At 42.7% G+C, this 144,179-nt stretch overlaps 1 protein-coding gene across 1 annotated transcript; it reads left to right on the top strand.

Moving 5' to 3' along the window:
• The first annotated feature begins 31,957 nt into the window (after positions 1–31,957).
• Slc15a5 (solute carrier family 15 member 5) lies at positions 31,958–140,639 on the top strand. Its single transcript, XM_004664399.2, has 9 exons — positions 31,958–32,315; positions 40,766–40,988; positions 58,702–58,871; positions 70,486–70,709; positions 80,045–80,231; positions 91,759–91,947; positions 104,219–104,350; positions 134,910–135,018; positions 140,492–140,639. The coding sequence occupies exons 1-9, from the start codon at positions 31,958–31,960 to the stop codon at positions 140,637–140,639; spliced, it is 1,740 nt and encodes a 579-aa protein (XP_004664456.2).
• The last annotated feature ends 3,540 nt before the right edge of the window (positions 140,640–144,179 follow it).

The raw sequence follows: 144,179 nt of genomic DNA, 5'->3' as shown, positions 1-144,179 counted from the left end.
AGCCCATTATCTTTGCTGTAGATTACCCTCCCGTGAAGGCAGCGTGGTGGTCATGGCTGTACTGGAGCCTGGAGGGAGTTCAGATGGGTTTGCAACTACTGATCCGCCATTTGGGCCAGTGGTGAGTCCAGTGGAGGACCTGTGGACGCCAGAGGGCCCAAACTCCACCCATAGCATGACCCACCACTGCTGTCTGCAGAACGCGTGAGGAGCCCTGAAACTTGATCACAGACCACCAATCACTTGACTTTTCCGCTCACCTTTCCCCATACCTCCCACCACCACCTTTTCTCTTTGTCTCATGAAAACCCGTGGGCTCTACCTCAGGTAGGAGCCGTTGAGGCACACATCTCATGCATAACCTTTCTCCCTTGCAGATCCCATCACAGTGATTGGCCCGCTGGGTAAGCTAGGCCCGCGGCTGTAATAAGACTCATGCCAAAGTATTTTGCAACATCAGTGTAATGAACTCGTGAAATGTCTGCTGTACTGTACAGTACTGGGAGCCAAGGGACCCGCAGAGCCTCGGGTAGGATGAAGAAGTGTCCCGGAATCCAAAAGGAATTCCTATTGCACTTGCCTATTTGCGTATCCAAATAAAACTCGTAAGCTGACCCGATGAGGTGATATAAATGTCCCGTTAGGCCCATCATTCTCCGAGGGTCATTATACAATTTCACGTTAGAGTTTTCAACTCTTTCAATCAAAAAGTAATAGACCAAAAACAAACTAAAAACATAAGCGATATTTAGACCACTGTAGGAAAACTCAACACCCCCCCCACCAGCTAATTGACTGAACCAGAAAGCTTAATTAGAGCTACAATCACTGTGCACCAGAAAGCACTCACTGTACATTAGCAGAGATCCCCATGTTAACTAGCACTGTGCATTAAGGCTAGATCATGTTCACTAGCAAGGAAATCATTTTTAATGGAAAGAACTCAGTTTTAATGTTCTGTAATGGGCCATTTATTAGTATACAAGAAGGTCAGGAGAACTAATTAGAGACTACTCGAGCAAGCGTAAGTAGCGCGGTTCTCCCAGGTTGCCAATTGGAATTCTAAATCCCAGAGCAGAAAACTCGCATGCGGATGAGTTATCCGACTTTACACGCCTATGGGATTATTTGAGTGCCTCCAAGCTCAATTTAAATACCAGGTTGTGAAAATTTGCTTCAGTAAAGCAAGTTTCAGTCACATTTGTCCTTTTGATTTTTATGGGACCTCAGCAGCTAAAAGCCTGCTTAGTTTTTTAAAAATTAGCTCCCCAGCATTCTTTTTTCATTTTATGTACTTCACTATAAACACAGAAAAGTAAAATTTTGCCTCTGTTTTTGTTGTTTTAAAGACAACCACCTCCATGATAATAATTCTCTGGATTAATTTTTATTTTCTAACTGTTTGCATGTAACACACTTTATCAAAACTTGAGGCCATCCTAACTTTTTTTTTTTTTCCCCAGCAGTTGTGAGGAAAGTTGTCTAAGGAGAGGCAGTAATTTTGGAATTTGATAGCCAGGCCCCTGAGGATATGAAACCTAGCTCCAAATGCATTGTACAACTGCCTCAGGCACAGAAGGTTTATCCCAGTTATGAACATCTGGCTTGCAACTACTATTTACATAATGAACTCATTCTCTCCCACCCTCAGCATTTACTTCTAGATGCTCTGCTCTTCCTCTCAGGGGAGGTACCAGGGTATAACTGTGCTATCCCCAGCCAATCTGGGAATCTGGGCCAGCTGATAGCCACCTCAGCTTCACCTCTCCCTTACTGGAGACCAAAACTCATGTTAGTTCCTCACATCCATCTGTCATAACTGCTACATTCATCGTTTCCTTGTTTCCGTCTGAAGTCCTTTCTTCCTTCAGTGCATAGAATGCATGTTTCCTTTAAATGACAATTATACACCCCCCCCATTCTTAATTTCTTTTTTAGTGCTGAGGATCAAATGCAGGGTCTTGCATAAGCCAGGCAAGGGCTCTATCACTGAGCAATATCCCTAGTCCACTTCTTTTGTTGAATAGTTCTTGGGCTGGAGAGTTGGCTCAGCCATTAAGGCGCTTCCCTGCAAAGCCAAAGATCCCAGGTTCGATTCCGCAGGACCCACGTAGGCCAGATGCACAAGGTGGTGCATGTGCCAGGAGTTTATAAGCAGTGGCTGGAGGCCCTGGTGTGCGCATTCTGTGTGTGTGTGTGTGTGTGTGTGTGTGTGTGTGTGTGTATGTGTTTCCTCCTCTTTCTCTCTCTCACAAATAAATAAAAATAAATTTTAAAAATGTTCTTCCCTAGGCTGGAGAGATGGCTTAGTGGTTAAGCACCTGCCTGTGAAGCCTAAGGACCCCGGTTCGAGGCTCTATTCCCCAGGACCCACGTTAGCCAGATGCACAAGGGAGCGCACGCATCTGGAGTTCGTTTGCAGTGGCTGAAAGCCCTGGCACACCCATTCTCTCTCTCTCATTCTGTCTGTCTGCCTCTCTCTCTCTCTCCCTCCCTCTCTCTGTCACTCTCAAATAAGTAAATTTAAAAAATGGACAAAAAAATTTTAAAAAAGTGTTCTTCCCTGATTTACCTCTTTCTTTTACTGACTCTGTTTAACTTTGAACCAAAATTACAACCTATATGAAAACAGGAAGGTATGAAAATAAAACTTATGAAGATCACATAAGAGAAGTATGAGTAAATAGACTTTAAAGCCAATTAAAAATAAAACGAGAGCCAAGATCCTCCCCCCAATAAGGGCAAAAGTGTACCAGCTGCAAATGCAGACGGCAGCGTGCGCGTGTAATTGTGAGGCTAAAACAGAGCGGCACTGAGGAGGCATATCTTCCATTGTCTCCAGCAAGAGCGGGAACGGGAGCGTGGCCCTGCCTGCCCTTGTGCATCCTAACCTCACAGTGTGGCATTCCACGGGCTCAGGTAATGGATGATGGTCAGAGTTGAATCATAAAGTAAACCCGTAGGAGGAATTGCGAGCAGGAATTAGAGACTGGTGAGGGAAATAATGACAGCTCAGTCCCCTTATCCCATCCCCACTCCCCCTTCCTCTCTCCCCTTCTCCATTCCTTTCCTTGTCTCCTCTAATTTCCTCCCCTCGCCTGTCCCCTTATCCCTTCTTATATCCCCCCTCCCCCTCCTATTCCCCACTCCCTTTCCTAAAGGGGTAATTGGTTATTTACAAGGAAATGGATATGATATTAACCCTTCTCACCCAAAGGTCAATTACTAGCTGTAGACCTAAAACAAATATGAAAAATAAAATTATAGAACTATAGAACACATATAAGATAGAGAATGCCCTCATAACCTCAAAGTACAGAGAATTTCTTTAGCAATACTGAAATCTGGGCTCAAGAAAGTGAAAGGTATATAGTTACATTAAAACTAAAAACTGTATTCAGGGATGGAGAGATGGCTTAGCAGCTAAAGCATTTGCCTGCAAAGCCAAAGGATTCTGGATCAACTCCCCAGGACCCACGTTAAGGCAAATGCACAAAGGGGCACATGTATCTGTAGTTTGCTTGCAATGGCTGGAGGCCCTGGTGTGCCCATTCTCTCTTTCTCTCTCTCTCCCTAGCAAATAAAATATTTTTTTTAAAAAAACTATTCATCACAGCATACAAGCAGTTACAAAGACAAATCACAGAACGAGTTTGGCTATATGTATTTCTGACAAAGGAGTCATATGGAAGAATCAATTAGAAAAAAACACAACCTAGTAAGAAAATTAAGGAAAATGGATGTGTCATCTTTTCATAGACAAAACAAGCAAGCCTGTCTATGAAAAGATGCCTATCCCAAGCCGCACGTGGTGGCGCACGCCTTTAATCCCACACTTGGGGGTGGGGGGAACAGAGGTAAGAGGATCACCATGAGTTTGAGGCCACCCTCGATTATACGGTGAATTCCAGGTCAGCCCGGGCCAGAGTGAGACCCTACCTAGAAAAGAAAAAAAGTATATCTCAAAGTTATTAAGGACAATTTGTGCATAAGCCTATCCATGCTCCAACAATTCCATTTCTAAGTCCTTACCATCCCATTAGCTTTCCTGGGTAGAATGAACAACATCTATTCACCCTATATTGGGCACCAGCAGCAGACCAAGTGAACCAGTGAGCTTTCTGTTGTTTATAGGAGTGTGGGTGGGCGGTCACTTACAGGAATATGCAGGACTCAAAGACAGGTGCATCATGCACAAAAAGCCCACGCCAGCATAAGTGACACCTTGCAGAAGCTGCATCTCTCTCCGGAGCTCCCGACACACAGCTCCACAGGTGGGAAAATTCCTTCTCCCAAGCATGTCTCACTCTGTATATGACCCTGAGGGAGGACTTGTGAACTTGTAAGGTGTTTGTACCCTGAGTCTGGTTACTCCGTGAGTCTTCAAGAGCTTCCGGTTATTTGACAGAGAGAAAGGGAGAGAGAGAGAGAGAACGGGCACGCCAGGGCCTCCAGCCACTGCAAACGAACTCCAGTGGCATGAGCCACCTTGTGCATCTAGTTTACATGGGTCCCGAGGAATCAAACCTGGGGCCTTTGGCTTTGCAGGCAAGCACATAAACACTAAGTCATCTCTCCAGCCCTGGAAAGGCTTAATGAGCTTCTCTCCATGGTGGAATGCTTCAAACAACATTTGCCTTAAAGAAATCTCTGATGAAAGGGTTCTCAGACAAGGTTTTGCTCTATGACCTTAAATAGGAAATGGCCTCATTGTCTCATCAGCAGGACAATGAAACAAAAAAGAAATTATGATATATTCACATAATAAAAGAAGACACCTTACCCTTCCTTGAGGAGCTACTTGGCAGCTAAGGACTGCTGCAGGAGGAGGCACACTTTCTTCACTGGACAAAAAATAACAGGGGCTGGGAGGATGGCTGAGCGGTTAACATGCTTGCCTGCAAAGCCAAAGGACCCAGGTTCAATTCCCCAGGACCCACGTTAACCAGATGCATAAGGGGGCGCAGGCATGTGGAGTTCATTTGCAGTGGCTGGAGGCCCTGGTGTGCCCATTCTCTCACGTTCTCTCTCTCTCTTTCTCTGTCAAATAAATAAATAAAAATAAACAACAACAACAATAATAATAAAGAAGCCATAAAAGTAGGAGGGTGGAGAGATTGCTTAGTGGTTAAAGCACTTACCTACAAAGCCAAAGGACCCAGGTGTTACTCCCCAGGAACCACATCAGCCAGGTGCACAAGGTAGTGCATGGGTCTGAAGGTCATTCACAGTGGCTGAAGGCCCTGGGGTGCCTATTTTCTCTCTCTCTCTTTTTTCTATCTATTTGCCTCTTTATCTCTGTCTCTCAAATAAATAACTACAAAAAACATTAAATTATGAAAAATAAAAATAGAAGGAGAGCTAGCTGGGAAGAAGGGATTCAGCAGTAGGAGAGGCAACTGGGGTGAATATGATCAAAATGTGTCACATACAAGCGTGAAATTATTTTTTAAAGATTTTAAAAAGAAGGCATAGGAGTGAAAATTAATAAATTCCTATCATACATACATAAAGTGGCATCGATTAGTGGGGGGGTAACGTGGGAGTGTGAGGTGTGAGAACAATCCAATAAAGCCGAGGCCACGAGGGCATTCAAAGGCACTCACAACATATCATTTCTTATTCTGCATCATGGTCTCGGGGGTGTTCATTTTTTATTATGATTCCTTAAAGTATTCAGATGAGTTTTATGCACTTTCATGTGTGTGATGTATTTCATAATAATCAAATACCTTTTTTAAAAAAAAAGAGCCAGAAGAGTCAAACATTAGAACTGTTGAAAAACAAAATCCCAAAAGTCCTCTTCACAAACCTTACTTCAAATTGTTTTAATTGGGTGGAGAATCATACAAAACTACTGCCCAGCTGCGTGTCCTTTTCAATTCAAATGAAGTGTCAAATAGAAACAGAAGCCACTCATTGGCAGGTTCAGATCCAAAGACACTTCATCAAGATCACTCCACATCCATTTTACTTACCCTTGTGCCCTAACACTTGGCCTAGCTTCTGACACAAGGTAGATTCTCAATAAATATTCATTAAGTGAACCGATGAAAAGTGACAAATCATGGAACAAGAGAAGATGGACACTTAAATTCTATTTGGGTGACCTTCAAGAGGTGAGAGTGGAGACTGGGCTGCCTGAAATTCATCCACATGCTACCATATAGCAGAAGGGAATGAAAAGACAAATGATTCCTCTGAACGAGAAGTGGGAAGCCACATACATCACTTTAAATTTTTCTTTTATTTTTATTTATTTATTTTTTTAGAGAGAGAGAGAATAGGCTCACCAGTCCCTCAGCCACTGAAATCCAACTCCACATATTCCGCCACCTAGTGGACATGTGCAACCTTGCGCTTGCCTCACCTTTGTGCATCTGGCTTAGGTGGGATCTGGAGAGTCGAACATGTGTCCTTAGGCTTCGCAGGCAAACGCCTTAACCGCTGAGCCATCTCTCCAGTCCCTGGCTTTCTAACTTTCCAGTACAGAGTATCGTGTGAGGATGTGTCATCCTGCATGGTTTTTTTTCCCCCTCTGTTCAACCTTTTGAAGCTTTTTTTCTCTGTGTTAATCTGTGCATCCAGTTCACCTGATTTTGCTGCTGTTCAGAGTTCCTTATGTTAATGTCATACAAGCTGCTGATCAGTTGCTTCTGAGTTTCTCCAAAGTACTAAGCTCAGAGAGAAGGCATTAGAGCAATTTTAGGATGGAGAGAGCCATGCTCTGAGCTGAAGCCTCTGCCAGAACATTAAGAAGACGTCAGACTTAGGAGAAGGAAAGCTTGTTTTTGATCTCTTCTACTGACGTGACTTCCCATTAAATTTTTATTTTCCCCAAAGTTTGGTGCTTTTCTTCCTCTGACTTTCTATGTCATGTCACCAACTCCAGTGACTCACAGTATATAGCCAACCACTGTGGCAACTAGCAGTTCAGGTCTGTCTTCTGTCAATATTTAGGTAGCCTGTTGCTCCCACATTCCCTCCTCCTGTCTAACTCGTTCTGTGGATTTCTTACAAAACAAATCTGCTGCCTCCCCTCCACATGATTTACTCACAGGGACCATTCAGCTCTTTCTACTCTCTATCTCCACAGTGAATTCTTCATCTTGTTATTTTTTTAATTTTTTAATTTTATTTTTTTAAATTTATTTATTTATTTGAGGGAAAGAAAGATCCAGGGAGACAGAGAGAGAGAGAGAGAGAGAGAATGAGCATAAAAGGGCCTCCGGCCACTGCAAACAAACTCTAGACGCATGTGACACTATGCATCTGACTTATGTGGGATCTGGGGAATCGACCCTGGGTCCTTAGGCTTCATAGGCAAATGCCTTAACCACTAAGCCATCTCTCCAGCCCCAACATTTTGTTTTCTTGATACTGGTGCATATCTCAAACCTGACCATAATTTTAAATAACAATATATGAGGGTCTGATAGAGTTCTGTACCTCCAGGATCTGTGTTGCTTGGTATTTATAGCAGGGTGTTTTACTTGGGGGGGGTGGAGAATCGAAGAGGTCATGTTTCCAGTTCCAAACATGAGCATGTGTGTAGGTGACACATCTTTTGTGTGTGTGACTGAACACTTCACTTGTGTATTTATCACCTTTAAGCAGGAATCCACCTTGATTGACTTAAGCACTTGTGTGTTTCATCCACTTTTCCTGCTTTGAATCATTCAGGCTGGAATATAATTGACAGAGGTAGCAGAAATTAATTAATGATACTTAATTTTGCTTACCAGGAGTAGGGCCTCATGGATATTAATGCAGATTTATGTAAAAATAACCAAATTAATATTAATATTATACACTTTGTTTTTTAATTTTCTTTTTATTTTAGAGTGAGCAAGAGAGAGAGAGAGGGAGAAAGAGAGAATTGGCTACAGTCTAACTCCAGACACTTGTGCCACCTGGTGGGCATGTGCAACCTTGTGCTCGCCTCACCTTTGTGTGTCTGGCTTATGTGGGATCTGGAGAGAGATCACACATGGGTCCTTAGGCTTCTCAGGCAAGCGCCACAACCACTAAATCATCTCTCCAGCCCTGCTCTGACACTTTTAATGGGACCAGAACCCCATTCTACATGGAAACAGGTTAAAGTATTCGCCTGCCTACAGGAACTTCTTCGATTCAACCAGAACTAATTTTTTATAGGTTTCACTGACTGTGATGATGTACAGCTGTAATCCTAGCACTTGGGAAGCTGAGACAGGAGGATTGCTATGAGTTTGAGGGCAGCCCTAGACAAGTAACAAGTTCTAGGCCAGTTATAGGAAAAAGCATGCTACCTGGTCTCAAAAAAGTTTGTGTTCTGTTACATAGAATTGTTTAAAATATAATATCCAATGAAAATGCTAAGGCAGTAAGACTTGTTTCTTTTTTATTTATGTATTTATTTGAGAGAGAGAGAGAGAAAAAAAAAGGATGCAAACAGAAAGAGAGAGAGAGAGAATGGGTATGCCAGGGCCTCCTTCCACTACAAACGAATTCCAAACACATACACCATTTTGTGCATCTGGCTTTATGTGGGTACTAGGGAATCAAACCTGGGCTGTCAGACCCGACAAACAAGTGCATTTAGCCACTGAGTCATCTCTCCAGGCATTTTCTTTTTCATTATTGAGGAAACATATTAGCAAAAGAAAAGGACCGGAGTCTTACCACTGTATCCTAACACAGCCTAAAACATATAGACCTTCTTGTTACTTCCAACCTCTCTACAAGCAAAGTCTACACAAGACTACGATGCAGGAAGTTCTTCCTCTCCTTGGTTTCCCACAAGACCTTGATCAAGCTAACTTCCTATAGGTTTGACTTGTAGTACCAGCAGGATATTCACCACACTGTGGGTTGGGAGTCTCTTAGCCATACCACATACCCACATCCACATCCTAAATCCTGAAACTCCATTGCCTTGTATTGTTTGGATAGCAATGTATATAAAGAAATATAAAACAAATAATAAATCTTTGGAGACCTCAAAAATCAATTTGGGGACTGGAGGCCTACTCTATGGGAGGGAATACGTACCTGATACAGAAAAAAAAAAAAACCGATGACAGGAGGTCATGAGCCTTAGGGGTGTAAAGCCTGCTTTTGTCTGAATAAATGCTTATGTTACTCTCACCAAATTGCCCTGAAAGCACTACACTTAATGCCCATACTCATATATTAATGCTACCCTCACTTCTGGTTAGATGACAATGACCACTGGGATGACCCAAAGGCAACATAGTGCTGAGAAGAAGGGACGGAGGAGTGTCCAGCACTGAAACACCTCACACCCTCCAAAGCTCAGGGCTCATTGCAGAAGAGGTGGCGGAAAGAGTGTAAGAGACAAAGGAAGGGGACCACTCCTTACGTACAACCATCTGGACAGAATTTGGCCTCAATACCTAAGACCTCACAGTGCCTAGCAATACCCAAACAAGACCCTCCTAATAGGAGAAAAAGATGACATCAAAGTAAAGGGGAGACTAATGGAGAGAGGGAGAGCAGAGTTATGAAGGGGAAAGTGGGGGAGGGGAGGGAAATACCATGGTTTGTTGTCTGTAAGTATAGAAGTTGTCAATAAAAAATATATATATAGGGCTGGAGAGATAGCTTAGCAGTTAAGCACTTGCATGTGAAGCCTAAGGACCCCGGTTCGAGGCTCAACTCCCCAGGACCCACGTTAGCCAGATGCACAAGGGGGCGCACGCATCTGGAGTTCGTCTGCAGTGGCTGGAGGCCCTGGCGCGCCCATTCTCTCTCACTCTCTCTCTACCTGCCTCTTTCTCTGTCTGTCGCTCTCAAATAAATAAATAAATAAAAATAATTAAAAATAAATAAATAAATAAATAAAATCAATTTGGATCATTTATGCCTTACATGGGAATGAATTGAAATATAGTCTTCTTGCTGGACAAATTATTTTCAGGGTTTCTAGTACAAGAATAATATGATGCACTCATGTAAGCACATGTGCCTATCTCATAAACTCTTAAGTTGCAAGAAAAACAGTCTGCATGGAGACCAATGGGAGTTTGGAAGACTGGATATCATCAGGTAGAATTATGCCTCAGTGACATTTTTGCTCCTCTTCCACCACATGCACTCGGCTTGCTCTGAAAATCTTGATGTTATTGATCAGTTAATTACAAGTAAGAGGGGAGAAAGAGCCCTGAGAACATCTGAAATAAGTTTTCTAGTACACCACATTTACATACTATTCATATCAACAGGATCGAGGTGCCCCAGTAACACTTGAGAATATACTTGCATACATTGGAGGAAGAAAAAGTTGAAAGGGCTTTATAGGTCAAGCGGTTATTGAAAGGCTGTAACACATCAGTAAGTGGATAATGACATTGGCAGCAGCAGTGTCTTGAACTTAATGTGGAACTTCCCATGTAATGTCATTGATGGTAATTTATTAATAATTAACGAAATATAAAGTATGCCTTAGCTTCCTGCTTCTATAAAATGCTCCTTACATTCATCCCAGGTGTTCATCTACATTTACCAACAAGCCCTCATCAGCTTGTTCAATGGGATAGTCTTAGTAAAAGGAAAGAGACGGCTGCATTTTATTGTATATCAAAACGTGTGACATACGTTACATCAATTAATCCTGTCAACCATCACATGAGTTATATTACTATTTCCCATTAATCAGAAATTTGGAAATACAAAATTACATCACCAATATTTTACAAGTAGAAGTCAGGAGATTCAGTATTTGAACTGTAGTCCACATGGCTTCAAATTCTAGCAACTTTTCTTTCTTTTGTGCTAAAAGAAGAAAAAGAAAAGAAAAAGGAAAAAAAAAATCCTCCCTAGTGAATGTTGAATATAACTGTGAAGATGTAGAACGGGAAAACTTTCCTTGGAGCCTTAGTCTAACTTTGAAGAGTTATTTCAATGGAGAATACTGACATCAACACAGGTTGCAAAACATGCTGGTGATGAAAGCCTTTGGGAAACGCTCTTGGAGTACCAGTATTAGGCAACACAGCTTTTGCCTCCTCCTCCTCCTACAAAGTCATTCTCGGGCAAAGCCTTTCACCAGAATGCTACTGATTACAAATGACTTCCAAACCCAAACAAACATTTTAAGTCTATTTAATAGATCAATACAGTAATTCGTTCCAGTGCCCCAGAAATCATTTGTTTGGACCTGATGTCTATATAGTCAGAGTGAGGTGTATGCATTAACACGGGCAGGGAATTACACAAATAACTTGCATCAAAAGATGTTAGGCCAATTTAGATTGTGTGAGGAAAGAGTAGTTAACTCATTTCCAAGTGACTGGGATTAAATGGGTCATTATAAAAGCAATGTCTTCAAGAGGCAGGCAAACAGAGCTTTCCTCTCAAGTATAAACCCCATCACGTATGGATGCTTCAGAACTCAACTGAGCAGAGGCTGCAGAAGGAAATGGCACAGAAAACCTAATATAAGTGAAAGGTTTGTTGTTGTTGTTTTTTTTCTTCTTTCTTCTTCTTCATCTAAAGAAGAAAAAAGAAAAACCCACTTCTATTTGACAGGGCAAGACTCTCCCAAAGGAAATAGTAGACGGCCTCTTGCTTCATTCACATAAACTCAATGGGCAAAACACCCCGAGGAGAACAATTTTGCCCTAACTCCCTAGAGAAACAGACTCGATGTGAAACTAATAATTCTCCATCTCTAATTTTGATGACACGAAAACTGGAGTCATGTACTTATTTGGTCAAGTATTGGATTGCGTTCCACAGCTGCATTTCATACCGACTGAAGTTTGTTAATTGCGTGTGCTGGGACAACAGCAAGGGCCCATTACAATAGTCCGAAGGGAATCAAATAAACAAAAGTCTTCACATGAATCTTACCATGAGCAATGGAGACTTGGAAGCACAGGGAAGGCTTCATTGTAACTGGGGTGTGACTCATTAACCAGCTGCTAAAGTAGGAGGGGGTCCCCCTAAGAAAAACCAAAGGATGTGGGTGATGAGAATGAACAGAAGTGTTTTGCTGAGCAGGACAATAAAGGCTGTAATGCTGATCAGAGAGAAATCCTGTAACCAGTCATTTGAGCTTATGTATTCAATCATCCAGCCAACAGTGGTTTCATCATCCACTGCTTTGCTTGACGCTGTCCCTAGGAGGAGGAGTTAAGACACAGTGCAGGACAGAAGGGACAGGTAAGAAAAAGAGACACAAACAGGCCTTTGCAATGTGGATCTTGGAGCACGGTGTTACAGGAACAGAGAGGAAGTCACTGCGTGAGGCACAGGAACATCTCGCCGAAGGGCAGGACACTGGAAATTAATCTTGAGATGTGAATAAAACTTAGTGAGCTGGTGTGGCAGTCTGAATGCGAATGTACGTACCCCATAACCTGAGGTGGTTTTTGTTGTTTTGTTTTTTATTATCAATCTTGCAACTTGAGCCTCCAGCACTCTGCACCTATGGAAGTGAGCCAGCTTCTCCCACCATTGACGGCACGCCCCCTGGATGTCGTAAGCTTGAAATAAACCCTTTCTTCCCATAAGCTGTTTTGGTTGGGTGTTTGCCCAGCAACAGGCAGGCCACTGCAACCGCTGGGAAGGGCACTCTGTATGCGTTAAAAAGACAGCACAGGCCAGGGGAGGGAACTAACGCCAGAGTTGTCCCGGTCACGCATACCTTGAGTATTTCATGTCAAAACGTTGGAGGATGAGAAACAGGAGCGGACAGATGATGTGGGCAAGGTGAGTCTTCTCCAGGAGCGTGAGCTTTTCTGGAGAGCGACATGGTAGATAAGAGACCACGGTCGTAGAGTGGAGGTGTAGGTGAACTGCATTATGACCGTCACAGTAAGACACGCTGAAACCCAGGTAAAGAGCCCAGGGTAGAAGAAGCAATAGCGCGCAAAAGACTTAAAGTAAAACAGACAGGGTCTGAGGATTGGTGGGAAATAGAGGATGTCAAGGAGGCTCAACGGTGTACTGAACACAAAGTAAGCGGCCGAGGAGATGGCTCCGTGAGTAAGCACTTCCTGCATGACTGTGAGGACAGGAGTTCGGATCCCCACACCCACGCCTGCTGGGTGGACGTGACAGCCCGCTTGTCATTTCAGTGCTCAGAAGGCAGACAGGGGTATCCCCGGGTCAATTCCTGGCTAGCTAGACTAGCCGAGCTGGCAAGCTCTGGAGTCATGTGAGAGACCTTTCCTCAGTAAAAACAATCATCATAATAATACATGGAGAGATGGGCTGGAGGTATGGCTTAGTGGTTAAGGCATTTGCCTGCAAAGCCAAAGGACCCAGGTTCAATTCCCAGGACCCACGTAAGCCAGATGCACGAGGTGACGCATGCATCTGGGGTTTGTTTTCAGTGACTGGAGGCCCTGGTGTGCTCATTCTCTCTCTCTGATTATTTCTCTCTCAATAAAATTAAAAAAAATTAAAGTGGAGAGCCATTGAGGAAGACAGTGTCAGCCTATGACTTCCACACATGCATGCACACACCCACACACACACGCAAAACAAATGTAAAGGAAGGGGAGAATATAAAAGGTAACAGCACTCAGCCGTAGTGCCAGGATCTAGCTCAAAACAAGCTGTGATGGTGTCACGAGTGACAGGCTCTATGTAAGTGGTCAGTCACGCCCCTTCCCTCAATGCAAATGGCCTCATTTTTACAGCTCTCATAGCACGGCCAGTCTATTACATTTACTTCCTGGCTTTACTCTTTTAGGGGTATATATGGATGCTACACATAAAAGTAGGGTATATATGGATATTATACATAAAAGTGCCTAAGCACATTTTGGTTGATGAAATTCAATCTAAATCTCCCAGAGCTGGCTGCGCTTACCTCCTTTAAAGTCAGAAGTCACACTCGCTCTGGAATGCTCTCTTAAGCCCATCACTTCCTTCCCTTTATTTTCCCACCAGTGTCTCCAACAGACTGAGGCGCAGCTGCAAGTTTCTGTCCAATCTGATCACGATTCTGATATGAATCAGCATTTTCATTATATAAACCTCAATTTTCAGTCCCCACTACGAGTGCACACGATATTGCATGCCTGCCATTTAGAATCTCCAACTCCCGTTTGCCTGCTGGTGCGAGTCAAGTTTTGATAAGGATCAAGACATTATTTTGGCAACTGTTTTGATGGAGCATTGTCAATGTGGTCTTTCTGTCCCCATGTGTATGAATCTGCTCCTACACACAGATTTCCTTCCATTCATTTAATAAATATTCATTGGGACATCTTCTGTGGCCCTGGGAATGATTCTATGTTGGGAGGATAACAAAAATATTTGCCACTGTGAAAGTTGATGCAATGTAACAAAATATTCTTAATTTAATTTAATTTAATTATGGGAGGGTTGAATGTATAGATGGATGGATGGAAAGATGAATAGAAGGGCAAATTATAGATGGGTACATGATTGATGGATAGGAGATAAATAGATGATAGATAGATTATAGATAGAAACCTTCAGCAGACTAAGAGATACTAGATTTCAATGACGTTCCTGGGCTAGTGGAAATTTTAAAATGAGAAAAGTCCCAGCAAATTAACACAAGTTGGTGTTCCTTGACTAGGGACTAGGGACATGACAGGATATTTTAAAGGGAAGTTCAATATAAACTTAATTAAGAAGATGGTCTCTCAGTAAGTTCTTGACAGAAATAAAAAATAGTTGGGCATGTAGGTATCTTGGAGAAAGGCATTCTAGACCAAAAAAGGGCTAAGTAGGAATTTTTTTTGTTTTGTTTTTTTGAGGTGGGGTCTCACTCTAACTCAGGCCCACCTGGAATTCACTATGTATTCTCAGGGTGGCCTTGAATTCACAGTGATCCTCCTACCTCTGCCTCCCTAGGGCTGGGATTAAAGGTGTGCACCACCATGCCTGGTTTAGGAATGTTTGATCTGAGGATGCATAGTGTGTGTACAGTCCGACCAACTTATACACGCCCAGTCTCGGCTGTATATTGATGGAGAAGTCTTGTATTAGCATCTGCCTGCAAGACACAAGGTAAAGAGAAAGGTGTGAATTCAAAACAATCCACTCCCCAGTTCTCTTACAGTGGACCTCTCCAAACTCCGCTATACCCACATGCAGTAAGAAAAAAAATTAAAATATCAACTTTAAATAGTGGAGAGGGATTAAATAAAATTATGTTGGTAAATGGACATCCAAAGAAATCAGTGATTGAGGACCCACAACCCAGAACTGGGACCTCAGATTGATTTTATTCTTTCTCCAATATCCTTTGAGCCATTTTGGCTTTGAAAATAACATGTAAACCTAACATGAAGCCAACAGATCCGTGTCATTTTCCTTCTACACATTTCTGGCATTCATTTTCTGCTTTACCTAAAAAAGACTAAAACATGGGGGCTGGAGAGGCTGCTCAATGGTTAGAGGCATTGTTTGCAAAGCCTGGTGGCCGAGGATCAGCGCACAGAGTGGCAGACGTGTCTGGAGTTCTGCAGGAGACCCTGGCATGCCCATCCTCTGCCTCTCCCTCCCTGTCTCTGTCTCTCTCTCAAGTTAATTAATTAATTAATTAATTATTAATAAAGAAGACTAGAACACTCAGTGACTCCTGGTATGACCTTAATAATTAGCACGATGTCTAAATCAACATTTCATAGGGAAAATAAAGACTTAACATTTCCTCATTATTTTAATTCTTTCTTTTTAACTCCTTATTGACAACTTGCATACATATTGACAATACACCATGCGAATCATCCCCTCCATCGCCTTCCCTTTCCTCTCCCAAGTCCCCCCTCCACTGAAGCCCTTCTTCTTCCCAACTAGTCTGTCTTCTAGTTTGATGGCATCAATTTTTCCCCTGACATGCAGGTCGGCCACTGGGATTATAAATACCATGGCCACTTTGTGTCTGGAAGACAGCATTGTAAGTATTCCTCCCATTTTCTTGGCTCTTACATCCTTTTTGCTGTCTCTTCTTCAATGATTCCTGAGCGTTGGGGGGTGTTTAAGACAGATGTCTCAGTGCTAAACACTCTTCGGTTTCTTCTTTTCAGCACTCTGGTGAGTTTTTAATCATCCCAGCAGTCACCACCATCTGAAAGAGAAGCTTCTCTAAACCAAGGTGAGAATAGCCTTAACATATGGGCATGAGCATAAATATTTAGAAGGCAGTTTTGTGGGCATGCTATATCCACTTAGCCAGACAACATTTAACCAGGTCTCCCTCTAGGGCTTATAACCTTCCCAGCCATAGGTGTTGATCAGGCTTTCAGTACCAACCAGGCAAGAATTCCTGATGGTGGACCAGGTCTCAAGTCCAGTGAGAGAACAGTTGGCTTCTACCATAATGGACATGTCACCATTGCACCAGTTGACACATTTGGACTGACTGACCAGCCATAAAGCTTGTAGGGTGCACTATTGGTTAACACCATTGATGATGTTTCTCCCCCAAAGGGCTGCACAGCTCTTCCCAGCATCCTGACAGCTAGCCAACAGAGGAGGAGGCTTCCCCTCACCTCCAGCTTGGTTTCTCAGTAACCTGCATCCCAAGCATTGGGGTCTTCAGCAATAGGATCTTACCATCTAGTTATGGTGGGCAACCAACAGCCTTGACACTGGCTGGAATGTTTGGGGGAATCAGGGGCCCCCTGGCCAACAACTCATTGGAAGGCATTCCACCCTTGGCACTGAAATCTTTTCTAATAACAAACTGGCTTCTGGGCACAACATTATCCATCCCCACAGGATGCTTCTGCCTAAACTTCTTTATTTTAATTCTTATTAACTACTTGTCTGGGTAATTAACAACAAAGAAAATGTCCAACTGAAAAGGATGCTGTATGAATTTATCAGAACTATTGTTCCAGCAATCCAGACAAATTTCATATTTATTTTGCATATTGAGAAAAGAGTCTACCTATTCACACTAGTATGAGTACTTCAAAGCAAGGCAGACTTTCAAGGTCCAGATCTTTCTTTTCCTGGATCCTTTCCTACTCAAGGATACAGTTTGGCCTAACATGTTCCATATAACAACAGTTCCTTTCTTTTCATCTTTTTTTTTTTTTAACTAATCCTAAGCAATTCCTCCAAGGACTTTCTCAGAGTTATCTGCAGATGGGAAAGGCAATTCACAATGCAATAAAATTTATAGCTCATAAAATTATGAATAAGCCAAACGTTAAAAAAGAAAAGTTAAAGTAGGTTTAAAATGATTTCTATAATATCAACCACATGAGTTGACACAGAAAATGAATTGCAAAAGTAGGGAATGCAGCTACTGAATGCCCCATGCTCTGTGGATGTTAAATGGAGACACGGCACAGCACAGAGACATTCACAAGAGATAGTCATTGATTTCTCTCGGAAGAGACGGACAAAGTGAGGCCCCAACGTTGACCTTTTAAATCACATCAAGCCCACATGACTGCAAGTATGCCAGCAAAAGTAAATAAATACATAGATACAGAGAGAGATGATAGACAGCCAGATAGATAGATAGATAGATAGATAGATAGATAGATAGATAGATAGATAGATAGATGGGATAGATAGATATAGATGATAGATAGATAGATAGATAGATAGATAGATAGATAGATAGATAGATAGAAATATCTGGAAGCTCAATGATGAAACTTAAATGAGGTGAATCAGCCCAAACCCTCACTTTGGCCCATATTATGTCAGAAAAAGAAAATATATCAAAGAAAGAATTAAAAATTATAAAACAACATTGGAATAGCTTCACTTTTCCATTCTTACTCGTTGCTACAGTCCACTTCTCATTGCTGGGACAACAACCAATGGAAGCAGCTTGGGGAGGAGGGGCTTGTCTCGGGCTTACAAAATCCAGGGGGACACCATCGGTGGCGGAAGAAGCTGGCTGGCGCACATTTCCATAGCTCAGGAATGGAGAGAGACCATCAAACAGCCAGGAAGCACCTGCAGACACTAACAACCAGCGAGCTCCAAACTTGTTCTGCACACACTCTCCTCCAAAGTCCACCCCAGAGACACGACCCTGCTGGAAGGGAGCTGCCTCCTGGGGACTCAACTAGGAAGTTTAATCAAAAACTGCCTTCAGGGCTGGAGAGATGGCTTAGCAGTTAAGCGCTTGCCTGTGAAGCCTAAGGACCCCAGTTCGAGGCTCGGTTCCCCAGGTCCCACGTTAGCCAGATGCACAAGGGGGTGCACGCGTCTGGAGTTCATTTGCAGAGGCTGGAAGCCCTGGCGCGCCCATTCTCTCTCTCTCCCTCTACCTGTCTTTCTCTCTGAGTCTGTCGCTCTCAAATAAAAAATAAAAAAAATCTGCCTTTGTCTGCGGGGCCATGCATCCAAGATGCCACACTTACCAGGTATGTCTGAGCTAGTCAGCTTTCTAAGACTGTGGCTCTGTACCTGAGAAAACGACTTAAAGCAGGACAAGTTTGTTTTGCCCCACAGTTTCTCAGAGGTCTCAGTCCACAGTCAGCTGTCTGCATTGCTCTGGGCATGAGATGCAACAGACATCATGGCGAAAGAGTATATGTCAGGGGAAGTTGCTGACCTGAGAGCGCATAGGAGGCAGAGAGTGGGAGAGGGGCTGAGGATGAGCTGTACCCTTGGGAGGAGTGCTCCCTTTGACCTACTTCCTCCCACCTCTTTATAACCCAACCAGCTGTGAAGGTATCGGTGGCATTGATGGGGTTAGTGTCCTCTTGCATCTGATCCCTTCTCGATAGTGCCACCAGCTGGAGACCAACGTTTCAATACATGAGCTTACAGAGGAACATTTCATGTCTAAAGCATTTTTAAAACCATGGATACAGGCTGGAGAGATGGCTCAGCAGTTAAGCATATTCCTGTGAAGCCTAAGGACCCTAGTTTGAGGCTTGACTCCCCAGGACCCACATAAGCCAGATGCACAAGGTGGTACACGTGTCTGGAGTTTGTTTGCAGTGGCTGGAGGCCCTGGCATGCTCTCGCTCTCTCTCTCTCTCTCTCTCTCTCTCTCTCTCTCTGTGTGTGTGTGTGTGTGTGTGTCACTCTCAAAAACAAAGCATGGATACTGTTAGTCACAATGTTTTCAGAATCGAGAACGGTGAATAATAAAAACCTAAGATGCAGGTTGAATCTAGAACTTTGGGACTCCCGCCATGTTTCGCCAGAGTGGACCTTTGTCCTACTGTACATAGTTTTCAGGATGACCACAGGTGTCCCATTAGCTATAACAACTCTTCACACATTAATGATTTCCAAGTCAAGATCACGACCACTTTTATCCTTGGGCTCCAGGTCCACATTTCTATCATCTGAATTTTCTCTGTAACTTTAGTCAGCATGTCTGAGGTACTTTGAATGGCTGTCCCCCAGTAGATTCAGGAGTTTTGTTCAAGTTTGTAACTTGATGTCACTATGGGTGGATCCCAGGGTACAGCCCCAACGGGTGTTTGGGGGCAGATCTGAATTCCAGCCTAAAGATATGTAGAGTGTTGGAACTCTACCTGAGGCTCCTGGAGTGTGCTTGCTCATGGTGGCCTTTGCTTTTCCCACGTGGATCTGGTAAAGAGGGCCAGCTCCTTTTGCCACCATGGAGCTTCCCCTGGATATGTACACCTCAATAAATCTCTTCCTCCCATGCCACATGCCTGGTTTGGAAGTTCATTCCAGCATCGTGAAGCTGACTGTGACAATGATGTCCAAAGCAAAGCAAGTATGTCACGCCAACCTTTTTCTCTAAATTTTTGAACCCAGTTAAATATCATTCACACAAGTCTGTGTGGCTGTGAGGGTGAGGCCATCAGGAAAATGAATTCACCATTTTTAAGTCACGCTAATCCCTTTCCAGTCAATTGGCATATTGAGACATCCACCCCGGTGACGTGTCTGCTGACATTGTATCTTTCTGTTCTTTTCCAATATTCCTGAGCCTCACAAGTCCACTTTTGGGATTTCCTACTTCCCTTTCTACGTTGGGAGTGGGGAGGAGGGCTGATCTGTATGAAATCTGGTTCTGATGCCTGTTTTCTGGTCAGTTTCTGCTTGACTCTGATCAATGGATATCCATGTATCTGGTTATTTTCAACCACAGTATCACCTGAATATCCCAAAGTTATCAAGCCCCTAAGTTTTGCTCAGGATGTCTGTCTAACTGGAATTCATGTTTGTTTGTTTTTAACATGTTATAATTTTATTTTTATTTATTTATTAGCTACAAAGGGAGAGAGAGAGAATGGGCATGCCAGGGCCTCCAGCCACTGCAAATGAACTCCAGATGCATGGCTTATGTGGGTAAGGGGGAATCAAGCCTTGAACCAGGGTCCTTAGGCTTCACAGGCAAGCACTTAACTGCTAAGCCATCTCTCCAGCCTCTATTTTTAACTTTTCCTATGTGACAGATATACACTGTCTTCAGTCCCACATCAAATATCACTGTCTCCTCATCTCAGAGGAAGTAATCCTTCCCTGTTCTGAAGCACTCTGAAAACAGTTCATTATAACACCTAATGTGCCAAGCAACTTGTCCCTCACTAAAGATATCAGTGCCTTGGTGATTCTGAAATTCAACCCACGCTGTATAAAAGATTCTCTGACCAAAGGTGAGAGAAGCACTAATCTATGAGGGAAAACATAAATAATATTGCTGGAGAGAGGGTTTAGTGGTTAAGGCACTTACCTGCCAAGCCTAAGGACCCAGGTTCAATTCCCTTGTATCCACATAAGTCAGATGTACAAGGTGGGGCATGTTTGTTTGTAGTCACTGGAGGCCCTGGAGCACCCATTCCCTCTCTGCCTCTTTCTCTCCTTCTCTTTCAAATAAAGATGTATATATATATATATATATATATATATATATATATATATATATATATATATATATATATACATCTATGTACATATATATCTATATGCATATATACATAGATAGATAGATAGATAGATAGATAGATAGATAGATAGATAGATATTAGGGATGAAGGGATGACTTAGTGGTTAAGGCGTTTGCCTGCAAAGCCAAAGAACCCAGGTTTGATTTCTCCAGACCCATGTTAGTCAGATGCACAAGAGGGTACACATGTCTGGAGCTCGTTTGCAGAGGTTGGAGGCCCTAGTGCACCTATTCTTTCTCTCTCTCCCTCTTCCTTTTCCTCTGTCTAATATACATATGTTAGAAGTTAATTTGATGGGTACAGCACATCTATTTAGCCAAACAATAGTAGCAGGTTCCCTCCTAGGGCCTGTGACCTTCCTAGCCATAGATTTTGACTAAATATTCAGTAACAGGCATGAACCACCTCCTGTGGAGTGGTCTAAATACAAACAGAGACCAGCTGGTTACTTCCATAACACTCACGCCCCCATTGTACCCATGAGTGCATCTTGCCTGGTCGGCTGGTTGTATAGAAATTTTTTTTTTTAAAGATTTTTATTTATTTATTTGAGAGTGACAGAGAGAGAAAGAGGCAGATAGAGAGAGAGAGAGAATGGGCGTGCCAGGGCCTCCAGCTACTGCAAATGAACTCCAGACGCGTGCGGCCCCTTGTGCATCTGGCTAACGTGGGTCCTGGGGAATCGAGCCTCGAACCGGGGTCCTTAGGCTTCACAGGCAAGCGCTTAACCGCTAAGCCATCTCTCCAGCCCTGTATAGAAATTTTTGTACACTTTCCCCCATCTTAATGATTAGTCTGACTCTATTTCCTGCCCCACAGTGAAATTTCCATTAACAGTGTCTCATCACTTATCAAAAGGATTAGGTCTATAATTTGATCTGTCTCTGCTCTCAAGTAATGAATCTCTTGAAGGTCAAGGTCTCCCATACTTAGTACAGTTTCCTAGTGCACAATAGGTCTTAAATAATTCTTACACAAATGAAATAATCTTAGCACAACTCCTTATATGCATATAACATTTCCAAAATAGCTGATACACTTAATGGAATAAGGTGAAAGTTAAATTTTTTACTATCAGACAGGCGCCTGACATGTAACGGATGCTCAAAAATGTGGAATTTTGATTGTTTTCAGTGGTCCAAATGGAATGATTTAGTGTATGAGTTTGTGAGATATCTGTAGCACCCCTCTGCCACTTTATCTTACACCAAATGACCATGTAAGTAACTTGAAGACTTATTTTGGGCAAAGCTCTATGGAAAGCTTAAAAGCGGTACAAGGTGTGGCCTTTTTTCTCTTGGAATTTCTCATTCTAAATATGCGTACAGATGCCTATAGACACTCAAGATCAGAATCTATCATGCATCCCCGACAGACACAATGTTACTATTCCGATTAGACCGTTCACTATACCCTTGGCCCTCTGGACACAGAGAAGACATTGTTCTCATACGTACACACTGCTTTACGATACAAAACCTTTTCCCAAAATCTCTGTCAGGAGCCAGGACATGAGTTAGGAAAAAGACATCTCTGTTATAATCATGGAAAATGCTAATAAAAATTAAAAAAAAAAAACGGAAAAAAAAAGACATCTCGCTCTGCGGGATAACTTGCTCTAATTTCCTCATTAGTGAGAGCGACATCTTCACAAAGCATCTCTGCCAACAGTCTGATGTAAAAATGTACCTGCATCATGAAAAATAATTGCTGTTCAATTATGACTGAATTATAAAGCTGGCGTACAGGTGCAGTAATTCCACCGTCCCAAAAAATATGGAAAAAATTGCCTAGCTTGGGCAATTGCAAGTGCTTAGGTAAGTCTCAAGAATGAAATTTGCAGAGTTTAAAGAAGCAATGAGATCAGGACTAAAGAGCTATTTATAGCGATGTATTTTTAAAGTATCTTTTATTTCTGTGGTATATATTTTGAAAATCCAGGCATAATTTTTTAACTCTGGGGTCCAGGTAGAGAAAGAAAGAGAGACAGTAGCTTTTCCTCTGCTTTCTCTTGTCCCCACAAGAACAGTTCTGCAAAGACAGAAATCTAAACATAACCATGATAATGGCTTTTAAAAAATAGTCAAATCTGGGCTGGAGAGATGGCTTAGCAGTTAAGTTGCTTGCTTGTGAAGCCTAAGAACTCATGCTTGAATCTTTGGGTCCCATGTAAGCCAGACACACAGTGACCCAAGCATGCAATGTTGCATATGTGCACAAGGAGGCGCACGTGTCTGGACTTTGTTCACAGTGGCTGAAGGCCCTGGCGTGCCCATTCTCTTGCTTGCTCACTCTCTCTCTCTTTGCCTCTCTCTCTCAAAGTAAAAAATATAGTTAAATCTTACTTCTGCTCCATGCTTACTTTACATATATAAAAGGTAAAATTTACGGATGGGGGGACGTGATTCCATTACCACTGTGGAAAAGATGTATTTCTCATCAATTTCTAGTCATTACCAAGGGGAATTAGACTCAGAAAACTAGAAAGAATTTTAAATATGATCTTATCCACAACTCTTAGTCACTGCAAGAAATGAATGTCCTATGAGGTTAAATTTATGGTTCAAATTTGTGTTCATGGTAGAATAGAGTCTAAAACAAATTCCACAACATTTCAAATTTGACAAGGCATGAGCTCAGTTGGCTCACCCCACCCAGCTTCTACTGTTCTTTGATGTATTGTGCTGTGTATGTTTGTACGTGAGTATGCCTACGTGTGTAGGTACACATGTGTGTGCACTCATGTGGAGTTCAGAGGATTAACAGAGTGTCTTCAAATACTTGCCAGCTTATTTCTCAAGGCAGGCTCTCACTGAATATAGAGCTCACCAGTGCTGAGGGACACAGAGGCAGGAGGACGCCTGGGACAAGCTAGCCAGCGGTCTACCCAAATTAGTGAGCTCCAGGATCAATGAGAAACTTCATATCAAAAGCAAATAAATAAATAAAAACAAGGTGAGGAGAGATTAAAGAAGATACCAGACATTAAGCTCCGGTCTTCACATATACGCATCCATATGTGTGTATGCACATTTATACACACACACACACACACACACACACACACACGGACACCTACACACATACACACACTCACATACTCCACCATCAGGAGAGAGGAGGACCTTTACTAAAAATGTCACAATGGGGATGGAGAGATGGTTTAGTGGGTAAAGCGTTTGCTGGCACAAACATGAAAACCTGAATTTGCCACAGCGGCCACATAAAAGACTGGCATTGTGGTGCGTTCCTGTACTCCCAGTGCTGGGGAGGCAGTGGTAAGAGGATCACTCGAACTTGCTGGTTAGCTTGTCTAATCCATTTGGAGAGCTCGGGGCAGAGTGAGAGACCATGTCTCAAAAAGTAAGGTAAGCCGGGCGTGGTGGCGCACGCCGTTAATCCCAGCACTTGGGAGGCAGAGGTAGGAGGATCACCTTGAGTTCGAGGCCACCCTGAGACTCCATAGTGAATTCCAGGTCAGCCTGAGCTAGAGTGAAACCCTACCTCAAAAAAAAAAAAAAGTAAAGTAGACCCATGCACAGTGGCAAAAACATTAATCTCAGCACTCGGAAGGCAGAAGAGGTAGGAGGATTGCTATGAGTTCAAGGCCAGCCAGGAACTAAAGTGTGAGTGCCCATAAACACTGATGGAATAAGACATTCAACATCAACCTCTGTCCCTCCCACCCACACACATGCAGACATGCACGGCCCCCACACACATAACTACACTCACACACATATGAACATGCATGCACACACATTAAAATATTAATTGAGGGCTAAAGACATGGTTCAGCTGCTAAGGTGCTTGTCTGACAACTGGGATTCAACGTCCCTGTACCCACGTAAAGCCAGATGCACAAGGTGACACAAGCATCTGGAGCTCATTTACAGTGGTTAGAGACCCTGGTGCACCAATTTTCAATCTCTCTCTCTCTCTCTCTCTAAAAAAATAAAATTAAAATGAATGAACAAATGAAAATACAGATGAATAAATAATAAGTTCACAGAGTAAAAGAAGAGGAAAAATTCAACCAATTCCTGCTTAAGAAAACAACAACAACGTATCTCTGGGTGTTTAGGGACAATTACAAAGAATGTTTCCTAGTTGAAACTGGATATATTCTTAGGTGACATGTGGTATGGGCGTTAGGTAATATAGAATCCTATAGTGAAAGTGGTTGTCTATGTACTAACCTTTTAATAGTTTTTGTTGTTGTTGTTTGTTTGTTTGTTTGTTTGCTTGCTTTTAATCATGGGAAGGAAAAATCCTTTGTTAGCCAGACGTGGTGGCACACTCCTTTAATCCTAGCACTTGGAGGCAGAGGTAGGAGGATCACTGTGAGTTCAAGGCCACCCTGATGCTATATAGTGAATTTCAGGTCAACCTGGGCTAAAATAAGAACCTACCTTGAACACCAAAAAAAACAAAAAACCTCCTTTGTTGACTACAAACTCTGGAATCAATCCACCTAACTAGAAGTCCCTGAACTGCTCCACACTAATGACTTTAGATGACCATTTCTTATTTAACAGTGCCTCAGTTTCTAGAAGAGCAAAACAGTGCTCATAAAAATAGTATCTTTCTCCTAAGATGATCGCAAATGCAATGATTTCTTAGAATGAAACCTGAATGCCACCAAAGCACTTAAAGCTAAGTGTTATTTTTAACCGGCTTCATTATACTTGCTTCACCTTTGATCCTGGACCTGTGATTCCACCCATGGTGGTCATTGAAAGTTTCACTGTAAATACACTTCCCTGATTTTCAAAAGTAAGGCATTTTAAGCAAGGCTATAAATTAAGGATAACCAGAGGAGGGTCAAGGGAGCATGTGGCTGGGGGAAGAAATGATGAAAATGACATGCAAAATGACTGATGTAAGATGGGAAAGCGATCCTGGAGGCAATAGTACAAGATAGAAATGTCAAGGAGCTCAAACTCTTCTACCTGTCACCCAATGCTGAGTGACATTTTTTCATATCACACAGGACTATTAATAAAACCATACAAAGATTCATACCTTATTGAAATGCTGACAACATGGCCTGGAGAGATGGCTTAGTGGATTTGCCTGCATACCCAAAGGACTTTGGTTCGATTCCCCAGGGCCCACATAAGCCAGATGCACAAGGTGGTCCATGCATCTGGAGTTTTGTTTGCAGTGGCTAGAAGCCCTGGCATGCCCATTCATTCTCTCCCTCTCTCCCTCTCTCTCTCTCTTTCTTTCTCATTCTCCCAAATAAATAAATATAATTAGTTTTGCTTTTTAGAGGTAGGGTTTCACTCTAGCTCACGCTGACCTGGAACTTACTATGTAATCTCAAGGTGGCCTTGAACTCATGGCAATCCTCTGCCTCCCATGTGCTGGGATTAAAAGCATGTACCACCATACCCGGCATAAATAAATATAATTTTTAAAAGAAATGCTTACAACAGAATTGACATATGAAGTATAAATATATTACATAATAATTATATGCTATTAGACAATGTAAATATTGTAAATCTAATAAAAATAACTATGAAGCTACTTAAATTTTTTTTCTTTTTTTTATTTTTTTTTTAATTTTTTTTTATTTATTTATTTGAGAGCGACAGACACAGAGAGAAAGACAGATAGAGGGAGAGAGAGAGAATGGGCGCGCCAGGGCTTCCAGCCACTGCAAACGAACTCCAGACACGTGCACCCCCTTGTGCATCTGGCTAACGTGGGACCTGGGGAACCGAGCCTCGAACTGGGGTCCTTAGGCTTCGCAGGCAAGCGCTTAACCACTAAGCCATCTCTCCAGCCCATTAAATTTTTTTTCTTATAGGTACATATCATATATTGAGCATACTGTGTTTGATCCCTTGTCCCCATCTCTCTTTTCTTGCCTTTCCTTCTCCCTTTCATTCTCTTTGTTCCTCTAGACAAATTTTTTTAGTGTATACATACATGATTTTATGTGACTATATAAAATCTAGGAACTGGGCTGGAGAGATGGCTTAGCAGCTAAGGTGCTTGTCTACAAAGCTAAAGGACCCAAGTTCAATTCCCCAGATGCACAAAGTGGCACATGTATCTGGAGTTTGTTTGCAGTGGCTAGAGGCCCTGGTGTGTCCATTCTTTCTTGCTCTCTCTCTCCCTCTCTCTCTCTCTACCCCAGATTAATTATTAATTAACAAAAAATCTAGGAACCATAAATTAAACATAATATGTCTTTCTGAGTCAGGAATCACTCACTATGATTTTTCTTTACTGGCATCCTTTCTAAAGGTTATTTGTTAATGTTCATTTTAATATTCTAGAACAACAGAATTAAATGCTCCAGGGCTGGGGAGAAGATTCTGTAGGTAAAACACTTGTGGAGCAAGCAGGAAGACTGGACTGCAAATCCTTAGCACTACATAACGCTGGCTGGCTGTGGAGACTACCTGGAGACAGAAGATCTCTGGGGCATGCTAGCTAGCTTCTAAAATGAAGAAAATAGGGCTGGAGAGATGGCTTAAGGGTTAAGTGCTTGTCTGTGAAGCCTAGCGACCCTGGTTTAAGGCTCGATTCCCCAGAACCCACATAAGCCAGATGCACAAGGGGGCGCATGCATTTGGAGTTCATTTGCAGTGGCTGGAGGTCCTGGTGGGCTCATAAAAATGAAGAAAATGTATCACTTGATGACAGCAGACAAGGACGAGGAACGTAGAAAGGGGAGCTGGGCATTGAAGAGAGCTGTATAAAATTAAAGTACGCCCATGTCCCCACTCAAGGGCTGAGGTTAACAGATAAAGGCAGTGACATCCAGCATCCTTGGCCAGCTGGACTCCCACATGCAGTTCAGACTTTGACCTTGGATCTCCCTCTGGGCTTGGCACCGGGAACTGGAAAGAAAGAAAGAAACAAAGGAGATATTTCCCCATTGTTTCAGCTCCACTTAACAAAATCTCACCCTCCTAACTTCTGTCCTGTTCAAACTGCAATTGTGAGATGGTTCCGTATTGTCCGCATTTTCCAGTGGTTTATTCGGTCGGAAATAGAGATGTGCTGGAGCAAGTAATAAGGAGGGCATTTGTGTGTGAGATCCTTGACATTTCATCAGTCTGCGTCTGCACTGAGCCTCTGCCCAACGCTCCTGTGTCGGGTTTGCAGTTTACGACAGGCTTGCAGACGCAAAGAAATTTGCCACAAGCAGCAAGCAAGTAGCTCTAACATTTAGTTCTTCTTACAATTCAGTAAAAGGTCCTCTTTTTTCTGTTTTGCTATTTTTTGTCCTTTTCATAACACTGTTGTCACGATACCCCCAAGACTCCAATAAGCTTTATTTTTGAGTCTTTTTTGTTTTTTGAAGTGTTATCCAAAAGTTCCTTCAAAGCTGGCCAATATTGCTGCTCTCCCTAACACAAATTCTTCCAAGACACATCTTCCCACCACGCACAACAGCTTTGGGGCAGGGAGGGAAGAAAAGAATTCAAACAGGCTCATCATGTGACCCTGGAAAAGGGACAGGACTTCTCTACTTGGGGAAGCACTCAGAGAAACACCTTAGACGGGCAAACTGTATCACCCAGTGAGTAGCCCCTTACATATGGGATAAGCCGAAAATCAAGCATATCTTAAGATTCTTTGTAAGCCACACAAGCCAAATTGGTTAGCCTGAGCAAACTAAAGGTTGATTCAAATGACTGAAGTCTTTTTTATTTTATTTTATTTTAATTTATCTTATTTATTGGAAAGAGAGACCATGAGCATGCCAGGGACTTCAGCAGCTGCAAACAAACCCCAGACACATGGATCACCTTGTGCACTTGGCTGACATGGGTCCTGGGGAATCAAATCTGCGTCCTTTGGCTTTGCCGGCAAATTCCTTAACCATTAAGCCATCTCTCCAGTGCATGGAGTCTTTTTTACAGAAGGAAAAACTCACCATGGGTCCCAAAGGATATGAACCAGGAAGTACTGCTTTCTATCAGGGCCTCTTTAGACACTCTCCCAGGTACTGTCATGTGCATGGCTAAGCTTCCAGCATGCCAATCCACCCATGATTAAAGTTGCAAAGGAGAAACATAAAGGGGCAATTTGGCGGCCATGTGTCATCCTTTCAGAAAGAATTTTAAAAAGTATCAGATCAGGGGCTGAAGAACTGGCTTAGTGGTTAAGACCTTTGCCTGCAAAGCCAAAGGACATAGGTTCAATTCCCCAGGACCCAGATAAACCAAATGCACAAGGTGGCGCATGTGTCTGGAGTTCATTTGCAGTGGCTGGAGGCCCTGGCAAGCCCATTCCCCCACCCCCTCTCTCTCTATTGCTCCTTCTTTATCTCTCGCTCTCTCAAATAAATAACCTTTTTTTAAAGTATCATATCAGTTACTTTTCTTGTCACTAAGACAAGATGCCTGAAACAACTTCAGGAACGGGTCAGGTCATTCCATTTGGCTCATGGTGTCAGGGAGTTTCAGCTGGCCGCTGAGGAGCGTGTGGACAAGCAGAACCATTCACATCATGGCAGCCAAGAAGGAGAGAAAAGGGACTCTCAGAAGGGGCCAGGGGGATATTTAGCTCTTAAGGACGCCTTCCTAACGACCCACTTCCTCTGTGTAGACGCCACCCCCTCCTTTCACAGAGACACTTCAACAGCCCCGCCACAAGCTCGTGTAACAGAACAGAGTGGTTTGCCCACAGGCTTGGAATTTCCCGTGCAAAGTCTTAACACGTACTTATTTTCCAAGCATAGCAACTATATGCAACATCCCTTTGAGTTCACAATGGTGCCTGTGGCAGATAGCTTCCCATTTGCTGAGATGCACTTCCAGACCAAGCACAGTTATGGAGGAAGGGATGTTGATTGAAGCTTACAGATCCAGGGGAAGTTCCGTAATGGCAGAAGAAGCTGGTCTGCTTCACAGGTCCAAGCAGAGACAGAGAGAGAGAGAAGCACAAGCCAAAAGCCACACACCACAGCACACTGCAGATGGAACTAGGCACCTGGCATATCTTTAGATTGGAATTTTAAACCCACCACCACACCTTAAGATCCACCCAGTCTTCTCCAGCCACGTGGCTGCAGATCCAAACTACAAACTAACAAAACACTAGCTATATCTATTCAAACTACAGTGCCCAAGTTTAATAATAGGTCATATGATCACACTCAGCCCAAAGGAATGTAGGACTTGGTTATCATGGAGGAGTGATGCTGAACGTATGCAAACAGCCACCCACGCAATAGGACGGTGAGCAGGGCCCCAAAACACAGAGCTTTGCTTCCTACCTCAGATGACAAATGATAAAAATCAGAGTCTAGGGCTAGAGAGATGGCCTGATCGTTAAGGTGCTGGCCTGAAAAACCAAAAGGACCTAAGTTTGATTCCCCAGGACCCACATAAGCCAGGTGCACAAGGTAGCGCATAGACTCTGGAGTTCATTTGCAGTGGCTGGAAGCCTTTGCATGCCCTTTTTTTTTTCTCATTCTCTCTCCAAAAAAAGGATCAGAGTCCTAAGCCTTTATCAATCTTTGGGTCTTGATTCCAACATGACAATATTAGAATATTTTCCCTTGCTTTTGTGTTCACCTACTAGTACTAAATCCAACAGGCCCATTCCCTTCTCCTGTATTCTTCCATCTAAACCCTGTAGGGTTGAGAAGTTCTCTGTCATGGCTATTTTTGTGAACTTCGCTGGTGCCCTCCTACCTTCAAAAAGAGAATGCTAGGGGCTAGAGAGATGACTTAGTGGTTAAGCCCTTGCCTGTGAAGCCTAAGAACTCCGGTTCGAGGCTCAATTCCCCAGGACCCAAGTAAGCCAGATGCACAAGCTGGCGCATGCATCTGGAGTTCATTTGCAGTGGCTGGCTCTCTCTCTTTGTGTCTCTCTCTCTGCCTCTTTCTTTCTCTGTCTGTGGCTCTCAAATAAATAAATAAATAAATAAATAAATAAAAATAAACAACGAAAAAGGAGAGTGCAAGCATCCATTCACCCAGCCAGCAGGTCTGGATGATCTAGATGATATCAAACTCAATATCTCTGGAAGTGTGTGTTGGGGTGGGGGTGGCTTGAATTAGGAGGACTCCATAAAGGTATGTTTTCTGAATGCTAGCTCCCCAGCTAGTGGGAATTTGGGAGGTGGATCCTTGCTGGAGGAGGACCCTAACCTTGATGTTTGTTAACCCCTAGCTTGCCAGTGTTAGTCGGCTCACTCTGGTGCTCCTGTTGTCTGCCTGAGGTTAGCAAGGAGGTGATGTCTAGCCTCTGCTTTACATCTCCCCCATCGTCCATAAAGGTTGAGAGTGTGAGGCAAAACAAACAACTTTCCTCCCATCATCTATCTTAGGCTGGGTGCTTTATTGCAGCATAGTGTGGAAGTTGGTTACTGTTTTCTGGCTGCCAATTAATAATGAGCAAGTCAAAGGGTGCCTTTTATTCCGAGTTCCTTTGAGGGGCTGCTTTACAAGCATGAGGTCAATTTACAGGAAACGGGCTTTATTTAATATTTTCTCCCTTTCATTAGTGCATTTAAATTACTTTCTTGTAAACTCTGCTTGTTACCTAAATGTAAGAGCACTCTTGTTACCTAATTAACTTTCTTATCAGAATTTCAACTAAAAATAACAAGAAAAGTAATAATGATAAGGTATCCTGCCCCCTCAAAAACAGATTTCCTTTTGTGCTTTATCTCTTGGTACTGTTCTGGCTTGTTTAATTAAAATATCAGAAATTATTAGACTGAAATTATTTCTTGATCTAGTGCTCAAATTCCCCTGAAAAATTGTTTCTCCTGCCTCAGTATTTAAACCTTTATCAGCGGGAGGCAGATGAGCTTCCCAACGAATGCAACTGGATTCATGCAGTTCGAGATGATTTTTGGAGGAAACACCTAATTTAGTCTCTAAGTAATTAAACAAACAAATCAGATGTGGCTACACTGAGCCATGAATGTTCCCTTACTCATGGCTGCTTTTGCCAGAAGATCATCAAAATGAATAGCATTAATGTGCAAAAACCCTTAAGAACTTTTAGCATGGAGATGCAACATTCAAAGCACAAATCTTAGGGCTTTTTTTCCATTCTAGGGATAGGGATGGGGGGCAGAAATAACGCCAAGTCTAAGCCACTAGCATAAGTTATATTGAAGGACAGTAGTCATGTCTGTTGCAGACTTCATAATAAATGATGTGAAACCAGCCTTAAGTCACGGCTTTGAGGGGACACCGATAAGACAGTTTGAGGATTTTTTGCCATGGAGCTATGTGACAAGGCTTCGAGTTGGAATGTCCTTACTTGTGGTGGAGCTGTGTGAGAGGCTGGCCTTCTTTGAAGTCGTCTGTAACCTGCTCCCCTTTTGCATGGTGAAGCTCGGCTATTGCAATCACCAGGCAGCTGCTCTGAACTTGTGTTTCGTTGGCACCTCCATCCTGACCCCTGTGCTCGTGGGATGGCTTGCTGATGTCTACCTAGGAAGAAACAGGCTGGTATATATGTGCTTATTTCTGCATTTCCTAGGTGAGTGACTCCACCTTACTGACTTCTGCCGCTTATCTGGAGAGATGTTTGCTGGAATTTTTACATTATCTTATTCCCACATGAAATGTGATAAATGCAATAAGAAAGTTGTTTCAACTTTCACTCTGTATATTGTTTAAGGTGCTAGAAAGTTGATGTAAGTCTTGATCATGGTTTCTTTAATTCCTATATCATCACTCTTTTTATGGTAATTATTTCTTTGCGTGTCAGTTGTCTGTACTCCTCAAAATGCCCTTGTTTTAATCCCTGGACCACTTATATAAATTTGTGACAAATTGTATATGAAATGTGAAATTCATTTGCTTCACAGCTAAGATGAAATGTGTTAAAAAGGTTTTTGAAGTTCATGTAGAATAATTAAGACATGTTTCTACCAAAGGGTGGTTATGTAATTAATAATATAGTAATTAAAGATTTCATACAAAGGCATGACTTCTATATTTTTAACTATGGTTACATGCTTAAAGATGAGTGAATTCAGACACTATGTTCTGTTTATTTACATAGGGAAAAGTAAATACACTATAAAAGTTTGGAAGTAAAGTGATTGTAAAAACATTTTGTATAAGTACTGAGACAGTTTGGTGGGGTGTAGAGAGCGAGTTGATGAATAGTCAAAACATTCTGTTCTTTCTCTTAGGCAAGAATCCAGTGAAGGTAGGATGGAAAACAGGTGAGAGGAGGTTTTCTTCTATGCACAGGACAGAAAACCATAGTTTCAGGGCTGGAGGGTTTGCTTAGTGGTTAAGGCATTTGCCTGCAAAGCCAAAGGACACAGGTTCAATGCCCAAGGACCCACATTAGCCAGATGCACAAGCAGGCGCATGCATCTGGAGTTCATTTGCAGTGACTGGAGGCCCTGGAGTGTCCATATTCTCTCTCTCTCTCTCTCCCTCTTCCTCTGTCAAATAAATAAATGAATAAAAATTAAATATTTTTTTTAAAAAAACAACAGTTTCAGCATACATGTGGTGCAAAAAAGGGTCTAGGGATGATGGTCTTGGCAATGAAGAATTACTAATTCAGCAGAAAACATATAATAACTCAGCAACTATTTGGATAAGTGTATAGATATGATCTTTAAAAAAAAAAAACGGGCTGGGGAGATGGCTTAGCGGTTAAGCGCTTGCCTGTGAAGCCTAAGGACCCCGGTTCGAGGCTTGGTTCCCCAGAACCCACGTCAGCCAGATGCACAAGGGGGCACACGCATCTGGAGTTCGTTTGCAGAGGCTGGAAGCCCTGGCACGCCCATTCTCTCTCTCTCCCTCTATCTGTCTTTCTCTCTGTGTCTGTCACTCTCAAATAAATAAATTGAAAATTAAAAAAAAAAAACTACCTCTAGGTTCTGAGGCAAGGAATCTGGGATGATTGAGTGCCATCAACAAGCAGTGAGAAGTGGCTGCATGCGTGTTGAGTCGGAGACAAAGAAGGAAACACGTGCCACTAGGAATCACAAGATTCCAAGCAATTTACCAATTATCAACTTCCTGAGTGGCCATTCCGGAAGGTAACTAAGCAGGATTCGAACTCATGAATGTCACTGTTTATGTACTCTGAGTGGATGAATTACGTCAACGTTCAGCAGGTGTCTGCGGCTCACTGCCATGTAGGTGTGGGGACAACACCATTGGAGGGCACTGTGTCCCTGTTGACATTGGCTTTCAGGTGTGAGGAGAGAGAGTAAACTGGCAAGTAGATACGATGCCAGGTGCCAAGGAGTGTTACGGTGAACAGCAGAGCTGCATAAGCGGGTGGACGGATCCACAGCGGCGTTGCTATTTTGTGTGAGGGAATGCTTTCTGGTGAGGAGATATTTAAGCAAACACATGAAAAAAAAAAAAAAAGTACTCTCCTTTACTCTCTGACACTGCCACACTGGAAGTGTTACCCAGGTAACTTTCTTACTAAACATCTTCATTTCCATCATTCAAAATTCCAGGGTCAGTTACCAGACCAAATATATTAACAAAAATATTAACTTTGACATTGTCTCAACAAAAAGAACTTAGTCAGGGCTGGAGAGATGGCTTAGCAGTTAAGGGACCTGCCTGTGAAGCCTAAGGACCCAAGTTCGATTCCCCCAGGACCCATGGAAGCCTGAGGCACAAGTTGGAGCGTGCATCTACAGCTCGTTTGCAGTGGCTGGAGACCCAGATGTGCCCATCTCTTTCACTCTCGATCTGCCTCTTTCTCTTTCCCCCTTCCTCTCTCTCAAATATATAAATTAATTAATTAAATAATTTAATATCTGTTCTTCTCTCACCCTTCCCCCTTTCTGGCAATATGATGATTGAACCCCTTAGTTTGCACACACTGGGTAAGTGCTCTCCAATCATGCCACACTGCTGTCCCTTGGTTTTACTTTTTATTTTGAGATAGGGGCTCATGAAGTTGCCCACACTGGCCTTGAGGTCACTCAATAACCTCCACAGAGCCTGAACTTTTAATCCTCCTACCTTGGCCTTCCAAGTAGTTGGAATTCCAAGCCTGGGCCACTGTGCCAAGTTTCGTTTTCTTAATACAAGCTCTTTTCTTAGATCTTCACTTGCAGCTGCTAGTAAATTGGGCCTATCACTAGGCATCAGGGATCCTTGTAAAAGTATGACCTTCCATCCAAATTGCTGTAAGTAGTTCAAAAATGGATCTTTTCTCTTGACCACAGCTCAGGTCCTGGGATACAGCAGTCAGCTTGGCTGCAGTCCACATACCAGCGAGCAACAATATTGATTTTCCCCACCCCCCAGATAGAATCCATATGTTGACTCTATTACTTTAAAAATAAAAAAACTAAATATGTTGGCTTGGAATATAGCAATCATAAGTTATAGCAAACTTACTTCTGAGTTTTCCCTCCGTGTGTACCTTCCCACCATGCTGGCGTTCTCCTGGGCTGCTCCCTTGCTCACCTCCTCCTGCCCACATCTCTATCTTCACCTGAGACTGTCACCTTCATTGTATTTGCCTTCTGGATTCAAAAGCTGTAAGTTTCTGCTCAAAACCTGGGCAGTGTTTGTTTCTGTGAGCTTCTCTGGGCTTGCTCACGATGAGACCCTATGTGGGCGGTGCTGACTGCTGGCTTCTCTCACATCTGATCACATCTAGACAACGACACTCGCCTCTTTGTCATATGATTGTCCACTTGCATGACTGTGTTCTCTGACCCGTTCCTGCCTTGAAGGGCCAGTGCATCCCACCACCAGCAAAAAGAAGCTCTGACACATCACGGCGCTCGACGCAGAGCTGACAGATGCAGGCCGACTGCTTATGCGACACACAGCACCGCAGTACATCACACGGAGGAGGTGTTTTTTTTTTTTTTTATCAAATGTGTCATATATTTGTATTTTTATTACATCAATTTACAGCAGATAGGGATGAAATTTTGATGTAATAAAATCAATGTATTATGACATTTTCACAAAAAATGGAAGCAAAATGCCTTTGTAATTCATACAGTGACATCACATCATCTAGAAGTGGGTTGTCCTGAAGCAAGGGGCCGCAGCATCGAGTCAGTGGTCTGAGCGCTCTGCTTGCTTGGATGGCCTTTTGCCTAGCCAGGCCACACAGCACTTGCAGAGAGAGGATTAACTAGGAAAGCAAGTATTTCCACATCTGCCTGATGTGGAAACATCCCAAGCTCAACCATTTACAGGGACCACCCCCAAGGTCAGTCTGCCTGTTGCTAAGTAACAACTGGGTGCAATAAGCTTCCCATTACAGAAGCTACAATAGGGAAGATGGAGACATCATACTCAATTTTTATCTGTATGGAACTTCTGACCTAGCTGAGAAAACTAAACACCTAAAACTACTTCATTAAAATTCAAACCAAAAAAAGTTAATGTAAGATTAATAGAACAGAATAAAACTAACATAAAACAGCCATTTTGGAGGTGGCTGGAGAGATTGCTTAGTGGTTAAGGCGCTTGCCTGTGAAGCCTACAGACCCAGGTTTGATTCCCTTGGACCCACATAAGTCAGATGCACAAGGTGGTGCAAATGTCTGGAATTTGTTTGCAATGGCTGGAGGCCCTGGCACACCCATTCCCTCTCTCTCTCTCTCTTTCTCTCTCTTTCTCTTTCTCTCTCTCTCTCTCCATCTTCCTCTCTTAAATAAATAAATCAAATATTTTTAAAAGAAATAGCCAGTTTTATAAGCAGTAATTTTATTTATTTATTTATTCATTCATTTTTTTTTTCAACAGAATATACTCTTTTGTTCCCTCTCCCCTGTTCCATTTCTCTGGGGCCCTACTCTGTGGGATTACGGAATTTACCGTTGGGTCATAAAGGCCTCAGTCAGTCCCAGTGGGATAGTGGGGGAACCATACCTCAGGAGATTCCTACGCACTCCGGTGGCTCTTACAGTCCTTCTGCCCTCTCTTCCACAGTGGTCCCTGAGTCATGGCAGGCTTTTGGGTGGTCTGATTTAGCCCTGAGTTCTTTGCAGCCCCTGCATTTCTTCTTTGGTAGTGATTGCTTGATCACTGTGTCTGTCACCATCGCCCTGGAGCTGGTTGTCAGTGCAGCAGCAAGAGCAGTGTTCACGGCGCCACTTCCACTGCGGGTCCTCCTGGGCCCTGGCAGATGTGGAAGGGGTGGCAAGCCTCATGGTGGGCAGTCACTTAACTTCTTGTCTTATCCATGGACCTCGACTCTCCTCCATTTTCTCTGCCATCTGTAAAATAAAGCAGATTCTCCTACCGAGAGTGAGAGCAGCGTGGGTTAAGGGGGAACATGCAAAGTTATTTGACAGATTTTTGGTGTGCAAGTGATGAAACTCATACTTCAGAGCAAAGTCCCCACTGCTCTCTCTGGAGAAAAAGCCTTTTTTTTTTCCCCACTAACCATACACAAACACAAACACACACACCCATACACACACACACACACACACACACACACACACACACACACACATCATGGTCCTGGGGATGTACCTTAATGATGAAGCACACAGATCTAGCATGGGTGAGATCCTGGGTTCAATGCTCAATGTCAAAGGGAGGGAGGGAGGGAGGGAGGAAGGGAAGGAAGGAGGGAAGATGGGAGTGAAAAAGGTTAATGGAACGAATGATCATAACTAGTACTTGTGAAAGCCACCTTACCCAACGAGCAAGGGAGATTAACTTCTGTTTCTGGCTAAAGAGCATTGGTCGGTGCCATCAGCAGTCATAGGAGAGGCTGCAGAGATGGCTCAGGGGGTGAGATCACTTGCTGCGTAAGGATGAGGACCAGCGTTGGGATCAAGGCTGCACATAGGTCTCTCTACCTAAAACCCCAGGACTACGGGGCATTGGAAACATGGTCTCTTACTTAGGCTGCTGGCAAACTAGTTTTAGGGAAGAACTCTGTGTCAAGGAAATAAGGCAAAAGAGTGATAGAGGACCCCCCAAAGTCTTCCTCTGGCCTCTGCGCATGTGTGCATGGGGTGCACAGAACACATACACATCAAAAAAGCCATAAAAATACAAATGCCTTTGACTAGAATGCTGGGCATGATGACGCATGCTTTTAATCCCAGAACTTGGGAGGCGAGTTTGAGGTCAGCCTGGTTCGGCAGAATGAATTCCAGGTCAGCCTGGGCTAGAGTGAGGCCCTACTTCAAAACAAACAAACAAAAAGCAGTTTATGGAAATATTTAAGAATATATATATATAGATAGATAGATAGAGAGAGAGAGAGAAGGGGGGGAGAGAGAGAGAGAATTTATGTGAAAGAATATTCTTTCACAAGACTTAAAAGAGATTTGAAGCCAGGCATGGTGGTGCACACCTTTAATCCCAGCACTCGAGAGGCAGAGGTAGGAGGATTGCCTAGAGTTCGAGGCCACCCTGAGACTGAATTCCAGGTCAGCCTGAGCTAGAGTGAGACCCTATTTCGGAAAACCAAAAAAAAAAAAAAACTGAGATTTTTGACACAAATAATGGTTAAAATTACAGCTCATCACTAGAAATGTTGAAAAATTATATATGCATAAATATGTAAGATAATACATGATCATATATAAATACAAATAAATTAAAATTTGTTAATATTATTTACTAATTTTAAAAACACAATCATAATTTTTAAATAAAATATAATCATAAAAGTGTAAGCAATGGTAAAAATTATCTCTGGGTCAGGAGAGTATAGTTTTGGTTTTGGGGGGAGTTGTTTTGTTTTATTTTTCAAGGTAGGGTCACAGTCTAACCCAGGCTGACCTGGAATTCACCATGTACTCTCAGGGTATCCTTGAACTCACAGCGATCCTCCTACCTCTGCTTCTGGAGTGCTGGGATTAAAGGCATGCACAACCACACCCAGTTTAGATTATAGTTTTATATTTACATCCCTTTCCTATAGTTCTCAAATTTTCTGAAGAATGATTGCTTTGATCATGTATCGGTGGGGGAGATTATTTTAAGGAATACTGGGATGTGACCATTTACTAAGAAATTCAAATGAGAGGTGTCATCTGGGTTACTCTGCAATGTTGGTCATTACATTATTATTTTATTATATTATTATTTTATTACATGATTTATCTTCTGAAAAAATCGGAGCAAGAAACTCTCTGCTCGAACACACCAAGGTTCTGACAAGCAGAACAATGCCTCTTAGGTGAGATAGCTTTGCAAAGTGAACCAGACCGTCAATGTGTGCGCTGAGCAGGAGCGATGTGTAGACACGGAAGGTCATCAAGTACGGTCCCTGCAAGGCACAAGCCAAAGGTGCCTTCCTCTGTCACCTGATGCCTTACCTGTTCCAGCTGGTCTACGTGACCCGCCATGCTCCCATCTCCCAAGGCTTCCTACCTCTGTGCGGGTGTGGGGGAGGGTATCAAGGGAGTTCCTTCCAGCTGCCTTCTATGGCTCAGGGTCCATTGGGGAAGAGGTGGCGGAAGGAATGTAAGAGCCAAAGGAAGGGTAGGACTCCTTACAACGTGCTCCTCCAGACACAAAATGTCCTGGATATCCATGACCTCACAGTGCCTGACACTACCTACACAAGACCATCATAAGAGGAGGAAAAGATCATGACATCAAAATAAAAATAAAAAAGACTTGGGCTGGAGAGATGACTTAGCGGTTAAGCGCTTGCCTGTGAAGCCAAGGACCCCGGTTCGAGGCTTGGTTCCCCAGGTCCCACGTTAGCCAGATGCACAAGGGGGCGCACGCGTCTGGAGTTCGTTTGCAGAGGCTGGAAGCCCTGGGGCGCCCATTCTCTCCCTCTCCCTCTATCTGTCGTTCTCTCTGTGTCTGTCGCTCTCAAATAAATAAATAAATAAAAATATTAAAAAAAATAAAAAAGACTGATTGAGAGGGGGAGGGGATACGATGGAGAGTGGAGTTTCAACGAGGAGAGTGGGGGGGAGGGAGGAAATTGCCATGGATATTGTTTACCGTCATGGAAGTAGTCAATAAAGTAAAAAATAAAAATAAAAAGAGTAAGAAGGACATGAAGGTGAGGGAAGAGAAGTAGAAATGGAGAAAGCGGCTGCGTTTCCATCTGTTACAACGCTCTTTCTAAAAGCTTTGAACAGCCAGGGGTGGTGTATGCCGTTCATCTCAGTACTAGGAAGGCAGAGGCAGGAGGATCAATGTGAGTTCAATGAGTTGCAGGTCAGCTTGGGCCAGAGTGAGACCTCAACAACAACGGAAAGCATTTTAACAGACTTGAGATCATCCTGTTTCCACCACTGTACTAAAAAAAACCATTAATCCGCACTAAAGTGGTTGTTTTTTTTTTTTTTTTTTTTTTTTTTGGTTTTTCGAGGTAGGGTCTCACTCTGGTCCAGGCTGACCTGGAATTAACTCTGTAGTCTCAGGGTGGCCTTGAACTCACAGCGATCCTCCTACCTCTGCCTCCCGAGTGCTGGGATGAAAGGCGTGAGCCACCACTCCCGGTTACAAAAGTGTTTTTTTTTTTTCTTCCAAGGCCACACATGACTGATACAGATAACAGATATCTTCATTTGCATATGTGTGTGTTTTCTGTTTGAAGGAATTCTTTAAAAAAAATAATCTCATGTAGCCTAGGCTGAACTCAAACCTACCATGTAGCTGAAGATGACCTTGAACCCCTGATTCTCCTACCCCCTCCCTTCCAAGCGCTGGGACTACAGGCATGCACAACCACACCCACACCCAGTTAATATGCATAATTTTTTTCCACGTGACGCATTTCTGAATTATTTAAAAGTTGTGAAAATGGGCCTCCTTTGCTCGTATGTTCTGAAGGAAAAGATAGCTTAAGCTTGAGAGGAAATAAACCCCAGGACTTCGGATTAGTTAAGACATATCATGAAGGGCATTTTCACACTTAGGAAAATCAGACTACCTCTGAAATTGCAGTGATGAACATATACACATATACATATATACGTACACACACACACACACACACACACACACATATTCTTCTTTTTTCTCTACCAACAGGCACTGTTTTGTTATCTGTGATTGCTTTTCCCTTGGAAGACTTCCACATAGGAGCTCACCACGTGGCTAACAGCATTCCCAGAGAGGAGCGCGGCAAGCTGTTTCACACCGCCCTGCTGGCCATCTCTCTGGGCACAGGAGGAGTAAGGGCCCTCATCTGTCCACCAAGTGCTTATGGTCTCCAGGAGGATGGAGGAAAGAAGCCATTGTCCTTTTTTCACTGGTAAGTGGCACTATTAGGAAGAGTGATGATTTTTTTTGGCTGGGGGGATTTTCTCATTGTTTGCTTGTAGGTCCTTTGTTCCTAGCATCTATTTGGCCTTTGGTCATCGGTTGGGCTGGGTGAGTGACCACGTGATGGCATCTGGGAGGATGACTCAGCCCGTATGGTCAGATACACTTCACGACCAGCAACTTCCCAGACACGCTGATCCACGTAGCCTCCAGGTGAAAAGATGCAAAAGTGGTTTGACTTGTTGGATGGTCTGTGCTGGAGCCAAACAAGCTGGGCGGAAGTCTGGCCTCTGTTAGGTCAGGACAAAAATGGAGTCCCAGCAGGAGGGCGACAGAGACACAAGGCAGTGGGCCATCCACATTCCCCGAGGAGCCGCCCAGACATCATCCCTTCCTTGCCTGACAATGACCCAGGTCATAACTTCCCATCCCCTTATCTCATAAGTCCCTGCTCACTGTTCTGGTCTCAAGCCCTAGCTATCTGAAAAGGCTAATGTAAAGAACAGAGGAGTTTCTTTTCCTTCCTCACCTTCCCCCCAACTGAAGAGCTCTACATAGTCCACTATCTGCGAGTCCAAGTCCAGTGATCCCACGTCGACTGCTCCGCTCTCGAGAGTCAGTCCTGGCAGCGTCCCCCACCCCCAAATAAAAGCTTCCGTCTGTGCCTCGGAGTGCTCTCTGTGGCCTTGGTCACTCCCAAACCTTACAACCTCTACTTAGCACAAGCTGACTGGCCTTCTTGGCCAAATCCTATTGCCTCTGGTTTCAGTTTAGTATTTCTGGAATCAGTTATGGTACGTTCACCAGCGTAGCCCTCTCACATCCACATCACCCCAACACCACAGACCATTTATATTTCATGAAAACCACACTGCCTTTCTCTAAGACTTTGTCCCTCCAATCAGTTCTCCACACTCATCAATCTACTTGGGTACTAGTCAGGGTTCTCTAGAAGAACAGGACAGATAGAATGAACCGGTATTAAAAGGGGACTTACTGGATTAGTTTATGGCAGCCCAGCAATAGCTGTCTGCAGACTTGAGAGTCAAGGTAGCTGTTCAGTCCACATGGCCGGATGCCTCCGCTGTCCCAATCCAGAATTGAAGGCCTGGAAGATTCCTGGCAAGCTACTGGTCAGCAGCCCACTCTGGAAGGCTGAGGAAACTTGTTTTTCCAAGGCCAAAGAAGGATACAGGTTGAGGAGGGAAGTCAGATAAAAAGCACTCACCAGCAAGTAGCAAGGCAGCCAGCGAGAAATGAAGAGACCGTGTCCTCTCAGAACTTCCTGTGACATGTAGCCCATTGCCAGGACTTCCTCTCTCAGTCAACCCGTCCTGAAAGCAACCTCAGGGATGCATAAGAACACCTGTGGATCTCTAGTCTGATCAAGCTGACAACAGAATTTAACCATTCCATGTGTTTGGAAGAAGTACAAGCAGGAAAAATAAAGAACTTCAGAACTTAAGAAAGAGAAGCTCATGGGCTGGAGAGATGGCTTAGCGGTTAAGCGCTTGCCTGTGAAGCCTGAGGACCCCAGTTCGAAGCTCGATTCTCCAGGACCCACATTAGCCAGATGCACAAGGGGGTGCATGTATCTGGAGTTCATTTGCAGTGGCTGGAAGTCCTGGCGTGCCCATTCTCTCTCTCTCTCTCTCTCTCTCTCTCTCTCTCTCTCTCTCTCTCTCTCTCTCTCCCTCCCTCCCTCCCTCCCTCTCTGTCTCTTTCTCTCTCTGTCTGTCACTCTCAAATAGATAAATAAAAATAAACAAAATATTTAAATAAAAACTGCTGCATCTGCTGTTAGCATTGCTCTGATGTTACTACAGATGTGACCTCCTCCCTTTAAAAAAAGAAAGAAAGAAAGAGAAAAAAGAAAGAAAGAAAGAGAAGCTCAGAGTTTACACTTGGTCTTAGCCAAAAGACTGAGAGGTGATAGAGAAGATCAGCATTTAGCACTATGAACTAAAGTTCCCAGAAAACAGCTCTGTCTGCTGCACCTCCTTCCAGGAGGCTGAATGGACTGATGAACCTCCTATGATCAGAGATGGAATGCTGCAAGTCAGCCAAACCACCTTGGGCTACACTGAGCCCTCGAATAGCCATTTATTGCCCACCTCTGTGTCCGAACTAACTTCCTGGTGACTATCAGTTGATCAGGTTTAATCCTTTTTGGAATGCAAGAACAGACCCCAGCTTCCACCAACCCAAGGGCTAAGATGTCATCAGATAGCATCTGAGGCCTATGGTAGAGATTTCTCCACTTTGCTAGAACAGGCCTACCTGATGGTCAGCCAGTGGATTTGAACAGTGCCTTGATTTATGGCTCTCTTTTTGTTCTGTAACTATAAAACCTTCATGAAATTGTTAACGCATTGGAACGTGGAATTTAGGGTAAACTATGTCTGTGTTCATGGTCCACAGACACTCATGTTGGCTCCAGAATAAGCTATCTCTCATCCCCTTTAGAGGTGAGAGCTGAGTCTTTTGTGTCCACTGTACTGAGTTTGTTTTTGGTTTGTGTTATTCATCAGTGGATGTCAAATAGACTTGAGACACTGTTCTGTTCAACCCGAGGAGCCTGTTCCCATGTGTTCATGTGTTTCAGGAAGGTGCTATGTGGATCTGCAGTATTCCTCAAAAGGCTTATTCCCCAGCCTAGGGTACTAGGAGGGAGGAACACCCAAGAGGGAGGTGAGGATTGCTGGGAAGTTAGGTCATTGTGAGGCACGCCCTTGAAGGGGGCTTTGACTCTTTCATTCTGTTCGCTTCTGGCCATCAGGAAGTGAGCAGCTGAGCCTCAGCACTGGTTCTCCACCATAAGGTACATCAACTCAGGCCCAAAATAAGGAGACGGTGAACCAGCCCACCAAGAATGAAACAAAAGACGTCTTTCCTCTTTTCTTTTTAATTTAATTTATTTTTTTTGGGGGGGGGAAGGCAGATAGAGAGAAGGAGAATGGGCGTGCCAGGATCTCCAGCCACTGCAAACAAACTCCAGACGTGTGTGCCCCCTTGTGCATCTGGCTTTATGTGTGTCCCAGGGTCCTTTGGCTTTTTAGCAAAGCTCCTTAACCGCTAAGCCATCTCTCCAGCCCTCTTTTTCTTTTTTATAATACATGTATGTGTGTGTGGTGTATGCACACACGCATACGTGTTTGCATACATGTGGGCATGTGTGTATCTATGCAGCTCCGCGTGGGCATGTGGAGGCCAGAGGTCAAAGTCAAGTTTCCTCCTCAAATGCCCACCACCTTTTTTTCTTTTTCTTTTTCTTTTCTTTCTTTCTTTTTCTTTTTCTTTTCTTCCTTTCTTTTTCTTTTTCTTTTCTTCCTTTCTTTTTCTTTTTCTTTTCTTTCTTTTTCTTTTACTTTCTTTCTTTTTCTTTTTCTTTTTCTTTCTTTTCTTTCTTTTTCTTTTTCTTTCTTTTCTTTCTTTTTCTTTTTTTTTCTTTTTCTTTCTTTTGCTTTTTCCTTTGTTTTTTCTTTTTCTTTTTTTTCTTTTTCTTTTTCTTTTCTTTTTCTTTTTCTTTTTCTTTTTCTTTTCCTTTCTTTTCTTTTTTTTTTTTTTAACTGAGGCAGGATCTCTCACTGAACTCGAGACTCAGGTGATGCAGCTAGTCTTAGCTAGGTAGTTTGCACCAGAAGCAATGGCTCCATCTCGGAAGTGCTGGAGCTACAAGCCAATGGCCCTAAGCCCTGCATGTTCACTCGGGCTCTGGGGATCCTTCCAGGCTTCAGTGGCAGCAGTTCAACTGAGCCATCAGCTCAGGCTCTAAGGCTTTCTTGGTTCTAAGTTGATTATTTCAGCCATTTTTGTCACAACTCAACGCTAACACAGAAGCATTGTTACTACTTTTTCTGTTTGTTTGTTTGTTTTTGTTTTTGTTTCTTTGTGTGTGTGTGTGTGTGTGTGTGTGTGTGTGTGTGTGTGAAATGGGCTGCAAAAATTTTTCTCAAGTATTCTTTCTACCTCTGTGGGTAAAAACAATGCTCATCCAGCACCAAAAAAAATGTATCTAAATAAAATTAATCTTACAAAGATTAAATAGGGCTGGAGAAATGGCTTAGCAGCTAAGGCGCTTGCCTACAAAGCCTAATGGCCTAGGTTTGACTCTCCAGGTCCCACATAACCAGACAAACACAGTGATGCAAACACAAAAAGTCACACATGCCCACCACGTGGTGCAAGCGTCTGGAGTTCAATATCAGTGGCTGGAGTCCCTGGCACACCAATTCTCTCTCTTTCTCGCTCTCTCACTCTCATGCTCTCACATAAAAATGGTTCTGTCTATTGGGCTTGCCTCAAAAAAAAAAAAAAATTAAATAAAGTCAGGCATGGTGGTACATGCCTTTAATCCTAGCACTTGGGAGGCAGAGGCAGGAGAAGCCCTCTGAGTTCAAGACCAGCCTGAGACTACATAGTGAATTCCAGAACAGCCTGAACTGCAGTGAGACCCTATCTCAAAAAAAAATTAATTAATTAATTAAAACAAACTTAGAATCAATATTGTTTGTGTTATCTATAGCTATTCAAATCAATTCCCTCTCTTCTACCTTTCTTTCTCACTCTCTCTCTCTCTCTCTCATATTACAAAACACTCAAGTCTATATTGGGTGAAGTCCTGTTTCAGGAAACAATGCAGTTTATCAAAGGTGAAGGGGCTCTCAACTTCTTTATAAGCAAATGTTGCCTCCCTGACCCGCCCAAAGGAAAAAGAAAAATCTTTCTTTTTCAAAAAAAAAAAAAAATCTCTTCAGGGGCCTTGGTCCTTAATTAGTGGCATCATTGTGAGGAAATAAGGCTCTGGAGGATGAAGACTGGAGAGCAGTCACTTGTTCTGCAAGATAGCTCTGGAGAATTTATTGTACTGCGGTCTGAGTCATTCAGAGGTATGTTTAATCAAAATGACATTTTCCAGTGTTGATTACAAAGGAGACAGTATATGAATGAAATGTTTCCTGTGGGAAACTGGAGGGTCTCCCGGTGGGCTTGAGCTTTAGGGCTTGGGGAAGGAGAATGGGGAATGGGATGAAATGAATTTCTGAAGTTGCCGCCAGCCAGGGCAAATTTCGAAGGAACACATTCAGTGAATGTTTCTTATTATTCCTTAGCTTCATTAAACTCTCCGATAAGAGCAACCATGTGGTCCTTTTGAAGCCTAATGGTAAAGGCATCTAGAAAGGTATAGAAAGACAGACTCCCGTTTTTCAATGTGATTAAAGTGTGAGCAGTTGGTTCTTGATGGCTGGACATTTTGTTCTCTTCCTTGGTTTAAATTCTAAACTACAGGGCAATAAACATTCATTTATTTCTTTTTTTTTTTAATTTTTCCTCCACCTGCTACAAACGAACTCCAGATGTATGCACTACCTTGTGCATCTGGCTTAAGTGGGTTCTGGAGAATCAAACCTGGGTCCTTTGGCTTTGTAGGCAAGTGCCTTAGCCACTAAGCCATTTCTCCAGCCCTCCACCCCATTTCTGTTTTTAAAAAATTCTTATTGATTGTGAGTTTTCCTGTATGAACATGTAGGCCATATTCTTTTTTTTTCTAAATAATATTTTTTATTATTTTTATTTATTTATTTGAGAGTGACAGACAGAGAGAAAAAGGCAGAGAGAGAGAGAGAGAGAGAGAATGAGTGCGCCAGGGACTCCAGCCGCTGCAAACGAACTCCAGACACATGCGCCCCCTTGTGCATCTGGCTAACGTGGGTCCTGGGGAATCAGCCTTGAACCAGGGTCCTTAGGCTTCACAGGCAAGCGCTTAACCGCTAAGCCATGTGTCCTCTCCCCAATGCTCATTCCACTGTGAGTCGTCCCCCAGGGGGTTCCTGGTACCCACCGTGGGGTCTGAATATGCCAGTCACTCTCTGCGGTGGGGACATTGCCTCCCTGGGTACTCCTTCCTATTCCATGGCTCTTAAAATCTTTCTGCACGCTCTTCAACAATTCAACATCCGTTTCTTACTGTATGTAAAAAGGAATGATGTGAGTGACAGGTCTATTCTAGAACACACTGCAGTTGTTAGTGGCAAGAGATGCCACTGGGCCGCCAGACAACTAGACATGGAAAATTCCTTTGAAGGGCTGTGACCTCCAGCAAGTTTCTTCACCCCTTCACAGACACAGGTTCCTCAACCACCCAATGGAAAACATCAGAGGGCCGTCGTACTGCGTCTACGTAAAGGACCCTAACACAACCTAGGAAATCAATTCTGATAGCTGTGATTGTTATTGAATGATGAACAAATCATCATCTTCAGGTGGGGAAAGAAGGAACCCATTTAACGGTGGGGGGGGGCATCTTTAAAATGGGCCATCGACTAACTTGATGGCTTCAAGTCTAAAAACGTCCTAATGGAAGCCCAGTGTGGTAGCACACACCTTTAATCCCAGCACTCGGGAAGCAGAGGTAGTAGGATCACCCTGAGTTCGAGGCCACCCTGAGACTACACAGTGAATTCCAGGCCAGCCTAAGCTAAAGTAAGACCCCACCTGGGGGAAAAATTGTGTGTGTATGTATGTATGTGTGTGTGTGTGTGTGTGTGTGTGTGTGTGTGTGTCCTAATGGGCTAAGGACATAGTTCATGCAGTGGTAGAATTGTTTGCCGAGCACTCGTGAGATCCTAAGTTGAATCCCTAGTCTCTCCTCTCTCTCTTTCTCTTTCTGTCTCTCATGTGCAACAAGTCCTAAAAATTACAAGCCTGGAAAATGTGACATATTTCAGTAATGCTTTTAAAAGACAAGGTAAGGCTAGAGGGATGGCTTAGCAGTTAAGGCATTTGCCTGCAAAGACAAAGGACCTCAGTTCAATTCCCCATGACCCAGTAAGCCATACGCACAAGGTGGCACATGAATCTGGAGTTCATTTACTGTGGCTGGAGGCTGTGGTGCATTCTCTTTCTCTCTCTCTCTCTCTTTCTGTCTACCTGTCTGCCTCTCTCTCTCTCTCTCTCTCTGTCTGCCTCTTTCTCTCTCTCAAATAAATAGAATAAAAAAAATAAGTAAAATATTGAAAAGTAAATTAAAAAATAAAAGACAAGGCATCACTTAAGTCTGTGGCCGCTGAAGCCTGGTTTCGGCGCAGGTGGCTCATGTTCCAAGCTGTGGGGCTTTTAAGGAGTTTGGTCATGTCATCAGTGTCTCTCAAAAGTTTCCAATGGCGCTGCTATGAAGTTTCCAGACTGAAGTAGCCTATGGTATAGCAAGCATGGCATCTGGTGAAGGCTACCACGAAAACCACTCCTAGCCACCACTGCCATCTGGAACAGTCTTCCCAGGACTCCTGCGTACCTCCAGAAGATTAAAGCTGACCTCCCAGAGACCGCGCCCCGCCAGCATCCTCCTGTCATGACCCAGATCAGAACCCGCACCTTGCAGTGCTTCCCAAAGCCTTGGGTGTGGAAGTCTCGGGCCACCATGCCGGAGATAACCAACATCTCTGTAGATCCGCTTCTGGAAGCAAAAAGGTGGTGGGGAATTAAGTCTGCTCATGGCCATAGTTTCAACTGCTACCAACCACTCAGGTCAAATCTTGCTTTACAATCTGCTCACTCCCCCTGGTAATTCACATCCTCTCTGCATACCGTAGACTGTTGCTAGGGGATTCTCAGAAGTGAATTATGCAGGATCCAAAGCCAAATCAAATATTGGCAAAGTTCTCGAAAAGGGAGCTAGGGAGAGACTTAGCGGCCACATGTGCTTACTACGCAAACATGGCAACCAGTGTTCGGCTCTCCAAAACCCACATAAAAAGCCAGAAATAAGGCTGGGCATGGTGGTACACAAGGCTTTCATCGCAGCACTCTAGAGGAAGAGGTGGGAGGATCGCCGTGAGTTCGAGGCCAGCCTGGACTACACAGTGAATTCCAATTCCAGGTGAGCCGGGGCCAGATTGAGACCCTACCTACAGAGCAAGAAATAAAGGCATCACATAGTAGTGCCTGTCAATTTCCCCAGTGCAGAGACAGCAAGATGGGAGAAAGGATAGTCTCCTGAAACTCATGGGCCAGCTGGTTGACATGCCAGTGGACAAGACACCCTGAATCAGCAGAAGGGGAGGGTGGACACTTGGAAGTTGTCCTCCAACCTTCACGTGCATGCCATGGCACATGTCCAGACAGAGAGAGAGAGAGAGAATAAAAAGTCTAAGATGAACTTATCCCATCCCAGAAATTTTGGATATGTGGACCTAAATTGACCCTACATTGTATCTATCTCATACTGAAATGTTCTGACTTGCATATTGACTCAAACATAGCATCTTTCGCTTCAGAGAAAAGCTAGGGGTGTAGATTGATAACCCCAATGCTATATTTCCACAAGTGGTGTCCATGGTCACCTGAGCATTCAAGAGCAGTCATTCTCTATGGGCTCATTAAAGCCTGCTGAACGGTCTTTTTGTTGTTGTTTTGTGTTCTGTTCTGTTTTGTTTTTGTTTTTTTGAGGTAGGGTCTCACTCTAGCCCAGGCCGGCCTGTAATTCACTCTGTAGTCTCAATGTGGCCTCGAACTCATGGTGATCCTCCTACCTCTGCCTCCCCGAGTGCTGGCATTAAAGGCGTGCGCCTCCACGCCCAGCCTGAACATTCTTAAAAATAAATACACTGATGCCTGAAACCTGCCCCTGGGGAGCTTTTGATTATGTTGCCTGGATGTGGGCCTCAGGGAAGGGAAACACATTCTTTTTCAAGCTGCAGTTCATAGTGCTGCTTAATATGAACAATCCCTAGAAGGTTTTGTTAAATGTTGATGAGGCGGAGGCAGAAGGATCAGGGGTTCACAGCCAACCTTGGCTAATAGTGAGTTTGAGACCACTCCTGGCTGCATGAAACTCTCAGCACCACCACCGACCAGAACAGTAATTCCCAAACACCCACCAAACTACACCTGCAAGTCTGAGGAGTGAGTGTGTATGAGTGTGTGTGTGTGTGTGTGTGTGTGTGTGTAGGCGTGCACCTTCATGGCCCTGTGAATTCCCATAGCTGTACCATTGCCTTCTCTGATTTCTAGGTAAAACTGTAAGTTCAGCTCAGCATAGGCTGGAGAGATGGCTCAGAAGCTAAAGGGGTTTGCTTGCAAAGATGGATGCCCAGGCTCAACTCCTCAGCACCCATATAAACCCTGATATGAAGGTGTCTGGAGTTCATTTGCAGTAGCAGGAAGCCTTGGCATACCCATTATCTCTCTATCTAAATAAATAATTAAAAAATTATCATCAAATAAATTAAGTAAATGTTTAAAATAATCTCAGAAGGACTTTTTTTGCTTGCAGTGATAATTTTTTTCTCCTGTTTTTAGTCAATACCATAGAATCAGCAAAACGGTAATCTCCACTGCGTACTTGCTGTTTCCAGCCTGTACTTAAAAGCAACGAAAGAAACATATTTTTACTGCTGCTTTCAATTTTCCTTAATCACTGGTATTTGTTTTGCTTTAGTGCTTTGCTCTCTGACTTTCTGTGTGAGAGGTGCTTTATATATGCAATTTGCTAGTGAGCTATGAGACGAATGGAGTCTTAATGGTAAGCTCGAAAACCAGGGATATTTCATGCCATTTATTTTTTTTCAACAGATGATAACCTGTGTAATTTCATTCTTAATTATCTGTGGCTTGTCCTGTCCATGGATCAGCAAAGACATATATAAAACATGTCTGCACTTGGTAATTCCTTCAGAAAACTACACAATCAAATAGGTAGGACGGCATTTGTTAAAGCCCATCTAGACCTTTACGTGAAACCTCCTCCTATACATAGATATTCGGTGCCATCCTTCTCTGGCTGCTAACGAGCTTTCCCAAGATTTAAGTCTTGGAGTGATTGTAATTTTCCTTGACCCTCTTTCAAGCAGTTCAGTTTATATCACCCTGTGATACACTGAAGAGTCACCTCATGCATCTTGGGTTTCCTCAATAGCGCTTGACATGAAAAGCAGGGGAAGGAATCTCATAACGAGGGAAAGGAAAATCGCACTGTTTCCAGCTTCTGCTTCTCAGTTGCTCCAGCTGCAATTTGAAAGTCCAGCTTGAAAGGATATCCCGAGGCTGAACCCAGGGACTCTACCCCTGTTTTCCTAGAAAATTCTCACTTTGTACCTTCCCTGCTTAAAGATAATTTTTTTTTTTTTTTTGAGGCAAGCTCAACAGACTGGCCTTTTTTATGAGAGAGAGAGAGAGAATTGGCATGCCAGAGCCTTCGGCCGCTGTAATGGAACTCCAGAGGCATGGACCACCTTGTGCACATGTTTGAATGATTAAAAAAAAAATTTTAATCTCTTAATGATTGACACCCGGAAGTTATAGAACGTCCAATATATCTATGCTGAACAAACTGAGCTAATGTAGCCTACTCATAGTAATTTTTATTTTTAGTCACTGAGCTGGAGAGATTAGCAGTTAAGGTGCTTGCCTGCAAAACCTAAGGACTCATGCTTGACTCACCAGGTCCCACGTAAGCCAGACGCACAAAGTGGCACATGCATATAGAGTTCGTTTGCAGTGCCTAGAGGCCCTGGCGAGCCCATTGTGTCCCCCCCCCCTCTCTCTCTCAAAATAAATTAATAAAAATTAAAAAAGAAAAAATAGTGAAATAATTGGAGAGTGACCATTTGCTTTAGAAGTTCAGGGGCCAGAGAACATATAATACTTGAAATAACCAAATGAAAGCAGAGATGTGATGTGGGCTCTGAAGGTGAGACAGGGTAAGCCAAGAACCACAAGAACGTACAGGGACATAAGTTATATATGAACACATGTTTTTGGGGCAGTGAGACTATCCTAAATGTGATTGTCCACCTTTCCAGACATACACCTTTTTTTTTTCAAGGCAGGGTCTCACTCTCTCACAGGCTGACCTGGTCTGATGTTAAGGTCTTTAATCCATTTGGATTTAATTCTTGTGCATGGCAAGAGAGAAGAATCTATTTTCATCCTTCTGCAGATACATATCCAGTTTTCAGAACACCATTTGCTGAAGAGGCTATCTCTTCTCCAATGAGTATTTTTGGCATTTTTATCAAATATCAGGTGGCTATAGCTACCTGGACTTACATCTGGGTCCTCTATTCTGTTACACTGATGTACATGTCGGTTTTTGTGCCAGCACCATGCTGTTTTTGTTACTATGGTTCTGCAGTACAGGTCAAAATCAGGTATGGTGATACCACCAGCCTTATTTATGTTGCTCAGTAATATTTTAGATATTCGAGATTTTTTTGTGATTTCAGATGAATTTTTGGATTTTTTTTTTCTATTTCCATGAAGAATGTCACTGGTATTTTGATGGGGATTGCATTAAATATCTAGATTGCTTTTGGTAAGATTGCCATTTTCACAATATTGATTCTTCCAATCCAGAAACAAGGGATGTTTCTCCACTTTCTAGTGTCTTCTGCAATTTCTCACTTGAGTGTTTTAAAGTTCTCATTGTAGAGATTCTTTACTTCCTTGGTTAGGTTTATTCCAGGGTACTTTTTTTTTTTTTTTTGATGCAATTGTGAATGGGAGTGATTCTCTGATTTCATCCTCTGTGTGTTTGTTGTTAGCATATATGAAGGCTACTGATTTCTGTGTATTTATTTTGTATCCTGCTACATGGCTGTAGGTTTTGATCAGCTCTAACAATTTGCTAGTAGAGTCTTTAGGGTCCTTTATGTATAGAATCATGTCATCTGCAAATAATGATAACTTGATCTCTTCCTTTCCAATTTTTATCCCTTTTATGTGTGTCTCTTGCCTTATTGCTATAGCTAAGACTTCCAAAACTATATTAAATAAAAATGGGGACAGTGGACACCCTTGTCTTGTTCCTGACTTTAGTGGAAAAGCTTCCAGTTTTTCCCCATTTAGTAATATGTTGGCTGTAGGCTTGTCATAAATAGCTTTTATTATATTGAGATATGTTCCTTTCATTCCCAGTCTCTGTAGGACTTTTATCATGAAGGGATGTTGGATTTTGTTGAACGCTTTCTCTGTTTCTAATGAGATGATCATGCGATTTTTGTCCTTCAACCCATTTATATAATGTATTACATTTATAGGTTTGCATATGTTGAACCATCCCTGCATCTCTGGGATAAAGCCTACTTGGTCAGGGTGAATGATCTTTTTGATATATTCTTGTATTCTGGTTGCCAATATTTTGTTGAGAATTTTTGCATCTATGTTCATGAGGGAGATTGGTCTGTAATTTTCTTTTTTTTTGTTCTATGTTTGCCTGGTTTGGGTATCAGGGTAATGCTGGCTTCATAGAAGGAGTTTGGTAGAATTCCTTCTTTTTCTATTTCCTAGAAAAGCTTAGGAAGCAATGGTGTTGGCTCTTCTTTAAAGGTCTGGTAAAATTCAGCAGTGAATCCATCTGGGCCTGGGCTTTTTTTAGTCGGGAGATTTTTGGTAACTGTTCAGATCTCCAAACTTGTTATAAGTCTATTTAAATGATTAATATCATCTGATTTAATTTAGGTAGGTCATATAAATGAAGGAAATCATCCATTTCCTTTAGATTTTCATACTTTGTGGAGTATATGCTTTTATAGTATGTCCCTATGATTTTTGAATTTCTCTGGAATCTATTGTGATGTTACCTTGTTCATCTCTGATTTTATTAATTTGTGTCTCTTCTCTATTTCTTTTGGTCAGATTTGCTAAGGGTTTATCAATCTTGTTTATCCTTTCAAAGAACCAACTCTTTGTTTCATTAATTCTTTGGATTGGTTTTTTTTTTTTTTTTTTTTTTTTTTGGTTTCTGTTTCATTAATTTCTGCCCTAATCTTTATTATTTCTTCACTTCTACTGAATTTTGGTTTGCCTTGTTCTTCTTTTTCCAAGGCTATAAGGTGAAGCATTAGGTCGTTTACTTGCAACCTTTCAAATTTCTTAATATAGGCACTTAAAGCTATAAATTTACCTCTTAGTGTCCCAGAGATTTTGGTATGTTGTGTTCTCATTATCGTTTGACTATAAATTTTTTGATTTCCTTCTTGATTTCTTCATTGACCCATTCATCGTTTAATAGTGTACTGTTTAGTTTCCATAATTTTGTGTATGCTCTATAGCCTTTCTTGCTACTGATTTGTAGTTTAATTCCATTGTGGTCAGATAGAATGCAAGGAATTATTTCAATTTTCCTGAATTTGTTAAGATTTGCTTTGTGTCCTAATCTATGGTCTATTTTAGAGAATGTTCCATGTGCTACTAAAAAGAATGTATATTCTGCAGCCTTTGGATGAAATGTCCTGTATATATCTGTTAGGTCCATTCCTTCTATGACCTCATTTAGTCCAGATGCTTCTCTGTTTATTTTTTCCCAGGGTGACCTGTCAATTGATGAGAGTGGGGTGTTAAAGTCACCCACCACCACCGTGTTTGGTGTTATCTGTGAACTTAGTTCTAGTAGTGTTTGTTTGACGAATTTGGGAGCCCCCATGTTAGGTGCATATATATTTAGGATTGTAATGTCCTGGTGTTGGAGTGTGCCCTTAATCAATATAAAGTGACCTTCCTTATCTTTCTTGACTAATGTTGGACTGAAGTCTACCTTGTCAGATATTAGGATAGCAACCCCTGCTTGTTTTCTAGGCCCATTTGCTTGAAACACCATTTTCCAACCTTTCAACCTAAGATAATGTCCATCCTTTGTAGAAAGGTGAGTTTCTTGGAGACAACAAATTGTAGGATCCTGGTTTTTAACCCAGTCTGCAAACCTGTCTTTTGGTTGGGGCATTGAGGCTGTTGTTATTAAGAGATATTATTGAAAGTTGTGTATTTATGTTTGCCATTTTGTGTGTGTGTGTGTGGTTCCGGTTCTACCTGTGCTCTCCTGTGTTAACTAGTATTTGAGTATTGCTTGTTTTCTCCAGGTTCCTTATAAGTGTGCTTTCCCTTTTCTTCAGCATGGAGGATTATATCAAGTATTTTCTGTAGAGCTGGTTTTGCCTTCAAATACTCCTTTAACCTGCTTTTGTCATGGAATGTCCTTATTTCTCTGTCTATTTGAATGGATAGCTTTGCAGGATAAAGTAACCTTGGTTGACAGTTGTTATCTTTTAGAACTTGGAATACATCACTCCAAGCCCTTCTGGCTTTTAAAGTTTATGGTGAATAATCTGCTGTAATCATGATAGGCTTGCCTTTGTAGGTAACTTGATTTTTCTCTCTAACTGCTTTCAATATTTTTTCTTTGGTGTGTGTGTTTGGAAGTTTGATTATAATATGACAAGGAGAGGTCTTTCCAGGTTTTGTCTGGCTGGGGTTCTAAAGGCTTCCTGTATCTGCATTGGCACCTCGTTCCCAATTTGGGGGATGTTTTCTTCTATGATTTTGTTGAAGATGCCTACTATGCCTTTGGAGTGGAATTCTTCTCCTTCTACAATGCCATGAATTCTTATATTTGATCTTTTCATAGTATCCCGAATATCTTGAAATTCCCACTCATACTTTTCTATATGTTTGTCTTTCTCTTTGTTGGACTGTATTAGATCTGCCACCTGGTCTTCTAGCTTAGATATTCTGTCCTCTCCTTCATCCATGCTACTCGTGAGATTTTCGACAGTTTTTTATTTCATTAACTGTGTTCTTCATTGCTAGTAATTCTGACTGGTTTCTCTTTATTATTTCTATTTCCTAATTTATGTCTTGTATTGCCTTCTTTATTTCATTAATTTGGTGTCCTGCGTCTTCTTTGATTTCCTCTTTGAATCTTTTGATTTTCTCTTTGATGTCCTCTTTGATTTCCTCTTTGATTCCTTTGATTTGTTCTTTGACTTCTTTGAACATATTTACAATCATTCTTTTGAAATCTTTCTCAGGCATTTCCTCTAACTCGTTCTCACTGGAGGTCATTTCTGATGCATTGATACTGTTAGGTGGATTTATATTGTCTTGATTTTTAGTGTTGCTTGTGTTATAATGTACATATTTTTGCATCTTGGATTAAGTTAATGCTTGGATTTTCTACCTAATTGGGTATTCTTAGCTGTATCAATTGATCTGATGTTATATATCTTAAGGGTAGGAGCTTAAGGTGTTAGACATGGCTCTTAAGACTCTCAGAGTATCTACAAAGGTGTTCCTAGGGGTTGAGTTTCCCTGCTATGAGAGTATTCAAGTAGGCTGAGTGGAATAAAATACAGGTAGATTCTAAAATTTAACTAAACACTGTATACATTCAATCAAAAACATCACCGAGTATTTATGCAGGAGTAGTTATTATAACAAATAGATCCTCTATCAACAAAGAGGTTAAAATTGCTGGTCTGCTGAGGAATACAAGTCAGCTTTTGACCAAGTGAGACCCTTCCCTAGTGCAATCCCAGTTACCTTTTTGGATGATTTTGGTCTCAGTCAAGTTGCTGGCTGGGTTGTTGGGCTGCTGTTCTGATTTCTGGAGTTGGGCACTGGCTTTTCCTGCGGGGCAAACCGAGCCTGGCAACTGTGGCCCTGCAGATCGGCACCCCCGCTGCTGGAACCACTACTATTGCTGCTGAAGCTGCTGCTGCTGGGTCTGCTACTGCTGGGGCCACTGTTACTGGTGACGGAGCTGCTGATGTTGCTCCCGAACTCTGCTCCTGCTTGGGTCCCGCTGTCGGCTCAAGTTGGCGTGGCCGGGTCCCGGGCCGCTGCTCTGTTCGCTGGAGCTGGGCTCAGGCGGTGGGGGAGGGGAGGGAGCCGCGGCTGCTCTGGTTCTCTCGCTGCTCCACGTGTTCTTCTACCTCGCGGTCTGCTCCTCCGCTGCTCGCTGCCGCTCTCCCCTCACGTTTCCCGAGTTGCGGAGAGCGCGGTGTGACGGAAGCGCCCGAGCCTGGCTTTTCCTGCGGCTGGAGCCGAGCCTGGCGGCTTTCTGGTGTGCTGCGGCCGCCGCGGTTGGCGGAGCTGCCGGGGCCGCTTTTGCCGGCCTGTGCGGGCTCTGGATGCTCTGGATCTCTCCTACTTCTCCGCTGCCACTTCAATTTCCTATACACTTCACTTTTTAGTAAAGGTGTGTGTTTTGCTAAGTTTTTTGGTCTTTTTCCGCCCAGGCTGCTTTGGCGTGGTACCTACGCTGCCATCTTAACCAGAAGTCCCAAAAAAGTTATTTTTGAATTTAGAATTTAGGGGGAAGAAATGAACAGTAGCATTTGCTTTAGTGCTATAGAGCTAAAGTCTATTTTCCACACCACTCTTAGCAAAACAAAGCAAAATTTTGTTTAGAAGGTATGATTCCCCCATGTTAAAGATTACTGTTGAGTTACAGAGAGTATGAAGTCACAATGTGGGTGATTACCAGAGTTGTACCTCAAACTCCTGTCTTCTGACCATTTCAAGGCAGAAGGACGGTATTTATAATTAATGATAAATGAACCATGATGGCGAAGAAGAGTGAAAGGAAATTTCAAATGTTAAAGCCTGGATTAATAAGGAAGCAATAGAGTAATAAAATTGATAACTGTGAAGTCCAAGAAAGATGTAGAAGGAGGACAGCTGTTCCTCTTAGTCCCTCCCTGCAGACAGATGTTTCTGCTCCTGGCCTACATAACACAGTGATGTGAGATGAGACCAGTCACTTCAGTTAACCAAGTTCAGGCTGCTTCTCTGGGAAAAAATAAAAAAGAGGGAGAAAAATTATATGAGCTTGACTTGGGCAAAGATTTTTTAGAAACAATGCTAAAAGCATGCTCTGTAAAAGACAAGAAATATAACTGGTTGTCATCAAAATTAACATTTTTAAGAGAATGAGGAGACAAGCTTAGACAGGGAAGGAATGTTAACGTGGTCCTGGGGAATTGAGCCTCGAACCAGGGTCCTTAGGTTCACAGGCAAGTACTTAACCACTAAGACATCCCTCCAGCCCAGATTTTTATTTTTCTTTAAGTATTTTTTTTATGTACCTATTAGGGACAGAGGAGAGAGAGAGGGAGATTGAAAGAGAGAGAGAATGGGCACACCAGGGCCTCCAGCCACTTCAAATGAACTCCAGATGCATGCACCACTTTGTGCATCTGGCTTACGTGGGACCTGGAGACTCAAATCTGGGTCCTTAGGCTTTGCAAGCAAGTGCCTTAATTGCTAAGCCATCTCTCCAGCCCTGAAGGTTTTATTCAAATTTCATTTGCTTTTTATCTAATGCCTACCCTAGATTTAAGCTGCTATTTCAGAGTTTTCTAGTATCTAGAAAATTTGGATGGGCTGGAGACATGGCTCAGAGTTCAAAGGCACTAGCTTACAAAGGCAAAAAGCTTGGTCAATTCTCCAGTACCCACATAAAGACAGATGCACAGGGGCAGGAGAGATGGCTTAGCGGTTAAGGCATTTGCCTGCGAAGCCAAAGGACCCAGGTCTGATTCCCCAGGTCCCACTTAAGCCAGATGCACAAGGGGCACATGCGTCTGGAGTTCATTTGCAATAGCTAGAGGCCCTGGCATGCCCATTCTCTCTCCGTCTGTCTGATGCACAAAGTGGCTCATGCATCTGGAGTTTGCTTACAGCAACAAGAGGCCCTGGAGCTCCCATTCGTCCTCTCTCTCTCTCTCTTTGAAAATAAATAAACATTTTAATAATAACAACAAAAAGAAAAGTGGAATATGTAGGTATGTCCAACTCTTTATCACTAGGCCTTTTCCAGGTTCCCAAAGGGCAGATGTATGGTTGTTGCAATCAGCAATTGTTATGCAGAATAATCAATGTTCTTTTTTGTTTTTTCTTTTTTCTTGCCTCTCAATATACCCCAGGGTTCACTGGTTCCTGAACCTAAATGCAGCTGTTGTCTTTCTGACAATCTCTTACATACAGCACTCAGCGGCCTGGGCCCTTGTTATATTAATGCCTTTCATGTCTACACTTATGGTGCTCGTGACTCTACATATGATGTCCTATAACCTGCTTGATCAGCCAGAGACAAGTAAGTCAATCGCACTTTACATTAGGATTTGGGGATTTGGTTTCTCTTGATATATCTCCTTCGCGTAGCTCTCTGCAGTGCTACTACATTTAGATACTACATTTACTTAGTTTTTAAGGATATTTTATTTATTTGAGAGAGAGAGAGAGAAAGGCAGTGAGAGAGAGAATGCCCTCTAGTGCGTCTGGCTTTACCTGGGTTCTGGAGAGCTGAACCTGGGTCCTTTGGCTTTGCTGGAAGATGCCTTAACTGCTAAGCCATCTCTCCAGCCCCTAAATTAATTTTTTTAACTGCTACATAGAGACATAAAAATGATATCTACTTATAGGACAACACATGGTGTTTGATATAAATATAGATTTTGTAATATTTAAAGAAGTTTAAACATATCTGTGTTTATTTACTTATGGTAAATACACTCAAAATCCATTCTTCTAGCTTTTCTAAATACACAGCACAGAGCCAGGGTGGTGGTATATCATCCCAGGACTTGGGAGGTGGAAGTATGAAGACTTTGAACAGAAGTTCAAAGCCAGCCTCAGTTATGTTATGTTATTGTTAGTTATGTTAGTGAGGTCAAGACCAACTTGAGCTGCATAAAACCCTATCTAAAAAATAAAGTAAACTGGGCATGGTGGGCACGCCTTTAATCCCAGCACTGGGGAGGCAGAGGTAGAAGGATCGCGGTGAGTTCAAGGCCACCCTGAGACTACGTGGTGAATTCCAGGTCAGCCTGAGCTAGTGTGAGACCCTACCTCAATAAAACCAAAAAATAAAAATAAGATTAATGAAAATATATAAAATATCCAGTGTATTCTGTTACCTAAAATGACCGTGCTATGTGATAGCCCATCAGAACTTCTATGCCCTTTGCGACGGTGGAGGAGCAACCCTTTTGTACGCAGACCAGATTTTCTTCATCTACGCATTAGCGGATGGGCCCTTAGGTTGTTTCCACTTGCAAACCATGAATGTAGTGTTACAATCAATACCAGACTACAGAAGGAGAATTCCTTTTTAACCCAGGCTGCCTCGGAACTCAGTCGCTCAAGCAGACCCTGAACTCATGGCAATCTTTCTGCCTCAGCCTCCCGAGTGCTGGGATTACAGGCATAAACCACCACAGTTGGAGAGAGAATTTAATTCCATCAACTCTCTGGTCACTGTTAAAATCTCCTTGATTGTCTTTTTTTCTTTTTAATTTCATGATTTGTTAAATTTAAAAAAAGACATATGAGCAAACCCAGATATTCCAAATGGCACATTTAGTCCATAAGCTATCTCTCCCTCTTCCTCTCTGTCTCTAACTAGAGCTCTTCCTCTCTCTCTCTCCTTCTCTCCTTCTCTCTCTCTTCTTCTTCTTTCTTCCCACTTATCTCTCTCCCTTCCTCTATTTCCCCATTCTTCTCCCTCTCTCTTCCTTCTTATCCGTGTCTATTTCCCATTCCTCTTTATCTATCTATTATCATCGATCTATCTATCTCTATCCTTTTCTTTCTATCATCTATCTTTTCTCTTTCGATCTATGCTTTTTAAATCTATTTATCTATCTATCATCTATCTATCCTTTTCTATCAGCTATCTATCTATCTTCTATCTATCTATCTCCCCTTCCTGTCTGTCTTTTTTTATCTCCTTCCTCACCCTATAAAAGTTTGGGGTTTTTTGTTGTTGTTGTTTTTGTTTTTCAAGGTAGGGTCTCCGTCTAGCCCAGGCTGACCTGGAACTCACTATGTAGTCTGAGGGTGGCGTCGAACTCACTGCGATCCTCCTACCTCTGCCTCCCGAGTGCTGGGATTAAAGGCGTGCGCCACCACGCCCGGCTATGAAGGTGTTTCTAAGAAGCCTGAGCGCATCACAACCTTTCCCGTGGCCTGGGCCTCTGCAGACACTTGCCTCCCTGACCATCTTCTCCCTCTCTATCCCTTGTCAGTTTCCTAATAAGCCGGGGCAATGAGTCAGATTCTAAACATTTTTTTAGTAAAATCCTTCGATCTTTGTTAATGAGTTAATAAAGAGTAACAAGGTCCTTTTGGTTTTGCCCTGTAAGTGACTACTTGATGCCTTTTGTCCATATTCAACTAAGGGAAAAAATTAGATCTGTATTCCACATGCTTAGATAACTTATTCTTGTCACATTACACAGTTTTACGTGATTGTTTTCACCTTGAAACACTGAATTTTTATATCCATTAAAAACTAATTCCATTCCTCGGCCATCACAGGTCTTGCTAACAGCCTTTCCGTTGCCCGTTTCTATGACATCAGGCACTATAGATTCTTCATGGGAGTTCTTACAAGCTTAATGTAATCTCATTTATTTATTTTTCATTTTGTTGTGTTTGGTTTCATGTTCACATATAGTGTTCATCACTTTATGACTAACTTATTTCATTTAACTGGTAACCTCAAATTTTACCCATGTTGTGGCACATGACAATGTTAGGGCTGCATCATTGCCCCATTGTATGTATACAGCACAATTTATTGATTTCCATTTTTTCTTATTTTCTTGTTTGTTTTAGACAGAATCTAATGTAGCCCAGGTTAGCCTGGAACTGTGTGGCTGAGGATGACTTTGAACTCCTGCTTTTTCCAGCCTCCCCCTCCCAAGTGTTAAGATTACAGTCAGGCCATCATGCCCATGATGCATTTTATTTTTCCATTCGACTGTTGTTAGACATTTAATATGACTACGTCTCTCGGCTAATGTAAATATTGCTGTGAGGAACATAACTATGCAAATACTTCTTCAGAATCCTGCCTTGAATTCTTTTAGGTAATATGCCCAGCAGTAGACTTGATCTTTTTATTCTTTCATTTATTATTTTTCTTCGTTCTTTCAATGATTTGAGGGAACGTCATGCTACTCTTCATAATGTCTGCACCATTTTACATTACCATTAATGCAAGAGTTCCTTACAACTTATCAACATCTTCACTAACACTTGCTGTTTTTTTTTAAATATTTTATTTATTTATTTATTTCACAGTGAGAGAAAGAGGCAGATTGATAGGGAGAGAATGGGCACTCCAAGGCCTCTAGCCACTACAAACAAACTCCAAACACATGCACCACTTTGTACATCTGGCTCTACGTTGGTACTGGGGAACCGAACCCAGGTCCCCAGGGTTTTCAAGCAAACACCTTATCTGCTGAGCCATCTCGCCAGCCCTTGTCATTGCTTTTTTAATTGCAGCCATCCTGATGAGTATACAGTGACATCTCACTGAGGTTATGATTTATATTTCTCTAATGATCCGTGTTGACTATTTTTTCATGTATTTATCAGCCACCTGTATACATACATTGATAAGTGATGTGTTAAAGTTCCTTGTCCACTTGGAGAATCAGGATTTTTGTTATAGCTGTTAAGTTATAGAAGTTCATTATATATTCTGAATATTAATCTTATGTCAGATATATGATTTATTCCTCCTTTCCACACATTGCTTTTTCACTCCATTCATCGTTCCCTTTGGCTTGTGGAAGATTTAATGCTTAATGTAAGCCCTTTTGTTTATTGCTTCATTTTGTTAGCTATGCTTTTGAAATCATGACAAAATGCATGGTGATTCTCTAAAAGATTAAGAGTTCTAGGCTTTGCTTTGGGCTGTTTAATCCACTGTAGGTTATGGTTTTTCATATAGTGTAAGAGAAAAGTCCAACTTTATCTTTTACATGTGGATATCCATTTTCACAACGCATTTCCTCATTATAGAATCTTGGCACCCTGCTGAAAATTATTTGGGTTTGTGCATGTGTGTGTGTTTTCCTGAGATTTGGGTGGGGGAGGGGTTCTATAAGTGTATATTTCTTTTTAGAAATTATTTTTATTTATTTATTTGAGAGCGACAGACAGAGAGAAAGAAGCAAAGTGAGAGAGAATGGGTGCGCCAGGGCCACCAGCCACTGCAAACAAACTCCAGGCGCATGTGCCCCCTTGTGCATCTGACTAACATGGGTCCTGGGGAACCGAGCCTCGAACTGGGGTCCTTAGGTGTCACAGGCAAGCGCTTAACTGCTAAGCCACTTCTCCAGCCCCTATAAGTGTATATTTCTTATATTACTTTTAAAATATTTTGTTGGCAACCTCCATATATATGGACAATATACTTTAATCATAATTCTCTCCCATCACACTTAATTTCCCACTACCAAGACCCCCTCCACTGAACCCATTATTCTTTTTTTGAATATTTGATTTATTTATTTATTTTTAATAGAGAGAGAGGCAGAGTGAGGGAGAGAAAAAGAGAGAGAGAATGAGTGTTCCAGGGCCTCCAGCCACTGCAGACAAACTGCAGATGCATGTACCACCTTGTGCATCTGGCTTACATGGGTCCTGGGGAATCAAACCTAGGTCCTTTAGTTTTGCAGGCAAGTGCCTTAACCACTAAACCAGCTCTCCAGCCCCAAATCTCTTTTTCTTTCAAACTGATCTCTCTTATATTTTGATGTCATAAAGAATACAATTCTGCAAGTAATTCAGGTCTCTATAATCATCTGTGCTTACTGGTGGTCTAGTGAGTCAAGAATTCCATACTTTTTCCCTGGTTAGTAACAGGAAAAAGAAATCTTATTAGCTGCAAATAAACTGAGCATTTTTATAGCAGGATTTCTGTAGGATGACTATTTGGGCATGGGTATTTTTTGTTTTCATTTTGATTGTTTTGCTTATAGTTTCCAAATTACTACATGAGGTGTTGTGTGTGTGAGTGATATCAAAGTGAGGGTAGTTGCTTTGCAAATTCCTAGAGCACCCAACGATGATGGAAGCAAAGCTCTGTCTTTCCTCCAGCAAAGTACATAATCCTTATTTTGGCTTCTTTCTGTCTGATGACTAAATTGGAAAATCCTCAAAGCTGTAATTCAAAGCCATAGGTGACCTTAAAGAAATGATTTTTTTATATGCTACCTTTTATTTTAAGGCAACTTTTCAAATGTAGACCATGCATTCCATTATGTTTAGCTGTCAAGCACAGTCTTCATTTGCATTTCTTCCCACTGCTATAATTTTGAGAACTGGCAGGTGACCAAAGGAGGAAAAAAAAAAGTACATTTACCATCTAGAGTGCAATGTAGGCTTTTTTTTTATTATAATTAAGCACCAAAGATATTCATGATTAGACCAAGGTCAGAGGAACAGAACATCAGAGCCAAGGACTTACAGGCGCAAAGAAGAGAAAAATCTCTTTCTAAGGGTTTTTTTTTTTTTTAAGTAGTAATAGCTACATTGTTTAAGTTTTGCAATAAAACATTTAAAATAGCTCATCTGTATTATTTTAAACTGTGCATGCCTGATGTGTTTGCTGGGCCCTCTTAAGCTGGGCCTTGAAGCCTCAGCGAAATGTTTTATTCTACCTTTTTTTTCCCCTTAAATCCAACTTCCTATTTCTGCTCTGGATGCACAAAAGTAATTTGAGAATTATAGTGACAATGAACTTAAAAATAAAAAAAAAACAACAACAAAACCTAGTCTACATGATGCCTAAAATTACTTGCATGAAGGATTTATTTTCTATTAACTCCAAAGGATTAACCCACGAGGATGGGGTGATTTGTAGATGCAGATAATTTCAAGAGACTATCCGCCTGAACATTCAGTGGTAACCACAGTTTGGGGGCACCTCTCCCTCCCCTTGGCAGGTACGTTGTTCTCTGACTGGTTTGGGTTACAGCATTTACAGTGTTCTCATGTCCTCCTGCCCTCTTTGACTCATCTCCAGCTCATATTCAGCTCTTCTGAGATTCCTTCTAGGAGCAGTATCCTCTCTCTCTCCCTCTCTCTCTCTCTCTCTCTCTCTCTCTCCCTCTCTGCATGTCCTTCTTTTTTTTTTTTTTAATTTATTTGAGAGTGACAGACACAGAGAGAAAGACAGATAGAGGGAGAGAGAGAGAATGGGCGCGCCAGGGCCTCCAGCCTCTGCAAACGAACTCCAGACGCGTGCGCCCCCTTGTGCATCTGGCTAACGTGGGACCTGGGGAACCGAGCCTCGAACCGGGGTCCTTAGGCTTCACAGGCAAGCTCTTAACCCCTAAGCCATCTCTCCAGCCCTGCATGTCCTTCTTCTATAGTGTTTCTAAGCTCATGGCTTCAGTGTGGCCCACACACCAAACACTCAGTTTCATATTGACCTGCTCCTCATTCGGCCAAGCACATGCTCGACGTTTCTTTGGACATTTCAACACTCCCTTTATCACCCTTCCACTTTATTGCCCTGAGAGAGAGTCTTTCATGGAATCTGGAGCTTCCCAATTCCAGTTAGACTGACTTACCAGGGAGCCCCAGAAATCTACCTGTCTCTGCCTCCTTCAGTCAATAGTTTCTCCAATATAATACAACTCAACTACGGCTGCAACAGCCAGTTGTTAAAGAGGAAATGTAGCCAGTGTAGAGTTTTCTCATTTCCTCCACCCTTTGTACATCAGAACATATGTGTATATATATATATAATTTAGAATAGAACCCATCCTGCTCATTTCTGCTTGCTGCTGGGCCCACCCTGTTCTCTCACTGCTATCTCACGCCTCACTCCCAGCTTCTTCTCTTGTCCCCTGACATCCAATATCCACTTAGTGACCAGGTTCCAGAGTGTATGATTCTCTTTTCAGTGTGGGTCTCACACAGGTCAGGAAAGGTCCCTACCACTGAGCTGCATGCTAGGCTCCAGAGTGGCGTTGTAAAAATGTGCCCGCTGGCTCTCCTCTCTTGATGGTTTCTTATACTACAGAGGTAAGCTGGGAGCCCCGGCTGTCTGGTCTGAGCCCGGGAGGCTCCTATCCTTGCCTCTCACCATCTTCTCTGCAGCCGGGCAACGCTCCCCCATGTGTGACTTGGCGAAGCTCTCAGGTGCACTTCCGTTTCCTGAAAGGGCTGATGTCTGCTTATTCTGCATTGTCGCCTCCTTCCTGCCACTCAATCCCAGTTGCTATGCCAACTCCTTACCAAAGCTCCTCTGCCCTCTTCCATAATGATTCTTTGCCATTTCAGTCCATTTTGTCTTCACCATAAAATATGCCCAATATTTTCTTTTCTTTGCAATGTCTCCCCAGTACATAAAAAGGCTCAGGAACCTGCTGTAATGCCAGGAAGAAGACCCCATAAAGATGTTGAATGAAGGAGTGAATGAATGAGTGAATACGCTCACGTTTCTTTGCCATTCATATGTGTCCCTGCTGGTCTAGCTGGAATTGTAGATCTCATTCATGTTCTATCACCTCTTGTTTGCCGACCATCTTGGTTTTATTGCGTCATCTCACTCCATCAGGTACAATTCTATTTGGATAAACGTATTTTCCCAAATGTCTACTAAATCAGCTTCAGGGCTACTCATAGCCTGGTCCTTGGGGTTATGCTGGCTGACCTATGACATCTTTGTTTCTGGTCTACAACAAAATAAATATAAACCCTAAAAGCATATGTATGGAAATATCTGTGGAAATTTATCTGTTGGATCTAATAATAAACTATCAGGGGCTGATGTTTTTATGCAGTTTTATTTTTTAGACATTTCATTGTTACTGTATCCCACAAACATATTGACAGCCATTCTCGAAAATTTCTTTTTCTCATCTTGAGATAGCATCTCATTCAGCTCAGAATAGCCTCAAGCTTGCCATGTAGCTGAAGAGACAGGACTTTGAACTCCTGGTCCCCTTATCACCCGAGAATGAGAATTATGGGCTGGTGAGGTGACTTAGCATTTAAGATGCTTACCTGCAAAGCTTAAGGACCCAGGTTCGATTCTCCAGGACCCACATAACCCAGATGCATGTCACATGGTGTTGCATGCATCTGCGGTTCATGTGCAGTGACTGGAGGCCCTGGTGCACTACTTCTCTCCTTCTCTTTCCCTCTCTTTCTCTGACTCCCTCTCTCAAATAAATAAATTAAAAAAAAAAAAAAGAATGAAGCTGGGAGTGGTGGCACACACCTTTAATCCCAGCACCCGGGAGGCAGAGGTAGGAGAATAGCCATGAGTTCGAGGCCATCCTGAGACTACATAGTTAATTCCAGGGCAGTCTGAGCTAGAGCGAGACCCTACCTTGAAAAAAAAACAGAGAGAGAATTACAGACACCTGGGAGACGTTTTTAAAAACCTGATATTTTTGGAATGCGCATGTTTGTGTGTGTGTGTGTGTGTGTGTGTGTGTGTGTGTGTGTTGTGTGAATGAATATATCCTGTAGACACAAATGCAGATGCCAGGGGAAGATGTTGGGCATCTTCTATCACTTATCCACTTTTCTTTCTGCCTTTCTTTCTTTTTAAAAAAATATTTATTTATTTATTTATTTGAGAGAGAGAGAGAAAGTGGACAGAATGGGCACATCAGGCCCTCCAGCCACTGCAAACAATCTCCAGGGGCATGCTCCCCCTGTGCATCTGGCTTACATGGGTCCTGGGGAACCCAACCGGGATCCTTTGGCTTTGCAGGCAAACGCCTTAACCGCTGAGTCATGCCTCCAGCAGCACTTTACTTTTCTTAATCGGTCTTTCCCTGAGCCTGGAGCTCCCTGTCTTCCCGTTAGACTGGTTGGCTGACCAACAAGCCTTAGAAATCCGCCCGTCCCTGCCTCGCTCAGCACTAGGGTTACTGGTGTGTGTGGCCAGAGCTGGCTTCTGACCTGAGGGTGCGGCTGAGGCTCAGGTCCCTGCGCTTGTCCAGCAAGTGCTCTTGCCCACTGAGCGCTGCCTCCCAGCCCCTGAACCTGGTTTCTTTTAAGTAAAGCTTCAGAAGCATCAAGCTAACTTACTTTTCTTCAGAAAAAAATACAATGCCAGGATTGAATTGTTTAACATTATCACTCAAGTACTGGCTCTTTCCGGAATTAGAAGCAGATTCATCTTTACCTTTGAAAGAAATCATGACAGTTCAGAGAGGTTAGGCAGCGAGTGGTGGCACGCATCTTTAACCCCAGCCCTGGGGGAATTTATATCCTTGCTTGACTCTAGATTCAATCAAGTTGACAATATTAACTACCACAGCCATTGGTAAAGGCACATTCCTTTAATCCCAGCTCTCAGGAGGCAGAGGTAGGAGGATCACCGTGAGTTCAAAGCCACCCTGAGACTACACAGTGAATTTCAGGTCAGCCTGGGGTAGACCGAGACCCTACCTTGCAAAACAAACAAACAAAAAAAAAACTTTAGTGAATTTAAAACTTGCACTTAATGCAAGTCATTGAATTTTACAACTTGTGGGAAAACTGAAGAAAATTTCTTTAGACATAGACTTAGAGAAGGAAATCCTCAAATAATTATCACTTGATAACAAAGCATATTTGAAGTAAAGGGTAATGTGGGTTGGTGCAATCATTGCTCTGTCTACACTACTGGCTTTGGAAGAGGATCAGAAAACACGCTGATGAACAGCATAGATGAGATTACCAGACAGTGCTGTAAGTAAAGCCACATAGCCTGGCCTGCCTGCTCAAATCCCGTCTCTAGAGGGGTCATCCATGCGTGCTCAGTTCTCATTTTACCTAAGCCTCAGGGAATCTAATTGAATAGTTACGGACACCTCAAGACAGCACTTCTTTCTTCAGTAGTCCAGAGCTTTCCCTTTCCCTTCGCACTTCTTTGTTTTTTGACATGCATCTGGTCCCTCACACACACTTCTGTCCCTTGGCCTCATCCATTCCCGGGCCTTCATCTGCATTTGGCACTGGTGACAGAGAAGACAGGACCATGAGTAGGGAGCTGAGCCCAATCGCCTGTCCGCAATTCCCCTGACACACTTCTGCAGGTCCCAAACACACTTCACAAAGGCCACCGAGGAGCCACAACTGTAATCACTCTTGGTCACTTCCAATTTAGGCTGGATTTGATCCAGTGACTCAGAGGTGAGAGGCTCCATATTCAATTACCAGGCCCCACCACTTTTTCAATTAATCAAAGGCCGACATAATGGGCCTATTACAAGTCTTAAAGAAAAGATCAGTACAAATCAATATGACCAACTTTATAGCTACAGGAAGAAATACTGATAAATTTAAGGACAAAAGCCAGTACTGGGTGGCATTTAAATGAGTTTGATTAAAATTTTTTTTTTTTCTTTTTGGTTTTTCAAGGCAGGGTCTTGCTCTAGCCCAGGCTGACCTGGAATTCACTATGTAATCTCAGGGTGGCCTAGAACTCACGACTATCCTCCTCCCTCTGCTTCCCAAATGCTGGGATTTAAGGTATGCACCACCACATCTGGCTTAAAATTTATTTTATTTAACATATCCTCAGAGGAAATTTGAACACAGTCAAAATCACATTCAAACTATAATTTGAGCTCATATGACAGATTCATTGGGAAAACCCTCAAGTGTCTTTTATAGGTTTTTTTAAAATATATATATATATATGAGTGAGAAAGAGGCAGAGAGCAAGAGTGGGGAAGGAATCCAGATGTGATGCATACACCACCATGTGGGTCCTGGAGAATCGAACCTGGGTCTTTTGGCTTTGTAGACAATTGCCTTAACCACTAAGCCATTTCCCAAGCCCCCTCAAGTGTTTACATGTGTATTCCACCATTGATCCTACAGTCAAGATTTTAGTGTCTGTTATTTGTGGAGGGATTTTTTTTTTTCTGGAAAACATCCCATTCAAGATGGCACAGCTGACCTGCCCTTGCCCAAGGGTGTCTTTTCTGTTACCATCTTAGGAGGTTCTCACAGAGGCATGGGGAAAAGGTGTGATCCAAAAGATCGTACAAGGAGCAAGCTTGGGGTTGAAATCAGTAACCTCATTAAAAGCTGGCAAGTGACTGCCAACCTCTGGGGCGATCGAGTCCTCTGATGCTAATGTGGCAGCCGCAGACACCCAGAGAAAACCACCGGCAAAGTCAGAAGCCAACTCAGCCAGGGCGAACCTCAGTAACACCGCCGGCATTCAGAAGGTCATCTCAGGAGCTCAAAGTTGCATCTTGGCAGAGGTAGGAGAATTGCTATGAATTCAAGGCCACCCTGAGACTCCATAGTGAATTCCAGGTCAGCCTGAGCTAGAGCGAGACCCTACCTCAAAAAAAACAAAAAAAAGTTGAAGTTTGTGTCTGAAATTCAAGGGTAAAATCAAAGCAAAGAATAGCTGTACCTTCATCTCTCTGTCAAAATTAGATACCTTCCTCCACCTGCCAAGTAAAATGAGGAATATATATATATATATATATGTATATATATAACATATATATATATACACATACATATAGACACATATATATGTCTGTATACAGTGCGGATTCCTGTGTCAAGGAGGTAAAAGAAAATTCAAGTTGTTATGTTCATTACTGAGAGAAAGTGGGAGTCCTAAGGGCTGCTGAAATCTTTCACTTTGGTGCTTTATTTTGTCACCTTTCTTCCTTTTCTAATATGGGCCCATTGATTTTTACCTTGTCCTTTCCATTTCGTACATCAGCTGTCAGGCACCGCCCTGGACTGGTCAGCAAGGGATGTCATGTTTGTCAAGAGCTTTGCCCTGTGAATCTCTCCTCTTGGGTCTGCAAACCCTTCACAGCCACTCCCCTGCCCTTGCTCCTGCCCTTGCCACCGTCCCCACTCACGTCGGGGAAGAGTGGGGAGCTGTTCCTACACCGACACGTGTTCCCTGCAATTACCTGCAGATCTCTCCCTCCTGACCGTCCTTGGAGTGCTGGCGAACGCGCTGGAAACGCGCTGCCGGCGGCGTGACGTTCTTGGCAGCCACCGGCCAAGGTGGATAGACCAGGCCAAGAAGAAACACGGAGGCTGCTACAGTGGGCCCCACGTAGAAGACACCAAATTTGTCCTCTTCTCCCTTCTCCCTCTCTTCGTTTCCCAGCTCTTATACAGAGTGTGCGTCATGCAGGTGAGACGGACAGTGAATGCTGCCCACCAGCCACAAAAAGCCTGCGGGGGGGGGGCTGTTTTTGTTTCTTTAACCTAGTAATGGTTACTTTCCTCACTGCTAGGACGAAAACATCTGGGAAAAGGCAACTTAAGGAAGGAGGGCTTCCTCTCCTTTGTAGTTTGAGGGTACAGTTCATCATGGTGGGGAAGGACCATGGGGCAGCTGGCCACCTTGTGTCTGCAGTGAGGAAACAGAGGACAGGGAGTTGGGCTGGACCCTACTACCTCAAAGCGTACCCCCACTGACCCTCTTGCCTCCAGTGAAGCCCTCGTCCTAAAAGGACCACAACCGTCCAAGCTAGTGCCATCGGCCGGGGAGCCAACCGTTGAGACACACTCAAACCACAGGGCACTCCAGAAAAGCACTTTTCATGCACTTTTGGGGAGCTTGTGTCCCGGCCCATCACCGCTGCAGTAATGGCCAGGGGTCCCTTAGAGGAACAGGGATGATGACATCATTATGTATGGAACCAAGGGGGTTGATGGGATTGCCTTTCGTGATACGGGCTCAGTGATCCGGCACTGTCTGCACACTGTAGGGGCAGAGAGTCCAGCAGCTGCTCAGTCCACGGGGTTGTAGACTTCAGCCGTCTCCATCCGGGGCTGAAGGTCTGCGGCACTCCAGCGAAGCTGCTGGACTTCAACTCAGGTTGGAAGCCTGTAGCAGCTGGGACCTGGCGGCGTCAGGAGGGATGCATGTGTCCCTGGAGGGGCAGGCAAAAAGTATTGCTTTTCACTCTGTCTGACCTTCTTTAAAAAAAAAAAATATTTTTATTTACTTATTTGACAGAGAAAGAGACAGAGAAAATGGGAGCCCCAGGGCTTCCAGTCACTGCAAACGAACTCCAGATGCATGCACCCCCTTGGGCATCTGGCTAACATGGGTCCTGGGGAATCAAACCTGGGTCCTTTGGCTTTGCAGGCAAATACTGTAACCGCTAAGCCATCCCTCCAGCCCTGACCCTTTTTTCCCTATTATTATTATTAGTTATGGACATAATCAGTATGTAAAGAGAAAATGTTGGTACCATCCTTTCCTTCATCATTCCTGCCCCCCCAAAGGGACCCTCCTTATTGGAGATGCAGGTCATCCCCAGGGGGATTGTGGGTCGTGCATTGTGGGGGCAGCCATCAGTTATAGGGGAGAGGCAATGTCTCTGTGCATAATGTCCCAACTCGTGGCTCTAACAACCTTTCTGCCTCCTGTTCTGCAAAATTCCCTGAGCCATGTTGGGTGCATTTTAAGTCCACTTCAGTGATGGGCTCTTAGGAGCCTCTGGGTCTTTTTGTCTGGGCTGATCATTCTGGAGAGCAATCAAATCCCACCTGGACATGACCGCACAAAGCAGCCCAAAAGGTTCCCTCCGAGTTGTGTCTCAATCCAATGTAGCCATCACACTGGTTTCAAGGTCAAGATGAAACCTCCCCGAGGACATCTCTGTACGACTGTAAATTCCTGGCACTAAGAGCAGGCAGCATCTCAGGGTGCACAGCGCTGAGGTCTGGGAACCGCTTACGACAATACCAGATCCATAGGCAATTACCAAACTGCCCCTTTAGCCAAAGTGTCTGCCTTCCTCCCTCCTTAAGCCCTTAGGAAGTGGCGCTAACAAACTGATTTGAGTTCCTCCTCCACCGACTCCTTAATGAGTAAGCGATTCTCTTCCACCCACTCTGATATTCCTTCTGGAATCAGTCCTTATACTGTGAAAAATTAAGGAGAAAATGTGAAGCCCAGTGTATATTTTATAGCAATATGTGATAAAAAAAAAAAAAAGCCACAATAGATGTGACTGTGGTCAAAGGACCAAGTTATTTATGAAGAAGAGAGAGAAGATTAAATCATACAGGGCTTTCTTCGGTGCTCAACAAACGAACCCCCAACTTGGAATTTAGAAGGCGAATGAGTGAGATGTCCACACAGTCACAGAGCATCAGAGCTGGGAAGGGACTGACAGGCTGACGTACTCACCGCTTTGTTCTTTCTAGAGGAGGGACCTCAGAAAATTTGGTGTGATGGGAAGTGCTGAGCTGGGGCTCCGGTTAGCAGCGGTGGTGCGCGTAAAAGCAGAAGAGACCCCTGATTCTCAGGACAGTCAATTCCTGCCCTTCTAACCTTGGGTTTGCAAGCTAAAGTCAGTCCATGGCCCATTTAATTATTTTTGTTTTGTTATTTTTATTGATTTGCTCATTTAATTTTATGCAAGTGTGCGTGGGCACGCACGCGCCATGGCACACGTGTGGGAGGCAGAGGATGATTTCAAGGTGTCTGTGCTCTTCTTTGAGACAGGAGCTCCTGCCCCCAGTCTAGCTGGCTGGCAAGCTTTGGATTTTCCTGACTCCACCTTCAGTTGCCATAGGTGCTTTGGGGATATATGTGCCCCTTTTCCACTTTGTGTCCACTTTGTGTGGGCGCTCACTCAAGTCCGCAGGCTTTGCAAGCACACAGAGTCATCTCCCAGCTCCCCCTTGCTATTCTTTTTAGGCATGAGACTACATAGCGAATTCCAGATCAGCCTGGGCTACAGCGAGACCCTACCTCAAAAAACCAATAAACCAATGTGTGTGTGTGTGTATGTATGTGTGTGTGTGTATATATATATATATATATATATATATACACACACACACATATACATATATATATATACATACATATATATACATATATATATACACACACATATACATATATATATATATACATATATATATACACACATATATATATATACATATTTGAGAGAGGGAGAGAGAAAGAGAATGGGCGTGGCAGGGCCTCCAGCCTCTGAAAATGAACTCTAGACACATGTTCCACCTTGTACATCTGGCTTGAGTGGGTGCTAGGGAATCAAATCCGGGTCCTTAGGTTTCACAAGGGTCTTAACCTCTAAGCCATCTCTCCAGCCCTTTTTGTTTGTTTAATTACTTTCATGTGTACTGATGTTCATATATGTGTGGGTACACATGTACCTGCCGCTGTGATGGTTAATCTCTGGTTGACAACCTGAAAGGATTTTAAATAGATATGGAAACAAATTTCTGATCGTGTCTGTGAGGGATTATTCTAGAGCAGGTTAGTTGAGATAGAAGGACTATATTAGTCCGGTCTCTCTAGAGGAACAGAACCTATAGAATGAATTGTATTAAAAGGGAATTTATTGGATTAGCTCACGCAGTCCAACAACAGCAGATGAGAGTCAAGGAACTGGTAGCTGCTCAGTCCACGAGGCTGGATGCCTCAGCAGTCCCAATCCGGCACTGAAGGCCTGGAGGCTTCCTGGAGTCTCCAGTCCACGCTGGTCCTCAGTCCACACTGAAAGCAGCAAGCAGCGGGCAGCCATGCGGGAAGAGGGGTCCTTTCCTTCCCAGAGCTTCCTTAGATAAAGCCCCCATCCCTCCAGGAGGGGCCGCCCGCTCTGGGGAGGGGCTCACCCTGGGGGAAGGATTCCTCCTTTAGTTAATCCTTCCTGGAAGCAACCTCAGAGAGACATTTACGAAGAATGTCTGTGGGTTCCTGAAGAGATCAGGTTGACACAAAAGTTAACTATTACAAGGATTATAGTCTAGCCTGAATATAGTCTAGGCTCTTGTTTACATAAAAAGGAGAAATGCAGATGAGCATCCAGCATTATCACTTTCTAATTCCTCCCCGCTGATGTGCTGATGGAAGCTTCTGGAACTGTGAGGTGAAAACAAACCCTTCCTCCTTTCAACTGGTTATTGCCAGGCATTGTGTGCCAGCAACAAGACCAGAAACCAATATGGTGAGTGTGTGTGTGTGTGTGTGTGTGTGTGTGTGTGTATGCACGTGTGTGTGAACTGATTATTATGTGTGTATGTGTGTTTGAGTGTATATGTATATGTGTGTGTATGTGTGTATGAGTGTCTATATGTGAGTGTATGTGTGTGTGCACACGCATGCACGTGCACTCATGCATGGAGAGGTTAAGCATCTCTATCAATCTCCACCTGATGTTTATTTTAAATTTTTTTTATTATTTATTTGAGAGCAACATAGAGAGAATGAGGCAGATAGAGAGAGAGAGAGAGAATGGGCGCGCCAGGGCCTCCAGCCACTGCAAACGATCTCCAGACGCGTGCGCCCCCTTGTGCATCTGGGGAATTGAGCCTCGAACCAGGGTCCTTTGGCTTCACAGGCAAGCGCTTAACTGCTAAGCCATCTCTCCGGCCCACCACCTGATGTTTTTGAAACAGGGTCTTTCACGGAACCTAGAAGCCACACATTCATCCAGAGTAGCTAGACGTCGATCCCTAGGGATCCCCTGGTCTCTGCTTTCCCAGCACTGGGGTTGCAGATGCGCTCTGTGCACCTGGCTTCCTGCTTCAAATGTGAACACTGGGGATCTGAACTCAGCACTTCACGTTTGCGCAAAAAGCACTCTACTCACCGAGTCATCTCCACAGTCTCTACTTTTTAAATATATGTTACTTATTTATTTGAGAGAAAGAAAGGCAGAGAGAGAGAGAGAAAGAGAATGGATATGCCAGGGCATCCAGCCTCTGGAAACAAACTCTAGATGCATGTGCCATGTGGTGCATCTGGCATGCCTGGGTCCTGGGGAATTGAACCGGGGTCATTTGGCTTTGCAGACAAAAGCGTTAACCACCAAGCCATCTCCCCAGCCCCACAGTCTCTATTTTTTAAAAAAATTATTTATTTATTTATTTGCAAGGGAAACGGGGTGGGGAGGGAGAGAATGGTCACACCAGAGCCTCTAGCTGCTGCAAACAATTCTAGATGCATGTGCCACTTGGTGCATCTGGCTTTATGTGGGAACTAGGGAATCAAACCTGGGTCTTTAGGCTTTGCAGGCAAGTGCCTTAACTGTTGAGCCATCTCTCCATTCCCCCTACCTTTTCTGTTTGTTTGTTTGGTTGGTTTTGTTTTTGTTTTTCGAGGTATAGTCTCACTTTAGCTCAGGCTGACCTGGAATTCTCTATGTAGTCTTAGGGTGGCCTCAAACTCACGGTGATCCTCCTGCCTCTGCCTCCCGAGTGCTGGGACTAAAGGTGTGTGCCACAATGCCAGCCCCCTACTTTTATGTTGAGCAAAATGAGAAGGTTTTAATATTTTACATGTTTGGGAAAAAAACCAAAACCGGAATATTTTGTAGCATATTAAAATTATATGCAATTTAAACTTCAGGGTCCATAAATAAAGTTTAATCAGGACATTGCCATGCTCATTGATTTGCTATACCTATTGTTGCTTGGGTACAAAAACAGCAGAACTGAGTAGCTGCCAATGAGCCCATTGTGATTGTGTTTGCCATCTGGTCTTTACAGAAAAGTTTGCTGACCCTAGGTCCAAACGAGGCATGGAAGCTAGTTGAATGTAGGAGATCCCACCTCCCTCCTAATTCCACAAATAGCAGCAGGCGCAAAACCCAACTGCAACAGAAGTACGATCCACTTGTGTTGGCATTGATCTGAAGGCATCCTAGAAGCGAGAAGTTAATAATGAGAGCACGTTACTAAGTCGTCCATAGCCAGCCTCAAAACCTGTTCCGATAGCACACATTGCTAGCTCCTTCTCTCTGTAACTGACTTTTTTTAATTTTATGAGATGGAAAGAGCAAGAGAGAGAGAGAGAGAGAGAATTGGCATGCCAGGGCCTCTAGCCACTGCAGTAGAACCCCAGACACTTGTGCACCTATGGCACCTTGTGCGCCTGGCTTACATGGGTTCTGGAGAGTTGAATCTCAGTCCTTAGGTTTCACAGACAAACGTCTTAACTGTTAAGCCATCTCTCCAGTCCAATTTTTTAAAATTTATTTTTATTATTCATGTGGGGTTTTTTTTCTACTTGGTTTGAGCTTTCTCTGCAAACTGTGGTATACTCTTCTAATTGATATAAATATAGTGCATTTTGATAAACACATTTTTTAAGGAGCCAGATGCCTAGTTTATTGTACAGAATTAACTCCTAGCAGTTATCAGTCAGTTATTCAAGGCAAGGTCTCACTCTAGCCAAGGCTGACCTGGAATTCACTATGTAGTCACAGGGTGGTCTTGAACTCATGGTGATCCTCCTACCTCTGCCTCCCAAGTGCTGGGATTAAAGGCGTGCACCATCTCGCCTGGCTCTAGGTACCTAATTTAATACTCACAGCCGGCCTACCTAGCTGAGATGATTATCATACACTTAACCCTCAGAAGCTGGGCACGTTTGTTTACTCCTATCCTCTCAGCACTTGGGTGGCTGAGGCAGGAAGACTATTATGAGTTCAAAGCCAGCCTTGGTGGTGACCAAATGATTGAGACCCACTCTCAAAAAAAAGAAACTATTAAGTAATTGTAACCTACTAGCAAATAATGGACTTGGGGCTGGTATAAAGTCTGCTTCTTGCAATGCTTCACTCACAACGGATTAGATAGCCTTGATACAAACTATTCAGGACCTACCATTATTTACGGTAATTTTATGCTAGAAACTTCAAAGGAAATGTAAGGCCTACTTCACCAAGGGAGACAGAAGAAAACTTTCGTCAGGAAAGATTAAGTGTAAATTTTGCCCCCAGATGAAATAATCACCATTATGAAGGCAATCAAAGTACCGGGAATAAAACATCCTAGAATTCCATATTTTAAATTTAGTAGCCATTATTGACCTTCAGGTCCAAGACATACATTTAAAATATGTTGATATTCAGGCCAATGAGGCTGTCGTTTGACATTACGGCAACTCAAAGGTGAACATGAATCTCTATTGACAGCAATTATTTCTGAACACTCACAGGCTTGTATGAAATAAAAAGTATTTAAAATTTTAAAAGGAGATGATTTCAGAACTTGAGGCAGAAGCAGAAATGATTTCAAGCTTTCACGACAGTGCAGCCTTTCCTTAGATTAGGCAATATATTAATATTGCTTCACTAAAGATTAATAGTACATTTGCCACATTATTAAGTTAACAGGTTTCTGTGTCTATGATTCATGCTGATAATAACTTTATTCCTATTAACAATAATTCTCATTTCAAATCAGTAACAGAAACTTACAAGTGATGCTGGGACCCTTTCGGGGGTGCAGTGGTTCAGCTGCCAACACTTTTTTCTAAGGGGCATCATTCATTTCCCTCTGATCAGGAGGTACGCGTTTAATCATTTCCTGAGGCGTCACTCTTGAGATGTCCTTCCTCCTACCATCTGCATCCAAACAAGCCTGGATTATTATCACAAGGATCAATGAAAGATTGGAGAATAAACTATCAGCAGGAAATGTTTTACGTCGATAGAAAGAAGCTCGGTGAAAACGTGGACCAGCCCCATGTCTGCGCAGTTACCATAGCAAGAGATAGTGTGTAGAATTGGTGGAGCTTGCTGACAGCCGGACACATCTGTTCGTCCTCCTTACGGCCTCTCAAGTGGTCCAACTGACCATAGAGAGGAGGGGTTCGGGAAGGCTCCTGGGGAGACGTTACCTCGTGCATGTTGGGGCAGGCAGCTCTCTTCAGGACCGTGGCAAGCAGGGTCTCCAGGGAGGTTGTGGCACTGTAGGGAAACCCCTTCACAGAGGCCTTCCTTAAGGAAAGCTCCTGCTGGCCCTGAGCCATCCTCACTAGCTTGATGTACCGCTGGGCTTTGTAGATAAGCTACGTGCGGCTAATGATGAGAAAGGAGCACAACGATTGTGACCGGGAACAGTGAAGAGATGGCCTTCCCGGTGCCATGGGCTTGGATCTGGCGTCATAACTCCCCAGAGGCTTGATTTTTCAAGGTAGGGTCTCACTCTAGCCCAGGCTGACCTGCAATCATTATGTAGTCTCAGGGTAGTCTCGAACTCACAGCTATCCTCCTACCTCTGCCTCCCGAGTGCTGGGATCAAAGGCGTGCACCACCACGCCCAGGTTGGGATTGTTTTTAATGCCTGTGTGTATGCGGTATGTTTACATGTGTGTTAGAGTGTTCATGTGCCCATGTGTGGAGACCACAGGTCAATATTGGGTGCCTTCTCTGCCAATCTCTACCTATTTTTTTTTTAAGTATTTTGTTGATTTATTTATTTTAGAGACAGAAAGAGAGAGGGAGAGAGGCACAGAGAGTGAGAAAGAGAATGGGTGTTCCAGGGCCTTCAGCCACTGTAAACGAACTCCATTTGTGCCACTTTGACTATCTGGTGAATTGAACCTGGATCCTTTGGCTTTGCAAGCAAGTGCCTTAACTGCTAAACCATCCTGCCAGCCCATTTATTTTTAAAAAATTTTATTTCATGTTACTGTGCTCACACTACAAAGAGGACCAACCTAGGGAGTTCAAAAATTGCAACCTACAGCTAGTAATGTGTGTCCACACTGGTCCCTTCATAGAAAGCAACCATTCTAACCGATTTTGCCATCAAACTAAATAGTCTTTAAACCATCTATTCTTAACTCCCAGCCCTTCTTTCTCTCATCGGGAGGAAACTACACTTCCTCATCACTTTCAACTGGTTTTTGCTTTAATGTTCACAAAAAGAATAAAGAAGTCGGGCTGGAGAGATGGCTTAGCGGTTAAGCACTTGCCTGTGAAGCCTAAGGACCCTGGTTCGAGGCTCGGTTCCCCAGGTCCCACGTTAGCCAGATGCACAAGGGGGCGCACGCGTCTGGAGTTCGTTTGCAGAGGCTGTAAGCCCTGGCGCGCCCATTCTCTCTCTCTCTCCCTCTATCTGTCTTTCTCTCTGTGTCTGTCGCTCTCAAATCAATAAATTAAATAAATAAATAAATAAATAAATAAATAAATAAATAAATAAATAAATAAATAAAGAAGTCAGTTTACCTGTGTGTAGAACTCAAGTGATTTGATTTCTTGTGTTTTTTTGTTGTTATTTTTGTTTGTTTGTTTGATTGATTGATTGATTGATTCATTGTCTTTCGAGGTAGGGTCTCACCCTAGCCCAGGCTGATCTGGAATTCACTATGTAGTCTCAAGGTGGCCTCGAACTCACGGTGATCCTCTTACCTCTGCCTCCCAAATGCTGGGATTAAAGGTGTGTGGCACCATGCCAGACTGTGATTTGATTTCTTATATGTGGACCATGGTAACAAAATTAGGACCACCAAGACTATCCAGGGGAAAAATGAAAGCAAATGAAATTGTCAAGGGTCCTCCATGAAGAACTGGTATCCCTGTCAGTGGGCTGAGCAGAGTCTCTAAGTCACAGCTGAGACTAAATATTTGGGTAACCTCTAGGACATCTATCATAGATAGTGAGCTAGGGGAAGGCATCTGCCAGGGTACGCTTTCTCCAAAGTTAAACCACTGTCTTAACGCCCTGATTCCTTAAATGCAGATTCCTTCAGGATATTATCTACAGACCATGAATTCCAACTTGAATTTGGGTGGATTTCTCCTGCCTGTCTCCCTCATGAATGCTGTCAGCATTCTGCCATTACTAATTCTGACCCCCTTTATGGATTACCTCAGCACCTGCCTGATCTCCTCTAAGAGAGATGGACCATTTCTGTCGGCATGCATCAGTAAGTACAACTTATCACTTCAAGTGAACAGTTAACAACTTAAAAAGAAAAAGAAGAAACTTGCTGCTAAGATCTAAACTAACCATCTGCTCCTGAGTAGGCTGCCCAGTCGTCACAAATTGGAAAGCTGGGTTTGTGAGTGGTAACATCCAGGTCTCCAGGGTGCTGCCCACACATCAGCTTCACATCTTCTAAGCACACTTTAGGGTCTCCTCAGAAATCACATTCGAATGAGGTGGGGCCACTTTCAGTGCCGCTAAATGGCTTATCCAGCAGTAGTCAGTTGTTACCCTTAAATCAATGCCTGAAACATTCTTTTTAAAAATATTTTATTTATTTATGTGCAAGCAGAGAGAGAGAGAGAGAGAGAGAATGGACATGCCAGGATGAGCACGCCACTGCCTCCAGCCACTGCAAATGAACTCCAGTTACATGTGTAATTTTGCACATCTGGCTTTACGTGTAAACTGAGGAATCAAACCCAGGTTGTTAGGCTTTGCAGGCAAATGCCTTGACTGCTGAGCTTGTCCCCAGCCAGATGTGGCTCTTAAAAAACAGTTAATGGGGCTGGAGAGATGGCTTAGCAGTTAAGCGCTTGCCCGTGAAGCCTAAGGACCCTGGTTTGAAGCTTGATTCCCCAAGACGTGATGCACAAGGGGGCGTATGCATCTGGAGTTGGTTTGCAGTGGCTGGAGGCCCTGGCATACCCATTCTCTATCCATCTGCCTCTTTCTCTCTGTCTGTCTATTGCTCTCAAATAAATAATAAATAAAAATAAACAAAAAAACAGTAATGCATCTTCAAAAACATATATGTAATTTCTGAGCCAATAGTAAGCTTTATTAAAACTTAGTACTGGACTGGAGAGATGGCTTAGTGGTTAAGCGCTTGCCTGTGAAGCCTAAGGACCCTGGTTCGAGGCTCAGTTCCCCAGGTCCCACGTTAGCCAGATGCACAAGGGGGGGCACTCATCTGGAGTTCGTTTGCAGAGGCTGGAAGCCCTGGCGCGCCCATTCTCTCTCTCTCCCTCTATCTGTCTTTCTCTCTGTGTCTGTCGCTGTCAAATAAATAAATTAAAAATTTATAAAAAAAAAAAGAATGCTGGGATTAAAAGTGTGCACCACCATGCCCGGCTAGGTCTCATTGCTTGATAGGAAAGCAGGGTTGGAAACTCCAGGGAAATGTAGGCAAGGTAAGTGAATGCAGAAGCCTCTGCTGGAGACAGGATTCCATTGAGATCTTTGAGGTCAGCATGTTCTACCTGTGGCTGACACTTCCTCAGTCTCTCCTTAAAGATGAGTGGAGGCCATTAACTTCTGACCACACGGACTTGCTGCTTTCCTTTGCCACGGACTTTACAGTGCGCTGCGTGTTTCCCATCCTTTATTAGAGCCACTGGGCAAGATTATTCCAGATCAGACCGCAGGCTGGGTTGGTTTTGCTTAGAACTCAAACCACACTCATCACAGTACCTTTGTTTATCTTCAACTGGACAGTCCTGTGGTGCATAACTTTTCAAAATTTATTTCTCATCAGGTAAACCTGTCTTTGTTGATTATAGGAAGGTTTAGCAAACTGCAAATCTTAATGAGTTTCGAGAATCCTTAAATTTTAGAATGTGCCTTTTATGTCTGCCAATGTGAAAATTATGAAAAAGAAAAAAACAAAAGGTTATTTAGTGACTACCCAGAATTGTCTTGGGTACTGGAAGATACAGATGAAAGTAAGACTGGGTGTGGAAAGGAAATGAAAGGAAGCCAGGCATGGTGGCTCATGCTTTTAATACCAGCATTCAAGAGGCAGATATAAGAGGATCGCAATGAGTTCAAGGCCACCCTGAGACTGCATAGTGAATTCCAGGTCAGCCTGAGCTAGAGTGAGACCCTGCCTCAAGAAACCAAAAAAGACAAAAAAAAAAGATTGTATGTCCTTACCAAATTCACTACTGAAACAGAATGAATGAAATATAAAATAGGTGTATTTATGTTACAAAATGTCAAAAAAAAAATTAAACCATCTTGGCAGCCTTTTACAATATCGTAACACATCCCAGGCAGAGCACCCAAAGTTGTGCATAAGTGTTTTTAAACTGGGACTCTTTAAGGAAATATGCCATGCCACATGGCTGTAAGTACTGCATTAGAATTCCTTCCTAAGAAGGAAATACAAATTCTCTTCAAATTTAAGCAACTTCCTCTATGATATATTTGAAATCTTGTCCCTCCTAAAAGAAAGAGATATGGTTTGGGTAGTCGGGCAGAATTATCTAGAAGTTTTGTTTTTTGTCATTGATTAATTAAATATTTCCCTTCAAAATTGATAACAAGACCTGTTGCTCAGGAGAAAAAGAAAAACTAGACTCACTTCAAAAGAAATGAAGCTATGTTCCACTGGGCACCGAACACCAAGCGCGGTAACTCCTAAGCAAGACTCCATTCATCCAGCCATTTGCATACTTGTTCATTTATTTGCATAATATTTTGCCCTGGGAATATAAAAGTGTGATGATATGCATCTTTTAAACTAGATATTTGCGTAAATTTCCCATATTGTGGTTATGATTATGGAAGATTAACAAGTTTTATCAGGACATGAAAGTCAACCAAGGGTGCTTTTTGATACTAATTTACATAATTGAATTAGTCTAATATTAAAATTTCCTTTCATTTTAATCTCAAGTGCCTGAAAATGTGAGTGAAGTATGTAGATACAGAAACTAAGTATGGACGTATCGTACTTATGAGTTCCTAATCTGAACCTGGGTACCTCCATGCACATGGCACAATGACATGTGTGGTAACTGACAGTGAATGCACCAGAGGCCATCAAGGTGGTGTCATTTATATTCAGGTGTTTCGACTGTATGGCATTTCTTATTATCATTATTGTTATTACTATTATTCCCCTGATCTATACATAGCTGTTAGATTATAGATGTTCAATTATCTGTGTTAGCTTTGAATCTACTGTTACCTCAAACTAGCAGCATGAAAGAAATGAGAGGTTTCTTATGTCACCACCATGAGCAATTATCGATTTATAAGTTGTCCTTATACTCTCTGTCTCCTTCCACACTCAGTCACTCCCTCTCCAGGAACTGTCACCTGTAAAGGAGACAGATGGTGGAGACAATGTCAATGGTTTTTTGTTGTTGTTTTGGTTTGGTTTTGTTTTTTTGTTTAATTTTTATTTTTTTGGTTTTTCGAGGTAGGGTCTCACTCTAGCCCAGGCTGACCTGGAATTCACTATGGAGTCTCAGGGTGGCCTTGAACTCACAGCGATCCTCCTACCTCTGCCTCCCAAGTGCTGGGATTAAAGGCATGTGCCACCATGCCTGGCAGGTTTTGGTTTTTTCAAGGTAGGGTCTCACTCTAGCCCAGGCTGACCTGGAATTCACTATGGACTCTCAGGGTGGCCTTGAACTCATGGCAATCCTCCTACCTCTGCCTCCCAAGTGCTGGGATTAAAGGTGTGCACCACCACGCCTGGCTACAATGTCAATGTGTTATATGCAGTTTCTTCTGCCCCCAGACCACTCCGAAGAGATGGGGAAAGCTCACCCAGTTGGTCAAACTTGAAATGTAATGAGGTCAAACACACAGCATGGTTTCTGTACCCAGTTCATAAACAGTGCAACGGAAGGAGGGGTTTGGGATTCAAGATACGACAGTGCTGAGCTGTCGGTAATGAAGTCAAGCAGGGTGCTCAAACTGCATCAGGGCACAGGTCCAGAAGCTGTTGAGACTCAACACTAAAGCAGTCTTGTAACACACCCACCAAGGCTGAGGGAATTGTGCAGAAAAGGGGGGGGAGTGCACAGGTCACAGAGTGGGATGGAATATGCAGAGGCGGGGACCGCTGCTCTCGCGTCTCGTAACCCACAACCCGCGGTGAAAGCCAGCAATCCCACCGGAGATCCTCAGTGGAGTGGGCACAGGGAGGAGGGAAACGATGCTGCCAACACATGATGTGTCCGTACGAAGATTCTAATTTACACACAAGGAAGAAGGAAATACAGCGTTTATTGACGGCCAGGCGGTGTTGCGCAGCTCTACTTCCAGCACTTGGGAGGCTGAGGCAGGAGGAGCTCTGGGCATTAGGAGCCAGCCGGGAGCTATGCATCGTGTAAAAGGTCAGCCTGGGCTAGAGTGAGATCCTGCCTTGACAAAACAAACAACTAATACATAAAAAATGTATGTCAGCTATTGAAAATATCTCTAGGCCTGGGGATGTAGCTCAGTCAGGAGAGTGCTTGTCTAGTATGCATGAAATGCTGGGTTCCGCGCCAGCACTGGGTCAGACAGGAGGCACGGGCCCTTAGTCCCAGCACTTAGAAGGTGCGGGCAAGAGGATCAGAACAAGGTCCTCCTTGGCTGCGTGATGAGTTTGAGTTCCAGGCCAGCCTAGATTCCACGAGACCCTGTCTAAAACAACCCAGAAAGAAACGCTCTGAACTTCCCAGGATTATGACAAAGACTTGATATGCTGAGGGTATTTGCCCAGACCATGTTTCTCTCCCATTACCATTTGTACAGATGCATCTATTTAAAGGTCAACTTTAATTCACCAGAATTCTAGAATGAGAGATATCATTGTGATTTATCCTGTCATAATTAGCATGCTTCACTTTAGCCTTTCACAGTTCAAAAATCTTTACACCATATTTCCTTTCTTTCTTCTATATTTTTATTTATTTATCTGAAAGAGAGAGGCAGAGAGAAAGTGAATAATGGGAGCGACAGGGCCTCCCGCCACTGTAAACGAATCCCAGACACATGCACCACTGTGTGCATCTGGTTTTATGTGGGTGCTGGGAAATCATACCAGGACCAATAAATAGGGTTTGCAAACTAGCACCTTTAACCACTGAGCCATCTCTCCAACCCCAACACCATATTCCTTTTCTTTAGCATGGAGTAAAATCCTGTCACATGTGACATTCAGTAGTGACTGCTGACACACACAAGGCTTAATCTGATTAGAACTGGCCAAGTTAAGATTTCTAACACAAAGCAGTTATCTTGACTTTATCATTTAAATTAAAATGCAGGTGAATTAGGTCTCACATGCACACAAGGTGACATATGCGTCTGGAGTTTGATTGCAGTGGCTGGAGGCCAATTCTCTCTCTCTCTCTCTCTCTCTCTCTCTCTCTCAAAAACAGAACCTAAAAAGAAAGGTTGGTAACTCCACCTAAATATACAAACACACAACAAATAAGAAAAACAATGAAAATTTTAAAACATTTTAATCGTGAAGGGGAAATACCTTCCTCACAGGCAAGAAATATACATGATTTAAATACATGGTCTGTAGAATGGTGTGGACACAAAAATGTACCCACCTGAGTACCTTTCCTATTGTGTAAATTTGCCAAAAGTATAGATCGAAAGGGTAATTTCAAAGGACTCAAGAGAATGCCATAGTTACCGTTGTGCGCTCACACATCAGAGGCCATCCATCACCATAACATAGAAACTGCTGGTTTCCTCAGTGAGTAAATGCAGCCAGGGCCTTAAAAGTCTTAGTGTATCCATTATGCAGAATTGAATCTTGCTTCAATACAAGATGGCATATGAAACCTGAATATTCAAATGAACTCTGACTTTTTTTTATTTCACTGTTGTCTAATTTGTACAAGTAACACATGATAGGATAGTAGAATAAATTATAGTATCTTCAAGACTTGTCTATAGCCATACAGCCACTACTAAAACATACATTATTTACCTGAATATGGTATCTCCCTCAGAACTTTATCTCCTAACTCTAAATGTGTACATGGTCTAAAATGTGTGCATTATGATGCAGAGAAGTCTGCTCTAGATGTGGTGAGATCTCATATAAGTTACAGATTTAAATTGGTGTAGATTAAGTGAAAGTTGCAATCAAACTTTGAATTTTAAAACAGTCATGTTTCATTGACACCAGCCTGTAGTAGCAAGTTAAAAAAATAAAAAATAAAAAAAAAAACAGGACTGGACAGATGGCTTAGCTGTTAAGGCATTTGCCTGCAACGCCAAAGGACCCTCGTTCAATTCAAGTTTGTTTGCAGTAGCTGGAGGCCCTGACATGCCCATTCTCTCTTTCTCTCTCTGAAATAAATAAAATTATATATATACACACATACATGTATGTATACACACACACACACACACACACACACACACACACACACATACACACACACTCACAGATGCTGGGTGTGGTATCACACACCTTTAATCCCAGCACTCGGGAGGCAGAGGTAGGATGGATTGTCATGAGTTCAAGGCCATCCTGAGACTACATAGTGAATTCCAGGTCAGCCTGGACTACAGTGAGACCCTCCCTCAAAGAACAACAAAAAAGAAAAAGAAGAAAACCCACAAACAAGCAGAACTATCAATATCCTTCAGGTACGATACGCTTTGTTCTAAAACATCGAGGTAAATGAGGGTTGTAAGTTGAGTGTCTTTGCTGCCCCTCTGAACATTCATGTCTAAACCTAGTCTCTAAAGCAACAGTTCTGGGAAGTGGCTGGGTCATGAATGGGATTGAATTTCTTTGAAAAAGGGCTTGTTGGAAGATGTTTGTTCCTTTTCCCTCCACCGTCTGTCACAAGAGGACATAGCATTCCTCCAGCTTGCAGAAAGCAGGGTCAGAGGCACCGTCTTGAGTGACAGAACAGCCTGCACCAAGCATGTGAACAGGCCAAGTGCAGGAAAATACATTTCATTATTTTAAAATTTGTATTTATTTATTTATTTGCAAGGAGAGAGAGGGAGAGGGAGAGAGAGAGTGGGAGAATCAGGCTTCTAGTCCTGCCAAAGACCTTCGGGTGCATGCGCCCCCTTGTGCACCTGGCTTAGGTGGGTAGCTGGGGAATCGAACCTGGGTCCTTAAGCTTCACAGGCAAGTGCCTTAACCGCTAAGCCACCTCTCCAGCCCCCCCTATTGTTTTCAAAACCCCCGTTGCAGGTGTTTCATTTTAGTACCACCAAAGGACGTTTGACAACAATGAGTTAAGTGTGTGGTTTGCCTGTAGTCACGTGGAGAACTCCCTTTCCTTGGATCAGGCTAGAGCAGGTTTCACGTTGCTGTGACCTAACGGGGTGCTGTGAGCTAACGGGGTGCTTCTCGGGTAGATGGAAGCACCTCTGGGTCCAACCTCGACGCAGGTTCTCGTTCGCTTGCCCTGGGGCGAGGAGCCAGCTGTCGCAGGTCTAACATGCATGTCACGGTACTGAGCGGTCACAGCACGGTGAGAGTTATGGATAGGACAAAAGGCCACGCTCTCTCAGGTGTCATACGTGTGCACGGCAGCCATGGCCCCAGCGAAGAGCAGTAATTTGTTACCTGGCCAGAGCCAAAATTCAGGCGCAGGCAGTCAAAGCTGATGACTGAACCCAGGATCAGAGGATCAATCGCCGCAGCGTCTGTCTTTACATCACATCGAAGCTGAGTGTCCCCCCACCCCACTGCAAATGTGTTGCTAAGAAATGTCACCTGCCAGTTAAGTACAGTTGCATAAATCCTGCAAAAATACTTACCTTGGGCAGGAGAGATGGCTTAGTGGTTAAGGCACTTGCCTGCAAAGCCAAAGAACCCAGGTTCAATTCCCCAGGACCCACATAAAGTCAGCTGCACAAGTTGGCATAGGCATCTAGAGTTTGTTTGCAGTGGCTGGAGGCCATGACATGCCCATTCTCTTTTTCTCCCTGCCTCTAAAGTAAGTAAATAAAAAATTTAAAAGCATGGTTATCTTGAACATAATTCATTAAACACTTGGATAAATTTGTATTTATTTTTTGTGTCTGCATTTCTTTACTTTTTCCTTTTGGCCTACAAGGGACATGTTGATTATGAGTCACTTGCAGAAAGCAACTATTGCACACCCTGGTCTCAACCAATGCCCCAAAGTCATAAAGACCCCTGGATAAGGGCTGGAGAGATGGCTTGGCAGTTAAGCGCTTGCCTGTGAAGCCTAAGGACCCCGGTTCGAGGCTCGGTTCCCCAGGTCCCACGTTAGCCAGATGCACAAGGGGGCGCACGCGTCTGGAGTTCGTTTGCAGAGGCTGGAAGCCCTGGCGCGCCCATTCTCTCTCTCCCTCTATCTATCTTTCTCTCTGTGTCTGTCGCTCTCAAATAAATTAAAAAAAATAAAAAATAAAGACCCCTGGATAAAATATAAACTTTTTAACATAATAAAAGTAATAGCCAAACCACAAAGTTCATGATATGCCTGGCCAAGATGACTTTGCAAGGGTGAGAGGCATCGCGAAGGTTTTCAGAATGCAGAGTATACAAGGGTAGTCTCCCCACCGTGGGGGCTGAACCCAGGCCCTCACATATGCTAAGTATATGCTCTGCCATTGAGATACAGCTGGGGTCCTCAAATTCTGAAAAGAAAAGAGTCCTTAAAAAGCAATCTAAATCAGCACTGAGAATCCAGGACTCTGGAGCTCACGGTGTATCTGACCTCTCTCCTAACTCAAGTCTCTTCTATGTTTGTAACTCAAGACTGCATACTGCACCAAGATCGTTCTGAAAATTTCCTGTCTTCTACCTCCAATGTCATTCCCATTCTATCAATCAGCATGTGACCTTGACGGTAATCATCCTAAATGACCATGTTAGTCATTTCACTTGTGTCCAAAATCTTCAATGATTCTATTATCTTCAGAGTAAGTTCCAAATGTCTTCAACGTGTATTAAATGCCTCTTAGCACCTGACCCCAATCTATCTTCTCCTTGGATTCCCACAGAACTTGAGCTCCTCACCATTCTGAAAATGCAGTGTTTTCTCAGGTCTGTGGTTTCCCCAGTGCCATGCCATTTGGGGTAACGTCACCTTTTCATACTGAAATCCTCTTTTCTTTAATGCATATAATGATATTTTTAACCGCTTAAGCTAGAAATAAGTTCTTTTCACGTTCCCTAATAAAATGTGAATCTACTGTCAATGAAAACATATTCCTCTTACATTCTACTACCTTTGGCATAGTAGGGACCAAGTAAGGATTTAATTGAATTAATGTACTAATACTTTGTGAATTTAGAATGCACTAAGGAATCTAGAAAAATGCAATTTGTGATGAGTTTTACATGCAAGATTCATATTTTGATGAGATGTTTAGAAATCAAAAGCTCAACTGGACTGTGAATGTGCATAGATTTAAATAAAAATGTTTTAACTTAAAAATAATAAACTGGGGGCTGGAGAGATGGCTTAGTGGTTGAGGCGTTTACTTCCAAAGCTGAAGGATCCCGGTTTGATTCTGCAGGACCCACACAAACCAGATGCACAAGGGGGCGCATGTATCTGGAGTTCATTTGTTGTGGTTGGAGGCCCTAGCACACCCATTCTCTCTCTCTCTCTGTCTGCCTCTTTCTCCCTCTCAAATAAAACCTAATAATAATAATAATAAATTAAAAATTTCCTCCAAGTTTCAAATGATTACCCAGGTTTCTTTCTCTTTTTATTTTCACCTTCCATTTCTTGAGAACCTATTCAAGAGCAGTGTTCATAGACAACTCTAAATGCTGAGATACAACCAAAAAAAAAAAAAAATCACTTATACCTTTTTCCATCAACCAAAACAAACAGGAAACTATTTAAGCATCAAATTTATTTCTATTAATTGAAAGTTTTGCCTTATCTCAAATTTTATGCAAGTTAGCAAAATGAGACTATCTCTAATTTCAAAAGAATTCTATCAGACTAAAGGTTAACTCTTAATATAGGATTATGTCCAGTCATATGAATGATAAATTAAGAAGTGGAACAGTCATAGTACATGTAAACTCTAACAAAATTTGTGTTTTTTAACAGAATTATCCTCAATAATTGCTAAAAGTTTAGAGGGAATACCTTGAATAATTGCCTACATTTATACTCTTCACCTTGCTGATTTACCATGTTAACTGGAATTTTCTAAACAACCACAGAGACTGGGGAAATGACAAAAAAAATCTTTTAATGTTTTCATGTATTCCCTAACTTACTTAAAATTATAATTGAAACTATAATAATTAAGTCTTAAATTTTTCCCAAATTACTTTTGATTCTAATATATCTCTTTTTTTAAAAAAATGCATTTATTTATTTTTGAGAGAGAGTGAGGCAGAGAGACAGAGAGAAAGAGACAGAGAGACAGAGAATGGGCACGCCAGGGCCTCCAGCCACTGCAAATGAACTCCAGATATATGCGCCACCTTGTGCATCTGGCTAACTATTTTTGAAGAAGTTACCTACAGCGCGCTGAGGAAGGAGGTTCTCCACAAGATTGAGGCTTGGATGGGGCACACTGTGGAACCAGCTCTCTATGTATGTGTGTCTGTGTGTTTGTGTCTGTCTGTCTGTCTGTCTCCCTCTCTCTCTCTCTCACACACACACACACCCACAAAGAACAAAAGTATGTTATCTACAATGGTAATGTTTTTCTCTTTTTTTACTATTTTTATTTTTATTTATTTATTTATTTGACAGAAAAAGAGGGCGAGAGAGAGAGAGAGAATGGGAGCGTCAGGGCTTCCAGACACTGCAAATGAACTCCAGACACATGTGCCCCTTGTGCATCTGGCTAACGTGGGTCCTGGGAATCAAACCTGGGTCCTTTGGCTTTGCAGACAAATGCTTTAACCATTAAGCCATCCCTCCAGCCCAGTATTTGTTGTTGTTGTTGTTATTGTTGTTTTTGTTTTTTTCTGTCCAAGAAGGAAAAAGTTAAATTTGTGGCCTTCAATAACAATCACTACTATTTGCCTCCAGCAATTTTTTTTTTAATTTTATTTATTTATTTGAGAGCGACAGACACAGAGAGAAAGACAGATAGAGGGAGAGAGAGAGAATGGGCGCGCCAGGGCTTCCAGCCTCTGCAAACGAACTCCAGACGCGTGCGCCCCCTTGTGCATGTGGCTAACATGGGACCTGGGGAACCGAGCCTCGAACTGGGGTCCTTAGGCTTCACAGGCAAGCGCTTAACCGCTAAGCCATCTCTCCAGCCCAATTTTTATAATAATAACCAAATATTATCTTATTTCAATCCCACAGCCACACTGTACAAAGTTAGTATCAGTACCAGGACTCAGAGCCCAAGAAAGTGGTAGTGAGCTTGTAACCGCCATAAGGCCACATAAGCCAAGGTTCAAGTACAAAGCCACTTGCTCAGCACTGAGTGGGGGGGTCCCACACTTTACTGGCCTCTTGTTATTGAGAGAACAAAAGAATGTTTCTTGTGGAAATGTACACAAAAGTCACGGTGTCTGAAGTGCTTTGGCCTATTTCATTGGCTTCTAGTTCTTTCTTTAAAAAAATATTTTATTTATTTGTTTACAAGAGAGAGGGAGGGAATGGACAAACCAGGGCCTCCAGCCACTGCAAACAAACTGCAGACACATCTCCACCTTGTGCAGCCAGCTTACGAGGGTTCTGGGGAATTGAACCTGAGTCCTTAGGCTTCTTAGGCAAGCACCTTACCTGCTAAGCCATGTCTCCAGCCCTGTTCTTTCTTTCATGTGTTTTTCATTTGCATTTCCCCCTCAGTGGCTGGACATGTTTGTGCAGCATTGTCTGTGATGGTGGCTGGCTTCCTTGAAGTGCACAGAAAACATTACCCCTCAGTGGAGCAACCTCTTTCAGGCACAAGTCACCTTGTCTCCTCCATGACCTGTTTCCACCTGATTCCTGCCTACATTTTACTTGGAGTGGCTGAAACTCTGGTCAACCCAGCCTGTAAGTACCAATGCTGTCAACCAATGTGACAAGAGCAAGTGATTAGTGTGACTCCAAAGGCATTTCCCACAAAGTTTCCAACAAGACTGTTTTTGCCCTCTTTTGTCTAATGCTTCATATCTCTTTATTCTACTACCGCCTATGTAAAAGTTATTAATTCTGTCTAGATAGACATTGAAAGGGTTCACTAACTGATCAGTGGCCGTAGCCATTTGGTAAAACTCAGAACGAGAAGAAACTTGCTAAAAATCTAGAAGATAGGGCTGGAGAGATGGCTTAGCGGTTAAGCGCTTGCCTGTGAAGCCTAAGGACCCCGGTTCAAGGCTCACTTTCCCATGACCCACGTTAGCCAGATGCACAAGGGGACGCACACGTCTGGAGTTCGTTTGCAGTGGCTGGAAGCCCTGGCACACCCATCCTCTCTCTCTCTCTCCCTTTCTCTCTGTCGCTCTCAAATAAATAAATAAAAATAAACAAAAAATATCTAGAAGACAGCTTCAACACAATCAGAGGAAAGTTCACTCTCCATCTTCGCTTCCCGGTTTCTGCCCCCTCCCAAAATTTAATGTGCCTTGAGAACATATATATATATATATATATATATATATATATATATATATATATGTATGTATGTATGTACATATATATATATATGCAAATAAAATGAAAATTTGATGCAGTTGATAACTCAATGTCATTAAATTAAGTTACCAAGATTAAAAGTGATCACAAGAATCTCATAAGATATGTTCAAATTATCTTTATTAAATATCAAAGGTTTCTGGATTACCTCCATTGATTACACTGATTAAAGTTGCCACTTCATAATGCAGCACAATATTTCAATTACTTCCTACAATGCAGTAATACGTGTGTATTTGTGTTTATACACATTGATTAGTATAACCTATCATAGCTTGTATTTCTTCTCTCCTCTTATTTTGCTACAATGAGATCCTTAATTATAACTCAACTTGCATTATATTTCATTGAGAATATTTTTAAACATTTTTATTGACAACTTCCGTAACTATAGACCAGAAGCCATGATAATTACCTCCCCTGCTTTCCCCTTCATATGTCCACTCCCCATCATACCCCCTCCCTTCTCAGTCTCTTTTTAATTTTTACGTCATCCTCCTGTTATGAGGGTCTGTGAAGGCAGTACGGGGCCCTGGGAGGTTATGGACACCCACTCTTTGTTGTGGTTTTTGAATGTTACAGAGGCTCGTATGCTGGAACAGCTGGTGGGAGACTGTGTGACCTTTAGGAGGTGCAGCCTTGATGCAGTGCATTCTGGGGGACAGCCCTGAGGTTTCACAGCCTGACACAACTTCCTGTTCATCCTCCGCTTTCTGCCTGTGGATGTAATGTGGCCGATGGCCCCCAACTCCTGCCGCCTACCATGAAAGAAAGTATCCCCCAAAACTATAAGCCAAAATAACCACTCAATTCCTTCATCTGCTTCTTGTCAGGTACAGAAATGAGGAAAGTGACTGATACACCCTCCCTCCTCATCTCTCCAGTGTCGCTTCTATTCTGTGAGCCAGCTCAAAGGCATCCTAAATGAAAACTCTAATCATTTCCTTTGGGTCTAAAATCTCCAATGATTTCATTACCTTCAAAGTTAGTTCCAAATTCTTTAAATATACACTTAATAGGGCTGGAGAGGTGGCTTAGCGGTTAAGGCACTTGCCTGAGAAGCCTAAGGACCTATGTTGGGCTCTCTAGGTCCCACGTAAGCCAGATGCACAAAGTGACACAAGCGTGCAAAGTCACACATGTGCGTTAGGTGGCACAAGCATCCGGAGTTCAATTGCAGTGGCTGGAGGCCCTGGTGTGCCAATTCTCTCCCCCCTCCCTCTCTCTCTTGCATTAAAATTATGTATATACTTAATAAATATATGTACACACACAGGCACGCATGTATGAGAGCAGAGCAATTCATTTAAAAAGTCAAAATGAGTTAACCTAATTTGTGGAAATATAGTCATTCACATGTACATCATATCACATTTTTATTTGGTTGCATTAAGTCATTTTCTTCCATATGTTCTTCATGAGTAGGTTATCTTATGAGAGTCTACAAACATCACCATATAGCACAGCAAAGAACCCAAAGATAGTGTGAAGGAAGGCCGTTACACCAGCATGCTTAATGGCCCATGTTGTGTCTAGAAAGTTCTTGGAAGCAGTCAGAATTTTCTGGACTACAATGTGGAAGAAGGTAATGTATGATTACAGAGAAATATTCCTTGCCAGCTGAGCAGTAGTGAGTGAACATATGGAATCCAAAGGGTAACTACTACCACCGGCCGGTAGAAAGGTAGAAAGTAAAAAAAAAAAAAAAAAAAAAAAACCTTTTTGGGCTGGAGGGATGGCTTAGCAGCTAAGGCAAAAGGACCCAGGTTCGACTCCCCAGGACCTATGGTATCCAGATGCACAAGGGGGTGCACGCATCTGGAGTTTGTTTGTGGTGGCTCGAAGCCCTGGTGCACATCTCTCTCTCAACCTCTCTCTCTCCCCCCCTTTCTCTGTCAAATAAATTAATTAAAATTAAAATTTAAAAAACACCTTTTGACTATACATTAGGAAACTGAGTCAACCAACTTAAACATTTAGCTTCTAGAGGCTCCATGGGCCAGACACCAGAAGACTCTGTATTTCCAGCCTTTCATTTGGTACTCATGGAACCTGGGGGACCCATTCGACTCCCTAGCTTCCTGCACTTTCAAAATGCAAATACTCACCCTCCCTTATGTCACAGCAATACGATACGAGTCATTGGAATGAGAGGCCATGCCTTGAAAAATGAAATGATATGATATGAAATGATAATCAGATGTGTAGACCATAGAATAAGCATTACTACCTTGGGAGACAATATAGCATATTGGTTGAGCCTTTTGATCTTACAACTGGGCCAGCCTGAGTTCAACCCATTTCTACCACTGACTAGCAATTTGATTTGGATACAATTATCCTGCATTTCTGGACCTTTCTCTTTCTACCCAATGTGAAGGCGAGTTGTTCACAGAATCTAGTGAAATTTTTTTTTTTTTTTTTTTTTTTTTTTTTTTTTTTGGTTTTTCAAGGTAGGGTTTCACTCTAGCCCAGGCTGACCTGGAATTCACTATGGAGTCTCAGGGTGGCCTCGAACTCACAGCGATCCTCCTACCTCTGCCTCCCAAGTGCTGGGATTAAAGGTGTGCACCACCACACCCGGCTTAGTGAAATAGTTGATGTAAAGCGAAAGGCCTGGTCTTCAGTGTGCAAAGCACGCTGGCTGGGTGTTATTATTTTCCTCATATCTCCTGCGTGAGTTAGTGTTGCCACACCCAGGACTTAGCACGGGTGCTATGCCTCTTGAGTCATAAGTGACTGAAACACACGACATATAATCGTGGAGAGAACTGTCTCACGTGAGCCATCCCAGGTCCTTTCCTATCCCTTACGTATCTTCCAGTCCAACAGCAGGAGTGAGAATTTACTTGGAAATGTAACCTAAACCTGGCCTGTTCTTTTCTATTCTACTGGCGCCTCCTCACTTGTACCCCTTGCTGCATCTGTCCATCCTCTTCAAAATAGCTCTCGGGGTCTTTCCTACACACACATCATAGCAATTCAACACTAGAAATATAGAGATAAGTAGCAGCTTACTTTGCCTATTAAATAATACTCCAGGGCTGGAGAGATGGCTTAGCGGTTAAGCACTTGCCTATGAAGCCTAAGAACCCCGGTTCGAGGCTCGGTTCCCCAGGTCCCACGTTAGCCAGATGCACAAGGGGGCGCACGCGTCTGGAGTTCGTTTGCAGAGGCTTGAAGCCCTGGCGCGCCCATTCTCTCTCTCTCCCTCTATCTGTCTTTCTCTCTATGTCTGTTGCTCTCAAATAAATAAATAAAAAATGAACAAATAATACTCCACACAATTTGTATTATCCTGAGTATATCTCATGACATTTTGACCCTTCCCCATCGCTCTGCTAAACAATAGTGCGTTTATAAGGTGGTCCACATATTTCTATTCTAAGGCCTTTTGCACTTGCTCTTTACTTGAAATTCCCTCTCCTTTGTTTTGTTTTTTGTTTTTTGTTTTGTTTTTTAGCTTTTCAAGGTAGGGTCTCACTCTAGCTCAGGCTGACCTGGAATTCACCATGTAATCTCAGGGTGGCCTCGAAGTCATGGTGATCCTCCTACCTCTGCCTCCTGAGTGCTGGGATTAAAGGTGTGCGCCACCACACTCGGCCCTCCTCTGTTTTTTAAATATTTAATGCATTTAAGAGAGGAAGGGAAGACAGAGAGGCGGAGGCAGATAAAGACAGAGAATGGATGTGCTAGGGCCTCCTAGGCACTGCAAACGAACTCCAGATGCATGCACCACCTTCTGCATCTGGCTTTATGTGGATACTGGGAAATCAAACTTGGGTCCTTTGGCTTTGCCAGCAAGCACCTTAACTGCTAAGCCATCTCTCCAGCTCTCACCTCTGTTTGAAATGCTGGCCTCTGGTTGGGTTTTCTTTTTTTTTCTTTTAGAGAGAGAGAGAGAGAGAGAAAGAATTGGTATGTCAGGGCCTCAGCCACTGCAATCGAACTCCAGACCCTTTCTTTTTTTTTTTAATTTTTTTTAAAACATTTTTTAGCAACAGACACAGAGAGAGAAATAGGCAGAGAGAGAGAGAGAGAATGGGCGTGCCAGGGCTTCCAGCCACTGCAAACGAACTCCAGACGTGTGCGCCCCCTTGTGCATCTGGCTAATGTGGGTCCTGGGGAATTGAGCCTCGAACCAGGGTCCTTAGGCTTCACAGGCATGTGCTTAACCACTAAGCCATCTCTCCAGCCCTCCAGCCCCTTTCACCACCTAGTGGGCATGTGTGACCTTGTGCTTGCCTCACCTTCGTGCATCTAGCTTACCTGGGATCTGGAGAGTCAAAGTTAGGTCCATAGGCTTCTCAGGCAAGCACCTTAACTGCTAAGCCATTTTTCCAGCCCTCTTTTTGGGTTTTCTAAAAAGTCATCTCCTTAGAGAGACTGCCACTTTCCATCACACCGCTCCACACGCCCTGCCCCCAACACTTCCTTATCTGTTAGTGTTCTTAAATCACTCCATCTAGATTTATACATGTGTTTCCTGATTCTCAGCAGATAACCCATCTCCAGAAATAAGGGTGTTTATCTTTTTGGTCCACCCTCATAAATCTTCTGTGTTCTCCCATCTGGACAAGTAGATGAGCACAATAGGTTACCTGTAAATACCTCTTGATTGAATAAACAAATGAACAATGGAAGTCTACAGTTATTCCCACATGGTACAATGAAAGTACATGGAAAATACTTTTGACATATCACTGTCAATGTCCTGTGTTGATGGCAGTAAGCAGAGAAACACAATGGGTCAAGGAAGCTACGGTGTTAAGGATTTCATCTGCTCGATGAAGCCATGTTGAGCATTGGAGATGAGTGATCAGTAAAACATGGAAAAAGCAGAAAACTTTTTCTGTTTTAATTACAGCAGTGTATTCTCCAGCTGTCTTAGTGTGTGTCATGCTGTTCTGGGAGCTTTAGACATTATCAGTTAACAACAACATTAAAAAGGCAAATAAAGAAAGGGATAAAAATGTGTCATTATAGAACTTACAACTTTTTCGTGGTTAAGTAGTAGAGAGAAGACAGAAAAGAGAGAGAGAGCACACAGAGTTGAGATGAAGAGCCTTAATGCTTGTGGGTTAAGAGCTGCTCAGCTAACCTTTAATGAGGTGTCAGATAAGAAATAGACTTTTGTAGTCCAGTTCCATTATAATTATTCAACTATGTCGTGGTCCAAACCAAGCCAAAGACAGTGAATAATGAGTGGGTGTGGCTGCTTTCCAATTGAAGATTTATGAAAATTGATGGTGAGCTAGACATACTCTGGCCACAGCTGTCCTTCCTTTCACCTGGGGGAGAAGGTACAAGTGTGATCACAAGTGTGAATGGAGTGGAGCCACCATTAGCATGGAAGACAAGGACATAGGAGTCCAAAGAACTGTGAAGCCAAGATTTGGATGGGTGGAAGGAGTACAAAGATGATCTCCACGGATGCTCAAACTCCCAGACTTTAGTGCAGGACGGGGCGCTGTGTGATGATGAGAAAGAGCCCCACCACTTGGGAGAACCAGAGAAAACTCTCCTAATGAGCAGACAACAGAACAAAAGGGTGGTAGCGGATCATTTGCGGACATGAGATTCAAAGCTGGAGTGTCAGGAGACGGTTATTGAGAGAGAAGGCTCAAGAAATGTAACGGGATGGAGTTTCCTTTTCTGGGGTTACGGTACTTCTCTGCATGTTCAAAATGGCTTCTCACCAAACCCAATACACACGCTTTAACTGCTTAAGAACAACTGGAGTGAAAAAAACTGCACTGATGCGTCCTCAGCTTCGGGCGCTGTGGGAAGCCGTTACGTCTCTATATTTCATAGCTGCTGCACATGCCGTAATGTGGGATCCTTTCACACTGTAACCAGCTACTATCTGGGGACACATTTTTAGCTCTCACTGACACACACGCATGTGCACACACACACACATACACTTTCAGTATTATTTGTGTGTGTGACTTTGTGATATAATGGGAATTTTGGAATAGTGACTGACTTATTGATAATATCTGTCCCCTGATGGGCTACAAGGAGACCTCAGAGCCTGAAGTCAGGTTGATGATCATTACACTGACAAAAGATCACAACATAAAATTAGGTGCCTGAAATATGGAGATTTGAGGACTTGAAAAGACAAGTTCTATAACAGGGAAGTTGGAGGCTTTCAAAAAAAAAAAAAAAAAAAACGACTAAAATGACACCAAAGAGAGATTAACCAGCAGGCAGAGAGCTGGCAAAGTGTGTTCATGAATTATACACTGTATCAGAGGATCTAGCAAGAGAAAAGCATGGATTAATAATTCAGGAGCAGAGTAATAATGGGCTTATCCATTCTGCCTTCTTCTCTGGGAAAGAAACAGTCCCACGTAGTCTTTCTGCCCATTGTCTCTGTATTTATGGAGAGGAACGTTCGAATGCCTTCTCCAAGTGTGAATCAGTTCTTCCCAAAGCCTCTTCTGGGTGAGCCCGGTACTCTCTTTTGAACCTTCGAGAAAATCTTGGAAAGCATGGCCTCAAGCTCCTGCCGGCGATGTCCATTGCACGGAGGAGCTGTGGTGCCTGGGACCCCGGCGCTGGATGCCCTTCTCCAGAGCAGATTCCCATCCCGGCTATTATCTTCATTCCAGTCAGCACGTGCACAGCCGAGAACCTGTTCAGGACACCCCCAAGCAGTGTGCATGTGTGCCTTTGTCCTTCCAGAGCTTTCGGTCTAGAGAAGATAAGCAGTCACCATTTTCTGTCCTCTGCCCAGAACTCCACACTTTACCTGAAGCACAAGTAGGATCTCCCTTAAATATCTGTTATGCAAATACATGAAACATATGGGGGACACCTAGGAAATAAAACAGAGCGTTACACCATGTAGGAAGGAAACCGAATAATACCTCTGCGTTATGTATTAGTACTGAACAAATGCAGGGTTGTTTTTTTTTTCCCTAGGATAAAGTACAAGATGAGAAAGAAATATTCCTCAGAGGAAGGAGAGGTTGGTGGTTTGAATTAGGTGTCCTGCATGAACTCATGTGTCTGGAATGCTTGGTTCCTGGCCGATGGAAATTTGGGAGGTGGACTCTTGTTGGAGAAGGTGTGTCGTGAGGGTGGACTGATGGGTGGTGTAGCCAGCTCCCCTTGGCTAGAGTTCGGCTCACTCATCCGCTGCTGTTGTCCACTGTGACGTCCAGCCTCTGGTCATGCTGTGCTGTCCCCATGCCATCATGGAGCTTCCCCTTGAGACTAGAATAAAAAGTAGACAAATAAATAAATAAATAAACTTTCCTTCCATCAACTGTTTCTGGTCAGGTGCTTTGTCCCACCAATGAGTAGGTAACTATAAGCGGTGGCAAAAACTTTTCTAATTATAATTTTTGTTTATTTTTATTGATTTATTTAAGAGAGACAGACAGAGAGAGAAAGAGAGAGAGAGAGAGTGGGCCAGGACCTCCAGCCACTAAAATCGACCTCCAGATGCATGTGCCACCTTGTGCATCTGGCTAATGTGGGTTCTGGGAAATCGAGCCTTGAACCTGGGTCCTTAGGCTCCACAGGCAAGCACTTAACTGCTAATCCATCTCTCCAGTCCTCTTTTTTTAATTGTAGACAAAAAACCTGAAAGGTTTATTGTTTACAGTACATCTAATTCCTACTATCTACTTTATTTAATGTCCTCTAATATTTAGTGATGATCTCATTGTAAAACAAATTACAAAGTACCAAACAAGAAGAAAATGAGAAATCCAAGAATTCAATCACTCAGAACCAAGACTGTTAATGTTATTTAATGACTTTAATTTTTTTTTTTTTTCTGCACATAGCACAGCTTGTATCAACTCATGCAAAACATGTCCCACGGGGCTGCATGGGTTAGTGGTTAAGCATTTGCCTGTGAAGCCTAAGGACCCTCGTTCGATGCTCGATTCCCCAGGACCCACGTAAGCCAGATGCACAAGGGGGCACATGCATCTAGAGTTTGTTTGCAATGGCTGGAGGTCCTGGCATGCTCATTTTCTCTCTTTCTCTCTTTCTCTCTCTACCTCTTTCTCTCTCTGTCACTCTCACATAAAAATAAAAATTTAAATCATGTCCCATCTTTACCATAATTTTCATGCTTTTTCTCCCTCCCTGTCACATCATTTGGAAGTAACACTCAAATATCACAGTAAATATCAAATATTATAACAGGTATTCTGAAAGTTGTCATGCATATTTTAATATGGTCTTGTTAATATGACATATGTAGAATTCTGTGTACTTATTTTTTAATTTTATAAAACTTTATTTAAAAAATTACATAGGGATGGAGAGATGGCTCAGTGGTTAAGGTGCTTGCCTTCAAAGCCTAAGAACTGCTGTTCAAGTCCACAGTGCCCACGTAAAGCCAGATACACAATGGCAATGCATTTGGAGTTCATTTGCAGCTTCTGGAGGCCCTGGTACGCCCATGCTCTCTATCCCTCTTCACTCTCTCTCTCTCTCTCTCTCTCTCTCTCTCTGCTTATAAACAAATAAAAATAGTTTTTAAAGATTACGTAACCTGGGCTGGAGGGATGGCTTGGCAGTTAAGGCATTTGCCTGCAAAGCCAAAGGACCCGGGTTTGATTTCCCAGGACCCACATTAGCCAGATGCACAAGGGGGGCATACATGCCTGGAGTTCTTTTGCAGTGGCTGGAGGCCCTGGAGCACCCATTCTCTCTCTCTCTCTCTCCCCTGTCTCTGTCAAATTAATAAATAAATAAAAATAAAATATTTTAAAAAGTACATAATCCACCTGCTTATGTTCTGCTCCCCTAAAGCCCTACACTGAACCTCCACTTTTTTCCTGCTATTCCTTCTATATTGATGTCTCTCTTCCCCCCACACACACCTCCATTAGCCTTACCAGCCTATTGGTGGACCCAATATTATGCAGGTCTTATGCAGTTAATGACAGCCAGTGTGAGGCCATGAATACAACAGCCACTTTATGTCTGTGAGACAGCATTGCAAAGTACACCTCGCCATCCTTTGGCTCTTACATCCTTTCTGCCACGTCTTCCTCTTTGGTTCCTGAGCCTCGAGGGTGGCGTTTGAGACGTCTCATTAAGTGCTGAACACTCGGCTGTCCTGTCACCTCTTCTCAGCACTTTGATGAGTTTTACATCTCTCCAGCAGCCACTGTCTTCTGACACAAGAGACTTCTCCAATCGAGAGGGAGAGTGGCACTAATATGTGCCATCAGCATAGGTGTTCAGAGGGCAACGTGGTGAGCCTGGCACACCTGTACAGCCAAACAACTGGAGTAACTTTCCCGCTAAGGTGTGTGACCCTCCCAGCCATCAGCTTCTGAGCAGATTTTCAGTATTGGGCATGAATTCCCCCATGGAGCAGATTCCAAATAGGAATCAAGAACAGTTGGTTAGCCCGTAACAGACATACCACTCTTGCACCAGTAGGGACATCTTGCCTGGCTGGCCAGTTGTATAATTCATCAAGGTCCACTGCTAGGTAAGACTGCTGAAGACTTTTTTTTTTTTTCCTCCAACAGGCCACATAGTACTTTCTAGCACTTAATGACCACTGGCCGAAGGAAGGAGGCTTCCAGTTCAGTTCTGGCTTGATTTCTCAGTGTCCTGCAACTGAGGCCTTGTGGTATCCTTAGCAATAGCTTCCTTACCATTTAGTTTTGGTGGGCAACCAAGAACTTTGGCAGTTGGCTATATTGTTCTGGGAACCTTGGGGGCCTCACTGGCCAACACATCAACAGGAGGTGTCCCAGCCCAGCACTGAAAATGTTCTGTGAAAACCTATAGCTTCTACACATAGCACTTATATCCCTGCAGGATATTTCTGTCAAAAGTCTCTATTTTAACATATATTATATATGTATATATGTATGTATGTATGTATGTATGTGTATATATATATATCATATATCATATATATAACATACATGTGTTAAAAAGTATATCTACATATATATATGCTACCAAAGAAGTTTCCACATGACTTACTCATATCCTCTAGTTTTCATCAACCCTCCCGCCATGCCCTCTCTCCTCAGTCCATCTCCCTTTACCCCACTAGACCATTCCAGCCCGTGTGTACTTATTTTCATCCATTTATGACTTTTTAAAAAAAGATTCTATCTTAGTTACTTTTTTTTTTAATTTGAGTGAGTGAGAGAGAGAAAGAGGCGATAGAGAGAATGGGCACATCTGGGCCTCCAGCCACTGCAAACAAACTCCAGATACATGTGCTACCTTGTGTATCTGGCTTATGTGGGTCCTGGGGAATTAAACCTGGGTCCTTGGGCTTCACAGCCAAATGCCTTAACTGCTAAACCATCGCCTTAACTGCTAAACCATCTCTCCAGCCCCAGTTACTTCCCCCCCCAGTTACTTTTCTTTTGAATCATCTTATAATATTTGCTCCACCTGGGGCCACTGTCATTTCTAGAATCCCACTCACGACTTAGAAGACAACATTTTAGACGTCTAGTGCTTCAGCAATGTGACTACATAGCAGGGCGCGGTGGCGCACGCCTTTAATCCCAGCACTCAGGAGGCAGAGGTAGGAGGATCGCCGTGAGTTCAAGGCCACCCTGAGGCTACATAGTTAACTCCAGGTCAGTCTGGACCAAAGTGAGACCCTACCTTGAAAACCCAGAAACTAAAACTAAAAATGGAGCTACATATATAAAGGGCTTTGCATAGTGCCTTGCACACACAGTAAGTATTTGACTTGGTAAGGTAAATACTGTGCAAGGGGGCCAGCCTTTACTAACACCTGCAGTGCGCTTTAGCATGCTGCGGCAGGTTAGTGTCTCAGCAACTCTGCAATATACATCGCAGAGGAGGGCAGTGAGGGTCGGGAGCATCAATCAGCCCTACTTAAGTCTACAGAGATGACAGGTGCTTGTCACAAGATTGTACTAGGCTCTTGGTTAACTCCAGGGTCCATCTGGACTTCTGTGCAAATTTCTTATGACAAATTCAAGTGTTCCATATAGAACCTAATGGTTTAGAGTCTCCGAATGGACCATGTATCTCATGGATAGTCATGGTAATACCTGGTGCAGACTTCACCTCCATCCAAAATTTATCAGAAATATTCAATCTTTAATGTATTTATTTATTTATTTATTTAAAAGAGAGAGAAAATGGGTGTGCTAGGGCCTCCGGCCACTGCAAGTGAAATCCAGGCACATGTACCGCCACGTGCATCTGGCTTATGTGAGTTCGGGGGAGTCGAACCTGGGTCCTTAGGATTTGCAGAAAAGTGACTTTAAAAATAAAACCCATCTCCAGCCAAGAAATATTCAATTTTGAGGGATATTTGGGTGAATATATTGGACATTCACTGGCAAAGTAATCTAGTTTTTCTTATAGCTACATAGGTTGATATTTTACCATAATTTTTTCTGTTGTTGAAGGTATCTGTAACTTATATCACTGTCTATCTGTAGAGTGACCTTGACAAGGTCCAACCCAAATATTGACTGTGTTAATGAATGTTCTTTTAATTTTAATCTAATTACTTAATTTCTAATAACTTCTAGTCAATTTTCTTTGATGTTCGATCAACATTAATTTGAATGTTGTCGGCTGTGAAAGTGATTTAGGGAGAAGGTTGAAAGCTGACATCTTCTCTTTCTTCCAGTTTCTGTACTGGCCCACAGCTTTGTTCCCAGCACCCTCCGAGGAGTGTCCATGAGCCTGTCGGCCCTGTTCCACGGACTCGCTGCGTTCACGGGGGCGCTGCTGGTGGAGGTGGCTTATCTGGTCTCAGAAGGTAACAGAAGGTCCATCGTTTGCTTCTACTGGTAGAGCGGATGACTAGGGAAACAGGAGGCAGAACCTTAAGAGATGGGCTTTGCCAGTGCTGTCTTTTTTTCCCCCTTTTAATTGATCCACTTTTGCAATTAAGATAGAATTAAGATAGGAACTAAACTCTTTCTGTATTCATTAATTTCGGGGAATTGTTTTTCTTTTGATAGGAGGAGGTAATTACAGAATGTCACTTCTCAAGAGACTCTTACCTGCGGTCTTTTTAAGTGCTTTAAAGGGAACTGGTCATCATATTCATATTCACAACAGGTCTTTTTTCTTTGGTTTTTTGAGGTAGGGTCTCACTCTAGTCCAGGCTGACCTGGAATTAGCTCTGTCATCTCAGGGTGGCCTTGAACTCACGGCGATCCTCCTACCTCTGCCTCCCGAGTGCTGGGATTGAAGGTGTGTGCCACCACACTCAGCCACATCAGTCTTTTAATGAGCTTTTAATGTTCAGTAGTGGTTGGCAGCTGGCAAGGACAACGTGTAGAAGGGTTGGCATCTACACTCACATAGGACCGCGGGAAACCTATATAGTCTGTTTTCCTCTCGAGTCACTCCAAATTTGTCTCTAAAACCAAAGAGATGTCATGAGTTAAATGTCAAATGATTTGGAAAATTTTCCCAACGGAGATTTTGGACAGAACTATGTGCAATCTGAAAAATTCACTTGCATTAATCTTGTTAAGCATGTGGGTGGGAAAAAAGCAGACAGGATGGTAATCTTGATGAGTGGTTACCGTGAAACACCTTTGGTTCTCTTTTTAAAATTCACAAGCTTGATTTTTACAGGTTTTAAAAACTGTACGTGTGCAGGTATATGATGATGTGTGTACATGAGGTCTGGGTGTGTGTGGCATGGCACAGCGTGGATGTCAGAGGACAAAGTTGTCATGTTTCTCCTCTTCCACCTTCTCTTGAGAAAGGGTCCCTTGTTTGGCCACTGCTGCTTGTGACCTTTCAGACTGTCCCAACTCCACCTCCCATTGCTGTGGGAGTGTTGGGATTACAGACTCATGTGCCACTTTGCAGCCAGCTTCATGGGTACCGAAAGGATCAAAGTCTGCTTATCAGACTTGCAAGCAAGTCCCCTTACCTGCTGAGCCATCTATTCAGTCCATAATCCACAAGCTTTAAAAAAAAAATATTCAGGGGCTGGAGAAATGACTTAGTGGTTAAGCAGCTTGTTGTGAAGCCTAGCCTAGGTTTGGTTCCCCAGATCCCACGTAAGGCAGATGCACAAGGTGGTGCATGCATCTGGAGTTCATTTGCAGTGGCTGAAGGTCCTGGCTTGCCCATTCTCTATTTCTCTGTCTCTCTCTCTGTCTCTCTCTCTCTGTCTCTCTCTCTCTCATAAATAAATAAATAAATATAGGGATGGAGGGATGGCTTAGTGGTTAAAGCATTTGTCTGCAAAGCCAAAGTACCCAGGTCCGATTCCCCAGGACCCACGTTAGCCAGATGCACAAGGGGGCACACACGTCTGGAGTTCATTTGCAGTGGCTGGAGGCCTTGGTGTGCCCATTTTCTCTCTCTCTTTCCTCTCTCTCTCTTTCCCTCTGTCAAATAAATAAATAAAAATAAATAAATATAAAATATATTTTAAAATGTTTATCCTGAAAGACTCTTGACGTGGTTCCAACTATTAGGAGGAGATGGTTGAGGGCGTGATTGCGTTAGTCCTGGAGGAGGAGAGAGGCCAGGGGCATTTCTACTTTGAGTGACTGACAAGGGCAGTGGTGTCGAGGGGTCTCTGGCTTCTTCTGTTAAAGGACAGCCACAAGTGGGGCTGCACCTAAGCTGCCTTCACTAAACCTGAGCCATCAGCACATCTGACAATCTGGCTGTAAACGTGGGCTTCTCCTACAAACTCACTTGGGGCTAGTAATTTGTTAGAGTAATTACAGAACTCAGAAAGCACTGCATATTTTCTCTTCGCCCAAACAGGGTCTCATAGAGTCAAGGCTGGCCTTGAACTCACTTGATAGGCAATGATGATCTTGACCTCATGACCCTCCTGTCTCCACCACCTACGTGGTGCTTAAATTCCAGGCATGCACCACCATGACCAGTTTTATGCTGAACTATACTATACTATACTAGGAACTGAACCCAAGGCTTGGCCCATGCCAGGCAAGCACCCTATCCCCTGAGCTAGATCCTGGCCCCAGTAATTTTGATTATTGTTTTGTTTAAACCAAAGAATGCAAATTGGAATGAGCCACAGGGAGAAGCACCGAAGGTAACACATTGGCCACAGTCTCCATCCTCCCTCCCTAGGATCTCGGCGAACACCCCCCGGCTCAAAGCCCCTAGCTCTAATCATGTCTGGTGTCCATGAATGGCCAATCCCCATTCTGAGTCATCTCAGTTACATGAACAGTGACCTCCTATTAGCATGAATCAGTATGTGAGCTCTAAGGTGCCCACCACGCATAACAAAGACTCTCCAAGAGCTCCAAGATATTTAGAAAAAAAAGTAGCATTATCTCTTAAGAACCAGGTCTGACAAATTCCTTATTAGATATAATTGGACCTGGAAAAACATTTCATTAAAAACTTATTTTTTATTGAAAATCTGTATAGTATTGCAAGAGCTTTCATATCCATTATCTTATATTATATTACAACATTTTCTGAAGATAATAATCATTATCCTTGTTTTTGAAATGTAATAATTAAGGCAGGAAAAAAAAATAAAGTACTCCAGTGATCACAATTCCACAACTTGCTTCTGCAAGAGAGCTGTTTCTCCAAGCACGGCAACACACCAAGCTACTGCAGAAGTCTGCAATGACACTTTAATTCTGTAACATCACCTCACTACGGAGCTGTACATAACACTGGTCATATTCTAGACATAGCAGAAGATAGAGAAACAAAGGTTTTTATAACCTTAGCAATGTTTTGGTCACCTTAAACAGGAAGTAACCAAAAAGCATCTTATCAAAATGGGATGTAGCATAAGGCAATTTCTAACTTTGTGCTCAAGTTTACACCACTTAAAATTGTTATTCATTTGACTTACTTCTTCAAGGTTTTTCACTTTCTATTCATAATGCAATTATGTAACATCAAACCATGTCCCAGGAAATTAGAATCTCAGGGTTAGTTAATACTCAGACCATATCCAATCTAACACGGCCCCATAAAGACTGAAGATGTATCATCTCTTAGTGTCCAGACAAACTCTCTGCTCAGAGATAGAAGCCTAGCCTAGCCTGCAGAAGTTAACTGCATGCCATAGGGCAAATATGATGCTTTAACCACATACCAACACTTCAGACATTTGAAAAATATTTGGAGAAATAATAGAGTCTGCAGTCAGACCACCTCAGTGAAAATCCAGAGTCTCACTTTGTACTCCATGTCCGTGTCTGTCATAATAATAAATGATTTGCCATGTTGTTCTAAAAATTAAGCAACTGGGGTAGAGAGATGGCTCAGCAGTTAAAGGGACTTGCTTGCGAAGCCAAACCAAACGCCCCCAGTTCCCACGTAAAGTAAGATGCACCAAGTGGCGCAGGCACCTGAGATTCCTCTGCAGTAGCAAGAGGTCCTGGCATGCCTACTTTCTTCCTCATTCTCTCTCTTCAGCACTCCCTCCCTCTCCCTCCTTCCCTCTCTACTTGCACATAAATAAATAAAATATTAAAAAAAATAAAGAAACTAAGTAATTAGTACCCCAGTAATTGCTTAATAAAGATTTCTATCATCATCCCCGCTACTACTTTTGTTTACATGCTATGTGATCTCCTGATCTATCACGCTCATCCTTTATCCATTAAACAAACATTGGTTTAGTTAGTATCTCTCTCAAAATATGGCTTCTAAAACCAAACACAATATTCAAGATGGGTACATGTAGGACATTTATCACGCCTCTCTCTTCTCTCCTCTTCTTCTTCCTCCTCCTTCCGCCTCGCCCACCCCTCTCTTCCTCTCCCAAGAGACGGCGCTGACTTTTTCAGCAATTGCATCAAGCTTATGGTCAATTAAAACCTGAAACCTTTTGTATTGTTTCTGGCAGCTGTTCCCCTTCGGCTCCACTCATCAGTTTCTCTCTAATTACATGCAGGACCTTAACTTTCTTCTTAATAAATGTCAACCCATCATCCTAAATAATAGACGTTTTTGGAACTTGATTCTGTCATCCACTGAATTCCTAACCTTTATTCTTCGTGTTGTCTGCAGATTCAGTAAGCAAGTTCCTAGATTCCTTCCAGGTAATTGATAAAAATGTGGAATTGGACAGGACTGAAAATAGAGCCTTACGGAGAGTTCCCACAGACCTCGTTGCAAGTTAATGACAATCAGCTAACCTTCTTCCCCCTCGTATGTAATCAGCTCCCAACTGTCCTAATTACCCCCATTCAGTCCACACACATCCTGATCACTCCCTAATGACATCATAGATTTTTGTCTGAGAGTTGGACATTTTTTATTTGGTAAAAAAAAAAAAAAAAAAAAATCTTTAATCAAACCAAGTTTACACATCAACACTTATGGCTCAGCTAGAATAAATTCTGTCCAAGTTAAAAGTGAAGACTTATATAACATAGAGTTCCCTCAAAACAGTTACTGAAGTGACTCAGTTTCTATGTGTAAATTGGGACTCAGAACATACATAATGCATGTCACACACAAATTCTGTCTTAAGTCACTTTCCCACAAAATTTCGAAACAAGAATGTATCCTTCTACCTATTAAAATCACTAAGTGATCTAACACTCAATTATTTTTCATCAACATTGGTTCACTCTGAGGGACTGTCTTGGCTGTGGTCCTGTTACATGTATCATGCAGAAATGAATCACACATTCCTTTCTAATATGACATGTTTTCAAACAGGTTAGGTTCCTTATTTAGCATTTATTTAAATTTATCACATAAGCAGGGATTTTTTTTTCCAATTAAAAAAATATTCTGAAGTCCTTAATGAGTGTTACTTAAAACTTACTAATAATGTAAAAAGCAAACTAGGTTTTAAAGGATCTCATATTCTTGAAACCTGCAATCAGATTAATTTCCTATTTATACCCAGTGTATTGTCTGAAGTAAAATGTGTAACTGTATTTCATTTGCAGCCATAAAACTAAGTTACCTTCAAAAGTTAACTTGGATTTCTATCTTGTAGAGCAATCAGTTGCACATTTTTCTGTGACAGTCCCGTTATACGTCAGAATGTTATTCTTCAAGAAAGGGAACAAGGTTCTTTTAAATGATTTGTTCTTGTGATCCTATACTGGCTTATAGTGCCTAATTAGGGTCCCCCATAAAGAACAGCCCTTTGACCACAAGCATCATTTGGGGCAAGTCATCCCTGTGCAACTGTTTCTGCTTGATTAAAAGTGGGGATGATTATTTCCACTTTTCTCAAAGATGATCAGAGGACAAAACTCAATAAAGCATTTCAAAGGTTCAATGCCAGGGGTTATTTTAAGTATAAAATTGTCAAATATGATACCAGTCAAACAATCTGATGAATTTATTAAATAAAACTGACCCTAATAAGATGAACATTATAAGCGTAATTTTAGGCACCTGACTCCCTATAACATTTCACTTAGCCTTTAGAATAATCTTAACCTTTAAAGATTCGTGTAAGCTGAGCATGTGAACGTATGGGAACATAAGTGTGTGTGAGAGAGAGAGAGAGAGAGACGGAGGGGGGGAGAAGGAGAGGGGGCGGGTGACACAGAGAGAGATTGGGAAAGAAATCAGCTCTCACAGTCTTCCAGTCTCCAGGCTGCATTAGTCATTTTTAGCACTGTGATGGAGAAATGGTGTGAATGCGGTAAATTCAAAAGATTTCTCAAAACTTGACTGTGCAGACAGATAGCTGTTAGAGTGACATTTTCAGTACAAGTGAGAAAACCGATCCTTCTGGGATCTCACGCTGAGTGCTTTAAAGGAGAAGATACAAGACTAAACCCATCCACCCACACTAATCACTTCAGGAATAGTTTATCTAAAAGTAGCAATGCTAATGTAAGGGAGCAAAAGAGTCAGTCAAACTGCTTATTTCCACTCTATCCCATTAGGAACAAGATCAATTTTTCTCACATGCATGACTTTGAACTTGCCTTTTGACAAAAATAACAAAACAGAAATCCAGTGAAAAGTGACATCTTGGTTATGGACTTACAGGTGATGCAAACAACCGAAATGCTTGCAAGGGAAGGGGTGCTCGGTCCGAATCAAGAGGTCAAGCTGTGTCCTTGGTCCTCGCTAGCGCCACCAGCCCCCCACCATTCATGAAAGGTGCAGAGGGCAGCTGTTTAATTCAAATCAGGATCATTTTAAATTTAAAAAAACAGGGTCTTTTTAAATCCTCATTTAAATATCAACGACAACGAGGCCACTGACAGCCTTGTCAGCGCGAATCACCCAGTCGCTGGAAACAGACATTTGCAAGTTACAATCGACATGAAAAGAGAAAATATTTATGCATCTGGAAAAGTATTTGACTGGATTTCATAGGCCCAAGTTATTTTTTTTTCTTTGTTTAAGAAATATGTTGCTTAGGTTTCAGACCTATAACTGGTCTCTAACTTCTCACACGTCTCGAGTGTGTGGATTTTCAGCTGTAGAGGTGGGCAAGCAGACAGGTGCCCTGCAGCTCCTACAGGCAAATGCCACTCGTGGCCCATCCGAGTCCGAAGCAGAGTCCTGCTCTCACAGTGGTGAGATGAACTGTAGCAAACGGAAATCCCTGCAAGGACATTTGATCCATTGCAGCGTCAACTTGAAGACGAACTCCTATTACCCATTTAGACTATAGACAGGAGCTAACCATTGCTGTTGACTTGCAGGAGTCAGGAAGGGCAGAGAGGCCTGTAATTTAACCCTGTTCCTCCATCTTTGTGAGCTGTGGCTGTCCCTCTAAACTGGTGTCGCAAATAACTTGCCTTCCAAGATTCTCATGGAAACTCAAAGACACCACCAGGTAACTGATAGTATGCAAAGGTGATGGCTTCTCTAATTATACATCAGTGTCTTCCAGGTGGGCTAGGTGTGTGCTGGCTGTGATGGTTTGCTGTGGCATTTCAATCAGCCTTCAGCAAAGAAATGTGTTCTGTAAACACCAAGCTTGGCTGTCATGCTCAGTGTCAATTTCAGGTGAGCTTTGAATATGATGAAATTAACCAGTGCCCGAGATTCTTCATGGCCTTATAGACCCGTACCATTAAGAGAGCCTCCTTTGCATGGTAAAGTTATAGGTGTATGTAGATTCAAAGACATAGGCACAGCCACATGGAAAGTACCTGGAAATGGCGTTGAAGGCATAAATAGGACACCATGCAACATTTAGCATGATCAACATAGGAACAATCTATCTGTGGTAAACATTCCCTATAACAAAACCCAGAAGTAGGGAATTGATAGGTATGGGAGGAAGCCCAGAAAAAGAAAAGAAAAAAAGTTAAGAGCTTAAAATGTGCAGAAATGAAGAAGTTAGCATGCAATCAAGTTGGGGATTTAGTCACAGGCAAAAATCACATAGGATCTCTGGCTTACAGAGACTGCCTTCTGTTTTTCTAAGGGGTTTTTCTGTTTATTTTTATTTATGTATTTGAGAGTGACAGACATACAGAGAGAGAAAGAGGCAGGGACAGAGAGAGAGAAAATGGGCACGCCAGGGCCTCCAGCCACTGCAAACGAACTCCAGATGCATGCGCCACCTTGTCCATCTGGCTTAGGTGGGTTCTGGGGAATCGAGCCTCGAACCAGGGTCCTTAGGCTTCACAGACAAGCACGTAACCGCTAAGCCATCTCTCCAGCCTGAGTCTGCCTTTTAACTCGAATGTAAATAGGAATCCTACAGGCATCAGGTGACAGGCAGGGTCTGCTGGCGCTTTAGGAAGCTCACTTTGGATGTTGGAAGAGAAAAAGGCTTTGGGAGAAGCAGTAAGGATCTGAGTCACCCAGGGAAGCTGAGGCCTTGGTGGACCAGAAAGGAGGCAGGCCCATGGCAGGATGTGAATGGAAAGTGCAATGTCACTGCTCCGTGGCGCTGTTAAAGTCAGGACGTGGGAGGGGACGCAGTGGAGGCAGCGGAATCACAGAAGCACACCGGCCTCCATGCGCAACGGCCGGGGGGGGGGGGGGGGGGGGGGGACCAAATTCCACTTGCAAATGGAGAAGACTGAGAAAAAGAATGCATCGTAGATTTTGTCACCCATTCACTTTTTAACACATTCCTTTTGGCATAACCATAAGGCATCTAAATAGAAACGTCTACACATCAGTGGGGATAAAAGACCTTGGCTAGATATATAAATACAAGAATCATTGGCACAAAAATAACATTTGAAACCATACAACTGAAGGAAATCATCTCGAGTGAATATTAAGATTGTCTACAGTGAATATTAAGAATGAGGAGAGAGCTGGAGAGATGGCTTAGCAGTTAAGGCATTTGCGTGCAAAGCCAAAGAATCTCCAGGTTCAATTCCCCAGGATGCATGTAAGCCAGATATACAAGGTGGCACATCCATCTGGAGTTCATTTGCAGTGGCTAGAGGCCCTGGCGTGCCTATTCTCTCATTCTCTCTCTCTCTTTCTCAAATAAATAAATGAAAAGAAATTTTTTTTTTTTTAATGAGGAGAAAGAGACTCCAAGGGAGTCTGAAGTGCTCAATGTAAGAGCATGGATGGAAGAGGAAACAGCCTGCCTAAAAAAAGAAAGACACTGTACTAGTCAGTGGGGGGGGGAGCAGAATATATTCATTATATATATGATGCATATATATAATCCACGAGTATGTATGTGCATATACACAAATATATGTATATATACACATATATGCATATATATATAGATGTATGTACAATCATATATTTATACACATACACATATGTGTGTATATATATGTGTGTGTGTGTGTGTGTGTGTGTGTATTCACTGTCTATAAGAGATGGTTTCAGGCTAGAGAGATGGCTCGCTTAAGGCACTTGCCTGCAAAGTCCAATGACCTGGGTTCAGTTCCCCAGTGCCCACATAAAGTCAGATGCACAAAGTAGTACATGTATCTGGAGTTCATTTGCAGTGGCTAGAGACCTGGCACACCCATATTCTCTCCCTCTGGCACGCTCGCGCTCCCTCTCTCTCTCTCTCTCTCTCTCTCTCTCTCTAGATAAAAAATTTAAGAAGAAGAGATGGTTTCAAGCAGGAGAATGGTGTCAAATGTCTCTATGAACACAAGCAGGATGAAAATACCCGTAAGATTTAGCTACATTGTAGTTTGCAATCGCATTAATCAGAGCCAGTTCTGGGAGCAGAACCCAGATTGTTTTAGACTGGAGAATGTTTCGTGCAGGAAGAAGTTCTTCTCTTACCAAAAAATGATGCTCTCTGGGTTCAGTGAGATGCTTTGTCTCAGGGTAATGAGGCAGAAGAGCAATAGGGAACACTTAATACCTTCCTCTGGCCTCCACATGCACACACACAGGTCAGTCACATGCATACATGTACACTCCACACACACATACCACATGTTACATACATTTTTGTAAATTTTTTAAAAAATTTAAAAATTTTAAAAAATAAAATACCTTGGAATAAACCTAACCAAGGAGGTAAAGAATCTATACAATGAGAACTTTAAAACACTCAAGCGAGAAATTGCAGAAGACACTAGAAAGTGGAGAAACATCCCTTGTTCCTGGCTTGGAAGAATCAATATCGGGAAAATGGCAATCTTACCTAAAGCAATCTACACATTTAATGCAATCCCTATCAAAATTCCAAAGGCTTTCTTCATGGAAATAGAAAAAACAATCCAAAAATTCATTTGGAATCATAAAAAACCTCGAATATCTAAAATAATACTGAACAACAAAAAAGAGGCTGGTGGTATCACCATACCTGATTTTAACCTATACTACAGAGCCATAGTAACAAAAACAGCACGGTACTGGCACAAAAACAGACATGTAGATCAGTAGAACAGAATAGAGGACCCAGATGTAAGCCCAAGTAGCTATAGCCACCTGATATTCGATAAAAATGCCAAAAATACTCATTGGAGAAGAGACAGCCTCTTCAGCAAATGGTGTTTTGAAAACTGGATAAATATCTGTAGAAGGATGAAAATAGATTCTTCTCTCTCGCCATGCACAAGAATTAAGTCCAAATGGATTAAAGACCTTAACATCAGACCGGAAACTTTGAAACTGCTAGAGGAAAAAGTAGGGGAAACCCTTCAACATATTGGTCTTGGCAAAGACTTTCTGAATACAACCCCAATTGCTCAGGCAATAAAACCACAGATTAACCACTGGGACCTAATGAAATTACAAAGATTTTGCACTGCAAAGGACACAGTGAAAAAAGCAAAGAGGCAACCTACAGAATGGGAAAAAATCTTTGCCAGCTATATATCTGATAGAGGATTAATATCTAGGATATACAAAGAACTCAAAAAGTTAACTAATAAGGAATCAAACAAGCCAATCAAAAAATGGGCTAAGGAGCTAAATAGAGAGTTCTCAAAGGAAGAAATACGAATGGCATATAAGCACCTAAAAAAATGTTCTACGTCACTAGTCATCAGGGAAATGCAGATTAAAACTACATTGAGATTCCATCTCACTCCTGTCAGATTGGCCACCATCATGAAAACAAATGATCATAAATGTTGGCTGGGATGTGGAAAAAAAGGAACCCTTCTGCACTGCTGGTGGGAATGCAATCTGGTCCAGCCATTGTGGAAAACAGTGTGGAGGTTCCTAAAGCAGCTAGAGATTGATCTACCATATGACCCAGCTATAGCACTCCTAGGCATATATCCAAAGGACTCATCTCATTTCCTTAGAAGTACATGCTCAACCATGTTTATTGCTGCTCAATTTATAATAGCTAGGAAATGGAACCAGCCTAGATGTCCCTCAACAGATGAGTGGATAATGAAGATGTGGTACATTTATACAATGGAGTTCTACTCAGCGGTAAAGAAAAATGAAGTTATGAAATTTGCAGAAAAATGGATGGACCTGGAAAGTATTATACTAAGTCAGGTAACCCAGGCCCAGAAAGCCAAGCGCCACATGTTCTCCCTCATATGGGGATCCTAGCTACAGATGACTGGGCTTCTGTGTGAGAATGAAAATACTTAGTAGCAGAGGCCAGTAAGTTGAAAAGGAGACATAAAGGGTGGAGAAAGGAAGGGAGGAGGATACTTAATAGGTTGATATTGTATATATGTAATTACAATGATTGTAATGGGGAGGTAATATGATTGAGAATGGAATTTCTAAGGGGAAAGTGTGGGGGTGGGGAGGGAGGGAATTACCATGGGATATATTTTATAATCATGGAAAATGTTAATAAAAATTAAAAAAAAAAATTTATTTCCAAAGAGAGAGAGAAAATGGGCACACCAGGGCCTCTAGCTACTGCAAACAGACTCCAAATGCATGTGCCACTCTGCATATCTGGCTTTATGTGGGCACTGGGAAATTGAACCCCAGTCATCAGTCTTTGTGAGCTATCATCTCTCCAACCCTGTATACATTTATTAATTCATTTATTTATTTGAGTGAAACAAAAATAAAGAGGGGGGGTGAGGATAGGCACGCCAGGGCTTCCAGCCACTGCAAACGAACTCCAGATGCATGTGCCATGTTGTACATCTGGTTTAAGTGGGTCCTGGGGAATTGAACCGAGGTCCTTTGGCTTTGCAGCCAAGCACCTTAACCGCTAAGCCATCTCTCCAGGCCCTCTTTTTCTGTAAAACTTTTTAAATTAAAAAATGTATGCAAGGGGCTGGAGAGATGGCTTAGCGGTTTGCTTGCCTGCAAAGCCCAAGGACCCATGTTCACCTCTCCAGATCCTACATAAGCCAAATGCACAAAGGTGAGGCAAGTGCAAGGTTGCACATGCCCACTAGGTGGCGCAAGTGTCTGGAGTTCAATTACAGTGGCTGAGGCCCTGGCGTGCCTATTCTCCCTCTTTCTCCCTCTCTCTCTCGAAAAATTAAAGAAAGAGAAATAACGCCTTAGGGAACAGGGAGATAGTTCAGTGGGTAAAACACCCCCAGTTCCCACGAGAATGCTGTGGTCAGGCATGGCGTCCCGCCTGTTATCCCAGCACTCAGGGTTTCCCCAGGAGGCTTGCTAGCCAATGCTGGAAGCTCTGGATCCAACTGAGAGACCCTGCCTCGGTAAATCAGGCAGAAAGGGACCGATTTAGAAGGTTTGTCAGTTTCTGGCTTCCACGGGCACCTGCACACACACATGCAGGCACCCACACACAGAAGCACACACACACACCCCAAAAGAGATTTAAGAGGTGAGCGACAGAGCTGGGTGTGTTGAGACAGGCGTGGGATCTCAGCGTGTGGGTGTCTGAAGTGGGAGGGTCAAGAGTTCAAGGCCAGCCTGGGCTAAGGAGCTTCAAGCCATCCCTCGGTTGCATAAGATCTTGGCTCCAAACTCCAAAAAGGAAATAAATGAGTGGTGGCTGGAAGGCTAAATTTCAGGTACAAAATTAATCACTGTTGGGCTGGAGAGATGGCTTAGCGGTTAAGCGCTTGCCTGTGAAGCCTAAGGACCCTGGTTCGAGGCTCGATTCCCCAGGACCCACGTTAGCCAGATGCACAAGGGGGCGCACGCATCTGGAATTCGTCTGCAGTGGCAGGAAACCCTGGCTCGTCCATTCTCTCTCTCTCTGCCATTTTGTCTGTTACTCTTAAATAAATAAATAAAAATAAACCAAAAAAATTTTTTTAGTTAATAATTGTTGAGCATTGAAGTATTCAGTAGAGCATCGGGATCTTACATACATAAAACGTATTCCTGCGATATTGAAAACATGCTCATCCCAATATGTAACTCACTGTTACTCTGAAACTCAAAACGTAGCTGGCGAACCTGTGTTTAGCTGGGACCATAGACATGGATACAAGATACTTTTCAGATACACATAAGCGTATTAAAGTGATAAGCATTCCTGGTGCAGCTGCAGAAGTAAAGAAAAAAAAAGAAAAGCAGACAAAGAGAACAGGGGAGAGCTGATGGAACTGAGGTCTTGGGAAAGATGGTTGGAGCTCACTTAGAGATCAACCCAAAGAGCTGGAAACTGAGAAGACATTTATTTCCAGCCCCAAAGCAAGACAGAGAGAAGATGGACGCAGATGCAGACAGATGTAGACTCTCTCTTTGAAGCCCCAACCAATTTTCGTGATGAAGTACGCCGCAAGCCATCCATGACAGCAAAAGGATTTGAGATGAGAACAAGGAGCCGGAAGGCAGATGTGGTGGCGCACACCTGTAATCTTCACTCTTGGGAGGCTGAAGCAAGAGGATTGCTCCTCATTTGAGGTCAGCCTGGGCTACGGAATGAAACCCTGTCTCAACCACTGAACCTGTCACACAGAACCCACCCACCCCCATCCAAAAAAAGAAGGAAAGAAAGAAAGAAAGAAAAAATAAGAAATCACCAAAAGATAGCAAGGTGACATGGACTTGTTACTGTCAGAGAAAAGGACTCCAAAACCCAGTGGTGAGGCTGATGCTCATGTTGAGAGCCAGCCCAGCTGGAGTTGTGATCATGGGGAAGCGATTCCCCACATCTGATGCGTGACTGTTCTCGGTGAAGCCAAGAGGCTCCGTTTCGTGTGGGCAAGATGTCTCGTAGGTTTGAAAATGGTTTCAAGATCTGGGACACAGATCTTGGGACACAGATCGGAAACTAAACTTGAAGGAATCTGTGGTAAAAGACTTTTTCCTCCAAATATGCAACAGATGAGAAAGGCTTCCTTCTAAAATTGTGAAAGGAAGAAATCTGTTTTTATTATCTAAACTGAGTTGAAAAAGAGCAGCCTTTACAAACAAGGAGCTACTGGGCAAAAAGAAAGTAATTAATTCTTATTCCCATCCATGAAATGATTTCAATTTGGGGTTTTATTATTTTTAGGAACTCCACTTAAAGATTGACAGAGTCAATCCACAAATACATATTGGATGCCTACTATGTGCAAGAACCGGTAGAAACTGAATTAATAATGCTAGGGCTGGTGTTTAATTAACAAGAAGAACCTTACAGAGATATTTGACACTCAAATTAATATCAGATATATTCATTTGACTAACGCTGTTACAATTACAGTTCATAGCTAATGGCATTATCGGGCTATTATCACAAAGCATTACCTCTCTTCTGAAACTCATTTCCATGATAATTCATTGAAATCATCATGAGAACACACTATCTTGATGGGTTTTCCCTCCCAATGCTCTTCAAGAGAATGAACTCACCCTTACAAGAAAGCTTGTTATGCCAAATATCCACTCCTGTTCTCTCTGCAGTTCAGGGGAACAATGCCTCATGATTTCTCTACAATTCTGAAAGACACAGTGTCCCTTCCTGGAAACAGCAACCAGACTTCATTTTTATCCACAATTCCCAAGAACTGGAAATGCAAATGAAAGTCGAAGCGCAGCGTTGTGAGCCTGAGCAGTGAGGAGCTACGTGGATCTGAGGCCCAATCTCAGGTCATCCATTCATTCAACAAATATTTATTCTATCTCCTTTATTTGACTTTAGGCAAATAGTTCAGCCGCTCTGCGCCTCTGTTTCCTTGTCTGCAAATTAAAGGTAATAATAATTTGAGTTCTTATTAAATAAATATAAGAAAATGATAGAAAAAGTCAAAGTTAGAATACAGTTGTTAGGTATTATTTCCTTCAGGTATCATGAAAATTAATGTGTTTTAAAAATTAACTCAGGTAGGAGAGCTATGAATCTCAAATGAAGCATTTAAATCAGGTTACTGAACAGAGGAAGGAAAGAAATTAACATTTATTAAGTGTCAGTTATATGCAGGCCTTGCTGTATGCACATGAAGATATTATTTCACTAAATCTTCGCCATCCTTTGGGGGGGAAGATATGTGTAACCCCAACATATATAAGAGGAGAATGAGCTCAGAAAGTTATATAAGTTGCCACAACCCTATAGCAATGGTGGATTTCTTACTCCAAAGCTCTTTTCTTAGCCTGGGTTTTATTTCCCATGGCACAGAAGCAGATCTCCCCCCTGGAGAAGGGCTGGCACATCTTTTTAATTGCACATTTCTTTGCTCCCAAGCAAAGAAGCTTACAGTAGAGGAAAACGTGTACCTAAAATATAACAGGGCAGAAACCCATTCCGGTTTTATCACAACAATGCAGTCTGTTTGCCAGATCACCGGTGCTGACAAGTAACTTTTTAAATAATGTAATGAAGCCTAAGGGAAATAATTGCTCAGGTCAAGCTGTCTTTTAAGAGCATTCCAAAAGCCACACTTTAAGATTTTTCTGCAAAAGTTCTGTTGCACTCAATACAAGGGAATAGCCAGTCAAAAGGGGAAAGACTGTATCTTCCTCCAGACAGACAGATCTGTTCTGAATCAAAACCAAGATGAGGTATAGCAAAGACCAAAGCCACGCATGCAGAGGTTGGCACGTCTGTGATTTCTGGAGTTGGCACATCTCGCTGAAGGTAGTGAATTGCAGAGTACAGGATAAGCTATATGTCACCAGTTAGGGCCCTAGGGCTTTCTGGAATGTCTTCGGACAGTTTCATAGCAAGCACGTGGCTCCAAGGGGCAGTCTAAGGCTAATAACAGACCTCCCCTTCCGCACATCAACGGATGGCAGGGAGGTGAGGTGAAGGAACCATTCTGTCTCCTTTCAACTGGTCACAAGTGAATGTTTTGCAGGTTAGACCTTTTCCAGGCTGTTCAATAAAGTGCTTTCAAAATATTCTTGGGTGGTCTTTGTTTTGATTTTGGTATGCATGTGCGTGGATATTGTGTGTGGATGACGTGTGACACTTGTGTTTGCTTGGGTGTGCCTCAAGTGTGTGCGAGCAGCCACACTCACACCCCGGCTTGCGAGTAATCAGGAAGTGGTGAGGACAACATTCAGGTGTGGTCCACCACGACTACTTCCTTTAAGTCAGGGCCTCCTGCCGTTCACAGCCACCTTTCCACCCAGCTAGCTGGCCCCAAGCTTGTGCCAGGTTCTCCTGTCTCTTCCTCCCTTCGTGCCCATGGGCATAACTGGGGTGAGGTCCTGCCACAGGGTCCAGCTTTCTTTGGGGGTGCTGGGGTTCAGAACGCAGGAGCTCATGCTTGCAAGTGCTTTATCGCTGAGCCATCTCTTCAACCCCCCCAATATGTACATTTCCTTTGCAATAAAGGCAATATGTGGAGAAATAAATCCACATGTTATAAAAGAAGGGAGGTAGGAGTGGAAAGATGGCTCAGTAGTTGAGGCGCTTGTCCACAAAGCTAAGTGACCTGTTCCGTTCCCCAGGACCCACATAAAGGCAGATGCACAAAGTGGTGCATGAATCTGGAGTTCGTTTGCAGCAGCTGGAGGCCGTGGCATGCCCATTCTCTCTCTCTCTCTCTCTCTCTCTCTCTCTCTCTCTCTCTCTCTCTCTCTCTCTCTGTCTGTCTCCCTCTCTCAAATAAACTCAAATAAATTAATTTTTTTAAAAAAATTAAAGAAAATTTAGAAGTCGGGCATGGTGTACCCCTTAAATCCCAGAACTCAGGAGGCAGAGGTAGGAGGATCACCATGAGTTTGAGGCCACCCTGAGACTACATAGTGAATTCCAGGTCAGCCTGGGCCAGAGTGAGACCCTACCTTAAAAAACAAACAAAAGAAAAAGAAAAAAGAAAATTTAGGCTGACAAACTGACCAATGTTTAATGAACAAACATATATGAGTTCCCATCTTTTCTTCTTGTTTTCAATACTGCTAGTATATATCTAAGTCATTTGAAATTGCAAAAGAAAATGTAAAACCAATTAAACCTCACTTTAAACAATTGTGTACTTAGTATATTCCACTGTGTGTGCATAGGGGCGCATACCTCTCGATATTTATGAAATGTTTTACACTGGTTCTGATTTTTCAGTGTTTAAATAGTATCAAGGTAAACATGTATTCTCAGGGTGGCCTCGAACTCACAGTGATCCTCCTACCTCTGCTTCCTGAGTATTGGGATTAAAGGCATGCACCACCACCCCAGGCTGCAATGTCTTATTTCAACTGAGCATAATATTTTGATCTGTGCCAGCCTGATTGGCAAACATTATATTCTATTGCTATTGTAATTCAGATTATTTAGGATGAAAATTGAAACTCTTAATGCAAATAGGAACATTTTTCTGTCTGTGAAATTTTTAGTCATGTCCATTTTTTGTATCTTCTTATTAATTTACTTATGTACTTATCAAGATAGCAATATTTTTATTACATTAATTTTTCTTTATGTCATTAATGGATACCATTGTTTAGTCACATCATGTTTATTGCTAATATTTTCCTAGATTTGACTTACTATTTTACTTTTCTGGATATGACTATTTTATGCAAATCTTGCTAATATATGTGACCAGATCTATCATGTAGTTTTCATTGGGATTAATCTTATTGCACTTGTCAATGGCTGTGAAAATTTCGTGGTTGAACATTTTCAATTTAACATTTCATCCACATGAATATCATTTTGATGCTAAAGAAAGTACATTTTCTACTTCAAATAACTATTCATAAGATCATTTGGCATGTGTTGGAAAAAGTTCCTTAAACCATAAATATTCCACAATTTTAGTATAAATTGAATTAATGAATTAAATCAATTAGGTTAATCAATTTAACCATTTTCTTACTTCTCAGGTGATCTTAGGAGCTTCTTCTTATACTACTCCACTGTCCCTTGGTTTTAGCTTAGTATCACCGTCCTTTTAATTGTTATGATTTTAGTTATTGTAATTTTTGATGTAACTTTCATGTCTGTGATTACTAATCTTACTTCTATTTATGGTTATTTTTGTTTATTCAATATTCTCTGTGATTTTTGCTTCTAGATGAATTTTAGAATGATCAATATTACAGAATCCTTTCTTTTAGTCTTTTACCTAATTCTTTTCATTTTAATAAAATGAGTTAAGCAGCGAAGCGTGGTGGCGCACGCCTTTAATCCCAGCACTTGGGAGGTCGAGGTAGGAGGATGCTGTGGGTTTGAAACCAGCCTGAGATTACATAGTGAATCCCAGGTCAGCCTGGGCTAAAGTGAGACTCTACCTCAAAAAAGAAATTAGTAGCGTCTAAAGTTAATTTTAGGAAAAAAAAAATGCTCAATTTGGATATAAGAGCAAAACTCATTTTATCTTTTGAGTCGCTGAGGCCCAAATCCCAAGGCCTTGTGCACACTGAGCCTAAGTTTTACCACGCCACCCCAGCCTCAGCCCATGGAGCCTTTGCATTAGTCCATGAAGCGCAAATTCACCCCAGGAATATTTTCTTCACTTCAGATATATCCTAAAATTTGTCGTGAGCACTATCGGGAAGTTATGGGTTTTATTTTTCATTTAATCATGAATGGAGTTATTACTCCACATCACTGAGGCTGTTGCTGGGGTAGAGCAAAGAAGTTTTTGTTTTATCTGCATAAAGTTTCTTAAGCTTGTACATTTGTCTCCATAGTTTAATCGATCTCTTTAAGTTTCCAGCAAAATAATCTCTTCAGATAAGTGCTGCTCTGACCCTCGTTTCTAGTATTTACTCTGACGGTTGGCGTAACTATCAGGATAGAACTCTCTAGAATTAGTGATGCCAGAAGACATTCACACCTTATCTTCCTCAGGATCTCAACGTCTTCTCATTACATATATGTATAGGTTAATAGATATAATTTTACACACCATGCTTAGGCATAAGAAACCTGCTTTGTCAACATTAAATAAATCAGGTTAAGTTCTTTTGAACAACAACTATTGGAAGTACCTTATGATTTTTTTCTTCATGACTCATCATTATTGTATATTTTTTAAATTTTTTTGTTCATTTTTTATTTATTTGAGAGTGACAGAGAGAGAGAAAAAGGCAGAGAGAGAGAGAACAGGCGCGCCAGGGCCTCCAGCCACTGCAAAGGAACTCCAGACTTGTGCGCCCCCTTGTGAATCTGGTTAACGTGGGTCCTGGGGAATAGAGCCTCGAACTGGGGTCCTTAGGCTTCACAGGCAAGTACTTAACCACTAAGCTATCTCTCCAGCCCCATTATTGTATATTTAATCCATAGGTTTTTAAATATGGAAGCATACACACACATACACTCACACACCCACACATACACACACTGACACATATACACACCCACACATACACACAGACTGCCTTAGTACAATGGTGATCATTTTGCTGTATTCTGGACAAATGCACAGAAAAGATCCATTTTTTTCATGGCAATTTAGAGGAGCATTCAGGAGCTAAGTCTTTATTTTTTTTATTTTTTGCATTTTTATTTTTTGCAGGGGAGAGAATGAAGAATGAATTGGGCATCAGGACCTTAGCCTCTGCAAACGAACTCCAGACACATGTGCCAGCATGTGCATCTGACTTATGTGGGTTCTGGGGAGTCGAACCTGGGTCCTTAGGCTTAACTGGCAAGTGACTTAACTACTAAGCATCTCTCTAGTCCCTAAGTCTTTATTTTTGATTGACGAGTAATGATTGCATATATTTATGAATTTTAATGACCCTGCAATACATACCAACATTGTGGGAAGATAAAATCAAACTAATTAATAGACTCAACATCTTACATATTTATTTCTTTTTTTTTTAGTTTTTCGAGGTAGAGTCTCACTCTGGCCCAGGCTGACCTGGAATTCACTATGTAGTCTCAGGGTGGCCTCGAACTCACAGCGATCCTCCTACCTCTGCCTCCCCAGTGCTGGGATTAAAGGCGTGCGTCACCACGCCCCGCCATTATTTATTTCTTTACAGCAACAGAAACACAAAGGCTGCAGAGAACTCAGCACTACAGTGAGCTTAACACACCTACAGAGGCTCAGGGAAGGTTACAGAATGGGGTACAGAAAGACTGTAAGAGCCTCAGGCAAGGAGAGTGACCCAAGGCACCGTCTCCCTCCCCCACAGAGACTGAAGCATTCCTAACCCCATGTGGACATCAATAACCCCACAGAGGAGGACCCTCAGTGGAATGGGGGTGGGGAAGAGGGGATATGGGGGGGGTAACAGGAGGGAGTGGGACGAACACACCAGATGTTCTTACAGCAAACAAAGTGCATAATTAAGAAAAAGAAATTCACTCAGCAATTTTGAAATACACAGTTCACCATTAACCATGGTATTTGTTCCATGTAGCAGATTTCCAGAACTTATACTTCCTAATGAAGAAATGTGCCTCTGTGCCCTTGCCCAGGCATTTTCTCTTTGCTCATCTATCTCCTCCCCTGCAGCACCTTTGGTAGCCAGTATTCTATTTTCTGCTTCAATGATTTTGATATTTAACTTATTATTTATTTATTTCAGAGAGACAGAGAAAGAAGCAGAGAGAGAGAGAAATAGTGAGAGACAGAGAGAGAGAGAGAGAATGGGCATGCCAGGGCCTCCAGCTGCAGTAAACGAACTCCTGATGCATGTGCCACCTTGTGCACCTGACTTACGTGGGTACTGGAGAATCGAACCTGGGTCCTTTGGCTTTGCAGGCGAGTGCTTTAAGCACTAAGCCATCCCTCCAAGGCCTGATTTTGGTTGATTTTTTTCTTTTTAAGATTCTGTATGAAAGTAACTTCATATAGAGTATTTCCTTCTGCCCCTGGTTTATTTTATTTGATTTGATATATTACCCTCTAAATTTATCCCAGTTGTTACGAATAATAGAATTTTTTATTTAAAACATTTTATTGACAATTTTAATAAATAAAGAATTTTCTTATTTTTAAGGGCAGAATGATATTCCATTGTAAATGTGTGCCACATTTTTTAAGATATTTAAAATATATATTTTATTTATTTATTTGAGAAAGAGGCAAAGGCAGAGAGAGAGAGAGAAAGAGAGAATGGGTGCGCCAGGGCCTCCAGCCACTGCAAAGAAACTCCAGATGCGTGCGCCCCCTTGTGCATCTGGCTTATGTGGATCCTGGAGAGTCAAACTGGGATCCTTTGGCTTTGCAGGCAAAGGCCTTAACTGCTGAGCCATCTCTCCAACACGTGTGTGCCACATTTTAAGTTCATTCATCCACTTGGGGAGTTTGTCTTATGTCTTGGGCGTTACAAGGAGTGTGGCAGTGAGCGTGGATGTGCATACTGATTTCAGTGCCTTAGGGTGCATGTCTAAGTATGTTTACGTCCAAGCACCCCAGACCCTATCCACGGATGTCCTCCACGCGGGATATCTCATTTCAGTTTTAATTTGCATTTTCCTGGTGATTAGTGATGTGGGGAGACCTTTTGCAAATATCTGTTGGCTATTATGTCTTCTTTAGGAAAATGTCTTTTGGGGTGGAGAGATAGCTTAGCGGTTAAGCACTTGCCTGAGAAGCCTAAGGACCCCGGTTCGAGGCTCGCTTCTCCAGGACCCACATTACCAGATGCCCAAGGGGGCACAGGCATCTGGAGTTCCTTTGCAATGGCTGGAGGCCCTGGCACACCCATTTTCACGCTCTCTTTCTCCCTCTCTCTCTCTGTCCCTCTTATGACTCAAATAAATAAATACATAAATAAAGACGAGTCTAGAGGTTTCTAAAGTCCCCTTGTCTCTAAAGTGTACGCAATGACTTAAGAGAAGTAGTAATGCTTTAGGGAGTGTTGCCTTTCCCTCTCCAGAGCAGCTCCCACTCATGGGCTCCTTTTGAATCCATGGGCTTCTCTCAAGTAACTTGAGGCACCCACAACTGGTATGTAAAGGTATCTTGAAAATTATTTTTAATATTATTATTTATTTGCAAGAAAAGAGAGATACTGAGAGAGAAATGGGCATGCCAAAGCTTCACACCACTTCAAACAAACTCCAGATGCATGTGCCACTCTGTGCATCTGGCTTTACATGGGTACTGGGGAATTAAACCCTGGCCAACAGGCCTTGCAAGAAAGTGCACTTGCACAGCATGGTGGTGCACGCCTTCAATCCCAGCACTCTGGAGGCAGAGGTAGAAGGATTACTGATCGTGTGAGGCCCGTCTGAGACTCCATAGTGAGTTCCAAGTCAGCATGGGCTAAAGGGAGACCCTACCTTGAAAAAAAACAAAAAGCCCTAAACAGCTGACCATCTTTACAGCCCTAAAATTCTTTTTCTTTTTTTGAGATATCATCTTTTTAAAATAGTTTATTGATTGATTTGAGAGAAAGAGGGAGAGAGATTAGGTGTGGCGAGGCCTCTAGCCACTGCAAACGAACTCCAGACACATACGCCACCTTGTGCATCTGGCTAACTTGGCATCTGGGGAATGGAGCCTGAGTCCTTAGGCTTTGCAAGCATACACCTTAACCACTAAGCCATCTCTCCAACCCAAATAATGTTCTGTAACACATTTACTTTTACTTATTTATGTGTGTGTGTGTGTGTGTATGTTTGTGTGTACGTGTGTATGTATGTATGCATGTATATTGTGTATGGATATTCATGTGCCTCTGCATGTGTGTCAGGGTCAGAGGAGAGCCTCCTGGTGTCCATTCTTTCCTTCCACCTTCTTTGAGAGAGGGACTCTAGTTGTTCCAGCCACTATGGACGCAGCCTAGCTGGTCCAGTAGCATTGGGATCCTCCTGCTCCGCACGCATCCCTCTGCCTCTGGCCCACTGGGAAGTGTTGAACTGCGGTTGGCAGGCTTGGACTCAGACACCCCTAACTGCTGAGCCATTTCCCCAGGCCCTAAAATCACGTTCAGTGAATAAGTAAATCAAAGTCAACATGAGCTAACTGGGGGCTGGGGTGGATATCAACCCGTGTCAGAGTTTTTGAGCGTTCTATTATGTCAGCAACGCAATGTTGAGGTAGACCCCTAGGGTGCTCAGAGCGTTTGAAAATGCCACCTCATGAATGAGGTGGCAGACCCTGTATGTGGTATGTTCTTTCTCTGTTTATTTATTTATTCACTCATTTAAGAGACAGGGGAGGGAAAGAGAGAGGAAATGAACACTTAGGGCTCCAGCCACTAAAAACAAACACCAGATGTATGCACCACCTTACGTGTGTCCTGGGGAATTAAACCTGGGTCCTTAGGCTTTGCAGGCAAGTGCCTTAACCACTAAGCCATCCTCCAGCCCCACCTTCACTCTCTTGTTATTAGCTTCCTGTCTGCCCACCCCGAGTCCTGGACAAGCTTCCTCATCCTCAGCCTCCTTCTCACCCTAAAGTCTCCGCTTGTCTCCTTCCGTGAGGATGCTCCCGAGTTCAATCAGCTACTAGACATGTCAGATGAAAAATGGCCCAAATGTGAATTACGACAATAAAAGTTTATAAGCTACTAAAATAAAGTTATAGGACTAGAGCTGAGTCAACTGACAATGTTAAATGGAACATTTTACAACCAGTCTTGGGATAATGATAAAAAAAAAAAAGTGGCACATAGAACATGAAGAAATATCTGACAGGAAACTGGCCAAAGATCGAGTTCAGAGGACCAGAATTTTCTGTGGGTTAACTCTCAGGGGCAGGGGAGGTGACCCCTTTCAGAGGACCTGATTTTTCTGTGGGTTAATTCTCAGGGAGCAGGTGAGGTGGGAGCTTAATGTTGATGGAGCATTTCTTTGTATCCAACTCTGCTGTTACCTCTTTCGCTTCTGATAGCAATACACTGAAGGAGGTGCTAATGGATTCAGGCTTATTGCATCCAGTTATTTGCCCAATAACAAAAGTATTTAATACCAGAGAAAGATTTGGCTTCGAACATGTGCCTCAAATCTCATGCAGTGATACTCAATGCTCCTCTTCCTATTGAGAAAAAAAAAATGAAATAAAGCATCTTTTAAGTATGTGTTGTACCAGGAACTCATCATGAAGTCAGCTGAATAGGGATTGTTAAGTTAGAGCTCAATAATACAAAAAAAAATGAGATTAATTAAGATTAGCATTATGAAAACAGCCAAATACTTAAATAATATTAATGAAGGAATGTAGAATCAGCGTGGTAAGGTGGGCCTTCAGTGCTATTTACTCAGGGGGCCATGACAGGAAGATTTCAAGTTAAAGCCTTGCCTGGGCAACAGAGTAAGCTCAAGGCCAGCTCGAGCAACTTAGTGAGACTCTTATCTCAAAATAAAAAGTTTCAAAGTTCCTGGACATATCTCATGGTACTAGAGCACTTGTTTAGCATGGGCAAGGCCTCATGTTTAATCCTAGTACTGGGGTGGGGGGAAAGGAGAGAGAATGCAGAAGCATTGCCAGGAGTTAGAATAAGGTGTCCTGGACTTGAGAGCTGGCTTAGTGGTTCAGGTACTTGCCTGCAAAGCCAAAGGACTCAGGTTCAATTCCCTAGGACCCACGTAAACCAGATGCACAAGGTAGTGCATGCGTCTGGAGTTTGTTTGCAGTGGCTGGAGGCCCAGGGTCACACATTCTCTCTCTGTCTCTCTTTCTCAAATGAATAAATAAAACTATAAAAGTATTTAGATTAAGGTGTCTTTGGCAATTTGAATGTATGTCCTCCATAGAGTCAGGTGCTTAGCCACCCGGCTGGGGAGGTGTCACGGGGCAGGTCCTGGGGTCCACTCCTGAGAGGTGTTTGGGGTTGATCTGATTTCCAGCCCAAAGGCACATAGTGGCGTCTGAGCTGGGTTTGGGTACCTGCTACATGCTGTCCATTTGTGCCTGCTGTTTTGGGGGCTTTATGGGATTTTTTTTTTCTGGCTGTTTCTGTCTGTCTGGATGGATGGAAGCAGCTTCCTCTACCGCTGATGGAACTTCCCCGGATATGTAAGCTTGAAATAAGTCCTTTCCTCCCCTGAACTATGCACGGTTTGGATGTTCATCTTAGCAACTTGAAGCTGTCTACAACAGGGTCCTTTATTCTTTATTATTAACAACCTATTTTATATGGATACCTCATGTGCTGGTTTCCTCCTTTCCCTTGTCCCTGCCCCCATCCCACTGGGGACCCTCCTCAGTGGGGTTACATAGATTCCCGTGGGGTTGTGGGGCACATGCTGTGGGAGCTTCCGTCAGGTTTTGTTTGTTTGTTTGTTATTGGTGGGGAGGGAAGGCCTCTGGGCATGGTGTTTCACCCTGTGGCTCTTACAATCTTTCTACTCCCTTTTCTGCAAAATTCCCTGAACCGCGTTGGGTGGGTTTTAAGTCCACTTCAGTGATGCACTCTTAGGAGCCTCTGGATCTCTGCTTTGGTAGGTGTTGGGTGTCCTCAGGGTCTGTCTCCTTCACCCTGGTGCTGATTGTCAGGTTCAGCATGGAAGCAGCGCTCTTGCTTGTCTCCCCAGTTCCTCTGTGGATTCAGCTGTGGCTTGGCTGGGGTGCGAGGGGCGCTTTATCTCCTCGGGTCTCACTACCTTCTGAAAAAGAAAGACAGGTTCCCCGACGGAGACTGAGTCAGCATAGTTTAAATGGGATAAGTATTGTTAAGTTAGGGGGAATTTGACATATGTAACCCCTCTTTTATCCAAAGACTAGATTCTTTTGTTTTATTTTTTAAGATTTTATTTATATTTATTTATTAGAGAGACAGAGTGAGAATGGGCACGCCAGGGCCTCTAACCACTGCAAATGAACTCCAGATGTGTGCGCCCCCTTGTACATCTGGCTAACGTGGGTCCTGGGGAATCAAGCCTCGAACCTTGTGCAGCTGGCTTACATGGGACCTGGAGAATCGAATCAGGGTCCTTAGGCTTGGCAGGCATACATCTTAACCGCTAAGCCATCTCTCCAGCCCTTGTTTTATTTATAAGTAGTTACACTTAACAAAGTGTTTGTGGTGTAGCTTGACACTTCAGCTATCTTTTCTCCAACTTTTCTAGTCTGACAGCCTCCTATCCTGCAACATTCCTATTCCAAGTCATAGTGCTTTTAATTTGTCCCTTCCACAGTGTCCCCAATGACAGATGGAAATATGCTGGGACGCCCAGGGGACCTAGTCTGTCTCCCAAATGGCTGCTATTTGCTATAATTGCAAAGTCTCTTAGAAATATTATGTTTTACCTCTAAAGATCTTACAAAATTTATATTCTTCTGCCTCGTCTGACTTTGTTATAATATAAAGATAGTCTTTTCAATTACTTATTACAGACCAAAATTCATGCTCCAAGAAGAATTAATGTCATGTTAATTCTCAGGCTTCACGTAGCCTGTGCAAAGTCCTCTTCCTTTAGCCAGAGAACCACAGTGATAAAATGGTATAATCGCACGACATGCAAAGTGCTGATGTGAAGTGAAAAGGACAGAAATATGACTGGGATATTAATTCAAGAGAAAAAGGGAAATAGAGCTATTTGAACAGGCTTAGTGAGATGTTTAGTTCTTCTTGAAAATAAGTGGGATGTTATCTCACCTTACCTTGACCTCCTCTCTGATTTCTTCCGTTCTAGAAAAACCAAATGTTTAGTTCACAGAGGGGCAAGTAGGGTATACAGTATTCAATTCACAGTCATTTAGAGAAATACCCCATGAAACTATTAATCAACACCGGATGAAGACACTATGTCAATGTAGCAATGAAACTACATATTCCTTTATTAATACTGTAAAAATTAATAAAATGGTGAAGCAGTGCTTACAAAACAGCTCTGAATTCTGTATTTTTTTTAATTTATTTTTCTATTTATTTATTTGAGAGTGACAGAGAGAGAAAGAGGCAAATAGAGAGCGAGAGAGAGAATGGGCATGCCAGGGATTCCAGCCACTGCAAACGAACTCCAGATGTGTGCGCCCCCTTGTACATCTGGCTAACGTGGGTCCTGGGGAATCAAGCCTCGAACCGGGGTCCTTAGGCTTCATGGGCAAGTGCTTAACTGCTATGCCATCTCTCCAGCCCTGAATTCTGTATGTTTAAAAACAAAAAACTGTTTTATTTTATTTTATTTTTGTTTGTTTTTTTTTTCAAGGTAGGGTCTCATTTTAGCCAAGGGTGACCTGGAATTCACTATGTAGTCTCAGGGTGGCCTCGAACTCATGACGATCCTCCTACCTCTGCCTCCCCAGTGCTGGGATTAAAGGCATGTGCCACCATGCCCAGCTTAAAAAAAAAAACTTTTTTTTTTTTTTTTGAGATAGAGTCTTACTGTCTAGGCTGGCCTAGGTCTCTTAGTCAGTCTTGCTGCCTCAGCCTCCCCAGGGCTGGGATAACAACAGGTGTGTGTCACTTTAGTATCAACCGGTAGTTAAGGGTCTGAGGCTGTAATGGACACAAGCTAATTTTCACAGCCGATCCACAATCATGGTCACTAGGAAGTTAAGTGACAGAGGAGAAAAAGCTCTAGATGGGACAATGGCACCATTAATCACAGCTGTGGTACTTCTGCAACTGCCAACCTTAAACAGAACATTTCACTGAAGTCCCACTTACAAGTGTGCACTGCCCAGCAAGAGGCCGAGACGATTTCTACTGCAAGAAGCGCGCAACACGCCACGTGCCAAGGGCAGCACTGGAGGTTAGAGCTGTCCTACGTAGCCTGATACCGGTGGCTCCCTGGTCCTCTTCGCTCCCACTGTGGGTATAGTTCCTTCAAGAGGGGAGAGGGCGCCCCGACACTCACCCCACTTAGGGGTCACTTGCTCTCCCGTGCGCTTCCATAGTCTACCCGCTCAGAAGTGCAGGGACTGAGATACTGCTGTAGAGACAAACTCTTGTGTGTGCACGCATGCATATATCTTGTATGCATATATTGGCGCACACGTGTGTGTGTGTGTGTGTGTGTGCATGTGCAAAGGCAGATGCACATGTGCCTGTGCATGTATGGAGGCCAGAGGTCAACGCCATGCATCTTCCTCAATCATTCTACACTTTACAGGGTCCCTCGCTGAACACAGTGCTCACTGATTTGCTAGATTAGCCAGCCAACAGATCCTAGGGATCCTTCTGTCCCCGCCGCCTCAACTCTGCAATTACAGGCATGCACGACCTTACAGCTTTTCCATGAGAACCGCGGAGACAAACTCGGGTCCTTATGCTTGCGTGGCAAGTTCTTTATTGGCTGAGTAATTCCCTCATGTTTTTCTTTATAAACACCTTACAATACTACATGTTTGTAACATATTTATTAATACTAAGTGATATTGCTGTTTTGTGGTATTGATTAAAAATTAAGGTTGCGTATGTAATATGTATATTATATTTTATGTAATGTGCTCAACAGTAGTACCTTAAAATCCATTGAATATTAAAGATGTGCAGACTGAAACAGAAAAAAAAATCGCAGCAAAGACTCACAGCAGTGAAATGAAGTGATTGATCAGTGGTTGGAGGCACTTGCTTGCAAAGCTTAATGGCCTGGGTCTGATTCTCCAGGGCTCATACAAAACATGATACACAAAGCGGCACATTCATCTGAAGTCCCTTTGCAGTAGCAGGAGGACCTGACACACCCAACTTGCCCTCTCTATTCCTCTCGCCCTCTCTCTTGCTCTGTTTATCCTTTTGTCCCTCTCTCTTTATCTTTCTCATATACATAAATAAAAATGGGTTTTTTTAATAAAGACTCAAAGCAAAAGTCAAAACTTGGGCTGGAGAGATGGCTTAGTGGTTAAGAGCTTGCCTATGAAGTCTAAGGACCCCGGTTCAAGGCTCGATTCACCAGGACCCACCCACATTAGCCAGATGCACAAGGGGGTGCACGTGTCTGGAGTTCGTTTGCAGTGGCTAGAAGCCCTGGCACGCCCACTCTCTCTTCTCTCTCTCTCTGCCTCTTTCTCTCTGTCTGTCGCTCTCAAATAAATAAATAAAAATTAATTTTTTTTAAAGTCAAAACTTAAGAGCACATTAAAGTACTTACTTTGATGCCTGGATAATACCAGCTATACTGTTTGATACAATAAGGAATAACGGCTCCTTCACTTGGGATTTATTTGAATGGGGGAGTTATCTATCAGATCCAAAGTAAACCTACATATTCATCAGAGATTCAAGCAATTTGGCCAGTGAACAGTGACCTTATCATGAGATAATCCTGGATTCATATAAATTGTTAAAATATGTAATATTTGTCATCCACACATACGCTGTCATTCACATTACATTTAGGATGTACAAAACACTATCTGATAATGGGAAAAATTAAAATTATAAATGTGTGCACGTACGTGTGCTGGTGTGAGCATGTGTGTGCCACAGTGAATGCATGGAAGTCAGAGGACATTCTCAAGCTATCTCTCCTCTCCTTCCACCTATATCTAATTTGTTGATTTTGCCTCTATGAGCACCAGACTATGTGGCCCATATGCTTCTGGATTCTTGTAGCTCTGCCTTTCCTCACAGTGTGTGTGTCAGGACCACAGATGCTGGACTGTTCAGTGTCTGGGTGCTGGTATGATCAAACTCAGGCTTTCAGGCTTTCAGGCTTTCAGGCTTTGCAAACAGGCAACGTTCACCACTAAGCCATTGCCCCAGCCTAGAAAATATGTTTCATTCACTCAATAAGCATTTATCCCATGTGTCACGCACTGTTCTAGAAACTAGAAATAAACAGACAAAAGCAACTGGAGAAAGGGCTTAGCAGTTAAGGTACTTGCCTGCAAAGTCTAACAACCTGGGTTTGATTCTCCAGTACCCACATTAAGCCAGATGCACAAAGTGGTGAATGTATCTGGAGTTTGTTTGCAGTGGCTAGAAGCCCTGGCATGCCCATTCTCTCTGTCTCTCTTCTCTATATATCTCTTTGCTTGCAAATAAAAAAATTAAAGGATTTTAAAAAGGGCTGCAGAGATGGCTTAGCAGTTAAGGTGCTTCCCTACAAAGCCTAAGGACCCAGGTTCAATTCTCCAGAACCCAGATAAGCCAAATGCACATGGTGGCACATGTGTCTAAAGTTCATTTGCAGTGCCTACAGGCCCTATCATGCCCATTCTCTCTTTCTCTTTATTTCGGTCTGTAGCAAACAGCTTCAGGTTTACTGAGATGAACTTTCAGACCAGACACAGTTATGGAGGAAGGGATTTATTAAAGCTTACTTATCCAGGGGAAGTCCCATAAATGGCAGAAGAAGCTGGCCTGCCTTCACAGGACCAAGCAGAGAGAGAGAAGTACAAGCCAAAAGCCACAGCACAGCACACTTCAGGAACTCCTGCTAGGCACACTTTGTATATCTTTAGATTGAAATCTGAAACCCACCACCACACCTTAAGATCCACCCAGTGACGCTGCCTCCAGGCAGGTGGCTGCAAATGCAAACTACAAACAATAAGCTACTGAATATGTTGGGGGCCATCTATTCAAACTACCACACTGCCTAATAAATAAGTAAATAAAAAGAAAATATTTTTTTAAAAAAGACAAAAATGGCTTCTGATCTGCATGGCATGGTCAGGATTACCTTCACAACTCAGTTAAGCTTGATTTTTTTTTTTTAATCTGACATTTTGGGGGGTACTTTGCTTATCATTTACTATTAATTACAGAGTTAAATGAATTTTGACAATGAAATTTTAGATGAGCCGCTTTTGCTTTGGAGATATTATTGAAGCAAATAAAACTCTATGAATTGTGGAATGATAAAATATTCACAGAAACTTACCCCTCTGCAGTTGAATAACAATCACATTTGTTCCAAACAGGCAATTGGTTTCCAAACACATTAAACGAAGGCAATTTAGAAACATTCTTCTTCTTGCTGGCATCGTTAACACTGCTGAACGCCCTGGGATTCTGGAGGGTTTCACAAAGGTAAGATGAGCAACTTCCGAGTCCATGAAATATTGGTCTGAGAGCCATCGGCGAGCCAACAGGAATCCCACATGGCACCACTGGCCAAATTAACCCATTATAGAAGTTTAACAGATTATTCAGAGCAAGAAATTTCACTGGAGACTTACCTTTTCCACTGGTTCTCACAATAGAGGTGGTTTTTGTTTGTTTGTTTGTTTGTTTGTTTTTTGAATTTTAAAGCATGTTACAAAACCAAAGCAGTTTTTGTGGTTGCTGGTGGTGGTGGTATTGTCATTCATTTCCTAGTACCATTTTAGAATTAGAAATATCCCTATTAACTATAAGATTGAGGGCTGGCAAGATGGTGTTGCACTTAAGGCACTTCTCTGCAAAGCCTAATGACCAGGGTCTGATCCCCCACAACCCACATAAAGCCAGATGCACAAAGTGGCGCATGCATCTGGAGTTTGTTTGCAGTGGCTAGAGGCCTTCGCCTGCCCATTTTCTTATTCCTTGCCAAGCATGGGGGCACATTCCTTTAATAACAGCACTCGTGAGGCTGAAACAGGAGCAGCACTGTGAGTTTGACCCCAGCCTGAAACTACATAGTGAATTCCAGATCAACTTGGGCTAGAGTGAGAACTAACTTTCAAAAATCCAATAATGAGGGGCTACAGAGATGGCTTAGTGGCTAAGACACTTGCCTGCAAAGCCAAAGGACCTGGGCTCAACTCCCCAGGACCCATGTAAGCCAGATGCACAAGGTGGTACATGCATATAGAGTTCGTTCACAGAGGCTGGAGTCCCTGGTACATCCATTCTCTCTCTCTCTCTCTCTCTCTCTCTCTCTCTCTCTCTCTCTCTCTCTCTCTCTCTCTCTTCCCCCCCCTTCCTCTTTCTCTCTCCCTGCTTAGTTCTGTATCTCTCTCTCCCAAATAAATAAAATAAAATAAAGTGAAAATCCAATAATAAGAAGGAGGAGGAGGACAAGGAGAAGGAAGCAGAGAAGGAGGAATGAGTCATATTTGTCATTGCCATTAAAAGCAAATAATCATTAAACAATAGCTTGGAATATAATGATCCCTGAGATTTGGATGTCATTTGGGCATTTAAATAATCAATGGCATTTCAAGGTCAATGGGTGAAAAGTCCTTTAGCCAGTTAAAGTTGTCTCAATAATGTACTGTCATCCTCATGTATTATTACACTTGTCTTACATTTAGCATGTGGCAAAGACTGTCTAAGCATGGAAAATAGTTTTCATTCATTAAATAAATATTTACCAAACAACCCCCATGAACTGGGCACTTCGATATCATCTGTCAGCCATTCATTTCCAATTAGTATTATTAGACAATATTACCTACAAATCAAATAGTATTTACCTCTGCACATATTCTGTCATCATAAAACTCTTATGAAAAAAATATTTGTCTGTTCAGAGTCAAGCATTTATGGGAAATTTATCAAACTAGGGCAGTCGCAACTTATTCTTGCTTTCCAAACCTTACAGAGTTAAATAATGACAAGTGTCCTTCCTAACATACAGGTGACATTGTATCTGAGCTAGTGTCTGTATTAGTTACTTTTCTTATTGCTGTGACAAAAGTACCTGACAGAAACAACTCTAGAAAAGCTTATTTTTTAATGTTTTATTTATTTATTTATTTACAAGCACAGAAACTGAGAGAGAGAGAGAATGGGTGTGCCAGGGCCTCTAGCCACTGCAAACAAACTCTAGATTCATGCACCATTTTATGCATCTGACTTTAAATGGGTCCTGGGGGATGGGTCCTGGATTGTTAGGCTTTACAGGCAAGTACCTTAACTGCTGAGCCATCTCTCCAGCCCACAAAGCTTATTTTGACTCAAGGTTTCAGGAGAATTTAGACCCTCGTGTCATGGAAGGCATGGTACAGTCATGGTGGTGGAAGCATGAGATAATGGCTGTTCACATGATCGACCAGGAAGCAGAGAAAGCAGATAGAATCGAGGTCCAAGCTATAAACTTCAAAATTAAACTTCACCTGCCCTTAGTGACCTACTTCCACTAACCAGACCCCACCCTCTAAAGGACACACAATCTCCCAAAAGAGTGTCACACACTATGCAACAAGTATTCGACACCTGAGCTTACTGGGAGATGTTTCAGATCCAAGCCATCATATTACCTAAGGAAACCCCCAAACACCAAGCTTATGTTGGTGGACTACATCCCAACATAAAAATCTAGAACCAAATTAACCTTGTCAGGGTCACAGGGCATATCACTTCCATCACCAGCTGAGTACAGTTGAGAATTATTCATGCATATCAGACCGCCTTATCTCTTACATTTACCAAAGTACATAAACACCTCCCCAGTCTGTCTATATTGGAGTCACATTTAATCAGATTGGAAATGGTGCAATTGTGATAAGTGCCACTTGAGTCCTCCAGTGTATGGTTGAAGTATGTAAGCAGGCAAGAATTTTTTTTTAAAAATTTCTAAAAGTAGGTATTGAACATTCTCTTAGATTACTTATTTATTTATTTATTTATTTATTTATTTATTTATTTATTTGATAGTAAGAGGGAGAGAATGTGCTTGCCAGGGCCTCCAGCCACTGCAAATGAACTCCAGATGCATGTGCCCCTTTGTGCATCTGGCTAACATGGGTCCTGGCAAATTGAACCAGGATCCTGTGGCTTTGCAGGCAAACACCTTAACTGCTAAGCAAACTCTCCAGCCCAAGAAATCTTTTCTTGATAAAAACTATCAAGCAGGGCTAGGGAGATGGCTTAGCAGTTAAGGTGCTTGCTGGCAAAGCCAAAGGACCCAGGTTCGATTCCCCAGATTCCCTATAGTCACGTAAATCCAGATGCACAAGACGGTACATGTGTCTGGATTTTGTTTGCAGTGGCAAGAAGCCCTGGTGCTCCCATTCTCACTCTTCTCGAATAAATAAATTAAACATTTTTTAAAACTATCTATTAAAAGTGTTTACAGCTGGGCATAGTGGCAAACGCCTTTAATCCCAGCACTCGGGAGGCAGAGATAGCAGGATCGCCATGAGTTCAAGGTCATCCTGAGACTACAGAGTGAATTCCAGGTCAGCCTGAGCTGGAGTGAGACCCTACCTTGAAAAACCAAACCAAAAAAAAGAAAAATGCTTACAGTACTTAATATAAATGTGCATTGTTGGAATCTATATAACTTACTTTTCTTTATGCCCCAACAACATACCTGATAAAAGCAAGGGCTGGACAAGATGGCTTAGCAGTTAAGGCATCTGCCTACAACACCAAAGGACCCCAGTTCAATTCCCCAGGTCCCATGCAAGCCAGATGCACAAGGGGGCACCTGCATCTGGAGTTTGTTTGCAGTGACTGGAGGCCCTGGTGCACACATTCTCTCTCTCTCTCTCTTTCTCAAATAAATAAATATTTAAAAAAAAAAAAAAAGTAATATAAGGGTTGACTGTGGCTCCCAGTTTGAGGGTACAGTCCGTCATGGCATGTGGGGAAGGCTTGGCAATAGGAGTGTCGGGTGGCCAGTTATATTGCCTCTGTCTACTCGGGATGCGGAGATGGACGATTGCTGGTGCTCAGTGTGCTTTCTCCTGTTTACTCAGCCTGGGACACACACCTGTGGGATGATGCTCTCCGCATTCCCTCCTCAGATAAACCTCTGAGGAAACAAGCTCAAAGACTAGCCCAGAAGGTTGTCTCCTAGGGGATTCTAAATCCCATCAAATTAACAATCAAGATTAATCACAAAAAATATATATATAAAGAGGGGCCTGGAGAGATGGCTTAGCAGTTAAGACGCTTGACTGCAAAGCCAAAGGACCTAGGTTCCATTCCCTAGGACCCACGTAAGTCATATGCACAAAGTGGCGCATGCATCTGGAGTTCATTTGCAATGGCTGGAGGCATGACACACCCATTCTTTCTCTCTCTCTCTAGGTCTCTCTCTGTGCCTCTTTCTCTCTCTCAAATAAATAAATAAATAATAACAAAATAAAAAAGTTATCCCAGATTCTAAAATAAAAATAATTAATAATTATTTTAAGAGGAAGAGGAAAGAAAGTTTTTTAATAAGAATACCATATAATTTTTTTTTCTTTTTCGAGGTAGGGTCTCACTCTAGCCCAGGCTAACCTGGAATTCACTTGGAGTCCCAGGGTGGCCTCGAACTCACAGCAACCCTCCTACCTTTGCCTCCCAAGTGCTGAGATTAAAGGCGTGCGCCACCATGCCCAGCTCACATAATCTTTTTATAACAACACTGTAACTCTTAAGTGCTGTAAAACATTTGGAACCATGAAATTTATTTTGTCACCGACACCAGTAAACTCTTGTGTGCTTTTGCAGGGCCCATAATAATTATTAAAATTAAGATATATCAGAGACAAGTGACCAGGTATTTAGGCAGTATTCATCCTCATACAGTTATTTTTAGCAATATATTGATATGAAAAAGACAGTAAAATTACTTTGTGGAACTTTCACAAACCAAAAATGAGGTCGTTGACTGAGACTTCTGTGTATTTGACAACAGCGATCAAGTAGCTCATATTCTTGGGTTCATGCATCAAATATTTCTTGGAGTTCTGCTACAGGGCTAGGCTGTAAGAAGAATACTGCAATGAAGAGAGTCCTGTAACATGTCTCTCCCTGTGGAGCTTGTCCAAAAGTGTTTCAGAGGTGCTCAGAGTCAGCACACAGTGGAGGAGGAAGATCAGGATTTGGAGGAATCAAGATCCCAAAGCTATGCTCTGCCAAGTACGGTTTACACAAATCGTTAAAAAGCTGGTGTTGTCTTAGAACTTTCCAGTCTATGCAATGGGAAGAATCCCATACCATGGTCCCGTGGTTCCTGGGAAAGCATTCAGAAGATACTCAGGAACAGCATTTCCCTGGTGTTGGGGATGGAGGGGGAACATTCTAGAAATATGGTCATGGCCTCCATCTTTGACAATGGTTTCAGCACCAAATTTACAATTCTGTAGTGTATCTGCTAAGTCTTGTGATTCCAGGCAATCATGAAATCCGCAGCCAGTTTCATTTCTAGGATCTCTCTCTCACTGCCATCATGGGTGAGACACAGGAAGTTGTCCAAAGTGTCCTGTCTCCCTGGGCACAGTGGTCTGCGTTTAGAATCCCAGCTCTTGGGAAAGTGAGGTGACAGGGTTACCTCCAGTTCAAGACCACTCCTGGCTATGCCGTGAGATAGTGAGTGGCAGGCCAGCTTGGGCTGCATAAAAAGAAAATAAAAAGCGTCTAACGTTCCTTATGAAGATGTTAATATGCACTAGAACTCCTTTGTCCTTGGATCAAGACTATTTAAGCCACTGGTGCTCTTAAATAATTGCATTTTGTTCCAGTATCACTGAACCCACCTTAAAAGGGAGACCAGCGCGGGGTGGGGGGGTGGTGAACCAAATGATTTATCAAGTCATCTACATCTGGTCCTAAGAAAAGCTTGCTTTCTTTTTTTTTTTTTCAGATATTGTAATCTAAATCATTTTAATGCCCAGAACATCAGTGGAAGTAATCTTGAAGAAACATATCTCCTCCACGAAAAGTCTCTGAAATTTTATGACAGTATACAGGAAATTTCTTCAAGTATTGATCTTTGGGAGACAGCCCTGTGAAACTGTATTTGAAGCTACCTGTCTTCTGAGCACAGTATTTATTATTTTCTTCTTCAGATGAACCCTACATTTTAGTAAGAGAACAAATATAGAAGGGAGTGATTTCATGAATATTATACTGTACTTCATTTACACTAACCATTCATGACCCTTCTAGTAAACTCTTATGCTTTTTCATGAATAAGTTATGCTCTCAAATTAGCAAGATGATTTCAAAGCCTAGGAGATGACTTTGTGGGCAGACAATGACAATTTCCTAAACACCAACCCTGTTCTGTAAGCTTTCACAGTGATTCAGCCATTAAAAGTAATATGTAAGGTTTGGCTGGTTTTTTTTTTAAAAAAATTTGAATGTCACTAGGACCTAAGTGACATGTTAGTATTAGTTCTTTTGTATAGTCATCAAATTATGGCATTCCAAGCATTGTGATGACCATAGACTGCATATGTCTGACTAAATTGTAAATACATGTATGGTTCTGTTATGTTGTTTTTGTAAATTTTAAGGAACTTTATTTATTTGAGAGAGAGAGAGGGAGGGAGACAGGATGGGTGTGCCAGGGCCTTTAGCCACTGCAAACAAACTCCAGACACATGTGCCACCTTGTACAGGTACTAGGGAATTGAACCTGGGTCCTTTGGCTTTGCAGACAAGCGCCTTAACCGCTAAGCCATCTCTCCAGTCCTGCTTCTGATATTTTTGATTTTGTCTTTGCACTTAGGATATATCTAATGGAAATTTTCTCTGGATTGAAAAACAATGTTACTAAGAGGCAGATTGATTTCTTTTGCTCTGTCTGTTTTTGACACAGAGTTGCATGTAGCCTGAGCTGACCTCACATTCACTCTGAAGCTTAGGAGGACTTGGCACTTCTGATTGTCCCACGTCTATTTCCCAAGTGTTGGAATTACACTTCTATTTCCCAAGTGCTGGGTTCATTTTATTGTGCTCTTCACCGTATGTGTGCATGGTGTGGATGTGTGTGCACGTCTGCAGGTACCCATGTGTGCAGGCATATGTGCACACGTGTTCACATGTGTGCGGAAGCCCATGTTGATGCAAAGGAGCTTTCTCAATAACTCCTTCGCCTTACTTACTGAGACAGGCTCTCCCACTTCAAGCCGAAAGCCCACCGGTTGGGTTACTCAGCTTGACAGCTTGCCTGAGGGATCCCCTATCTCCACCTCCCATGAGCTCAGAATACAGGCCAGCCAGTGGGTGCTAAGAACCCAAGCTCAGGCCCACATGCACGCATGGCAAGGGCTTTATCCACTGACCTAGTTGAGAGGGACCTCCTCCTGTTTCATAGTCCCCTGTTAAGTGCAGCGGCTGAGGCACACCTGTAATTACCTGGGTGCGTGTGTTCGAGCCCAACCCCTGCCCTTCCTAGACGCTGCGCCAGGTGCGCTGACTTCTTCTGCATTCAGCCCCAGCCCCGAAATAAAAAGACTGGCCAGGCATGGTGGCACGTGCGCCTTTAATCCCAGCATTTGGGAAGCCAAGGTAGGAGGATGGCTGTGAGTTCAAGGCCACCCTGAGACTACAGAGTGAACTCCAGGTCAGCCTGGGCTAGATTAAGGCCCTACCTTGAAAAACCAAAGTAAATTAATTAATTAAAATAAACACTGCTCGCGAGGATTTTGGTGGGCTTTTTCCTCTTTTCTAGCTCCTGGGTTGATCATCTCTCAGCATCTGAAGCTTAGCTGCTGCCAGGTTGGGGAAGGATATACGGGGCTCATTAGACCACATGGGTATTTCCACTTCTCACCCTTTGGTTCTCAGACTAAGCTCCCCTGCCGTTCCCCATCCTTTGGTCCACAGCCCCTCCCTTACCCTTCCTGAATAAGTATAATAATTCACAAAAATAATCCTTCTCGGTCTTTTTTTAATTCCAATTCTTTAAGTAAAGCAGAAACCAGCTCGGGTTTGGGGCTTGTGTTTGAACCCCAACATACGTCTTGCCCCATAGCCATATTCCCAGCATTGTTTGATTCTTGTGGCTGCTGTTTTGTTTCTTTCTTCCTCCCCGCTGCCCGCCCGCCCCAGGCAGTGTCTCCCGCGTCCTAGGCTGCCTCCAAACTCACCACATGGTTAACCGTGACCTTAAACTTCTGATCCTCCTGACTCTGCTTCCCAAGTGCTGAAATGACAGGCATGGGGCGCCATGCCCAGTTTACATGGTGCTAGGCATCAAACTCGGGGTTTTTATTTTTTAATTTTAGAGAAAGCGAGCAAGAGAGAGACAGAAAGAAAGAGAGAGAGAAAATTGGTGTGCCAGGGCCTCAACCACTGGAAATTGAACTCCGGACACTTGTGCCACCTAGTGGGCATGTGCGACCTTGCGCTTGCCTCACCTTTGTGCATCTGGCTTATGTGGGATCCAGAGAGTCAAACATGGGTCCTTGGGCTTTGCAGGCAAGCGCCATAACCATATGCCAGCTCTCCCATCCTGACCTCAGGGTTTTATGCATTCTAGGCAGACACTCTACCCATTGTGCAATATCCTTGGCCATTTCTTTTAACTTAATATATTTTCCCTGCAACGTCTGTTAAAGTTTAGTTCTGAACCACCTGCTTAAGGTGACTCTTGCCCCTACACATGCCTTAGCCAAACCCCAGGTTTTCTTCCAGGCTGCTGTCCACACACTGATGGTTTTGACAAATAATTCAATCATTCTTACACTCCCTGAAGTATGAGAGGTTCTGCTTTCAGAACGGTGCACGCAGGATTGGATTGGGTAGGAGGGGCTATCTGTTCACTGCAAATGATTCTGCAATTAAGCACCTCTCTTGTGAATACATAAACTCTTTTAGGTCTGTAGAATAAAAGATTTATTCAACTTGATTAGGTTACGATGTGCATTTTTAATTGCACAGAGGCAGCTGTAAAGTACCAGGTGTTTCTCTTGCTCAAACTACTCATGGTTTGCTTGTTTGTTTTGAGGACAAGTGAAAAGCTTGGCTCTTCCAAGCACAAATTCACTCCCACAACTTTTTCAAATCCCTTATTTCATAGAAGTCTCTGGCAAAACAGTTGGAGCAGACCCTGCTATTCCTTAGAAGCTATCCTTGCTACAACCGGCTAAATGCCAAGCTTTCAGTTTAGGCTTAATGAACAGCCCAAAGATCAAGAACCCTTAAAGCGCCTCTTCTTGCTATAAATGGAAAGCTCTCATCATCTCACTGTTAGAAAAAGGATCAGTGATGTTCCATCCTTTCCCCAAATTTGCCTTAATTTCTACATTGCAATAGTAAAAGATGTTCGCTGTGCCTCCAGTCGTCCACGGCAATGAAAACCTCCGGAATTATGAAGCTGACCCGGGGCAAACACCGAGCGCTGCGCATTCTCACGTTGGAGGTGACACTTGTGATTAGCTAAATTGCACACGCTTCCACTCGGAACGGGATGCCTTCACACAGCAGTTCCTCCTCTAGTGCCTGGCAACATTATCACTGAGCACCTGGAATAGTTTAGGCATTAAGTGTAATTGGTTTTGCTTTACATAAATCTGTAGCTTTGTAAATAAGCGGAGCATTTC

The sequence above is a fragment of the Jaculus jaculus genome, chromosome 22, assembly GCF_020740685.1.
Source record: "Jaculus jaculus isolate mJacJac1 chromosome 22, mJacJac1.mat.Y.cur, whole genome shotgun sequence".
Lineage (NCBI taxonomy): Eukaryota > Metazoa > Chordata > Mammalia > Rodentia > Dipodidae > Jaculus > Jaculus jaculus.
This window is presented reverse-complemented; position numbering and strand designations above follow the sequence as displayed.

What these genes read in the sequence shown, in the direction of transcription:
- Slc15a5 (XM_004664399.2), top strand. Translation starts at nt 31,958, where the DNA reads ATGTCTGTTGCAGACTTCATAATAAATGATGTGAAACCAGCCTTAAGT. An exon ending in GCTTGATCAGCCAGAGACAA is followed by an intron (nt 58,872 to 70,485) that starts GTAAGTCAATCG and finishes AATTACCTGCAG; the next exon opens with ATCTCTCCCTCCTGACCGTC. An exon ending in AACTCTGGTCAACCCAGCCT is followed by an intron (nt 91,948 to 104,218) that starts GTAAGTACCAAT and finishes TCTTTCTTCCAG; the next exon opens with TTTCTGTACTGGCCCACAGC.